Raw genomic sequence first — 144,179 nt, forward strand, 5'->3', positions numbered from 1 at the left:
AGAGATGCTTGCTTTGCATGGGAAGTTCCCCTCTCTCTGAATTTAGATCATTCAAATTCTTAACGGACATATGCTCAGTTGTGTAGTATGTTAGATTACATAACATCTCAGCCTATAACTGATATGTTTGAAGTCTGCTCATATCAAATAAGCTGTAATTGACAAGAGTGAACCAAAACCCAAATGGGGTTATAAGGCGCAAGTGAATCAGTTCCAGGTGGACTTGACTGTCAGAGCCCTCTCATTCAGTTCTGTGAACTCCATTGTTTGCTCTACTGAGCAGATTATTCTGATAACAGTCACATGAATGAACTACCGCTATCTCAAGATTGTTCAGGGGCTTTTTCAGGTCTCACACAACACATGTCGCAGGCACAAAGAAGCCCAGTGAAATTGTGAAGGCATTCAGTGTTTTTGAATGAGAGATGATTCTTCTGACATTACCAAGGGAATGTGTGCAGTGGATGGGAGACACCGGGCAATGCAAGGGGAGGCGAGGGCGATTGGGTGTATTTTCGTTTGTTGTCTCCATCTGCTGGGTGCAATTAGCAGGCAACAGCCCACAACCATAAGATGCCTCAGAGGGAGAGAGTGCGAGACTGAAAGTGTCAAAGAGGAGTGTAAGTGAGGTGAGAGAGTTAATGGGAAGGACTGTAATTGTAAAAGGAAGTGGGGGACTATATGAAAATATGAGAAGAGGACTCAAGCGGGTCTCAGTCTAATATTTTAACCTGTGTAAATGATGTGAAAAGAGAACACCAGGCACACTTAAACTTGTTAATGAGAACAGTGCAGCCTTCATGATTTGAAACGCTCCTCTTTGAAGGAGTGTATAGACTAAAACAAAGTTAATGCGATTCATCAGAGCATGTGAAGTGATGTAGTTCAGGAAAAAATGTGCGGTGTGCTAATACAGGCTTGTATGCAATCGCATTGTCTGGAGCTTTAAATGTCTTATGTTTCAGAATTCGGGGTGGGATTGTATTCTCATCAGAAGGTTAGCTTATTTAAATGAATTAAATAAGCATACTGTAATTTCAATATTGAGAGTGAAACTGAATAACCCTTATGATGAAACTTGAATTCAGTGAATGTGAATTGACGGTAACCCTGGCGTATATCCAGTAAAGAAGTTAAGAAGAAGAGGGTGAAGCGGACAAAGAAATGGAGGCAGTGGAAGGAGGGCACACAGTGACAGATAAAACAAAGGGATGCAGGAGAGGCAGCCTGTGGACATGTTGGAGGTGGTGGGTCAGCCAAAGGCAGGTAGAGAGACGAAGGACAGCACAGCAAAAGCTGTATCCATATTGCATGAAATGGAGACATGCACATAGCTCATCCACCGCCTTCCCGTCCAGAGGCTCCTTGCGGCGTCTCAGGAGTTATGCTAAATAATCCACAACGCCAGTTTCGTTTGTCTCTGACTTTCCTCTCTCTCTCTCTCTTTATCCATCCAGGGAACACCAACAGCGTTTTTGCCCTGGACTACATCAGTGGGTCCCTGACAGTGAATGGCCAGCTGGACAGAGAAAACCCACTCTACTCAGCAGGATTCACTCTCACTGTCAGGGTAAGCTACTGAATGGGAGGCGGTTGGGGGGGTGGAGGGACTGTCGCAGCCAAGGGAAGGGATCGAAAGTCTGTTTCGCCAGTGGATAAAGAGAGGGCTTTGATATGATGGTGTATTAAATCAATGCAGTGTCTGAGTTTGATATAGCCCCCAAAGACCTGCTAAATGAAGTGCTTCACCCCGACTCATACTCTACATATTGGGACAGTCTTTGAGGTAGATACACTCTGCTATAATTAGGAACGATTTCAAGGTCAATACTTCCCTTAAGTCTGACTAAATACAACATCAGTACCATATGTGTTTATATGTAGATGCTGTGTCAGTATGCCTCTCAATAAATGTTACCCAGACATATTCAAGTACCGTTATTGGGCTTGTCAGTGAAGACATTTTGTGTTTGTGATTCTATGATAATGTCCCCTTCAGAGGCTTATGTTCAGTGCCAACAGCCAGCAGCCAGGGAGGACAGGAGGAGCAGAGGAGGATGAGATAAAGGAACAGGATTTAGAGTCCTCCTCAGTGCTAAGGGCTCCTTTGTTCCCCTCTTTCTTTTTCATTTCTCTTCTGTTTGAAGCAGGTGCAGTGTCTGAATCCCTCTGTCCCTCCACTGAGCCTAAAGTCTATCTCACTTGGCTTTTTAGCATGTCAGTCCTGCCCTCTCACCCCACCCACTGCCTTCCCACCTTGTCCACTCCACCACTTTCTTTTTTTGTCATCATTTCTTCTCTTCCAGACCAGTATTCTACAGCAAGTGGTTCCCACAGGGTGTGAGAGGGTGCGTGAAATGGATTTCCAAGTGCAACTAAAAGTGGAGGGATTTGTGATCAAAGACAGTTTTTCCCTGTGTAACTGCAATGTTACGGGAGAGTTTTAAGGCATGTCAAGTCAAATATTTTACACCTGTACATCACATTAAATGGCCTTTAAAGCATCTAATGGCCTCACTAGCACTCATGTACTTACTCGTGTATCTCTGATGATTGCTCAAAAAGAGCAGGTTGCATGACGGTTCTCTATGAGAGATACAACTGGCTCTAAGGTTTAATATAAAAAAGATGCTCCCTTACATATTCCTGCCTTAGTCTATCTTTTAATTGAAATCGATAATTGTGTGAAGAAAAGTAGAATACGTGAAACTGCTGAAAATGAAGAAAAAAAATATCACCCTAAAATGTATTTATAAGGTATGGATTTTTTTTCCCCTCTACATTTTCTTTCCCTCTCTCTGCTTGTGCTTTCTTAGGTGGTGCTGCTATTGATTGTGGTGTGCCATAGTAATACAACTAATTTCTCAACTTCAGGCAGCTTAGATAGTGCTGAGCGTGTGGAGGTGGAGGTCAAATGATTCAGTGGCGTTGGGACGAGAGAGGCTAAACTATCTTGATTACCCAGAGATCAGCATGTTGTTCCTGCCTCTTCCCCTATTGCTTGTGACACTCTTCCATCAATAAAAGACCATGGCTGCCCATCCCTATCGTTCTCCCCTATTTTTAATTTTATTTCAGAGACCTCACAGTGAGCCAGAAACAGCGAGAGTGTGTAATTGTGTCTTCTCAATGGGACTCCTTTCTTCTAGATTTCATTGTGTGTATGTGTGTATGTATGTGGATGTACATGTGCTGGCCCTCTCTTGGCCTCACTTTGAGCCTATTTCTATGATTGCTTTGAGTCCGTCTGTCCACCTTTTGATCCAATAAATGAACAGCTGTAAATACCTGGCTGAGATTGCGAGCTGACCACCTCCATCCAAAATGACATTTTCGGTGCAATCAAATCTCTCTCTCCCTTTCTCTCTCCTCTCTGTTGCTCTCTATAAGGCCACAGAGTTAAACGATGACCGCAGTCCATCAAACGCAACAGTGAGGACCACCTTTACCATCCTGTTAATTGACAAGAATGACAACGCCCCGAAGTTCAACAGTTCTGAGTATCGGCTCAAAATCACCGAACTGGCCCAGGTGGGCTTTGCCCTTCCCCTGTACATCCAGGTCGAAGACAAGGACGAGGTGGGTGGATCACATCCTGATAGCTGGCACAGTCACAACATTCTTGGGCTGATACTCTTATCCAGATAAGGTTGCAATGACACCATACTGCCCCTGTATCTTACAATTGTTAGTAGAAATGTTCTGCACTGATCCTACAGTAAGAATCCATATGACCAATCCGGGCATATTTTAATGGATTCAGTGTCGGATAAAATAAGGCTGATCAAAATCTTATCGTTTCTTTACTGTACTGGGCAGATCTGTCCACCTGTTGCTGCGCCGTCCTCCTTTACGACAGCCAGCCTCTACAGTGCATAATTTTTGTATATGCAAGTGAAAATAAAGAGAATGTGAAAAGAAATTCTGCCACACCGCTGCAGTTAAGTCTGAATTCAGACACAGAGGTTGGCAAAACACACAGATTTGCTGAGCACCAACATTAATGAATGTTTTTTCTGATTGTCGCTTTCATCAGTTAAAATGATAAATGTCGCTGGCAGCCGTTAATGGAATTAATTTTAATTCTATGAGTTGTCTGCTTAAAGTACTCTCTGCAGCTGTCAGTGTCTGTCAAAGATCATTTGTGAGGGAAGAACCGCCACACTGAAACACATCTGACAGCGAATGTTTTTGTAATTCCAACAAAGTGATATATCTTCTCTCTACCTGGTCGCTCTACATCAATCTCAAGAGTTGTTCATTCATATTATATCAATAATTTAAGCTTATAAACAAAATAGTTTTGAACCAGGACCTTCAGTGTTTGGATCAAGTAGCTCGCAAAAAATTAAGTGCATCAGATTTAATTGTAGTTAATGTCATCATTTAAGTAAATATAAGTATCTCTATAATATCTCTCTACATAGACCGCTACATGTGAGTGGTGTGTATTTTGTGTTTCCCTTTATAGGTTTAGATTTATCTGGTTTATAAATGCTTCAGCCAAAAAGAACATCTGCGTGCACGCTCAGTCGGCAGCAGTGTACAACAGCACGCTTAAATTAGCTAGTGTGTCCGCCACTTCCCATTAGTTGAATCTACCAACCTACTTTGGTGACACACACTAACTCAGACACCACATTCACATACAACACTTTTTCACTTTGCTCTTGCTCTGCCACTCTGTCCCTCACTTTCTCTCTCCCTCTCTCACACGTGCACATGCTCGCTCACAGCAGCGCATTGGACTCGACAATTTAATTTGCTCTGGAAGAGACGGGATAGAGCATCAAATTATACCTAACGAGGAAAATCAATCACCTAGGGTGCAGATAAGCTGAAAGCTAGTCAACTCTGATTGATTTCAGGCATAGCAGCCGCCAGGGTGGAATTTGACAGATAACTGCAAGTCAAGTGGATAGAGAAAAAGGTGGAGAGTAAAGCGTGACAGACACACGGACAGGAAAAGGAAAGGAGGGACTCTTAAGAAAAATGGTTGAACAGAAAGTAGCCTGCAATGGAGCAAAACCAGAAGTCTGAATAATTGGTGGAGCAGGAAGAAACAGACAGGAGAGAAAGGAAGCACTGAGCACAGAGATAGCTGGAGTATTTAGCAGCAAGTCTGTTTATTCATTCCAAGGATGTTGTGTCTCAATGACGAGCGCAAAGGAAAGTACAGCGAGTGCGTTGCTGCACGCAGGTGACGACCCAGACACCTGGCATGTGATAAGAGATCCCTCTGGAGGTTACCACCCAACATTTTACCACTAGCAAAAGCAGCACAGTCTGGGGAGGCACCCAGCCGCATAACATTACAGTATCTCCAAGCTAAGATTGCCACAGCTAACTGCTTATTCGTCATAATATAACAAAACAACATGCTTCAGGAAGCACTCAAAGGAGCAGGATTACACACAAAAATGTCAAAAAAATTTAAATTGTGTGCTGGAGACTTCGAAATAGTAAAATCTGTAAGACGTTTTTTGTTCTTGCAATTTTGTATTGCTGTTTTGATCCTTTAAACCTCCATGTCAGTGCTGATACACACTCGTTCACACTCTGCTACACCTGTGCTTTAATCTCACTTTTTCCAAGTGTGAGGGATTAGAGGCAGACATTTCATTTCTTAGACTATGACACAAGTGGTAGTTACCTCTCTCTCTGTCTGTCGCTCCCTTCATATCCTCTTCTGCTCGGTTAGCATCTATAAAACTTTTGCCGCTGGAACTTGTCACTAAACTTTGTGGCAGTCGCGTCTGACAGGGTGCTTTTATTGGGGGCTTCTAAAGGCAGGAGCAAATGGACGGGCAATTACGTTTATGGGCAGTTTGAGGTGACATCCCTGCATATTGGATGGTCTTTTAAATAGGAGCCATCAGCCACAATGGTTCTCCCAGAGATGAAAACAAAAACAAGGGGGCTATTTCAACCGGCAGCATAATGCCAATCGACCACCGCACCCGTCTTCCTCTGTCTGCTGCAATGGCTACATGATTGGCCGCCCTGCAGCTTTATATATCAAGACAGGAGGGATCTGGAGATGTTTTCTCAGCTCAAGACAGCCACAGGCTTCTCAGGGCTCTGATGTCATTTTGACCCTGACTTGGTTTATATTTACCCATGATGCCACGACGCCTTACTTCTCAGAAAGAGAAGTAAGAGAAAGATTAAGTTTATAGGTCTTTTTTAGAGGTTATATTCAAATGATACTAGCGTCACCAGCCATACAGACCCATTCAGTAATACAGAAAGTAGAATTTCTAAATCAGACTCCATTCTCATTTAATCTCCCAGTCGGACATACTGGCTACAGCTCAGTGGGCAGTGCGTGGGGATTTACTCCAATGTTGCACTCAAATGGTCATCTACATAATGTGAAACAGTGCAGTGCAGGCTTTATATAGTGGAGATAAAGATGAATGTGTGGTTATGGACAAAAAATGATGTCTATTGTGTTGTCTAACCTTGTCATATCCATTTTATCACACATTTAATGTTTATTTTTGTTTTTTTCTGCAAAGCGCAGCTCTTCAGGTCAAATGTGTACCGGACCCTGAAACAATTTGAGGGTTAGCGTCCCCACTGCCGTTTACAGCTAGTTTCACCAGCAAATTTCACGCAGCAGTAGGAACAGGCTCTTTATAATTGTGTCTGTTCAATTATTTACAGTTCATAATATATTGAAGATATGCTGGTATGTATGTGTGTGCATACAGTTCAGAAAGTTGAGGTGCCTCTTCATTACAGGTAGAGGGCCAGGTTAGTGTACATAAAGACGTTTCAAGGATGGGTGAAAAGTGTCAAGATACGGCGATGGAAAAGAAACATCTTGAACATAATACTTCAAAAGAGTGCCATTTATTAATACAATAAAATGGTATACTCATGAATCATAAAACAAGCTCTCTCTCTCTCTCTCTCTCTCTCTCTCTCTATCTCTCTCTCTATCTCTCTCTCTCTATATATATATATATATATATATATATATAATTTCAAGAGGCCCTGTCCTTTAATTTGAAGAGGTCTATCATGAGTTTTTGTCTGCCAATGCAGATAGAAAAGCTACAATTCTCGTTAAGAAAGTTTGCATGATGTGCAACGTTCACCCAGGTTCGCCTGTGCCAAAAGCCGCCACTGATCAGTATCATTTATTATCAACTGCATTTTGTTTATATGTTCTGGAAAAAGTTATATTTTGGTGGTAATCAGGGTTTCGGTGAATCTTCAGTTCTGCCTTTCTATTTATACAGTATTTGTACCTTTGACATAAATCATATTTTTTGTCCAATATTTATTCATAAAAACTCGATAGCTATACCGTAGCAGATTTTATCGTCTACATTCGTCCATGGTTGGTTAGACAGAGTATATATCACCACCTGCCCTCGCTCTCGCTCAACAACCACTTTTTCTCTCTGTTTTCCTATACTCACCTTCCTCTTGTTCTTTTATGGCAGGGGGTGAACAGCATGTTCCAGGTGTTTCTGACAGGAAACAATTCAGAGTACTTCGCCATCTCCCCCACGGCGGTACAGGGGCGTGCCGACATCAGAATAAGGGTGGCCATACCGCTGGACTTCGAACGCATCCCCAGTTTCAGCTTCTCAGTGAGTTTTAAACTACATGAGAGAGTGAATGCTGAGACTCTGAAAAGAATCATACAGAATGAATAAATAACCCCCACAAAACAAAGGTTTCTAGCTAATATGCTTACATAGGAGCTCAACTTGCTGCCGGAATTGTTAAACTTTGTGAATGTCCAACAGATCCATTATGTAACAAGATACAAAGTGATATAAGAGAAGGCAATCTAGTTGTGATGACCAAGCATTGAGTAGTTGGTGAAAAAGCAGCTCCATTGTCCTTCTGTGAGACTGCCCTTTAATGAACTCTGGACTAAGACTGATTTCTAACAACTAACCTTTTTTGAAACTTGTTTTTATTTGTTTGGACACAGTCGGACTGGGGTCATATCACTTTCTCAGCACTGCAGACTTGTTTGAACAGTGAAATTGGTATTTTGTTACCTCAGTTTTCCCCTGAGCGGTTTACAGAACCAGAGGGTGCCCTCCCCTGCTCTGTGTATAATTTATTCTCCAAATCTTAAACAAGTCAGTTCATTACAACAGTGACTTCTTTGGCACAATAGCAAATTATGATTTTGAATTTTTTTCAAGGATGCCGCCTAAAAATGTGAAATATGTTAGATAAACCAATTTTAAACCTGTACAGTTTCTTCTTTAACTGAAGTTTTTTTTAAAAATCCTGTTGTCTCTCCTCAGCTTTATGCCAATGAGTCCATTTCCGATCATGTGGGTTTTGCTCGTGTCTTCATTGATCTAATCAATGAGAATGACAACCGACCCATCTTCAGCAAGCCACTATATAACATAAGCCTTCCTGAAAACACACCCCCTGGTACCTCAATGCTACGTATCCTGGTGAGTATCTTAGGAAACCACTGTACAGTGTGTACTGCGCACAGCTCAGAATGTGAGAAATGAATTGTGATTTATTACTTAAGAGAAATTAACAAGAATCCAAATAGATTTCAAATGGATTACAATAAACCTGACATAACTAACTGGTATGGGTATTGTTGTATTGGGAATAAAGTCTAGGCTTGTTTGTTTGCCCGATATGACCCAGTACTCTCCTGAGACTTCACCATATGAGTTGTGATTCATGGTGACTCAAGCTAGGCTGCCTCAGACAAAAGCACAGACAAAAATAAATGAAAAACTCACTCACCAGCTTGACATGGGTCACTGTTAGCTAATGCTGAGATCCTGTGTGTTTATGATGCTGAATGACCATGTTGGCAACTAAGGCATCTGTTAAATGTTAAAGACTGAATCTGTGGCTCAACTGTGGCTTGGTCTGAAACCCTGTTTCAACATAATTATACAAATTTGCTGAAAAGATGAATTAAATATGTACTGGCAACACAATAGTAAGTTCTACTTACGGTAGGTAATAAAGGTTGAATTAACTTGTCAAAAGTCCTCAATTCAAGGTAAATACAGCCATTTTAGCGAAGTCCAGTAGAGTAATTGCTTGCTCTGTATGTAAGATAATAACGTCAGCAGGATTCAAATGATTACCCTCAAATTGCTGCTTATAACTCAGTTATAAAGTTTCATATTCTACCCTTAAACATATTTGCCAGTTGCATTAACATTCTAGATTCTAGCATTACAGAAATATCTGTTCAAACTGGATTACTATTGTCAGAGGATGTTAAAATGTTGTACAGTTCATATTGAATTCATATAAGAGACATTGATAATAATGTCAGGAACACCTCCGTTAAAACTAATCCAATTAGAGTTATTTTCCAAACATATGTTGTATTATTCCCTCCAGGTGTGTTATTGTACTATTTGTGTAGTTTCTCACAGTTGAAGTGTCCTTGAGGCCACTACACCTCATCTCCTCAGAGTACCACCATGCAGCGGAGTTCACTCTCAGTCGCTGTCCTGACCAGCAGCCGCTACTTTAACTAGATCGGGGGGAAAAAGTTTCCCACCATCTCCCTATAATTCTGCATTATTATTCATTACCAGTCATTCTCATGACAAAACACCCACAATCCACTAGATACAAGTGCAAAAAGCACAGTGTGAAAATCAATAGTGTTTATAGACTGGGTGCTCATGAAATGGAGATTGCAGGGCTGTCTAATACCTGATAAGTCTGGCTGATGTTGGCCTTGTCCCAGAGCGTGCAGCCGTCGCGGAATCCTGATTGCTGGCTGTAGAGAGTGAACGCAGTGTAAATAGAATAAGATGCGACGGCTCTCGGTGAGGACTGCACTGGCATGGATGGCAGCACTCGTGTATATATACACTGTTAGATGAGGGTTTCGATAGTCTGACTTGTTCACACACAAACACACACACTCAAGGCACTCAAGCCCTCTGAGATGCCACTGAAGACAAAACACACATAGAGATTAAACAGATGTTTCCCACACTCAGCTAGCTTTTCTGAGGCTGGAAAATAGAAATAGAGAGACAGACACACACACACACACCCATATACTATATATACACAATAATCTCAAGGTCAACACATGGCTACAACCAAAGTCCTTGTAGGTCTTTCTCCATTTGTTATCCCATAAGATTACCATTGTGTGTGTGTGTGTGTGTGTGTGTGTGTGTGTGTGTGTGTGTGTGTGTGTGTGTGTGTGTGTGTGTGTGTACAGACTTATGTGGGTCTGTCATAATTTAGTCCATTAGTAATTTAGACAGCATGTTACAACGGTTGTAATCCACTGAAAATAGCGGATGCTGTTTATTTACTATATGCTGCATTCTCATCAAACAAGCCACGTCCGGCTCACTCGTGTTTGTGTAAATAATCAGGTATTTCTTTTGGAAATGGACATTTCATCCATGTATCGTATGAAATAAGTTATACATTTAAGCACAGAAAGAAGTTAAAACCATCAAACTGTTGGTTCTCTGCCTCATATCGTTGGAGTGAAAGAGATGGGAGTGGAATTAGAGAAATGTCCCTATTGTTAGATGTAATATATTTTGGATTATGGAGTACAGAATTGTAAAACTAGCCTTGATTACATTCAGCCTTGTGCAAGAGCACCTTTCAACCCACTTCTGTGAGTCAGCACCAGGTAAAATAATAACTTAACCTGTCCACCACTCCACTGTCAAGCAAGTCATGCCGCTCGCCAACTGCAGAAATGCATTTTGAGTTGAATTGTTAAATGTGACACAATGAATAGGCCCCTAACAACTGGTTCTGTTATTATACAACTTGAGTTACATTTGTACTTAACTCATGCTCATTTTATTCCGAACTTTATATTACAGCTCTCTGTAACCATGTCATTTGATTTGCGGGTACCTTTTCATTTTCCTGATGCCCTGTGTACCTGTCTCACTCAATCTCTTCCTGCAGTTCAAACTGTCTGCTTGTTTAGGTGCAGTGAACAACTCAAGGCATTACAATGGAACCAGATTGTTCTGCTATGACTAGCCTCTCGGTGCTCTCTGTCAGATGGCTCTGAGGTGCAACAGATGGTGGCAAAATTATGTTTTAGCACCAAAAGGGAAGACAACTCTTTCATTCTTAATCTTTTAAGGTGGTCAGAACTCCTCGCTATACAGTTACACACACACACACACACACACACACACACACACACACACACACACACACACACACACACACACTTCCTAAAGCTTATTTATTAATTGACATTTTAACCTCACGGTTACAATGAGATGCTAATAACGCACTGCGTCCGGGCAAGAAATAGCTAAAGCCCTAGCTAGAGTCGGCAGGAGAATGGCAAGTTGATTTCCCGATCGTGATGAGGGACTCATATCCACATGCCATCATCATCTAACGTCAACCACATAAAGCACAACTAATATTTATAAAATAGCGATTCATCATTAATTTTGCAGAGCTGACGGAGAAGTGACTGAAGAGGTTATAGAACTAGAACTTTTTCGAGACTTCTAGACTCTAGCTTCGTATTCAGCATGCAGAGTGGTATCAATCCTCTCATTTAACTCTTAACTATAGAAAGCAATTAAGTAATCTCTCCAAATGTCGAACTATTCCTTTAAATAGTCTAAGGTAACAACCTTTAACTGTTGTGAATTAGCCAAAATATTGTAACACAGACTATAGCCCTTTCCCAATTCCCAGTTTGTGCATCCCCGATTCCTCTCCTCGTGTCTTAGGAGCCGAGGAGTCGAGGAAGAGCCTCGAGGAGAGAGGAGTCGAGGCAACAGGCATTTAACAAACATGAGACATCTTGGTGTCTGAGCCGTCGATTAAAAGCGACGGCAATTAAATATGATGTGCGGCACGGCTGCATCAGCTGTTCGTTGTTTTGTCATTCGCTGTATTTTATGATCTCAGATGAGCAGAACAGTGTTCATGACAACTTCTGTATTTACTTTGAATTCACACAACATGGCAAAATATAATAATGTACAGACGTCCAAATTTTTTATTTGTTGTATTTAACACAGGCATATACAGTATATCAACAATATAGTCTACATACACAGTATAGCTAAATATCCTTCATAGGCTATTTTAGTGTAAAACATTACAAATGTTTGTATGAAAAAAAACTATACAAATGTATAAAGTATTATATGGCTATACAAACACACTCTAATGCGTGGATCAGCTCTTCATCTGAATCCGCGTGTAGGCTTAAAACCATCCACCCACCTGAATGAATTATTTTCTCAGATTTAGAGACCCACATGGACATTTCACTGCCCCTTTATCCCTGTAGGCTCTGTTGGTTTTCAAATGATGTGTTGATATATGAGTGTTCCATAACAATTTACTTAAAACTAACTGTAGTTATAAACTTGACAGAGGAAATGGAACTAAACCCTTCTGAAATAATCCTAATGAAGTTTAGCTGCTGTTACCCGAGCATCTCCAGACACATTTACAAATGAAGCTGTCTGTCCGACAGCAGCTACGTTCACATTTTAGAGAATGTTATTTTCCTTGTTAATTGTGTATTTTCACCCTACCACTATTAATCAGAATGTTAATTTAGGCCATGTGATCAAACCGGCCCGATCCGTAGATTAATCTTGGGGCCGCATATATATTATCTCTCTCTCTCTTTTTCTCTCTGTCACACCTCTTTGTTAAAGTGCTCATATTATGCTCATTTTCAGGTTCATAATTGTATTTAGAGGTTATATCAGAATAGGTTTACATGGTTTAATTTAAAAAAAACACTATATTTTTGTTGTACTACACAGCTCCTCTTTTCACCCTGTGTGATGAGCTCTCTGTTTTAGCTACAGAGGCATCTAACTTCTGTTCCATCTTTGTTGGGAGTCGCACATTTTGCAGTACCCAGGTCTACCAGCCAGTCAGAAGCAGAGTCTGAGGGCGTGCCACGCTAGCAGCTAGGCGAGTATTATAACGTGTGTTACAAAGTGACGCACAAAGGAAAGGCTGGACTACAACAGAGCTGTTTGGAGCAGTTTGTGATTGAACTGTTTTCTGTTGGAGATGGTAAGTCCCTTTGGGGTGGACTTTGGGCTTTTTCACTTTGTAAACCTATAACGTGCACAAAAGATATGTAACACAATAAAGGAAAGGGATTAAGCCAATAAGCATAATATGAGCACATTTACATGCCACGGGTCAAAAGACTTCTGCAGAGGATACATCGGTGTATCCTCGATTATAGCTCCTAAGACCGTGTTGTGCTCCTCGATGTGCATTTTAGGAATTGGGACGTCCTTCAACATGGAATGCTGAGAAAGCCCGATAGGCGAGGAGGTACAAATTTGGGAATTGAGAAAAGCTTTTTGAGCTAAATGTTTGGCCATTTAGAACAGTTCTTGTCATCACTGATTACAACAATGATGATGACAATGATGAGACAATATCTTCATGGACTATTTGCTTGTACTTTGCTGTTTCAAGAACTTATATATATTGTTTCTCTCACAGGGAAGTAGTTATTTTCAGGAGTGTGGTACATTGCTGTTTCCTTAGCATGAAAGTGTTTTTGCATTAGTGTATTAACAATGTGGTGAAGATGGTTTGTATGTAAAGAGGGTGGGGTCTGGACGATGTTTATATAATACTTTATGCCTATGCTAATTGAAATTATGCATGTTGGTTCCCAGTTGTTTTAAAAAGTGCCAAACAGGCATCCCGATAATGTAATTGAATTGAAATGCTTTGTTTGGGTTAATATTCATAGCTCATCGGATCAGAGCTTATGTACAATGTTAGTCGATGCATTACTCCTGCATCCCTGTGGACACTTATGCTTAACATAGGAGTACCCACACACACACATACACAGAAAGGCAGTGGCTGTTTAATATTTATGGTCTGCAGCATTACTTATCATTATAAATATTTATTGTGATTTACTCTTTTGTCTGGCTCCTTTTCTCTCTCACTCTCTCTATTGGTCTCTTCCTCACCCTGGAGACTTTGGACACCAGCAGCTGCTCGTATCAGTGGAATCACTCCTATTTCCTCTCCTTGGGTCTCAGAGAATTTGCCTTTTTTCATTTCATATTTAATGTATGCCCTCAGTTAATGTTGTTTTCCCCATTCTCTGTTTTACCATTAGATTGCTAATGGTTTTCAGGTGTTGCATTGCCTCACTGTGTGGTTTCCTGTCTGTTTCTGTTTGGATTACACTCTCTAGCTCTTTCTACCCACAAGGCTCTACCTTAGAGAATATGTATATATTTGAAGAGGATATATGCAGATCTAATATGCATATAGAAGTACAGTTTACCTGCACCTTCCATTCTTCTTATAGTTGGTCTTGCTTCTATAAAATATGTTGGATGCAACATTCTTCTTAGATAAGTGTCTTTTACCAATGCCATACTGTGTGTTTTATGGGCTCTGTGCAGATGATGTGTGTTTTAGGGCTAAGGCACAATGAAAAATGCTTCCAGCAGAAGGTTAGAAATTACAGAGTGGAGGATGTTTCGCCACCACCGCTGTTTAGACAGGCCTTTATGGGGTAATAGTCATGACACTAATTATAATTCATTATTGTAATGAAAAGGATGAGGCCCAGCTCTTTCCTGCATGTGGTAGCTCACACAGTGTCACTGTTAATAATGGGCAGCTTATCATGGGTGATTGTGACATTGTAAAACAGGGTGTGAATGGGTGTGCAGGGCTGAGGACGGACAGACGGGAGCTGGGAGTAGTGAAAAGGCTGAACTTTCCCAGTTTAGTAGTTGTGTGTATTGGAGCTCAATATTTGTCTCCATTGGTTCCATTTGTTTGGTTATCTGTTAATCCATTTATCCATTTCATTCACACAATAATGATTATATTAAAAAGCACTATACCACTGTGTTGAAACAATTTCAAAATTACACTAAATGGCCAAAAGGTGATCTAATTTTATAGATAAAACAAATAATGATTTTCTTTAATCTTCAGATTATTTTCTTGGGTTAATGGATTAATTGTTTTGTCTATCAAATGTCTGAAATTGGCCATCACTATTTCCTGAAGCCCACGATGAGGTCTTCAAATGGCTTGTTTTGTCCATAGACTGTATAAAATATGGACGTAGTCTCCGTGACTGCCAGATCCACCTCCACAGCGCTGCGGAGGAGGGTCTGGCGAGTCCACACAGCATTTCAGGATGGGAGAAAAATGTGCTCTGGTTTATTGGCATTTCTTTAAACCAATCACAATTGTCTTGGGCGGCGCTATGCGCCTTCACGGAGCAACGGCGCCTCTGCAAAATAGCCTCGGGAAGGAACTTGTTTTGGTGGAACATGTTTACGTTCAAAGTTTGTTTTTAGTCATGCAACAGAAAACTCAGATTGGACAGATAGTCTAGCTAGCTGTCTGGATTTACCCTGCAGAGATCTGAGGAGCAGTTAACCATAGTCCTCCTAAAATGTCAACACAAAGAAAGTCCAAGGTAACGGACATCCAGCCTAAATAAGGGACATCTGGCAGAATTTCTGGCTGCACCGGAGCAATCCTGGAAGTGGAACACCGTGTATACAGTACAGACTACCTCTGTGGTAATTCAATACCAGCTGCAACAGCCATGCTGGTATTGTTTTCACCTTGCAAGTCTGTGTGTGTGCATGTGTGTGTCATCATGGCAAAATAAGGTCCTGGAGACCCCTACTGTAGCGGGATCTACCACGAAGGAGGATGTTAATGCTTTGCCAGGTGTTTACTGTATACAGTACAGGCCAAAAGTTTGGACACACCTTCTCATTCAATGTGTTTCTTTATTTTCATGACTATTTACATTGTAGATTCTCACTGAAGGTATCAAAACTATGAATGAACACATATGGAATTATGTACTTTACCACTAAAAAGTGTGAAATAACTGAAAACATGTCTTATATTTTAGATTCTTCAAAGTAGCCACCCTTTGCTTTTTTTGATAGCGCTGCAAACCCTTGGTGTTCTCTCAATGAGCTTCATGAGGTAGTCACCTGAAATGGTTTTCACTTCACAGGTGTGCTTTGTCAGGGTTAATTATTGGAATTTTTTCCCTTAATAAAAAAGCAAAGGGTGGCTACTTTGAAGAATCTAAAATATATTTTCAGTTATTTCACACTTTTTTGTTAAGTACATAATTCCATATGTGTTCATTCATAGTTTTGATGCCTTCAGTGAGAATCTACAATATAAATAGTCATGAAAATTAAAAGGAAACGCATTGAATGAGAAGGTGTGTCCAAACTTTTGGCCTGTACTGTATGTCTGCGGCCGGAAAGCAGCCTTGGCCCCCACACTTTACGCATCGAAACCAACAACCGTGCAAGATACTAGTGTCCACTGTCTGTAATTGTGTCATTTCTTGACCTCATCCCAGCTGACCATAGATACCATGTACATCAACACATGCTTTCTTTGTCCTCTACCTTGTATTCAGTGCGTCACTGTAGTATACTCTTCACTCTTTATCATTCGCTACATCCTCCCTGTGCTGTTGCCAATCTCATTGCTTCATCATTGAGGACAGAGAAAGAGAGAGAGGGAGCACCAAGGCCTGTCGGCAAAGTGAAGCTGCCAGCCACAAAGAGCTCTGCATTAAGCCTTTTCACTGGCAGCTCAAACTCTATCTCCAGCTTATGCTCATAATACAGTCCTCTTCTTTTTCTCTCTCTCTATCTCCCCCCCCCCTTTCCTTTTCATTCCAGAGGTAACAGCTGTTTTTTTTCCAGTGGTTCACATGTGGTTGCAATCATTATATAGTAGCTGTGTATGCATGCAAACGGTATAATTTATCTTCCAAGCTGTCACAGTATGCTGTGAAGACATCCACTCTACTTTATTGGACTCTTATTTTACAAAAGTATACATTGTTAAAAAGTGTTTAAGTTGTATCTCTCTCTCGCGCTCTCTCTGTCTCGCTGTTATCTGTTTGGTCAGGAGATAATAGAAACAGGCTGTTCAATCCTGTCGGCAGTCAGCAGTCGCTGTGAGCACCCCCACCTGCTCGTTAATGGTTTAGAGAAATAAAGCAGTCATAATCGTACGCTCGCCATCGGCATTACTCTAAAGTGTCCGCAGTAAAAACACACACAGCTCCCATCAACCCCTTCAGGTGCACTAGGTCACAGCTGGGAGACTGGCGAGAGATGCGGTTGGTCCTCGTTTGATCCGAGGAGCTGAGGGATTTTGCATCTCTGCTAGAGGTTTGAGTTTTGCGTCATTTCACACAGCTACATCTGTACATTCACGTGCATGTTGGGGAAATTAAGAGAATATGTTAATTCACTCATTAGTTTAGTAGCTGTTCAGGACATGTAATCATTAATTGGACACATCTTCGAATAGCCTCATCATGGTGTCAGAGTGTGTGTGCTTTTTACAGGCTGCTGCTCTGTTCTTGAGTCTGGCACTGTACGGTGTTAGTCAGAGGCCCTACAGTACATAGTCCTACAGCAGGTTGTACACATAGGAAAAGCTACCAAAAAGTTTAGAGAAGGCCATAAAAAATCTAAGTTAAATCCATTCTTTGATTGACCTCTTCCTTTCAGTCATACCTTTAGTTGTATTGTGACCAGACAATAGACCACTTTGACTTTCCCTTTGTCATACAACCAAACAAAGGCAAAATGCTCAATTATTTAAATATCGATTCACAATTTCATTTCAAGTATTTCCTCAAACAATACTCATATGCCCATGTGTGCACTGAAACATGTTTTTGTTTGCTGTAATTGTTCCTCCAGTTCGTACTGACACTAAAGCGATCCCTGATTCCAATGGAAGAGACTAAATCCACAGTCCCTATTCTGTGTAAAAATGCATTTTAAAGTCCAGACAAATCTGCTGTAATATGAGGCTTCAGCTGTTTGAGTTAGACACATCAAGTGGGTATCTTCCAAAGTGTGATTTTAGTGCAAAAATAAAAAGAGAAGAGACCCACTTGATTCGATGAACTCATACTGCTGAAGCCTCTATTAGCTTTAGTTAAAGTTTAGAATGCGTTTTTGCACAGAACGAGGACTGCGCATATGGTTCCCCATCTCTTACATTGAAGTTATGTTAGGAAGGGATCTCTTTGCGGAATGGACAAGAGGAACAGCAACCAGTAACTGTATTAATGTGCATACAGGCACAGAGTATTGTTTTAAGACAAGTCTTGAAAACTGTGACCCTATCCTTTAATCTACGACAAAGCTCTTCGTTGCTTTTGCTTTTTTTCTGATGATTATCGAGCAGACATGGTTTGAAGAAAATTGAAAAAAAGTGCTGTAAACGGTTATGTGCAGTCTTGATGGGACGTGCATATCTCACTCTAAATTTACATTTGATTCCCATGGTGCCCTGCGAGTGCAGTGGCAGTCACAAACATCCACACTGCTGATCCACAGGCACCTCATTTTGCTGAGATGATGATGTGCTTAAATATGCTGAAGTATACGGCATGGAATGTGTCATATGATCAAGACTCTGCTTTGCGCATCTCACACACACATACAGTACAATATGCAAAGTGTTTACTTTTAACACGATAAAAGTAACCATTTTCTGTATCCCACTTGTATAGCATTTGTGAAGATAGAGCTATGATCTTGTCATGGAACCAGAAAATGTGAGTAAGTGAGACAGAGGGCCTATAAAAGAGCCTGCATGAGTGAAACTAACCAAAGCTGAGGAAGATAAACTGACAATTGTGTCCTCATCACTGACTCCCACACAATGATTATCAGAAACTGGACATCTTCACTGTGCTGGTGGTGTGTCTGTGTGTTATCTATTCTTTGTGATTGTGTTTAGGTGTGCAACGCTGAGACAGAGGAGGGTGTCTGTGTTTGGACTGGGGGTCATCTCTGTTTTGACAGCAGGCTTTGACAGCCAGTAATTGGTTTCCTTTTCCATGCCTCTCAAAGCTTCTGCAGAAAAAAAGCAATTTTAGGAGCCAATCAATTCAAATTCCAGCTCACTCACAATAGAGAAGCCTGTGCAGCTTTAACCTCCCTCGCTGTCCATGAGATAGCTGGGCTGATAATCTGCTCCTGTGCCTACTTCAACCCAACACCAGTTTACACACACACACACACACACTACCCCTGTCTTTCTGTCGCCAATGAGGGGGAAGTTCTCATTTCCGTCTTTTCTTGAAAGCAATTGAGTGTGATAATAGGAGTTTATACTGTAAATGGTTGGGTTGCATATATGCCCCGAAGACTGAATAAACCTGGAAACGCCGTGCATCTCTGTCCATGTGTGTCCTTTTCACATACACAAACATAGGCACCCACATACACAATATACTTTGCATACAAAAACACTCCAATCAACGCACACATACTGTCACACGTGCATTAACAGGCATGCATACATACAGATGAGTGCACTGGTACTGCTTGCCTGCTGGCTTCGCCTCTCTGAAGGGAAGAAACGCATCATTTAACTAAACTGGTCAACTGAGAACTAATTTCTCTTTTGTAGTTACTGCCTGAGGAGACTAGGGTTTGCAGAGTTTATATTGGCAATCAGCACAGCACTGACTCTTTGTGCAGAAACTCCTTAACAACTTAGTTTGTATTTTGATCAGAATGCTGACTATGAAACCTCAGTGCCCTCCTCCTTAGCAACAGGGAGATTTTCATCACTGCAGTCTGGGCCCAGCATTAATCTACAACATGTACTGCCATTGTATCATCTCTGGGCATCACGACAGTAAGAGAACAGATAATCAACCAACAGGGTTTTGTACCATCTTAGTCAGTGGCAATGTGCATCCTCCATACGGTTTTTGGAACTTTTTTTATTTGTTATTTGGAGGGTCCCTAAATAGAGATGTTTTTATGTTTTTTTCTTATTTGGCATGAAAACAATTTATCCCAGTGAACCATCTCAGTACTTAAAATGCTCGTTGTAATTGTCAGTGAGGTTATTAGGCATATAGCCCAGCTTTACTTCCGTGTCATTTTTTTCTTCATTAAATTGTACACGCGCACACTCCCTGTGCACGGAACCCCGCCAACTTTTCCATCACCTCCTATTCCCCAACCAAAAAAAGTTTGAGCTACCATGGCGATGGGGAGCAAATGCATAATACCCTGGTGTCAAGGATCTGGGCCCATGGTGTTAAGTTACTGCAAATCCCTGCACAAACCAATCTCTACCATCCATCTGCTGCGGGCCGTCTGCTTCTGAAGTTGAAAGTCTTTGGCAAGCAGTTGGCAAAGTGACCGGGCCGTACTGTCATGGTGATTGTTTGGTGGGAGATAGGAAGCGAGTCGGTGAATGATTGGGTTGGGGGGGCGGGGGCTTCTCTCTCTCCATCTGTGTCTCTCTTTTCCTCTCGGTCTGTCGTCATGGCGAGAGGGGCTCGGCCGCAGAGGCAGTATTAGCTCCCAGGCTGAGCCCGGCTCCTGTCACCGCCTCGATAGCTGTCACGCTAACACCCCCACTGCTATCATTGGAGCACTTATGGGCCTGTCACTCACCTGGGAGAGGGAGCACAGGAGGGAGGGAGGCATCGAGGGGGAAGAGTGTGCTTAGGGAGATATGTAGAGGAGAGGGGAGACAGTGGAGATGGAGGAGGAGCTCGGGATGCAGGAAGGAAAGTGAGGTAAAGACAGAAAGAAAAAAGATAAAGGAGGAGGTGGAGGGATGGGTAAGAATGCCAAAAGAGAGGGGGAGAAGCAGTTGAGTGGCATTTAATGATGAGGTCATCGAGACATGACGGATGAACACTCAAAGGTTAACATAAGAACCTGACTGGAGTCCCAAACACCTCACATGTAGTTAGCGTCCCGCTTTCTACTCGTTTAGCAAGATGTGCTTCGGTGATCTTGACAACAAAGCGAAGGCCATTTGGATCGATTCGCCATCCAGGACGATGTGGTGGAAGCTCTCTGTAAAATTATGGGGTTGAGCTAAACAGCATGGTGAAGAAAAAAAAAAAAAAAAAGGGTAAAAAACACATTGATAGCTACCTACGTTGTTCCATCTGTTAGAGGCATCATAGATGGGCACTCACATGCACAGGCGCGCGCACACGTAACCATAAATGCATTCAATTTAAAACAGATATGTCCTAACACATTCAAACATGCACACATGCATCCCCATTTACAGCCCAAAAAGGGCATTAGTTCACACACACATTTTGGCCCATTTACTGGTGTATATACGTTCACACGTATCAGTCTCAGATCATTAAACGCATGTTAACACACACACTTGCTCACACATGTTTTAGTATAAGTCACAGCCACATGCAAAAAATCATATACCCTACACACACACACACACACACACAGTCCTACATAATAAGGTCGGTATCAGGGCATCACTGAATCACAGTGACCAGCATGGTGCTTGACAGAGCAGGCTGCAGACACGTTCGAGTTTGGCCCTTCAACTGACTGCAGAGCCACTGAAGTGAAACTCTATTACAACAGCCTCTCCAGCCACGATCCATCAGCGACGACACAACACCCTGCGTGTACGCATCAGTGCATGTGTGCACATGGGCATGCATGTGTTTACAAAGACAGATGGGCATTTCATAAAGTACAAGATTCCTGAAGGTGTTGCTCTTTATGTTGGATTTTTGACTCCATTTGTATCTGCAAGACATATGACAGCAGTTGCTGCTGCTTAATCGGGCGGTGGTGGGTCATGTGGGTGAGAAATCAGCTCTCTCATCAGATTAAATCCAATCAACACCTCTGAGTCAAGCATGGCTTGCATGTTTTATCATAAAGTCATACTGTCATAGACAGCTCAGCTAGAGTGAGAAATATATCATCATGTGTCATGTTATTAAAGCTCTGGGTAATCTCACATATACACACAGGTACGAATGTATGCTGAGGAATAATATGTTACATTAACATGAAATGGATAGCATTCTATTATTCTGCTTTAATGGCCATATCACCGTCAGGAAAACCAAATCACAATTCAATTTCACTGACAGCACTTTGTACCTATGGTAACTAACAGTGTGTCATGAACTTCCCTCTCTTCAGTTTTCACAATAGAATTTGAAAGCGGACACATAATTTACCTTAACAAAACTTGATTAAGAGTTTAGAATTATTTTTACTGCATGTACACGTGAAAAAACAAAGTAGATAAGAAAAAGAAACAAAACGGATGGTTGGACAATAAAAGCTAAATGTTCTGTAAAGCTATACAAGGAAGCAGGCCTAAGTATGATTAGAAAAGTAAACTGTTTTCCCTGTCTTTTCTGTCCAGGCTACAGACGGAGATGTAGGCACATTTGGGATTGTGCGTTACTACTTCAGTGACGAGCCAGACCAGTAAGACGCAAGCCACACACACACACACACACTCTCAAACAGTCCACACAGTAACGTTTTTCATTTATTCAGCCACTTGTGAACGATTGTACACTGTTTCAGCTGATCTACAATGATGTCTGGCGCTTTCCTTTACGCCTGCTCTCTTTAGGCCGCAAATTTACAGAATCAAACAGAAAAACACACGTTCACATTATTCATTCATTATCTCCAGTATCAAAGGAACACAATCAGTGTGTCTTCCTACTAATTTTGTTACTCTTTTGCTCTCAATGAGCATCATTTTTGTGTATATTTGTTCTGTTTATTTTGTCATTTGTTGCATTTGTTTAGCAGAGTTATTTTCTAAGCCAGTCTATTCAATCAATTCAATCAATTTTTGTCACATAAAATCGTACGAGGTGCAATTACAGTCGAATGTAATCCCATCAGCTCCTGCAAACAGTGCTGTATGCGAAAAACATTGAGATTGAGAACCTTTTCTTGTTCTGACAAGATGTCTTTCTTGTTATAACAAAACACTTTCATGCTACATTTAATTATTTTTAAAACATACAAACCTGTTGTTGCTGTTTTAAACAAGGTGCTTTTCTCATAAGAACAAATTAAGTGAAACTATTTTTATCTTAAGTTAACAAGGATAACACAATTTTGATGTGATGTATTGTGTTTAATGTGCCTTATACTAAAGCTCTAAGAAACTATTAACTATTCAATACAGCTCATTACCAGCTTAAAAAAGTACCAAAAAACCTGAAATAAATACAGATGTGTGAGCACCTCCCTCCCACATACACATACTTTTTATCTGATGTCTGTTCAATGCCTCATTGTCTTTGATTTCCGTTTTTTCTTTTTATAACGTCAAACAAAAATGTTTTTGTGATGTGCTTGTGTTGTTCAGCATTGGAAATACATCTTTCCAAATTAAACAAGTTAGTATAATGTTAATAACATAACAGTGAAGTATCTTGTTAATTTCCTCGCGTTTGTCTCTTTCAGGTTTTCATTGGACGAGGAGACGGGCTGGGTCATTCTGCGAGCCAGTCTAGACTATGAGTTGATGCAGCGCTTCACACTGACCGTGCTGGCGAGGGACGGCGGCGGGGAGGAGACAACGGGGAGGATCCGTGTCAGCGTGTTGGATGTCAACGACAACGTGCCGCAGTTCCAGAAGGAGGCGTACGTGGGCTCGCTGAGAGAGAACGAACAGGCGGTCCAGCCGGTAGCACGAGTCAGGGTGAGACGTGATTAAAGACCCTGAAAACCCACACGTGTGTCTTTTAGTCAACCTGGCTGATCAGACCTCTTCCCAGGACTGTGTGGGTGTGTATGGATGGATTGATTCACATCTGCCTAAGCCTCCTGTTAGCTTTGTTTCACCTGAAAGGGCAGGAGAAATGACAGCTTTATTATTCTTATTAGTAGATAAAATGTGTGACCTAATAATTTCCCATCAAATCTCCAGCCCACCTTCAACCTGAGCAGAGGTCTAATCAGCCAGAATAACTGAAATCACCTGTGTGGGTGTTCAGAGGCTTTAAACGTGCACGTATTGAGTTTTAAAACGGAAGGAGGCCAAGAGTTCACTCTTGTTACAAGACAGTACAACTGGTCTGTAGTTATACCTATGAACATGTGACCATCCCTTATTTTTACGATGATTACGGCAGTGTGGTGTTGCTTACCAACAATTGTTTGCTTGCTTTCTTTCTGTGTTACTACAGTCATGCAGTTATGTTTTTGTGTGCACTGTATCCAAAAAGAACAGGTCAGCCTGGTGTGTTGGCCATCAGTCACTGCCGCACAAAAGGCAGAGGTACACAGGGCACAATGGTAACTAATGGCTCTGCGTTTCCTTTGATTGCGCCCTGGAGAGAGAGACTAGAACGTCCCTTGTGGCAGTGGGTACAGTAGGGGCTCACCCTGCCACGGTGCACTTTGGCGGCTTGCCTTTACATTGTGGCAGTTGAGCCGATGACTGAGCTCAACGCTTGACTCACTATGTTTGATTAGTCTGAGCTAACCTTAAACGCTGCTGATATTAATACGCCGCCCCGAGAGGAACAGGGAAGCCAGATGCACAATTCTGCGTGTCAGCGATTTGCCCTGCAACCAACTATAAACACAAACACTGACGTATATACTCCAGAAAAGTGAGGGTAGGAGGAAAGAGGAGAACAACTGAAATAGAGGGTTAGGATGTGTTGAGAGACAAAGCAAAGAGAGGCTGTTTGCTTCTTTCTTTTTGCAAACAATGACTCCTACTACAGTGCTTATGCTTTCTAACAGCTAAATCATTTTTTTCATTTTCTCTACGCTTCTTATTCTTTTACTTCTTTGCCACTTGTCTATTTGATTTGCTGCCCGCAACTCCTCTTACCTTTGAGTGGTAAACGGCCGCCAAATATGAAACTATTTGTTGAAATTTGATATAGGAAGACATTCTGGAAGAGAAAAGACACAGTTTAGGAAGTTGTGGGAGGAAGAAAGGTATTCCTTACTCAGCTCTTTGGCATTAAATCAAAGAGTTGAGATATGCGTGTTATGGAGAGATACAAGTGAGTGTTTTTGACAACCTGTCCAGCCTTTAACGATGCCAGTAAGGCCCAGTAGACTCTCCTCACAGCCGGAGGACTCAAGTTCCTGCCAGCTCGGGAATAATGAGGGGGTGCCATCATTGTTGTTGATGTTGTTGTGGATTAGCCCTGCAAAGTATTATTTCATCTGTCCTCTGTCTGCTTAGCTCGTTTTGGCTCGGTTGGTGTTCATCCAGTATTGACGCCTGCGCCGCTAATAGCCAGAATCAGCTTTAATCTGTCCAACCACATGCCACCACTGACTGACAGCTTCCTGGCTACACACATGTGCACAGACACTCACTCACCCATGCTGTGCAATACACATATAAATATTAGCACACTCACGATTGCAGCATCTGTCCTGTTACACTGTCTTCACGTCTCACTCAGAACTTTTCACTACTTCTCTCTGTGGACTTTTAACGGTCACTGAAGCATAAACCTCCCCCCCGTCTACTCACCCATAGGCTACAGATGAGGATTCTCCTCCCAACAACGTCCTGACATACACCATCACTTCAGCTTCGACCTTCCCCAGTTACTTCAGCATCATCATGGTGGAGGGCTACGCAGGTACACTCGCCTATAGGAGCATGAACCCACAATCTATGATGTATATCTGGGCAGGGTTGCCGTGGATGTTTAGACTAGTTAAACTCGCATGCTGTAGAATAGTTTCTACACCTGTGTATGCTCGTATAATTTTGGGTTGTTGTTTGCCATTTGACCCATTACTGTACTAAACTGATGATGCTGCAGGTTCCACAAAAAAAACTAATTTAGCACAAAACCCCACCTTTCTCCTTTTCTGCTTCCATCAGTGATCAGTGTGATCAGGCCTCTGGACTATGAGAAAGTTCCCAATGGGATCATCTATTTGACAGTGATGGCCAAAGACGGGGGAAACCCAGCCCTCAACAGCACCGTCCCTGTCACGGTGGAGGTGATTGTAAGTACACTCAAACACACACACACACTGGTGCTTTTTTTAAGATTATTTTTTGGAGGCTTTTCCCTTTATTTGAAAGTGTACAGATATGAGAGGGGGAGAGAGATGGGGAATGACATGCAGCAAAGGGCAGCAGGTCGGATTCGAACCATGTGCCGCTGCAGGACTCAGCCAACACGGGGCGAACGCTATTACTGGGTGAGCTAGAGGCCACCCCGACGGTAGTGCTTTTAACGTTAAACAACACTAACTCATCCTGACTCCTGCCCTGTCATCATGATACACAGCCATACCTAAACATGCACGTAAAAGTGCCTCTTCCAAATGTGGCGACTGTCAGCAACTACAGACACAGAGCAGTACTGTACCTTGCAAGTACAATAGGTCTTTTTTTTCCATGAACATCTCTGTCACCTGCAGTACACTTTCTACCAACCTATGGACATTACCCAAATATTCATATTCAAGCTGTAAGAGAGCATGTGGTGGAAGGTTAAAAAACAAATTAAAATGATCTTGTGCACAGTTTAAAGACAGACAATACAACTCAGGAGTGCTTATACATTCTTACAATTATAAAGGCGTACGACATATATTTATTTGTACAGAGAGCAACTATTCTGAAATCTTGCATGACGTTCATACCGGTTGCACAGTATCACCAATAGGAAGATAAGTTTTCCCTGTAGGTTCAAACCATTCTGCTGTTGGCCTTGCTTATATTGAAGTTGTTTGATGTTCAATGTCACTGACATGGATCAGGGGGTTGGTTTAATGTTCTCAGACACAAAAACAGTTTCAGAGGTAGACATTAGCCGGCAGTCCAGTGTCACTGCGGTCAGGCCAGTCCTACCAAATCCAAAAGCCTGCCGAACATGTATCCATTTATCATAATTGTTTAACATGTTCAGCCGATGGGACAGTCTTCTAGCATTATAGACACATTCATTACCAAACCTTTATACATAGTTTATTACATACTTTAAATATTACCAGTATGCTGGTGGTCATCATAATCAGTCACTAGATCAACTCTTTTCCAAATCAGTAAAATTAGCTGGTTAAGAAAGTGTGTGTGGTTCATTAAAGACTGTCAGGCTTTAATGAACCACACACCACTCTACAGGATGCAAATTGATCCCTTTCTACCTGTACACCTCCAACTTGGTGTATAATATAGTATTCATGTATGGTATCTATGGCAGTTTTCTGTCGTCCATCCAGGGGTTAAAGTGGGCCAGAACGATCCAGAACGGGGTTCCGGCACCTTAGATTAACAAGTAAATTAATCTAATGGGCAGTTTCATACATCAGTGTTTCCCGTTCTTTTAATAATAACGCCAAATATCCATTCCAGTGTTTCCCCTATTCATTCTCAGCAGTTCACCGCCATGACTTCACATGTCTGTAATAATAGCAGACATAAAGTCAGTTGAACAGGTGAAGATCACGTTGCCGGTAGTCTAGCGGTTACAAACCGGCCCGGTAGTGAGCAGACAAATATAACGGTAGCGATATGGTAACGCGCTGCAGATCCAGTGTTTTTTTAGCCGAGCTAGACAGAGAGTTTTTGGTTTAAACAGATCTGTGATGCTGTTTTGCTCTCATTGTTCCCCGTGAAATTAGCTGGAAGTGAATGTAGCCCCTGTGTGTTTTTATGTGGACTGACTGCGTCGGACTCTAGCCTTTGCAATGTGGTTACTTAGGAGGCAATTTGGCCTTGTGTGCTCTGATTAATTTGGCATGAAGTTATCACACCGGTCATAATGTTTTTTAAAGAAAACTCAACTGCTGCCCCTCCCTGGATCTTAGGGTTCCCCCACTTGCCAGATCCCACTTGAACCCCAGTGTCCATCTATTTTGTATCTACGTCTATTGTAAACATTGTAAGCAAGGCTCCTGTTCAATATAAAGGTTTTCGTGTTTAATAATTACCCTTCTGCAAAATCCTTTGCGTCTTACCTTCTTATGTGATGGTGTTTTTTTTTGGTTCCTGAAAAGTTCCTACATGGTTATTTGCCACTTAGCAGATAATCTTCACACGTGTTTAATATATCTAGCAAGAAAGTATATATATATTTTTATTTATTTTTCAGTAAGTATTTAATGACTTGGCACTGCAGCAGACACCCTGTGACAAATTCCTCACAGTCTCCTTGGGTTCAAAGGCACGATCTCCAAACTTTTACAGAATTTTTTTCATTTAAGTTCCCCCTCAGATGTGTCTTTGACGAATTTTGGGGCCTGAGACTTGGGAGAGGAACTTACAGAGTCGTTATATTGTGTGTACTGAATGAAGACTAAGCTGTCTTGTATTTAAATGTTGATCCAGTGTGTGACGACTTTTAGCCGGCTGATGGTGGATCGTTGATCTTACATATTGGATTTCAGTATTTCGTCTCTGTTGGAATTATTCTGAGTACCATAGCTTTTTTTGTAGTTTTATCACAGTCTGTGCAGCTATCAGAGCTTCCAGTTTAGTTGCTTTTGTCAGTCTTATCGCTAAATGTCTTATTTCAAGGCACTGGAGAATGTTACAGCTGTCTACTGGTACATGCAGTGGATCAGAACTGTTTTAATATAATGAAGACTTAATAAAAACAAAGGTAATCTGCACAAGTTTCTGGGTCCTAATTCTACAACATAGAGCTGCTTTAAAATAAAACCTATAAAAGACCATCACATAATGTCATGCAGGTCAGTAGCTTTCCAAACTGTTGACTTTAAGGCTGTGAGAGATCATGTCTGCCTGTTTAACATGACTGAACCCAGATGTTTTATTTGTATTTCCAACTTTTGATCCAATATAGGACATGTCAGATTCATAGCAAGTTTCATATGACTGTGAATGTAAGTGAATTAATTTAGTTTCACTTAGCATATAATGAGAAATTGAAAATACCTGGAAAACATGTAACTACAGCTTTTTTTCTGTCCTACAATACTGTATGCAGTTATCTATCTTATGCCTATCACTATTAGCAATATTTCTATAATGTATCACTGAATTTGTGATCTCCTTCTCTCTTAATGAGGGCTTTAATTTAATGGTATTAGAAAAAGTATTTTACACCCTTAGTAGAAGATGAAAATAATAACATTAGAATCTATAATGTATGGTATTTTCCTGTTCATTTTCAAGAAGCTATAATTCACATTAACCATTTGTAATATAAATTTGGTGTACATTGTGTGCTGCTGACTATTCTGTATAACAGACTATGCCAGGTGTTATCTTTTAAATATTTTTGTCTGTCTTTTAAATAACAAACATATATGTTGATCTTTGCTAAGATACTATTAATACAGCAGTAAAAATATAATGACCAACCAGAACTCATAAACAGTATCTCTACTGGCTCTTCCCCTGATGGACATCCATTATACAAGTAACTTTTAGTCATAAAAGAAGAAATGACAAGAGTAGAATGGATGAATCCAGCTGGAATATTCGTGAATATGCTATGCAAGGACAGTACGCGAATCTATACAAATCCTACATGAGGGAGGAATCTGTGCTGGAATGCAAAATCCAATGTGTACGATTCTGAATACTGTGTCTCTCTCTCTCTCTCTCTCTCTCTCTCTCTCTCTCTCTGTCCTCCACAGTGTCGTGACTCACACCACAGGGGTTTATCAGTAGCTGGCAGCATCGCACACACAATGCTTTACACCAGTGTAACACAGAGCCTAGATAGATAATGGTGCCATTGACTGTTGTTAAAGTGTTAACGTTTCTCAGCAGCTCACACAGTGGGGAGCCTCTCTGCGAATAGCCACACAACTGGATGTGTTGGTGTGAAATAGAGTCTAATTCAATGAGTGGGAGGTTGTGAAAAAATATAAATGTTCTGAGAAAGTATGTGTGACAGTGGATGCTGATCCATATTGGAGTCATTCATTCCTGTCAAATTACAGGTCTCCTTTGTTTTAGGTAATGCCATTAATAATGTTTGGAACGATTTTTCTCGCCTATTATTGCAAATGTGTCTGCTTTTTAATACCTCAGCTTTTTTTTTTTTACCTGTTAGGGTAGTTGGTTTTCTCCGTTTACTTTTTATATCAGGTGTAAAATAGTACCTGATTAGATGACCGAAACAGAAGGGGAAAAAAGTTTGAGGCCATAAATCAAAGTGGTCTATTGCTATTTCAGTTCAACCAGCCATCATCTAAGAGATACTACTACGGCGGTTTTACCACTAAAAACATGTTGTGCTCAATGTGCTTAATTCCCAAATCTGTTTATCTCAGTGCTAATGTGTGATGACAGCTTTTTTGAAAGCACATTGCATGTTCTCATTGTTTTGCACATTGATTTGAGCAATTGTCGATGTTTATACCTCCTCCAGGATGAAAATGACAACCCACCGGAGTTCAGCCAGCAGTCCTACATCGTCAAAATCCCAGAGAACATTATTGCCGGTGAGTCACTTTATACATTTGGGCATACAGTTTAGTTGCGGGAATGCATTTTCTGGTGCACAACCAACACCGCACTTAAACACTCCAAACAGCTCAAACGCCATGTAGCACATACCATCACCTCTTAACTTAAATTGCCTTACTATTAGCATATTCAACAAATAGCTCTGCTTTCTCGGGGGTATGTTTGTTTTATGTTTTATTTTATACTGTATGCTTCCTCTGGCCTCCACTACTGTCTTTTATGAGTTTGCGTAATGTTTTTAAATGCTCTGTCAGAATGCAAGATATTGACTATTCAAGGCTAAATCACTGGCTGGTCTGTTCCTTCTATTGCACACATTCAGAAGACTCTCTTCTCTCAGACAATAGATTAGTTTCCAGTCGCTAGAGTGAAATGAGATGTTTGACCGCCCCTTTCTCTCTCTGAGCTCCAGCAAACGCTGGCCACTTTCTGTGTCTCGGACCCGCTTTAAAGGAGCACATAGCTGAGCGGCTTGGGCCAAGGCTGAGGTTTTGGGGACTATGGCTAAAGTGCTTGGCCCTGAGCTGGGGACCTAAGGCTTGGGCTGCAAGGCTGAGCTCAGGGCTAGCCCTGCGGCTTTGGCTAGCCTCTCATCCCCCTTTCTGCCTGGGTATTGATCAGGCCTGTGCCAAGTATACGCTGTGCCAAACAAGCTGATAATTCCCTAATCCATAAACCCACTCACTGCCATGCCATCAGTTGAGCTGTGGATGGGGGCGGTGAAGAAATTAGCTTTCTGAATGCCATTTCAGTCTGTGTCTACAGCTTGTCTCTCTCTGTCTGTCTTTCCTCTTTAACAGACTTCACATATTTTCTCCATGACTCTGTCTCTCAGTTCACTTTTTTTCCTTCTTTCTCCCCCTACATGAGTTGGAACTTTCTTTCTGTCTAACTCCCTTCATCCCACACTCTCCTCCACAGGGGCGACTGTGCTGCTTGTGAATGCTACTGATTTGGACACCTCACGGGAGTTTGGCCAGGCCTCACTCATCTACTCCCTGGAGGGCTCCTCTCAGTTCCGTCTCAACTCGCGCTCAGGTGTGTGTGTGTGTGTGTGTGTGTGTGTGTGTGTGTGTGTGTGTGTGTGTGTGTGTGTGTGTGTGTGTGTGTGTGTGTGTGTGTGTGTGTGTGTGTGTGTGTGTGTGTGTGTGTGTGTGTGTGTGTGTGTGTGTGTGTGTGTGTGTGTGTTTGCATGTACAGTTGTGTGTATTTTCTGAAAGTATGCTTGTAATTGAGACAGATTTTTAAGATCTTATTCCATTTTTTGAGATAATTTTTACTGTCAGTTCATACGTGGCATAAAAATGACTGGCATCTGTGCTTATTTAGATCTGTGTTACAGTATCTTCTTAAGATCTTCACTTGTATGTGCTTGCATGTGTCTGGGCAGTGTTTATTTATTTTTTTATTCTGACTTTGAACTAAATTCATCCTGACATGAGAGCTGCTTTGTAATAACATGTTCAGCTTCACTCGGGTGTCCTGGTTGTTTAAAATATTTTTGATGTGATTCCATGTGTGTTTCAGGAGAGATCACCACCACAGCCCTGCTGGACCGAGAGCTGAAGTCGGAGTACATCCTGATAGTCAGAGCTGTGGATGGAGGGGTAGGCCCTTCCCAGAAGACTGGCATCGCCACGGTAAGGCCATAATCTTTCTGGTCATACCTACAGCTCCCAGAGAAAAACTATATACTCTCCACTGTTTAATCAATAATCACTATTTTATTGTACATATAGCGTGTACTATGACTTTTTGGCTTGTAAGCCACAATGATCAACGGTCTCTTATATAACTGATATCATAGATCATTTCCCGTTGACCTTCTTTTCCCTCGCTCCCACCGTGTTTAGGTGAACATCACCATCCTGGACATCAATGACAATGCCCCTGTGTGGAGAGACGAGCCATACAATACCAACATAGTGGAGATGAGCCCAATAAACACTGATGTGTTCACTGTGAGTAAACCTAGCCCAACTTGGTCAACTTTACCTGGTTGATGAGCTGATGGTTAACTAAATGGTAATGTGAACTGCACAAATGAACACACTGAATGATAATTCTTAGCATTTGTTTTGTTCAGAGTAGAATGGATGGTGGCTGAAACATTAAGAATTAATAGTAACACTTTACTTGAAGGTATCTACATAAGAGTGGCATGACACTGTCATGAACACATGACACTGTCATGACACTTGAACCCTAACCCTAACCATAACTTGTCATGACAAAAACCGAATGACACTTAAACTAAAAAAGTGTTATGTCATAAACGTTTATGACTTGTTTATAATGATTATGACATGTTAAACATGTTCAGACATGACATGTTCATGACATGTGTCATGTCACTCTTATGTAGATACCTTCAAGTAAAGTGTAACCAAATAAATTTATAAAAATGTTATTGTACGCAGATGTGATGTAGGGAGAGCAACAGCATCATTGAGTAGTGTTTTTTTTCTGTTTTGATTCATTATTTTAGTCTGGTTTAATTTAAATGACTGCAAACTTGAATTAGGCAGAAGAAACATTTATGTTTCAGAGTGATCAAAGTGTGAAGATTGAACATTGTTGTAATACAACAATGATTATTCAAAGACATACTGTGCATGTTGAAGGATGCATCTGCATGCATAGTCCTGTACTATCAATGGTCAACTTGCCATCACTGCGTAGGTCATCACAAAGTAAACACTCTAGCATTACCCCAAACTCTCTCATCGGCCTGCTGCTGTCTTTGGAAATGTGTTGTTGTTAATTAAGCCCTGATTGTCCATTAATTAAAGAGGCGTCAGTGAGTGTAATTAAGGTAGTCCGATTGCTAATTAAAATGTAGCCTGCAGTCATACCCATAGCAAATTATTCAGCTGCTAGGCAGAAAAGGAAGCGAGAACCCATCCTGCAGAGCAAGAGAGAGTGGAATGGAGAAATGGTAAGGAAAGTGAAATGAAAGATACAAGTGTGGCGCTGCTAAAACGTTGCAACATTTTCCACTCATTCCTGCTCTCTTGTAGCTATTCCTCAGTTGAGTTTGTCCGTGGTGCACCCAGTGATGCGATGCATACTGTATGTGAATTTGTGTTCAGGAGACAGACACTGTTGCCCATTTGACCATTTTTCAATAAATTGAACCACCCAGGCTTACAGTCCTGTAATTGGCCCCAATGTAGCCCTGGCCCAACCAGTGTTTCCATGGCGACACAAGGCCACCTGCTGAGTCCTGGAGGTGTCCAGCGAGCTGATGAATTTGGTTTCTGTGCCCAGTGCAAGGATTCTCCCACTTAAATCTCAAGAGCACCCCACCACCACCACTACTGCAGCCTTTTACATTCAGCACCTATACACATACAGTGAGCCTCCTCTGATATCTCATTTCAAAACAATATTCTCTTTACTGCCACTCTGCAGTCACACCAGGGCCACAGGTCAATAGACAAGGCTAATATATTTGCTCACCATCTTTTAATGTGCTCTGCTCAGGCCAGAATTGATTAGTTCAACTGGCCCCGGCTCGACACCTCCCCACATCTTATATCCCCTACCTTTGTGTGTGCAGTTGCTAATCAATGGGCCTCTGAGATGCCTTCCTACCATGTCGCCTTAATAATTAAATACCTGCAAAACCTTTGTTCCTCTAATGACCAATTAACCAGTTTCCAGGGTTTTTAGTCAGTGCACTGAATAATTGATCAGCTCTTTAAAAACCAGCCAGTGTTTTAGCGGGGCGCCTGGCTTCACGCATTCATCACCCATTGCCACTTTGTGTCAGAAAAGAGACGTTACTATTTTTCTTTTAGCTGACTGATGTGTTAGAACAGTTGGATGGGGTTGTGTGTGAATATGCTCTGGGGTAGGATGTGGATGTTCTTATTTCTATTAACATTGCTTTACCTGTTATTCTTCTTCTTTCCTTTTCTCCTGACATCTTAAATCGTTCCTGTCCCGATAACTTTAACTTCTTCTCTGGAATACACTTTCATTAAACACACAGTATAACTTGAGGATTCTTAAAACAGAGGGTATGGGAAACATATCTCTTGTTGGGGAGTTGTACAAATATTCCTGTCTCTCCCTTATCCAGGTGTTGGCAGTGGACCCTGACAATTGGGAAAATGGAACAGTGGTGTACAGTATCAGTCCAGAAAACCCCTTCTACACCATCAGCCCTACTACAGGGAAGATCCGCACCAGTGGGTTAACTCTGGACAGGGAAAGCTCCGACCCCAGGGACAAAGTACTCATGAGGACCATTATCATCTCAGCAGTTGACCGTGAGTAGTGGGATGTCAGTTTGCAATTGTATTTGCCTTCCACTGTGTAAATTTGCCCGACTCATGAAACACTTAAACCATCTGTAAGCAAGCTTAAATAGCTCTATATCATTCTTAGTAGAGAGCTTTCAATCCTGACCGATTAGCATCTTTCCTCACAATTTATGTTGACCATGAAACTTTTTACTGTGGCTAATAAAGCCCTGTGACTGTGAAGTGTGTGTGTGTGTGTGTGTGTGTGTGTGTGTGTGTGTGTGTGTGTGTGTGTGTGTGTGTGTGTGTGTGTGCACGTGCGTCTTTATGTTCTCTGGCGTCCTCTTTAGGTGGTACACCTCCACTGCGTGCATCAACGAGCGCCACAGTGTTTGTCAACCTGCTGGATCTCAATGACAACGACCCAACCTTCCTCAACCTGCCCTTTGTGGCTGAAGTGCCAGAGGGACTGCCCATTGGATTCTCAGTTTTTAGGGTAAAATATAAGACTATATTCATGTATGATGGCTTTAAAAAATATATATAAGAATTTCTCTCCTCTCTTTTTACCATCCACTGTGATTTACCTTTTCAGTAACCCCCTATGTTCTTTCTTGGTCTTTCTCTCTCTTCCTCTGTATCGCCCCTCTCTCTCTCTCTTTCTGCTCTAGGTCCAGGTGGAGGACCTAGATGAGGATAAGAACGCATTGATTACTATGGCGTTACAGATGGGAATGCCTCGCCTGGACTTCTTCCTAAACACCTCCACTGGCGTTCTCACCTCCACGGCAGTCCTGGATCGTGAGCAGATTGGACAGTACTATTTGAGAATGATTGCGTATGATGCAGGGAAATTCCCTCGCACCTCCACTTCAACCCTTACTGTCACAGGTAAGAGTCTGCAAATGTGTCTGATGATAACGACTTACCTTTACTCTCTCTGAAATGATCCTACATGTGAAGCTCTCAAGCCATGGTATGATTGGATTCTGCATGACGCGAGAGAGTTCCCTTATTATGGCAGACACTTAACCACTGACTTCTCAGGAATCTGCTGAGTAGGATGCTTCCACCTGCTGGTGGTATTTGAAAAATCAGTCAGACCAAATGGTCTAATTGCTATGAAAAAAAGGAATGGAAAAAATGAATAAGGTTTTCTGGCATATTCTCAAATGAGTCAGAAGCGTCAAAATATTATGAACTGTTTCGTAGAGATGTGTTTACCTTCACAGGGAAGTCAGGAACAGCTATAGAGCAGCACAACTCATTTACAAAAGAAACTCTGAATCTTTCTACTCACTGCACCACCCTGCTGCATTATTTGTCCTCATGTACATCTATCTGTGTGTCCTCATGTCTTTCTGTCTGTCTGTTTGTATGTGTGGGTCAGTTCTGGATGTAAATGATGAGACGCCCACCTTCAACCCTCGCGTGTACAATGTTTCCCTGAAGGAGAATGTCCCTAGAGACTACATTGTAGCGCGCCTCAGCTGCTCTGACAACGACGCTGGCCTCAACGCCGAACTTAGCTACTTCATCACAGGTCAGAGGTCACAGTGGGAGTTGTTTTTGTGTGTCTGTGCACTACAGTGTTGTACAGTTATGGGGACTATTATGGGACGTACAGACTCGTTGTCCATCCATCCGTCTCTGTGTGAGTTTGTGTATCAGGTGAACGCCTCTTGCATGCTTCTTTTTAGTATTATAGCTGTACTGTGTGGATGTGAATGAGTATGTTTTACTAATATGCTGTAAATTTATTTGGAAATGTGTTTGTGTTTTGTATTTTTAGGTGGTAATCAGGATGGTAAATTCAGCGTGGGCTTCAGAGACGGAGTTGTTCGGACTGTGGTTGGCCTCGACAGAGAGACCCAGGCAGCATACACTCTGGGCATAGAAGCTATAGGTGTGTCATTTTTTTTATAATGCAAGAAAAGCTTCATCATCTTTAATCATCCTTGCTTTTACACATTGTTTTTATTTGTTATGCAGTAATATGACTTGTTTTCTTGCTTGTTTTGTTTGTGATCTTTAAAGCTGTCCCTTTCTACTTTTGTACGACAATGAGGGGGGAAAAAGCAATGTTTGCACATCTGCAGTGATTTCAGACTATTGCTCAACTGCCTTTGTTCCTGTTGGAAAAGAAAGAACAAAAACTCTGAGGTTTTCCTGTTTTGGAAGCCATTGTGGCTTATCTGCTGAGGGGGCCAGATAGAGAGGACAGAAGAAGCAGAGATAATGTAAAACCGTGCAAGAGAACAGAATAACACGTTGTTCTAATTCACAAGCAGCTGCAAATTAGGTTTTGATCAGCCAACAATTTTCCAGTCTTACTTCTTTATAACAAGCTTATGTTTTATGTTTCTGCTTTATTTTTTTTAAGATAAATGGATCCTTTAAAGTAATATATTAATACAAAACCAGTTCCATTTTGTATGTATGTTTTTAATGATGTACTATTTTTTCTTTTATTTATGGTCTATTTCATTTGCATTGGCATTAACCTGAAGGATTGCAACTGATGTGTTTTTGAATGTGTCTGCTTCTGCACATAGACAACGGTCCAGCGGGCAGCCGGAGGACAGGCACAGCCACTGTATTTGTTGAGGTGCAGGATGTTAACGACAACAGACCCATCTTCCTACAAAACAGCTATGAGACCAGCATACTGGAGAGCGTGGCCCAAGGAACCAGCATCCTTCAGGTGGAAAACACAAACAAACACTGCTAAACACATCCAGTAACAAACTGCACTTTCAACAGTAAAACGTATCCCTTTATTTCTTAACATAACAATCGCAAAACACAAAGAATTAGTCACACAGTGGTCACTTTTTGGCTCAGGTTGCATTTGTCTTGGCAGTACTGGTAACCTATCATGTTTTGAGACCCGCATGAAACGGTACTATAAAATAATTCCTCATATTGGTCTTACATGGCTTACCAGATGGATGGGTTTTCTGTGTCAGAGGAATGATACCTGTACCTACACTTTGAATGTGATTGGGGAATATATAAGAACTTTGTCTATATAGAAGTTTGGCCTTGAAAAAGGAAGTCATTGTTAAATCATTTTACCTCTATATATAGTGCATAGCTGTGCCGAATCCTTCTATAAAGGGTGAAATGAAGAGTCACAAAAATGTGTAAACCCTGCTTCAGTGCCTTTTTGATTGCCTAAATTGTTTTGTTGGAAACCTCTAGCAATAAAAAGTGTGTTAAAACTAAGGCTAAACATTATTTTCATGTACTCTTCACCCACACCTGGTATTAGTGATGTTCGTAGCCCCAGCCGTAAGATATACAGTGTGTCGCATGTTTTAGGAAGCAGTCCTTCTGCCCTCAGCCTGTCCTCGAGTCAGATTTCAGTAACATAGTCAAATAGACAAGGCATAGTAAGGTGGGGCTCCACACTGACTTCTGGCTGTGGTTGTGTCTGTCGGGCTGGAGACTGGGACACGTGTGTGCTCCCACGCTCGTGCGGCCTGCGATGGGGCGGTCGTCTGAAGGAGATGTTGTATGAACGCCGATATGAACCCAGCCTCTTCCACACCTTGAGCTGGGGCTCACTGGACCGGCTTCTTCCACGGGTCAAGCTCTCCCCTGGGCCGCAGCTCGCCTCAGAGTCCCCATCCTGTTCGGAGGGCCGGCACACTGCCAGGAAGGCAGCTAACCCTGCCAGCAGCAGTGATAAGCCCAGCACCACCGCAATAGTGAATTCTGGGTCGTGGATGTCTGAAGAATAGGATGGAGGCTGTGGGATGGTGGGAGGGATGGTGGTGGTTGTCAGGCTGGACAGTGTGACATTTTCTGTGTTAGACGTAAAGGTGAAGTTGGAGCCTGGTTCGGTGGTGTTCATGTTGTCTCGGCGCTGGATGGAGAAAACACCATTAGATTGTGTGTGTGTGTGTGTGTGTGTGTGTGTGTGTGTGTGTGTGTGTGTGTGTGTGTGTGTGTGTGTGTGTGTGTGTGTGTTGTCTGTGTGTGTGTGTGTGTGTGTGTGTGTGTGTGTGTGTGTGTGTGTGTGTTTTCAACCTTTGTTAAAAGTGCCTCAGCAGCTCTCTGCCTCACTAGCCAAGCCTAACCAAATTGAGTAGGTTCATGTTCACTTGATTTAGATCATACCATCAAGAGCTTATGATAAATGTATACACACACATGCACAAATATACACTGAAACGCATGCATGCAGATGCAGGAGTGTCTGGCATTTGCGGCAATTATGTAGCTATTAAATCAAGGACTACCCAACAGTCAATGCTTGACAGGCTTTCTTCAATGTAAAACAAATTGGGTTTATTAAAATGCCCCTTGTAAAATACAAGGCACCCACCTCTTCTACCCCGGTCTCCAATTATCCCTCCCTCCCCCCCACATCATTCTGCATGCCCCCATCTTCAGCATAGTAACATTTGTAAATGTCATCGTCCTTAATTCAGCGGAGACAAAGCATGGCTTATCGGTTTAAGGGAAACACATTGGGACGTGAAATTATTTTTAAGACCAAATGCCAGGAAAGCTATGAAAAGGCCAGTGGAGCAGGATGGCTCGTTAGAGAGTCAGTTCATTAGTCAGCGCCTCCAAGCACACATGCCACACACACACACACACACACACACACACACACACACACACACACACACACACACACTCACACTCACAGCTATTCAAACACAAACTTCCTTTCTCACCCACACTTACTGTAGACTGTGCTGTTCTTAAGCTTGGCAGCTTAGCTGTAAGGTACTCTCCATCTCTATCACCCCACATTGTTGCTCCTCCAGATTTGACTGCTCAGCTAGTTTTTAGTCATTTTTTAACTTCTTTACCAGCACACTTTGTCACTTTGTAAAGTTCATTTCTAAGTAGCATACTTGCAAATTCTTATTAGATTTGTTTTGCCTTTTATTTTATATGTGTTACCATATTTTCTCTATTATCTATATAGTCAAAGACGGATATGAATGGGGAATACAGTAACCGTTCATAGATGTCAGATATGCTGCCTCTGTTCGCCATTTCAAATTTATTCAAATCTACCTTCCAGATAAGTTATAATCACCCTTAACCAAATATGTACAACATTCTCCCTTTGACAATGTGCAGTTAGTCAAGCACATGTCAAGCAGCTCACGTCTCGAAATGTTGATTTTAGGAGTTTCATTTCAAAAGACTTCACAACAGACATAAAATACAAATTGTAAGAGACTTAATGAGATTGTGTGCAATCTTAGGAGTTTCAAATTTAAAAGAATTTAATTATCTTTACTTCCAAAATGCTAAGCAATTAACATAGGTTCTTCAGACTGTACCTTTAATAATTTGGAATAAAACTCAATAAAAATGTATACTCACACCCACACTTTAGCGACTCTTTAAAACAGAACCTTACTTAGTTCCAGTAACTGAGGTCAGACCTGTTTCTTGGCTCCACGCACTTGTTTTCCCCCCCTTAAACTGCTGCTTTCCCAGAGACAGAGGGAATAACACTGGGGAGGAAGAGGGCAACAAGGAGGAAAAGGGGGTAAAGTGTGGGTAACAGCATGACAATTGATATATCTCACTGTTGTTTTAATTCCAGGGAGCCAAAGACGATAGTGTGTTTTCTGAGCCATGCAGATGCTTAGTGAATAATCTCTCAGTGCTTACACTCCATGTGCTTACACTTACAACATCTGTCTCTGCAATGTAGTCTTACACTTTATACACCCCCTTTTATTGCCTAAGTGGTGCAGTCCGCTGTGTAATACCCTATTCATCACTCACCAATCTGACCCCCCAGATTCTTTTTTCTCCCGTCTCCCCCTCCCTTCTCCTCCCCTTTCTCCTCTTCTCTCCACATCTCTTTATAAAGCTAATGAGACTGGAGTTGGGCCCCTCTTCACAGGGAGAGCGAGAGAGAGCAACGGAGGACACACAGGGCAAGAGAGAGAGAGAGAGAGTCTGTGAGAGAGTGTGTATCTGTATTTGTGTGTACCTGAGTGCACGTACATGTGCTTGAGTGGCTTGAGTGTGTGTCTCCGTATGCAATTTAATATGCACTTTGTGGGCACCTACACAGGGTTTTGACACATCCACAGAGGAGCAGGGTGTGTGACAAGAAGGCGGCCTCATCTAGTGCCAGCGGCTCTGTGCCTCTCTGGATTCAGAAGTCAGTCTTATGACATGGCCCATTCACCAGCAGCCCAGCATGCTTCTCTGTGTATGCTGTGGAGCCGTGCTGTCTGCGCTGGGTTTGGGTTTTTGGCATCTTCTGAGAGAGAGAGAGAGAGAGAGAGAGAGAGAGAGAGGGTTCTGGCATTACAGACTTACTGCCAAGCCATGTTGGGGTTGTTGTGGCAACAGGACACTGGGCACCAGTGGATGTGTGGTGAATGAGAGAAAATACAGATTCGTCCATCTGTTTGCAGAAACTTTGAATCAATAAACATATGTATTAAATGTACTGTCTATCATGTTACAGGGGTAAATACACAGAACTCATACTCACTAGTTACCAAACTATTATTAACTTTTATAATAATAATATTAACTATTATAGTTTTCAGAGTGTGTTTGTTTCGGAGTGCGTTTTAGTTTAGTTTTTCAGAAAGTTTTCTTTTTTATATATTTTATTTCTTACAGTAGTGTTAGTTTGTTTTGTTCGGGCCAGGTATAATGTCTCATAAGTATCTAGCTACATATACATACAAAATAAATACTTGGATAATGGCCTTAATGTTTAATCTTTGTGCTACTTTAGTGTCCGATGTCAAGCGCCATCTTCTGGAATGTCAAGTCTGTTCAATTTCTGTGCCTCAGTGTCACGAGAGTTGACTGATATTCATGCAGTCTTGTTTTTTTGGCAACGAAATAGAGCTAAAAAGCTTAAAACTGAAATTAATTTACTTTCACTTTTGTTATTAGTTTTTTTAACCAGGCGGTATTGTTTCAGTTTAGTTTTAGTTTTTATTTAGTTTCAGTTTTACTAAAATAGCTTATTTTCGATTTTGTTTACTATAATAACCCTGACGTAGCATACAACATAAATAACAACAATGAATATAATAACAGCAATAAAGTAAGGCCCTATGAAGAATAGACTTTCCGCTTGTGTTTGTCTGTACAGGTTCGAGCTACCGATGCAGACCAGGGTGAGAATGGCGTAGTTCTATACAGGATCCTCACTGGTAAGTGTTGCTGTACTTTAACTTTCCTCCCAGATGGCCTTCACACATGGTCTCCTTGTTCCCAAACATGCACTGAAAGTACAGGCTCCCAAGATGCACTGGATTATAAAATCATTCAATTTATTTTGGTAGCGTTGTTAATCCAAGATTGGTCCAAACAAGATCCCCAAGAAAGAGTTCCATAATTTTAGTGATTCACAATGTTTTTGGCAAAATTCTGCTGATAGGCAGGTATGATTCCTCTGTTTGTATTGTAATTTATCTTAATATTTTGTAATTTAGCAGTCAGTATGTATAAGACATATCTTGCCAGAGTGTAAATACCAGTAATGACAGGTTCTTTAAACAAGTTATTTTGCATTGGAAACAACTTAAATTATCTCGCCCAATTGACAGTTGCCTCCAGTGAAATTATCTAAACCCAGAGACTAGATTCAATGCTTTGCTCTTGACTCTTGTGAATGCATGCATGCAGGGAACAGCAACAATCTGTTTAGCATAGACAGACAGACCGGGCTGGTGACAAGAGGCCTCAGGGCGCTGGACAGAGAAACCAGCAGCTCCCATGTGTTGGAAGTGGAGGCCTACAACAGTGACGAGGGCAGCATGAGGAGCTCCGTGAGGGTGAGGAAGAGGAGGGTAGCTGGAGGGGGGATGGGAAAGATGCTGTAACATGTGCAAGTTCATCCTAGTGCTTCATGCTAAATGTGTAGCACAGTTTATGTAGAAGTGGTTTGTACTTGTTATTATAAAGCATGAAGCTTGTACTAAATTAAAATTAAAAATGGACAGTCTTGTTGACCTCTTATATTTTGTCTAGAAATGTGGACTTCAGAGGAGCCAGCCCCTTAAGTGGGACTCAGATTTGTAATATTTATGCCTGTGGTCTCATTACCTAATTAATAAAATGACCAGGCCCTTTTTCCCAAAAGAGTAGAAGTATTCCTCAAAGATAATATGTATAGTTAAAGCGCCACAAATGTCTTCCCCTGCAGGTGATAATATATGTGGACGATGCCAATGACGAGGCACCAAGGTTTACCCAGCAACAATACAACCGTCTGGGCCTTAGGGAGACCGCTGGCATCGGCACCTCTGTGATTGTGGTGCGTGCCACAGACCCTGACACTGGTGAGTCCAGTCCCGGATCAATCAAAAGCACCGAGCAGAGTGTGTGGAGTTTGATGTCAGTTCTTGTTGTTCAGTATCAGGTTGTATGTGTCCTCATGCCATAAAACAAAAAGAGACATTTCACTCACTGTGGCTTTAAACTTCCCAGATCTGCTCTGCAGGCACTGGCACGAGTCATTAAACATGATACTGGTGGGTGCCACTCCAAAGGGGATTGTCAAACCTCCTAACAGGAATCTTATTACCTTGTTATGTCACACAGGCGCATGCAAAAAATTGCATTCACTGTACATAGCATTTAAATGTTTACTTCTGCTCCACAGTGCAGACTTCCTCCATTCACTTCCCGTGGTGTACAATGTTTGTTCTTCCTCATGACGCATCTGGTGCTGTGACATAGATTTTCCAAAACATAAGAGCAGGCCTGAAACTGAAATAAACACAACTGTGTTAAAACACAGAATGGAGGAATCTGTTTGCACATTGCAACTATAGCAACAATGGTGCAAGGTTTTAAAGTGATTTATTCAAGTAACTATTTTGTTAAAACGTTTTTGAATGTATTCTAAGCTTTTATGTACCAACCACCGCCCTTCTTCCTGCTCAGGTGATGGTGGAGCTGTTGCTTACGCCCTTGTGTCCGGCTCAGACCGCAAGTTTGAGGTGGATGTGAGCACTGGCCTGGTAACCACTGTGGACTACCTGGACTACGAGACCAAGACCACCTATCTGATGAACGTCTCGGCCACTGACCAGGCTCCCCCTTTCCACAAAGGCTTCTGCGCCGTCTACGTCACGTTGCTTAATGAGCTGGACGAGGCCGTGGCCTTCGCCTCCGCCGGTTATGAGGCTTCGCTTCGTGAGAACATCGCCACGGGGACAGAGGTGGTCCAGGTGAATGCCCAGTCAGCCGACAACTTGAATCAGTTGACTTACCGCTTCGACCCTGACACGTCGCCCGTGGCTCTGGCCCTCTTCAAGATAGACAGCGTCACGGTGAGTGGGGCAGCAGTGGAGGAGGGTCACCGATGATATGAGCACAATGTACATCCTCTGTTTTGTACACTTCAAAGATTACACCCACCTTCTGTCAAATATGCATCATCCATTAACCGCAGTGTGATTCAATAACACCTCTTCCCTTGTGATTTAAGCTTGTTGCTGCCTGACTGTAAGCTGATCAAAGAGCTTGCTTTGAAGTCCTTTGATTCCTTTTGATATTTGAGAAATGGGGATTTTTTGTTGTTGTTGTTGATTTCTATGATACTTGCTAGTCACTGTCTTTGCTTCCTATCTGTCACATTAGAAGATTTCTATCCTGCATGGAATTTGAATGGTGGCGCAGATATATGCTGATGTGTGTGATGTTTCAGGGCCGTATCACAGTGACGGGCCTGCTGGACAGAGAGAAGGGGGATATGTACACCTTGACTGTTGTAGCTGATGATGGAGGACCTAAAAAGGACTCCACTGTGGTATGCTTCATTCTGAATTGTGTTATATTATCTTCCTTATTTTCATGTACAACATTCTAGTTATTACAGCATGTGTTGTGTCTATTCTGTTATAGAAAACTTAATGGCATTCCTCTTTTATTCATTGCATCTCTGATTGGAAGTGCAGAAGGTAAGACTTGCTGTTCTCTTAAGATGGTTTAGAGTATGAAAGGCAACATGAAATGTGTTCATCTGCAGCAGCTTGTATTGTTAGATTTTGGTTATTTGGTTAATGTCAAAGGTAAGTATTTGATCAATTTGGCAAGTTGTACAGCCTATATATGATCTTACCTCTTGACAGGTTTCAATCACCATTCTTGATGAGAATGACAACAGTCCAGTGTTTGACATCACATCTGATACTTCAGTGAACGTTGCAGAGAACTCACCCATGGGGAAAAAAGTGGCAGTAGTGCTGGCAACGGACAAAGATGCTGGATTAAACGGACTGGTGAGAATAAAGAAGAAAGACGGAAACACATGCACTCACTCAGACAGATTTATTTATTTTTTTATCTCATGGCACTGCGGTTTGTAGTGGCTCTCAATGTACTCACACACATTTCCAAGAATTATTTTCAGGAAGATAGCTTATAAGTAGCAGCATTTTTTTCTTACTACTACCTACTGCACATGCTGCAGACTGCTACACATATTTGTTAACAGTATGAGCGTTTCAACTTTAACTTCTTACACTCTGCTTGTGTTCATAATTCTTTCCACCAACCCAGCCCACTCCTGTCCCTCAGTTATCATTTCTTAATTGTCTTTCTTAATCATAAACTCAATGTCATTTCTTCCCAATTTGTCATTTTAGCATGTGCTGTGATTTATTCAAGATTTAGAACCTGCACAGCCAAATACAACTATAAACTATTTACACATTATGGGTAACTGACTAAACCTAAGCTGTTGTAATAATGTGACAGTTTCATTATTTTACTTACTTTTACTTAACCCCTTTCTCTTTGTTTAATTCTGACTCATTACTCTCTCTCAGGTCAATTTCACGCTGGTGGCTGGCAACATGGAGGAGGTGTTCAAGATCAAGACAGTGAACAACACCTATGGGGAGGTTTTTGTCAATGCTCCTCTGGACAGAGAGTCAGTAGACCGCTACCTACTGAAGGTCAGGCAGCAATCCACATGTAGTTATGATCTTTCCCCACATGTCTATATGGCCATAAACACATTTTACACTTACACCATAGCCTTGTCTCACTGCCTAACCTTAGCCTAAAAATAAACTGATTGCGTGTCGCATTTGTTTCATCTAAAAAAATAAACAGACTTTTTTTTTTTTTTTTTTTTACAACAAAGTCAAGTGAGTTTTGGATGACACAAATTATGTGTGACCATTTTTTAGGTTTTGATCATATCAAAATATTATTCATGTCAATATTTTCTCCTAAACGAATGCAAGCTGCATCTTGCCTCCCAACACAAGATATTGCACAGAAGTACCAAGACTGAATGAAGAAGCACAGAAGAAGACGTGCATACACTTAATCTATTTGACCCCCATCTGTTTTTATGCCATGTGTCCAAATGCATGGTCAGACTTGCATACTCGTATACACCAGTGCATGTGTGTGTTGTTGTTACAGGTGCATGCCATCGATAATGGCTCACCTCCGAGATTCACAGACCACTCCCTCACCGTCAACATCCTGGACGTCAATGACAATGCACCTGTTATTGGAAGCCTGAGGGGCTACAACGTCAGCATTAGTGAGGTAGGGACGCACTCACATATCACATGGAGCATGTTTCATTTCATCCACACGTGATTTGCCTTTGAATTTTCATGTCTCTTTCGTTTTGTATGCATCTAGTGAAGTTCATGAACAGAAGCTGAACATTGTCATAAGTGCTGTTGGTGATTTCAGTTTGCACAATAATATGAACTATTGGGTCACAGGTCTGTGTTTATTCAATAATGAGGCTTCTTTTATTATGTAAATTTTAGAATGTCGGAGGAGGTACGTCAGTCCTTCGTGTGACAGCTACCGACAAAGACATCGGTCCCAACGCCATGCTGTTTTACTACATCACCGCCGGAAACCAGGACCTGACCTTCCGCATGGACCGTGTGACTGGAGAGATGGTGACACGGCCAGCTCCTCCCGACCGAGAGCGCCAGCAACAGTACCAACTCACTGTCACTGTGGAAGACGACGGCACGCCACCTCTGTCGGTAAGATGCAGCAGCTGCAACAAGTACAACGCTGTTAAATCTATCTCCACATAGCCGATAAACTACTCATCCACTGAAAAAAATCTAACATGTATTTCAGTCTAGTATTACATCCTCAAAACTGTTAACCACTGAGGCACGATTTGTTGCTAAATCAAGTGACATTATGTTTGTGCTTCATATTATGATGAAAAATAATTCATCTTTAAACACCATTCTTCATCCAGTATAGTGCAGTAACCTCTACAAAGGGGTATAAATCTGATCTGTTCATGGGGACTTGGCAGAGAGGGGCCATTTGGGGGGATTTAGCATCCCATCTTTTTACAGAGCCCTCTTTTGGTCAGCCGTTGTACTACAAATAATCACACCTGAAAGATTATTTATTCTGGGGATCTGTTAACTGCCTCCTTGTCTACCTGCCTGAAGCCAAGATACAGTACAAATCAGATATTAATCAAAGTAAGATCTTGTGTTTTCATATAGCCTGCACAGCAAATAAAATACAGTGGTTGGTTGATCTTCTGTTTGAGCTGATCAGCTGTGAAGGTACAGGAAACACCTTCATTTGTAAACAGGAAAGCCACAAGTCATATTTACAAAAAGAGGAAGATGAGTGTTGTTGCTTTTCCTGTTGTCTGTGACATCTAAAAGGCTTTTAAAAATGTGTTTATGTGCACAGATAGAGGGATTTATGTTATGTATCTGTCACATGCGCATGCATTGTCATGTGACAGTTGTACTGTATGTTGGCTATTTTCAACTCCCCTTGTCTGTGTCACATTTAAATATGGGTGGTACAAACCTATAATAATTCAACTCCTGTTAATACAAGATATAAATAGCTAATGTCAGAGTGTAGAAAAAGAGAGGAGAAATGGCCAGCAACGGGCATTCCCCTCCTCCCATCTTAGCTCTCTGTCTACTCTCATAAAACAAGATACTAAGATTGTTTTATCATTTTCTCCCCTCAATGCCAGTCTCCCTCTGGTGTGCACCATTTTAGAGGCACACAAGTGGAACAACCTTGTTCCATCTGTAATGGCTCCCTCGGCAGCAAGTGCAGCACGTCCTTGTGTAGTGATAGTTTTGGAGACCTGCCAGTTGAAAGGAACAGTGATTTCAAAGACTAGACACACAGCTTTAAGGTTTAAGAGCTCCACTTTATTATACAAGCTACAACCAAGACAATTTAAATGCAATATGCAGACCAAACATGGTTTTGCATGACAGCTCCTGGTCTGTGTCTAGTACAAGCTTTGTACAGTATAAAACACAGTCACATACATACAGATGCATAATTGCATACAAGAATGCACACACACATTTAAACCAGACCACAAAGTTAATCTTGAAACTGTAACCACACACACACACACACACACACACACACACACACACACACACACACACACAAAACACAAATACTCAACCATAAGACCTTAGTTTAGTCATATATCTAATTAAGAAGAAAAAAAACATACAAACAAAATACCCTGTCCTTTACACCTGCTACACATCATTTGGAGATGATTTCCACTGAGCACCTGCTATACACATTTTAAGTCAATATGACAAAATCACCAGTGGTTTCTCACGATCACTCACAACCAAATAAAAGCAAGATGACAATCATTTCCAATCACTTCTCATTTTCTCTCAATCTACCTTGATATGATTTATTTTAACATTTCATGCCATTCCATATTTTTTTTACTTATTAACAGCCCATTGCACGCACAAACAAATAGGAATGACCACTAATATACACATCTTATCAATTAAATCACGACACATGAAAACAGAACAAAAAGGATGAAAAATAACAGTGTTGAGGTGGAAGTGATATAACTGTTGCCAGTTTTATGATGCTGTTTTCTAATTAAGAATCCGTTAGGATACATTCAAGAGTAAAACAATAAACATTGTTTAATTATTTAACTGCACGTGAGCATGAATGACATAAATGAACAACTTATCAAAAATAATCAACAGTTTTTTTTTTCTTCTAAATACTTTTAAATATTTGAACATATTTCAGGCCACTAGTGCTGCGTTCTGAGTAGAGGAAGGAAGGAGCGTATTTAAAGCAGCAGGGCTGACAGTAACTGAGGTAGCAAAGCAGTAAGAGAAAAGAAGCTGAGGCCATGTGGAATTGATACCGAGGAACAGTGTAATGCCATAAAAACAAATTACTCTCAACTTGTACAAGAATATTGACCCTACTTTGGTATAATGCTATTTGATCACTTTATTACAATGAGAGGGACGAGAGAGAGGCTTTGGTCGCTTTCACACCTGTGGTTCAGTTCAAAGAAATTATAAAATATGTATCACTGTGACAGCTTGTTGCTATGCAGGACGCAAGCAACACACACTTCTGTTTAAACCCTTTTTCACCATCTGATGTGTGACGTAATATCCCTGCGCTGACGGGCATACCATGCTACCATGGCTACCAAATGATCTTGTGTCATGATATGGGGCATTGTTTCTATGACAGTTCCAACAACCAGCAAATGGATTGTGTCAAAAGTTTAAAGTTCAAACTCATTGTCATACATTTTCTATCGCATAATCCTGAGGTTGGTCTGCTTTGAGTTCACGCCACAAACGAGCCGCACCAGAGTTAGAGCGCAGTTCTCTGGTCCGCAAAAGGGTTTGAATTACACACCGGCTTAACTGAACCAAAACAAGCAAATAAATCCACCACAGTTCGTCTGAAATGCACCAAGCAAGTTACAGTTAACATGCCACCCCTGCATATATGGCGGGACCCCCACCCTCAACACTGGATTCTTCTCTAGCAGCCAGCACCTGTTGGTCCATGAGTGATTATCAGCAGTGTGTAGATGGAACATCACACATAAACCCAGCCCCCGCCACAACACAAGTGTGCACAAGCAAAAGTTTGCCTTTGGCCCCCAGCTGTTGTTGCAGGTGGAAATAGTTTTTGAATAAAAAAACGCCGTCCGTTCCCTCCTGCGGTCCAGACAACGTACAGACGACAATCCCAGCAGAGGTTATTGTGAGACAGCTGATAAGGTCAACATCGCTCTGGAGACAGAAAGAAGAGGAAGAGAGTTGCAGGACTGTTTCCAGGTCAGCAGTTAGAGCGATGAATGAAGTCCCAACCCACTTTAAACCTGCAGGAAGTCTGGGGACTCAAGGATGGTGTCTGGAATAGAGAACAGTGTGAGTCAGTTAGAGCACAGAAAAGGTAACAGGTGATTTTTATCTATTGTATCAACCACATGCACGTTTCATGTCTGTGTGCTGACATGTGGAAATTTAGAAATGAGGGGGTTAACATCTTCAAAATTGCACTTCCTGCCCAAAAATGCAGACAGATCTTACACGATTTCATGATCTCTTTTTTCCAAACCTCCTACTCCTTATAATAGTACAAGCACACAGAGAGACTGACAGATTTCTCAGAATAAGATGTGTTTAGCTGGAAACCTATTAAGCGGAACAAAGAGCCATTTATGTGTGAGTTGCTACATGTTTAAAAAAAAAAAAAAGGGAACTGCTGCTAGTTAAATTCCGCTTAACTGAAGGTCAGCGGGCCAAAAAAGATGAACAAGGAAGCTAAAGTGCGGCTTTAATCTGTGTAACGTGAAACTTCAGACAAGAAACCAGGCTGTGTATTCTGCGTAACTTTTGGAGACCACTGAAGGAAGTGAGCTCTGGCAGGGAAACCCACTGTTACAAAAGATTCTTGATGGTTTTATCAATATTTGTGGCACTTTCTTGAAAAGAAACCTAGATGTAATATGATTAGTTGCCTCTCAGATTACAGCTGTCACTTGTTGTAAACAGGTTTTTTCCACTAGTGACATTACTCATTAGCAGTATTCTATTTGGGCAAAATGGCAGCGTCTCAATTAGGACTCAATAAGTGTGGGCAGCCCAGTTTTACCTTCTGTGCAGTATATTGTCAATGGACAAGCTCCAGTAAGAGTTTTTGAGACTCTTGTCCATGTTTGCACACTAAACTGTTTAAGGTCATAGGAATAACATAATATGTAATGGTTGAGGGTGGGTTTTCAGTCAAGTCTGGGTCTGTCCTTTCCCCTATACCATCATAGACCGTGCTGCCAGGAAACAGGGCAATCCACCTCAGTATGCCTGGAATGTCTGCACAGGTGCCCCAGAGAATCGGTAGAAAAACACTCAGGATTGAACCCCTTCACCGTAACTAATGTTTCAGTATTATTTCAAGTCAAGTCAGGAGAGAACGGCTGAAAGGGCCATTAGTGTTAAATGAGAGTGCTGATGGGTGGAGAATGACTTGCGAGGGAGGCAAGAGAAGAATTCAGAACTGTTTGTGAGCGTGCAATTTTGCGCAAGAATGTGAGTATCATACCGCCAACACTTCAACCACACGCAGCATATTTCAGCAGAAGCACGCAAAGCCGTGGTTGCTCTTTGATTGCATCAGAGCCTTTTACCAAACTGGCTGTACATTTTGAAATAGGTTTTTCCAGAATTTGTCCTTGTGCAAAACAGTTACGTGCCACTACTCAAGTGCCTTTGTACATCATTTGAGTATCAAACGAGAATGTGAAGGGAGTCAGGTGTATGCATTAAGAATGTAGTGAATCAGTCATGGATATAGTGCAACCTCTTCTAAACTGAAATACACCCACTTAGCCATGTAAATGAAGTCCCCTGAAAGTGAGATCACTCATACTCAGCTTTCTTTGTGTCAGGGGGCTGATCAGAGAGAGGTTTGAGCCAGGCTAAAGGGCAAAAGCTGAACACAATGGAGAATTTGTTACATCATGTTATGTCCCAGTCGGTGCTGAGTAATTTAATGTTTTTCATCTTAATTAACAACCATCTTTAATCAGATGGCTAAAGTTTCCTATCCTACTGTAAGTCCCTGTATCAATTTCTCTGTCTTGGCCTGTTGTTTGAGATGTTGTGTTGTCAGGGTGTGTGTGTGTGTGTGTGTGTGTGTGTGTGTGTGTGTACTACTGTACCTTCTGTTGGGAAGAATACATCCCCATGTGCAGGAGGAGAAAGGGGGGTTCCTGACTCAGACAACAGGTGGCGTCCTGTCTCTGAGGACTGCCTGGTCATGATCTGAGAAACGGTTCGGGTCTTAAACTTCGGTGATCCTCCGAGAAACACAGGGTTCTCATGGCCATGAGACTCACTGAAAACATTCACGTACACACAAGAAAGAGAAGCGTACAGATGAGTAAGACATTGCTGATATGACCCAAAAAACTGCTTCAGTGGTCATCTGTTGCTCAAGACGTTTAGAAGCTTTATGTGTGTTGCTTTTCTATTCTAGCAGTAATCAGGGCTGTAATACGTTAATGCAACCAAAATGGTTGGCAGTAGGTTGTGTACACATGAATAAATGACGGCGAAGTCTCCCTGTTGTGTGCCATTAAAAATGTCTTCCCTTTGTGCCGTAAAGTAATCGATAGGGAATATTTCCCACTAAAGTCATAGACTGCCAATGGCCTGGGCAGAAGTCCTTAGGTTTCTAAATTAATCTAGTAATGATTCAGTGATGTTTTAAATCTTTTTGTTAACAAAAGTTCATAAGAATTATCTGCAGTGTTGTTACAAGTTTTAGTTTAATCTTGTCTAAGAATTGTTGTGTGGCCACTACATAGTGAAATATCCATGTGCACAGTATTATTATTCTAAAGAGCAGCTGTGTTTTAACGCTGGCCTGTAAAACCAGCTGCCTGACAGACTGTGGGAAAACGTACCTGTCCATCCTCACCAGCTCTTGTGCACCTGGGAGAGAGGAAACAGGAAATGGGCCATTGTGAATGAATTGAAACAGAGCGGAACACTACAGACAGAGCGTGAACGTGCTTCCTACTGTGTGAAATACAGTTAATCCAAATCACAGGCAGGACATGTGTGTCAGACAAAACACTGTGGGGAACCCAGTGTGAGACATTTATATTTGACCCATAGCATGGGACATGGAAATGAATATGTGTGTGTTTGTGCATATCAATAATACGTACGTCTGCTCGACTGGGCATTCTGCCTCTGTTTGTACACAAGCACCAGAATAAGAGGCAGAGAAAGCAGAGCCAAGATGCAGGCTGCGATGGCCAAGGCCACTGGCACAGAGCCTGGGGAAGCAACAGAGAGACTGGGAGTTAAATAAACGGAATAACTGGCCAGTCGTTCATTTGCTATGAAGGCTTGAATAAGGTGGCATACCTCCAGGTGGTGTGGGATCCCAGACAGTGCAGTTTGGAGAGCCATTTCTCCCTGGAAAGAGAGAACAAATGTATTGTTTCTCACAAACAGTATAGTATGTCACAGTGTAGCATTGGTTTGAGTTTCTGCCTGTTAATTGCAACATCAGCATATTACATTTATGCATAATATTGTAAAACACAACTGAGCACACATAATGGCACATTGCATAGAATCTTGGAAACTAACTTGCAAAAGACACTATGATTGATCGAAGTTAACGTCGCCTGCCAGTTTACCATATACTAACTTACTACACATTCACACCCATACATTTGATGTCCTTACGTGGTGTAACTTGGAGAATAACATGGCTGTGGGGTTTCTGCACGATGGAGGCGTGTTTATGTCCCCGCTGGATGTCTAGGACCATACAGCAGTAGCGACCCTGGTCAGAGTGGGTGACATTCTGCAGAACCATCCAGAAGTTGTGCTCTGCTGTTTCGAAATGCAACCCTGGCGGCAAGCTGTGGTTGCCACGGCCAATGATAGTATGGCGTGGGCCCATATGTCCCAGACAGTGCTGATCGCTGTGGGGTGTGAAAAGCCAGGTATGCTTCAAGATGTCATTGTGGTACAAGGGGGCACCTCTCTGGTTACACACCAGTTTGACAGTTGCACCCTCTGGGCAGGTGTAGTACAGGTGAGGGGGTGAAACACTCAGTGTGGAGTGGGTGTGGGACATCTCCCCTTTACCTAGAGACAAAAGACAATAATGGAAGAATGTAATTATTTAACCGTTTTGATCAACTGTAGTTCCCTAAATTAGACCTTTCAGACAGTCCGTCCTTCTTGGCTGTGTACCACAACAAACTACCTTACCAGTCAAAGGCTTTAGGTTAGAGATGAGGCCGTTTTGGGTTATGGCTGTGTTTAGGGTTAAAGCCTGCCCATTCTAGTGAAGGACGTGGGATGTGTATGCAATGGAAATTACAGAAAGTGCCTGAGAAGCTAAACCCAAGGAACACAAATACCCTAAATATATAAGATGACAAAGAAAACCAGAGGAAAGAAGTATGTAAACAAATATCACAAGTTACATGTTTACTTTGATAACAGTGGCAGCATTTTTTTTTTACAAAAAAATCCGGTGGATTCAAATTCAGAAACTGCATGAAACATATAAACCACAACAAAGAAAAGTTGAGCAGAAACCATAAAAACCAACATCAATATTTCAATAGTAATATAGATACATCTATGCTGCAGGTACATCATGATGCTCCTTTGGGAAATTTCAGCTTTTTTTTTTAGCCTCATACTGTATACTCAAACAGGAGCTGCTTGGTAAATCACATTTCTATTCAATAATTTGGTAGCTTAAGTTGAGTGGGAGGAAGTTCCCTCCTGGTACCACCAGTCATAATAACCACAGTGCAAAAACAATTGATAGCAACTACCAATCTCAACATGGATTTAAAGCCAAAGTCAGACAATTTTCCATCCCTCAGTCCTGGTTTTTGTGCATTTTGGGTCAGCACAGTTTGTTTCCTGTTCTGTATATTCATACTGTGGTTAAAGATGGTGCATAGTCTGCTGGCTAACATAAATATACTAACCTCCTGTGGGAGTTAAATTGCATGTTCCTCTCAGTTACAGAGAGAGATAGTAGCCACTAGCCAATATATACAGGATCTCATGTGACATCAAACTAGGGAAAGTGTAGAAATCTGTTTCGTAAGACAGTTTTGTTCTACACGATTGCTGTGTGGTATCATTACCCAGTGACTGCAGTGATATAGACCCTTTCGTTCTCAGAAAACTGTACAGTGACAGATTCTCCACACATACCTTTTTATGTACGTTCAGGAAACCAAAAATATAGCTGTGGGATGTTTCTTTACATATTGCATAAGCTGTAAACCACATCCTGTTCTGACTTTTTCAGTGCAGCAGAACATGTCTATTGGTGCAATAGACAAACTCTTTGTGTGCTCTGAATGATTATTTCATTGCAGTAACAAAACATAACGAACATATCCTAAGCAGTCTGAAGTCCCTCTCTAACCAAAAACAATGCAGACACATCATAATCTACACAATGCCCCAACACTACACAGCCACAGTGCAGCATCAACACACATAATGAATGACCCCTACATATGCAGCAAGTAAAACCACAGCACAACTCTCTAGCTTTGTGTGCTGAAATAGATCACTACCACCCTTTGTCTGAAACAGGTTGTGGTTGAGAGCATTCAAGAATGCTAAGTGCTGCAAAGAAGACAGAAAGGCTGCAATTGAGTGAATTACAAGTACGTGTGGGGGTGAACTTTAGTGAAAGACAAGCATGCATGCATGCAAGTATGTATCATTGCAGTTGCACTATGGATCAGAGACTTTGCTGTCAAATCTTTGTGCTTGTGTTTGATGGGTGACTGGTGTGTGCCAGGATTTGAGGAGTGGACTTCCTTCCTTGCACACAAACACAGCTCCCACTCCTCAACCTCCTCCTCCTCCTCCTCCTCTCTGGCTCCTTACTACTTTGAAGGGCTACAGCTGCTGTTGTATGGCTCTTCATGGGCGGATAATTTCAAACAAGTTGCACCTCTCCCGACACCCCAATCAGTAATGATGTCACTGCAGGTGTTTTCCATCTGTTGTCAAAGGCAAAACACATGCTCTTACATCACAGATTGGACTGCACATGCTTAAAGTTTAATCCCATAGAGAGATGTGGAGCAGCAGCTTTGTTGATTCAACCATGAACTCACTATTGGCTGTTTTTATGCACTGCCACTTTTTTCCTGAGGGACAGCAGATGCAACATGCGAGAGCCTTTTGGGTCAGCCAGAACATGAATGAGGAAGGACAGAAATTGTTTTAGTGTAAGTGTCAATACCAGCTTGAAGTAGTTGGATTATCTCTGATGGATATGAAATACAGTAGCTGCCCACGTGACAACCTGTGCCACTTAATTAGCTGTGCATGCCAAGTGTGCATCCTGTGTATGTGTCACAGAGTGACAGAGTGCCATGTTCCTGTGTGTGCTCCACTGAACTCCGCAATAGCCATTGTGTGCTAGGTAAAGCAATAGGAAGACCCGGGGAGGGTGATTAAAGTGAAATTGTCGCCCCCATGGCTGTTCCGGCCTGCGTGGTGGTGGGACAATAGGAGGGGAAGCCCTTCTCCTCCTGTTTCACACCCGCCCTGCCTGCCCTGCCTTCCTCCCTGCACTTTCTGACAACTCTTATCTGGTTTCTCTAGTGGAGATGGATTTCTGGCAAAGGAGTGAGAGTTTTTGTTGTATAATGTGTTTAATATACATTTAAGTCTAACTTTTGTTAGGTATGTCTTACTGACAAGACCAGACCTTTCTAAAATAGTTTGAGGCAATGAATATATTTATATTTGTAGCAGAATAGGTGCCAGTTGGCTGGTGTTACCAGTGTCAGTGAGCGGTTTTATTTTTTGTAAGATTATTTTTTAGGCCTTTATTTCTATAGGACAGCTGAAGACATGAAAGGGGAATGAGATGGGGAATGACATGCAGCAAAGGGCCGCAGGTCGGAGTCGAACCCGCGGCCGCTGTGTCAAGGATTAAACCTCTATATACAGTACAGGCCAAAAGTTTGGACACACCTTCTCATTCAATGCGTTTCCTTTTTATTTTCATGACTATTTACATTGTAGATTCTCACTGAAGGCATCAAAACTATGAATGAACACATATGGAATTATGTACTTAACAAAAAAGTGTGAAATAACTGAAAACATGCCTTATATTTTAGATTCTTCAAAGTAGCCACCCTTTGCTTTTTTATTAATAAGGGGAAAAATTCCACTAATTAACCCGGACAAAGCACACCTGTGAAGTGAAAACCATTTCAGGTGACTACCTCATGAAGCTCATTGAGAGAACACAAAGGGTTTGCAGAGTTATCAAAAAAAGCAAAGGGTGGCTACTTTGAAGAATCTAAAATATAAGACATGTTTTCAGTTATTTCACACTTTTTTGTTAAGTACATAATTCCATATGTGTTCATTCATAGTTTTGATGCCTTCAGTGAGAATCAACAATGTAAATAGTCATGAAAATAAAGAAACGCATTGAATGAGAAGGTGTGTCCAAACTTTTGGCCTGTACTGTATGGACGTGCGCTCTACCAGGTGAGCTATCCAGGCACCCAATATCTGAGCTGTCTTGATGTGGTTGTTGCAACCAGGTGAAAAACTGACAGCAGGTTTTGCCCGTGTCTGGAACAGACAGGACTTCTTTCACTTGTATACACCAGACATCTGTGTTTTGGCTCCATTATGGATCTAAGTTTCCTTCTCTGATCTCTGTTCTCAGGATCCTGATAGTCCCTCAGGGCTCAGAAACAGGCCCTCCTTTGTTTTAAGCCCGAATGCCACCTGTTTCGTACATGTTGCCTCTGACAGCTTACATTCAGACATGCAGCATAGCCTGTGTGAATTAATTAAACATGTCTTCATACCTGCTAGAATTACCATTTGAACTGATTTTCTGCAAAGGTATATTTTATTCTTCTTCTTGAAGAGGTGCTAATACAACACAGACTACTGAACATACCCTACTGGTAAATCTGGTATCCTTTCACTTGCATGAGTTCTCTAAGTGCTGTGTCTCCCTCTACACACACACACACCTCAAACTCCACCCTTTTTCACACCTACTGCAATGGTAATGATTATCCAGCCCATTACAGGGTGTTAATGAAACCAGCAGGAAGATCCCAGATTAGCCTCTCTCCACACACACACACACACACACACACACACACACACACACACACACACACACACACACACACACACACACACACACACACACACACACGCACACTAAACACACACACACACACACACACACACACACAGAAAGTGTGAGGGTTTCAGTTGAAGCTAGCATAACAACCAGATGCATTAATGATGTTTTCAGCAACAGGAAGTGTTAAAATGTGGCAGTTCAGACTCTATGACTACCTAGTCATAAAAGGAAGTGGTTAAGGGTCAGTGATGCAGGTCACCATGTTCAGGGATCCATAACGTTAGATCAGTCATTTTCTGTGTCTATTATGTTGTGAGACAATTTGTGATAAACTTGTTTTAGTGTTATTTAAATAATGGGCACACTCAGTCACAGTCTCAACCTTCCTCTTCCTCTAAATGTACTTCATACATTTAGCCACGTAACTAAATGGTTGTGTAATGATTACAACATAATTTCATCATATAACTGTAGCAACAATGTAGCTGAAATGTCATTTTTGATAAGTGTAAATGGGTCTTTTTGTACTTTCGAAACAGAAAAGTGCAATAATTACATAATTTTTACAAAGTGACTTAATTATCTAGTACTAGTTCGCCTGTACTTTCTCTGTTTCCATGCTTTTCATACTGTGGTTATATTGTTATACTGTTTCTATTAGAGTTAAATATCTTTAACGACCAAAGCACATTGGGTTGAAGTTTTCGTTGCTGTGACTAGAAGAAGAGTCAAGGCTGCATCAGTGGGGGTCAATGCTGTATCCTTGGGCTGTTCAGAGAGTCACTAGTGTGGGAGAAACATCCGTACTAGAAGTGTGAAGGCCACTGGTGTTTGGGGATTTTTTACTTTTCATACTCGCTGCATATCAAACATCAGGCATCAATATTTCAACTACAAATGTTTGTCAGACATTTAAAAGGGTACCCAGAAATATCAGGGAGCTCCCCTTCCACCATTAGCTTTGTATTACTCGTATTACTCATGCACATGCAGTATGCCCACACAACTGCTGCACATCAACACACACTCACTCACTGACTGTGTATCCCTGGCCAGGCCTGTTCTTGTCGATGAGATTGACACAGGAAACCTTTTTTATTTTTTTATCACTACACCCTCATAGTGATTTATTCATTTAGGACAAGGGGCAAAACAGGAGGAGAAAGTAGTCGAGACAGAGAGAGTGAACAGCCACATCCTGTGGAGTTTATTGACCATTTTTGAATGTGCCATTGTCTTCCATAGGGAGGAGGCTAAATGTTAATCTCGACTGAGAGGAAAAGAGGCACTGATTATTGCTCTGTTTATCTTTAAGTCATGGTTTGTGGCAGTGGCACAAACAGCTGTTTTCATCAAGGGCTTTTAGAGGAAGGAAACTTCCAAACAAATAAGACAAAAAACAGGGCACTGTGCTCAAGTTAGATGTCAGCCTTCTTAGGTCTTTTATTGGAGCCTCTTGGTTTTATATGTCTGCAACATAGGCTACTTTAAAAGCTGGGCTACAAGATATACTTTAGATGAGTTTATTTTAATGGATATCTAACATCTGAAATGTAAACATGTTCTGAATAATATATAAAGATTTTTGTCCAGGATGGGTCAGCCTAAAAGTTGAGTAAACATGACTTGTTGCCTTTGAGGGATTTATCGCGTGAGCTTATCTAAATAAACCAAATCCTAAAGCCGAAAACTGATAACCTCTGCATGGTTTCCGTGGCGTGTGAGGTGAAGCACCCTGCGCCCCGGAGGCAACAGCTGCTTCTGCCGTCTCGTCCTGCGTCAAACTTCAAGCAATGCCAAAGTCCTTGATAAAAATCACTGTATTTGATTGCAATACAAAAACATTCAGTCGGGATATATATATTTCTGGATGTATAAGTCACCAAACTCACCCTGCACAGGCGCGCACACAGCTCAGGAAAGTTTCCCAAATGGAATTTAATGTAGGCCTATGTCTGCCAAGTTGTGTACATTTCTGTCCATTTTAAGACCCGTCAGTCTAAAAATGTCAGCGGCCACTGTCCCAATTTGTGGCGACGTTATAAAGGGAGCGTATTTAGTGGATTTACACTTCACTACATCCCATTGGTGGGGCTTTAAAACCGCTTCACACCAGATGTTCTGTCTCACAACAACAGCCGCAAACGGAGAAATGCTTCAAACAGTGTTCACTCCAAAACTGTATAGAGACAACATGCGTTTAAAATAAAGGACATAATGTGCAGTTGTTTCTGAAAAGCATGGGAATGTAGATACAAACGAAAGAAAAAACAGGTTCAAATCGCAGAGTAGGACTACTGAAGTCTCTGTTAGCAAATTTACCGAAATATCAGAGAGTATGATACAAGTTGTAGGCTGTAAAATAGACTGATTACATTATGCATGTCATAAACGTAATAGCGATCTTCTGTACGCCATAGCTACACGTCGATCAATTGATGACCTTACCGCGCCTTATATTTCTACTTTATCCGTCCAAACTTGCTACAAGATTACGTCACCTATCGTTGTTCTTGCGTGTCAATTGACTGTTCGTTGCGTGCTGAAAAGAAAAACTATTGTTCCCCATCAGTGAATTCAGTCAATTGGCCTGTCACTCAGAATTGTCAACAAGTTCACACACGCCGGTGGGACAGTGGGACGAGCCAGTTAAACAGCTCTGGATGTCATGGTGGGTGTCAGAGTGGGTTTGTGTGTGCTTACCTCCAGCTAGGCCTGCGTAAAACAAAACCGAGCAAAACCAAAATGTGGACGTGTTTCCCCAGAGAGATCTCCGACAGGGTAATCTCCTCTCCATGGTTGTCTGGATGTTGGCAACAAAAAAAAAGTAGCACTGACTCTGACTATAATCCACTAACTCTAGAAGCCTCTGTTAAACTTGTTCTCTGTTAAACTAACGAGCTAAGCGAACTCTCTCAACTTTTTACCAGAACTCAGAGAGGTGGCTGGCAGTCCCTTATGTCACTTTGTCTCTCACTTGACTTGATCCATCTGAACTTTGCAGCGCAAAAGCAACATGATACACGGAGGCACACAGCACGCTCCTCCCCTGCTGTCAGTCTCTCTCTCTCTCTCTCTCTCTCTCTCTCTCTCTCTCTCTCTCTCTCTTGCGCTCTCTCTCTCTCTCGCTCTCTCTCTCTCTCTCTCTCTCGCTCTCTCTCTCTCTTTGTGCCCCACCCCTTTGAGCAGTGAGGAAGTATCAATCACCACAATGAGTAGATAAATAAAAACAACAAAACATAATGTTAAAAGGGCACTCCAGCAGATTAGTATTGTACTTCCATAAAGATGGGGTACAAGGAGAGAGAGATTTTAAAATGGTCAAAATTGCTTAAGCAATGCAAGAGATATTCTGACCTCCCTGTATGGATCGCACTACATTTCCCATAATGCAACTTGATAATGTCTTTCATTAGACCCCCATCTGGTAAATGCCCATATACTGCAAACACAGAGCACCCAGTTTAAAATAAAAGCTTTCCTTTAATGATAAAAAAAAAGAAGTAAACACAAGCTGAGATAACCTTGCTGACATCACAAGGGCTATTTTCTCAGACTTCACAGAGCTACTACAGAGCCACAATAGACTTTATAAAAGTGGTTTTACAGGCTGAGCAGAACTCCCCAAGACTAGTAAACTGATCTTCATGTGCAAAATCAGTGCACTTTAATGATTGGCTTGGCTAGTATATCATTTATTACTATAAAAATGAATATAGCAAATTTTATATTAAGACACACTTTATTGATCCCGTAAGGTGAAATAATTTTGTTTTCACTCTGTTTTTAGTTATTACACACATTACACTCAGGCCTGAAATACACACACATGCCCAGGACCTATACATGCACTAATCGAGAGATGTCAGAGGGAGGGGGCTGCCCATGACAGGTTGCTGTTGCTGTGGTGTTTGGATCGCCTGTATGCATGTTTAAGTCTTTAGTTTTGATTGTTTGCCATCTTTCGCTCTCTCACACAACAAACACACACACACACACACACACACACACACACACACACACACTGCTTACAGCTCATGCAGGAATCACAACATTGTGAAATTCCAACGGCCTCTTTAACTGCCACAGCCTGAGGGTGCAAGTCAGTTGGTCCATCTTTTTAGAAGAATTGGGAGGGGAACAGGGAGGGAATCTAGGAGGTACGACTGGTGGAGCAGGAATTGACTCAACACGCCACCTTTCCACACAATAATACTTTTGCTTTTGTATCATAGCATCAGGGAAGCAGAACTGTTGGGTACCTTGCAGCATCTTCTCTCTGCCTTACTTGCTTCAGTCTGTAGCAAAACAAGCTCCTATTGTCTTTTTACATTCTCCCATGTTAAATGAACTCCAATATCACATGCCATATATGAAATCATAATTGAAAACAGCAATACCTGTAAAATACGTGTATGTTTCCCCTCTAGCAGAAAACCTTATTAGTCACACTATATAAACACTGTATAAAGGAGTGGCTGTCGAGTGAGGTGAAGAAAAGCAGGTGTTTTGATACAGATACAAGATATTGTTGTTTAGTGAATATTATAAAATAAACGGTTATCATTACCAGACTATCTTGATGTGGCTGTTGTAGGTATGGCCTTTTGTGCTTGATCTTTGCTTTTTTAATATGATGAAAAATCAATGTAGGGTCTTTCATTACATTATAATAATAAATGGACTACGAGATCAAATTTATATTCACTTGCAGGTCCAGCTGACACAGTATGCTGGAAAAGAAGCACATATATTCAGCAGAGTTTCATACAATTCGCCATGAATAGTAGATGCAGCTGTAAACGTTTGTCCCTCTGTTTCTCACGCAGACCTCAACCACCATCATTGTTAACATTGTGGATGAGAACGATAATGCCCCAGAGTTTCCTGAGGAGGAGTACGTCACAGTTTTGAGCGAGGGACCAGACACAGTGGGTGCCACCATCGCCACGGTAAAGGCCATCGACCCAGACGAAGGTCTGAACGGCACCTTGCGATATGCTATCGTGAAAGGAAACCTGATCCTGACCTTTAATATAAACAGTGTCACGGTAAGACATGATAACTGCTATACTGTAGTGTTACAAGCAGCTGCAAAACAACCATACATTAATCTTATGTGTATAATGTGTATGTGTGTGCATTTAGGGGAGGATTACAGCCGTAAAGGAGCTGGACTACGAGATCAGCAGCGGGCACTACGTACTGGTTGTCACAGCTACGGACCAGTGTCCAAATCCTGCTCTTCGCTTGACATCTAGCACAACAGTAATTATGCAAATGAGACACACTCTTTTTAGGCAGCATTTTTCTAAAAAACAAAACAATGTATAGGCTCATAAAGAAGTAATCCCTCTCAATCATCACATGACACACTAGAAGTGCGGTGGTGTCTGTATCCGCAGAGCAAAAACTCCAAGCATTTGCTGGTTCCAGCTCCTCCAGTGTGGGGATTTTCTGTTTTTCTCTATTTAATATAATAAATGTTGACCTTTTGAACTGTTGGCCAGGCAAAATCCATCCTTATATGTGCACATCAGTTCGGTTGTCCTTTCTACATCCTTCATATTGTCAATATTTCACATGCAGAGTAAAACCCTATGATGAGTATTTGTGTTTGTGGAAATGAAGATTTGCATCCAGATCTCAAAGTTGGAATTTAATGTCCAATTTAAGTGTGGAAACCTTGTTTTACCTTCAGAAATGTGTAATGATGTAGCGGTAAGATAGCCATACATGTCAAAGCTGCATGTGGAAAACAACTTTACTGTGAACTAGGATCGTTTTTGGTGATCAGCCTATTTCTCTCTCATACCGGATGTGTTAAAATCTCCCTCTCCGTCCTTCTTTAGGTTATGGTAAATGTCCTAGATGTGAACGATGTGACACCCACTTTCCCAAGAGCCTATGAGGGACCGTTTGAGGTGGCTGAGGGCCAGCCAGGACCTCGAGTCTGGACTCTCAGAGCTAGTGATGAAGACTCTGGCCTAAACGGCAAAGTGGAGTATAGAATCACCGGTGGAGACCCCCAGAGTTAGTACTGGAGTGTTCTGTGGAGAGAGTGATATACTATTCAATCCTTACTATTTGTCTCTGAGCCTCTGTCTTTCTGTTAGATGAGTTCATGGTTTCTCCAGTGGAGGGCGAGCTTCGGGTAAGGAAGGATGTAGAGCTGGACAGAGAGACAACAGCCTTCTATAACATCACTGTCACAGCCCGAGACCTGGGAACCCCGTCTCGCAACAGCTCGGTGGGGCTTTAGAACACAATCACACACACGCAAGCAGGCACACACTCTCACCATATCCTTTGAACAATCAGGATCCGTGTGGCACAAATGCAATGTATATTTGACCTACAGGCCATCTAAATACAAGTTATTGTTAGGAGGCATAAGTTTGGAGTTTTATTGTTGTCTTGGCGGGTTTTCTTCAGGTGGTGGTGGGGGTCAGTGTACAAGACATCAACGACAATGACCCAGTCCTCCTGAACCTTCCTTCCAACACCAGTGTGAGTGAAGGCGCCACCATACACACCTCTGTGGCCCAAGTCCAAGCGCAAGATGCAGACAGCGGACGGAACGCGCTGCTCACATATAACATCACTGCTGGCAACCAGGATGGAGCCTTCTACATCAGTGACACAGTGAGATAAAGGGGTGGGGCGGTTTAAAGAAAATATTGTCTTTGCTGTCCTTCAGTGGTTTAACTTTTCACCATGCTTCAGTGAAGTACAGGTGTACTCCAGGACCTGGTGACATCACTGTTAGGTGTGGTTACAGGTTCAACAGAGCACACCACAACAGTGATGCTGGGTGTTCAGGGGTAAAATAGGCTTGAAACTGGGGCAGCAAAACACTGATTGTCATCATGCTGTTAAGTTACTCTTTAAGTAGAAAATGGAGGAATCAGACTTACTGATGTGGTAAAGGTGGAGCAGGTGGTGGAAAAAAAAGGGAAGCATAGGGGAAGTGTGAGTCTTGTGACTAGCAGCTCCCAGATTTGATCACGCATTAGGCTGTCAGTTTAACCTGACTTGGGACAGATGTTCCAGCTCCCTTTCATCTACAGTCTGCACTTACCCTTGCTACAGATATAATTACAGATGAGCAGATGTTGGCCGCATACACATTTGTGGATTTACAGCATAAATGTATTACAGAGTATACAAATATTGCATGTCCTTCAGAGAAGGGAAAGTGAAGAGACGTGTATATTGTAGTAGCACATGGGTAATATGTAATAAAACATACTGTCATATCAAGAATGAATGTCCAAATGCACTCATGGCTTCCCTCTTCCTCTCTGTGTCTGTCAGACAGGTGTGGTAAAGGTGAACAGACCCTTGGACAGAGAGCGAGTGGCTGAGTACAGACTCACCATCACTGTCAAAGACAACCCCGAGAACCCCCGCATCGCTCGCAGGGTAATATACTGCAAGCATTCACACGTTTCTACATTGGCAGTTTCACGGAGAGACTACTAAAATAATCATTAAAAAAGCACTTCCACTGTGGCTGGTTAGCTCAGTTGGTAAAGCGGGCACACATATGTAGAGGTTTAATACTCGACGCTGAAGGTCCAGGTTTCGAATCTGACTCAGCTTTCCTATCAAATAAAGGCAGAAATGGCACAAAAAATAAATAATCATTGCCACTAATGTAAAACCTTTGTATCTTTTCAAGTAAGCTTTTGAGGAATTAGGTGCTCAATGGAAGCCACAAATGAGCAATAAAATTTAACAGTTTGGATTCAAAGACCTTATTTCGCCAAGAGCTTTTACCATAATGTGAATGATCTGCACACGCCCCACATGACATTGCTTTAAGTCAAGCAATGCACAGTACTCAACATATTCCTATCATAATGCTAATGTAATACTTGTTTAGGATTTTCTGCACTAGAAGTTCATTTCAGAAAATTAGAGTGTTATAGCACACCTTTCTTTATGCAGGCGTTTTGTGATTTAGGCTAACCTGTGATCAAGGACTGTTGTAGTTTTTTGCAAGGCTGCATGGCCCTATGTGTCCTGATTATTGCTAAGAATGAGAATCTCATGCACATATTTACTGTTTCAACCAAACTTCAGTTGCAAGGTTTTTCTATAAAAACAGTGTGTCCTGCTTGTTGCCTCTGTGGTAGAGGTGAGAAACTGTTCTAACACAGAGCTGGAAAAAAGTGAACCACCAGCACTGTGAGAGCAGCCTGCTGATGTGTGGCGTGTGCACATCGCAACAACTGCAAAACCTGTCTATTCTGATTTCTTTGTAACAGCGCAGTTCTTTGTAGAAATTTAGTTCTTTGAGGGCTGATTAACTTCTTTTTCTCTCCTCCTCACTCTTTCCCTCTCTATTCTCAGCTTTACTCTATACCACATAATCCTCATATTGTTGTTTCTTCATCCTCCCACACCACCAGGATTCAGACCTCCTGGTGATCACCATTCTGGATGAGAATGACAACAGGCCTTTATTCTCCATGACCAGCTACAGGGCTGAGATCACAGAGAACTCTGCAGCAGGTAGCACTCAAGCTGGTGTGTCTGTCTCTCTCTCTTTTCCCTTGATTGGGGGTGTTCGTAAACTGCAGCACAGGGCATCGTGCCAAAGTATTGTCTAACACTGTCTCCTCCACTTCCTGACTTTGTTTACACTTATATTCAGTGGCAATTTTTTTCACGTTAAAATGTTAGAGGTGAGATAGAAGGACAGACGGCTTTACACCTACAATGGATTTGTTCACAACATGTCACCAGAGCAGTCAGTTAGATTATTTGGATGCAGAATATGAGTCCTAGTCTCTTGATTATCAGAGTTATAGTGGCAGCAATATTTACCAGTGTCTTGGTTATTATCAGTGACAGAAAGCCACACTTGCATTCCCCAAGACTACTCTCAAGTCAAACTTACTGAATTTGCAGCAGATACAGGCTTGCTGATACAGTGTAAACAATTCTAACCCAGCTGTGATCATTTTACTCATTTATATCTGCCCCTACTTTAGGCAGTAATGTAACAGTGTTAAATGGGCCAGTTCTGGCTGAGGATAAAGACATTGGACCCAATGCTGTGGTGAAGTACCGCCTGCTGGGAGCCAGGGTGGACCTCTTTACTGTGGATGCTGTTTCTGGTAACATAACTCCTCAGCAAGTAGACAGAGAGAGAAATGTAAAAAAACTGCAATGCAATTGTTAAAGTCTCTGTATCTCTCTCCAGGTGTGATTCGTGTGCGTCAGGGGGCAAAGTTGGACCGTGAGGCATTCCAGGAGCCTCGGGTAGAGTTGTTCCTGGTTGCGGAGGACATAGGAGGTTTAAACAGCAGTGTCCCTCTCACAGTTACCATCCTGGACCAGAATGACAACTCTCCTGTCTTCAGCCCATCCAGTTTCACTGTTCGCATCCCTGAGAACAGCCCCACTGGTGAGTCCAAGGATCTGTGTGTATGAGTGGGCTAGGAGCAATATGACTTGCATGTAATCCACATTCACCAGCTTCAAGTTGTGACTGACACAATAGTATATTGGGTTAACAATTTAAAGTTCCTTCCTTTGATTATATACACTTACTTTCATATGCCTGTGCGAATGTTAAAGGTACTTTAAGCGATGTCACGCATTTTTAGGCTACAACATTTTTTGTCACATACAGCAAACCTCTCCTCGCTATCCGTGAGCTGACGGTCCCCTGAACACACTGTAAAAAAAAAAACAGTCTCTGTAGACAGCCCAGGCTCCACTAACTCCACCAAAAACAAAGTGGCCAACCTGGACCACAAAAACATAACAAATCATGTTCCAGTGTTTGGGGGGGGGGGATTAGTGCCCTGAAGCACAGAAGGGAGGGGACGGGATGAGGAGGAGGGAGGGGCAAGCTAGTCTCGTTTTGTTTGAAAAGACTTTGAACGTCAACAAGAATAACGTCACCCAACATCGCTTAGAGCACCTTTAAGGGTTTACACAATGGGAATGGCAATGACTGGTGTGTGTGTGTGTGTGTGTGTGTGTGTGTGTGTGTCTCTTCCAGGTGTGGTGGTGACTCAGCTGTCCGCCACCGACGCTGATTCTGGCTCTAATGGCTGGCTGACGTATCGGCTGGAGAGCGGTGCTCAGGACCGCTTCGTGGTGGACTCGCTCTCTGGTGCTGTCCTGGTGGGCAACACCACCCTCGATCGAGAAGAGCGTGGCTCCTACCGCCTGGTCGTCATGGCAACTGATCGTGGCACACCCCCCATGTCGGGCACGGCCACCCTGACAGTCATCCTGGATGACGTAAACGACTCACGACCCCGTTTTATAGAGCCTATAACCATGATAAATGTCAACGAGTCCACACCGCCAGGTGTGGTGGTGGCCACGCTGACCGCCGAGGACCCTGATCTGTATCCCCGACTTGAGTATTACATCATCTCAGTGGAGGCAAAGGATGATGGGAACAATCCAGTTGCCGGCCTGCAGGGGTCCTTTGGCATTGATTTACACACTGGTAAGACATGGATCTCAGCCTAATTCAGTTTCTTGATCTACAAAGTTAAATTTTGACTGATGATGATAGAAAGCTAATACATTGGGTCTTACATTTGGGAAAATACTCACATGTGTTTGTTGGATTTTCAGGTGCAGTGTTTGTACGCAACACGCTCAACAGAGAGCTGGTAGCTATATTTGAGATCATTGTGTCTGTCCATGACAACGCCAGTGAAGTTATTGACAAGTCAGTCAGTGTTCCCAACGGTAAGTTCATTTTCCCACATGAAACTTATCTTCAGTTTCATACATTCAGTAAGTTACTTTCACTCTGTATCTCTCTGATCATTATGACCTTCTCCTCTACAGCGAGACTAACCATAAACGTGTTGGATGTAAATGACAATGCCCCTCGCTTCCGGCCCTTTGGAGTGTCCAACTTCACGGAGCAGATTTTAGAAGGAGCCCAGCCAGGCACAACACTGCTATCGGTAACAGCCGTGGACCCGGATAAAGGTCCCAACGGCCAGGTCTTCTACCAGCTGCTCAACCTGCCCCGGGGGGGATACGTTAGACTGGAGGACCCTTCCACTGGTATGACCAACAGCACACATCAGCAAGCTGCTGTAGGCTAAAACATTAACAGTAGTGAGCAAATGTTCAAATTCACCAACACTGTAAATATAAAGTACATTTAAGACGAGTTTCACAAAAAGTGTATTACTTATGTCATTCCTTGCTTGTTGTCATGTAAATTTAGAAGATTAGTATGTGCCAGATGAATCCTAACTGTATCACTGTGTTACAAATGTCTCAGGTAAGATTGTAGCCAACCAGACGGTGGATTTCGAGCAGGTGCAGTGGCTGAATTTCACGATTCGGGCCCAGGACCACGGAACCCCTCCCAGGATAGCTGAGCTGCCAGTTTATCTGCGCATAGTGGACGTGAATGACAACAACCCGGTCTTCCTACAACCCTCATATCAGGTACTGAACAGAATATTAAGAAACAAATTTGTACCCACCAAAACATAATTGAAGGGTGCTGCTAAAAAAAAAGGGAATATTCATTTAGTATTTTTAAGTTCTGTTACTTGGGATGTGCTATATAAAAAGAGGTGTTCGATATGTGTCTTTATCTGTTTGTAGGAGCCTGTGTTTGAGAATGTGAACCTTGGCACCACCATAATTCGTGTCAGGGCTACAGACTCTGACTCTGGCCTCTTTGCCGTCATTGAGTACAGCCTGGTAGACGGGGAAGGCAAGTTTGCCATTAAACCATCCACTGTGAGTGAACCTGCACACTACCACAACAGCTCAATTAGCCATCACAACTACGCCCTACTCCTTATCAGAGCTGGGTGTCGACATTGACCGTCATCCTGCCTGGAAATGAAAGTTTAAACAAAGCATGCTAAAGATGAAGACAGTCTACATATTTGACCTCTATGCTCCATTTCTGTCACACACTCAAATAAATGTCTTGATTCAACCACCACGCCCAGCCAGCTTGTACTTCCTTCCTAATCATTCCCTCTCCCCCGTGTCAGGGAGAGATCTACATCCTTTCTCCTCTGGACAGAGAGACAAAGGATCACTACACTTTAACCGCTGTTGCCCGGGACAACCCTGGCGGCAGCTCCAACAACAGACGAGAAAACTCTGTCCAGGTAGAGACCACTGGCTGTGATAACACGAGGACATCTTGTGAATGAGGGTTTGAATATGTATCTCAATAATAATCTACACCAAACGCCATCTACAGTTTCACATCCACTAAATGAGAAGCATGACTATGACACATGAACATGGCACTTTACGTCTATGAAAACCTTTAGCCACATGGTTTAAATTTCTGTCATCTGTAAATTGTGTTGCTGAAGTAAAATCATATTCTGCTGATTTATTTGAGCAAATACTTAATCAGGATGTGAAAATGCAAATAAACATGAATTAGGGCCCAACGATACTGACCTTTAGCGACAGATACAGTACTTATATCAATGAGTAAATGTCAGACGATTTTTGAACATAGCACAACGTGACACACAACATAAACAAACCTTGAAGTTAAGGAATCCTTAAATTGGGTTATTTGGTTATTGCAACCAAGATATGTACTGAGCAGGAAAAATAAAGTTGTCTAAATTACCTCACACATATCTTTTGCATTTCTGTTTCTTAGTGGAGGACATATACACTGTTGGCAATATGTGATAAGCTGAAACATGCCGATGTACTGGTCGGGTTCTACGTGAGCTTTTCTAGAATGTAACCTTGTGTCAGGAATATTCAGTTTGAAACTTCATCTGCCTGTCGATGCACGTCCAGGTCCTGGTGACAGTTCTCGATGTCAACGATTATCGTCCGCGCTTTACGGAGCGAGTGTTCAACACCAGCGTGTTTGAGAATGAGCCCAGTGGAACGTCTATTATCACAGTAAAGGCTACTGACCTAGATGAAGGAGAAAATGGAGCGGTACTTTACAGCATGCTGGGAGCCCATTCAGGTAGGAATATACTAATATAAGCCTCATTAGGGTCACCTAACTGAATATTCTGAATGAACTGGTCTTTGAAAATATAATTATCCACTTTATTACAATAGAATTCAACATTAAGCACTCCAATAAACCCTGTTGTCGTTCTCATTTATTACATATTAAGTTAGTGGTAAGAATGTTGCTCAGACTTTGAAAGGGCATGTGTGGGGCAGTGTATGGTTCAACATTCATATCCATAGTTAGACTCTGATCTTTCTCGGTCTTTTTAGATGCGTTCTCCCTGGATCCAAACACGGGGCTGGTACGTTCTCGCCGTCTGCTCCAGTCTTCTGAACGTTTCAACCTGACAGTTGTGGCTACGGACCAGGGGCGTCCTCCCCTGTGGGGCACTGCAGACCTGATAATTACAGTCATAGACGTCAATGACAACAGACCAGTGTTTGTCAGGCCCGCCAATGGAACCATCATTCATATCTCAGAGGTATCTGCATTCACGTGTCCCGCATGTCGTTGTCTTCTCTTTGTGTGATTATAGCATTTTTATGCCTCCATTAGGCAATATGTTTTCAAATTGTCCGTACATGCCTACATCTCATTCTTGTGAATCCAATATCTTAGGACCCCATGGAGAGAATTTTCTCATATTTGCCACAGACGTCCACTTGGACGTCCACTCCCAAGGATGAACTACATTTTGGAGTTCAAAGGTCAAGGTCACTGTGACCTCACAAAACACATTTTTGGCCATAACTCAAATTCCTATGCTAATTATGCCAACATTTCACCCAAATGTCTAATAGGATAAAATGATAAAGTGATGACATTTTATATCCCACAGGTCAACTTCACTGTCATAATGTTCTGCAAAAACACTTTTCTGGGCATTAATCAACACCATTACTCAGGAACAGAAGGGGACACATTTGGTTGCGTGCTGAATTGGTGACACTAATCTTGGTTGCCCATCTTGAAACTGTGGTTATCTTCTATGCTGCTGGGTTGAAGATGTGTGTGAATCTGCCTCACTATGTAGGACTTATTGCAACAAACGTAACACCAAGGAGCGCTATGGTGCTAAGTAAATGAGGCAGTGGCTCACTGTGATTAGTTGAAACCTTTACCAGAAACAGCACATTTTATAAGGACAATGACGATGTAATTGTATTTAATGTGGATTAGTCACATCTGGCCGAGCTTCATAAGGTCAGTATGGGGGTGAATACCAATATGGCATATTGGATGAATAGGTCTACCAACAAAAACATAAAAAAGAACCTAAGTTCTTGTGTTCGAGTTACACAGTAGTTTGGTTTAGCACCAAACTGCTATTTGTTTCCGTTGCCCCCAGGTGGCCTTTTCCTGGCTTAACGTTACTAATTACACCTATGCTTTTTCTGCTGTGAGATGTCCAAATGTCTGCAGGGCAAAAGGTCCAGATTTTGACTTAAGTTCTAGAAACCATCTGCAAACCTTTATGTTACAGTCAACCTTTAAGATACAAGGACATACTGACAGTCTTTCCCCTCCATGTAGGAGCAGCCCCCAGGCCTGCCGGTTTACGAGGTGCATGCAACAGACTCTGACGAAGGGGTGAATGGAGAAGTACGCTATGGCTTCCTGCAGACTGGCGCAGGTAACAGAGACTGGGAAAACTTCCGTATCGACGCCATGTCTGGAGTCATCACAACTACTGTGAAACTGGACAGAGAAAAGCAGGCCCTCCACAGCGTGAGTTAACTTTGTGTGTGCAGTTAATGTACTTAAGTGTGTAGGTATGTATGGCTCTAACTGAGTGCACACCACTCTCTCAGCTTATCATTTTGGCCCGCGACATGGGCCAGCCAGTGCCTTACGAGACGACACAGCCTCTGCAGGTGGCGCTGTTGGACATTGACGACAATGAACCCGTCTTCCTTAAACCACCGGTGAGTGTGAACTTCTCTGTAAACGTCCTAATGTGGTTATCTGTACATATACAAGAGCTGCAATTTAACTGTTTGTGACATTTTCCCTTGGTGGGTGTGTGTCTGTGTGTTTGTGCACACCTCAGCGTGGCAGCTTGCCTTATCAGAAGCTGACAGTGCCTGAGCACTCCCCTCCAGGTACTGTGGTTGGGAATGTAACCAGAGCTGTGGACGCAGATGAGGGCTCCAATGCCATTGTCTACTATTTTATTGCAGGTAATACGGTGACCTACAGACAAAGCAACATGTTTGATTTTATTTTTCATGTAAAAAATGTAATGCAAAGCTTTTCCCCATGAATGAAATTATTCATATTAACCCACCCAAAGTAAGACCCTGGAGATTAAGAGTAGAGGATAAGGAGTTCCTCCTTATTTAGATCCATGTCTGGAAGCTCTTGTATCCATTGTATGGTCAGATGAAAGCCCTCTTGTTTCAAAAGCCCAGGAATAATGAGGACATCTGTATAGAGCCATTCTTCTTTTCCATTTTAAACACAAATCCTTTCCATCTCTTCCTGCAGCAGGAAACAGTGATGGAAACTTTGGCTTGAGTCTAGATGGAGACCTGAAGTTGCTTAAGGATCTGGACCGGGAGGAGATCCCGTTCTACTCCATCATCATCAAGGCTTCCAGCAACAGGAGCTGGACTCCGCCCAGGGGTCAGAGGGCAGCACGGGCCAAAGCCCTGGACCCTGCTCTTGACCCCAGCCTGCTGGAAGTCCGCATTGAACTGGAAGACATCAATGACCAGACACCACGCTTCACTAAGGCGGAATACACTGCAGGTAATCTGCGTTCTTGTATGTGTAAGCTGGTCTGTGTTAAACCACTATAATTTCCCTCTTTGCGTCGTTGTTTCAGGAGTTGCAGCAAATGCCAAAGTGGGCTCCGATCTGATCAAGGTCATTGCTATAGATAATGACATCGGCAACAACAGCTTGGTTCAATACCATATTGTTACAATCCGCTACTTCCAGTCACAGAGCAACGGCAGTGAGGACGTTGGCAGCATCTTCACCATCGGTGAGCTTCCTCATGGACAATATTCAAGCGGTTTTAAACATTGACCCACAATGTAGAGACGTGTTAAAGTCCCATATTGTAAAAGTGAGATTTCCATGTATTTGGTTATTATAAAGCAGGTATTAAAACGCTGAATCCACAGAGAAATGCACACAAACTGTGCCTTTAAACGAGCCGGCAGGACTTCTGTATGTCACAACTATACTGTATAGGTAGAATGTCATTCCCTGGCTGCAGTGACGGTGCTGAGACTCAGAGAGTGCAGATGCTGAAGACCTGGAAACGCTGACCAATCAGAGCAGACTTTCGGGAAGGGGGCTTAAACAGAGTGTCTTAGACAGAGGGTAAATACAGGTATATTCAGACAGACAGGATGAGAAAAATAACGTTTTTTTTTGTTTGTTTTTTTACATTAAAGCATGTAATCCTGCTCTAGTAGAAACCCAAAATACAAGAATTAACCTGAAAATGAGCAAAATATGGGACCTTTAAGTTCCTCATACTGCCCAGATCTATGTGTTGTGTGTAATGTTGGATTTGTACCTCTTACAACAGGGTCTTGAATTAATCTTGCAAGAAGTTTTTTTGGGAACATGAAGGCAACATTTTGTTATAGACACCAAATCCAATGAAAGGCCCAAGATAAACAAAAAAATTAATACTGTCGCACTACTTTTTTACATTTATTTATTTTTATTTTTTTACAACAGTGGAGCTCTATGACACAAAGGGCTGAGATATATCAGGCTTTGGCTATTAGCCAAGGAGGACATGGAGTATTAAAAAAACCATGATGGACTCTTCAGAAGAGATAATTATCTTCGCTTGAGTTTCTGTGTGGGAAAGTCACCGGACGCCACAATCTTCTGAACACAGTCATACTGAGAAATCTAGAGAGAGTTGTGTGGAGCTGATAGTCTTGATTAGCTTTGTAGTAACTCATTTGGCAATGGCTTGAATGTAATGGACGTTCATTAATATCAAAAAGTTACGCACTAAAGCTTTAAATGCAAAAAAAATTTAAAAGGATTCCACAAAATTGGTTTAACAAAGAAAGGGCTCCCTTACAATATGACTTAAGTTTCACACTTTCTGTGGACGTGTATTTGCTTCCTGCAGCCAGTTCTCCTCCTCTTGTTGTGCATAATGATCCAGTTCTCCCAGAGAGGGAATGCTTTTTATTCCAGTGCCTACTGTCACATCTCTCCTAGAGGTTTTAATTGGACTAAACATCTGGCCAGTGATATGAAAGAATGTACAGCATGATACATTGCATAGAATGCAATACAGTCCCTTATGTTACACTTACATGTTAAACTTGGGGAGCTTGTTTTGCCATTGAGTCAAATGAATTAAAAAAAAAAACACATTTTCTCAATGATTTCCACAGGTTTGACAGATGGTATCATCCGAACATATGACCTCTTCACGGCCTTCAATCCAGGATACTTCCAGCTCGAGATTTTGGCATGCGATTTAGCTGGGCACAGTACAACCACCAACGTCAACATCTATATTCTCCGAGATGACCAGAGGGTCAAAATAGTCTTCAATGAGATCCCTGACTTTGTCCGCGAAAACCAGGAAGCTTTCATCAACCTGCTGTCCAACATTACTGGAGCCATTGTCAACTTAGATGACATACAGGTAATGTGTTTTTTATGTGCCTTTAGTATGTCATTTCTTTGTGTTGTATACATATTTGACATATTTCTCTCACTCTCCTTTTATGAAGTTCCATGTGGACAAGAAGGGCCGGGTCAGTTATGCTCAGACAGACATGCTCATCCATGTTGTTAACAATCAGACCAACACCATCCTAGATGTTGTAAGGTAAACCTTCCTGAATAAAATACATATTTCACTCCCAATGCGTAACTCCGTCTTCCACATGCTGTATGAGTAGTACGGAAACCTCCCGCACGTAAGCTCTACGGATCCTAGGTTGGGTTGTGACGCGGCTTTACCTGTGTCCTGGTGTTTGGATGTTTTGCAGGGTAATTCAGATGATAGACGAGAACAAGGAGCAGCTGAGGAACCTGTTCAGGAAATACAACATTGTGGACGTTCAGCCTGCTGTCAGTGACAAACTGCCCGATGACATCACCACACTACAGGTCTGCGAGGCCAGGGCCCCCAGAAACCCACAGGCTGCTGCAGATGTTTTGTGTTTTGGTGCATTTAAACTTACTTTCTTTCTTTTTCCTCTTTCATAGCTAGTCGTCATCATCCTGGCTGTGCTGCTGTGCTTGGCAGGAATCTTGTTTATCACAATGAACTGGCATTATCGCAGAGTGTAAGAACCCTTCAGCGATTTTTGTATTGACGTATATTTATTTTGAATCTTGAGTGTGCTGAGTCATTTGAAATCCGCTCGGTCATGGGCCATGTTTTTTATGCCGTTAGTCTGATTAGCGACATCAACATGTTTATCTCTTGCTGTGTTGCAGACACCAGAGGAAGCTGAAAGCTATCGTTGCAGGATCAACAGGTGAGAAGCAGCTTCGTTGGGGGGACGGTCCCACCAGCTGTTACCTTCAGGATGTGGCTTTTTTGGCTTTTACCATCTGTTAATGTAGAGTACAACATGTCAGTTTACTGCAGCGAGCCTGTTTTTCTTAAAATGATCTGTCCTCTACCATCCAGGGAACCAGGGTCTAATGGATATCCTGGACATGCCCAACACTAACAAGTACTCTTTTGAGGGGTGAGAACATTTATTTCACATCTCTTTGTCACATATTTCTTTAAAAGCAGTGGACACAAAATATCACTTTGTGCTCTTACTACGCAACTGTGTTTTTATAATTTTTAGCACTATCATGTAGCACTTTGAGATTTGCTTAAATATAAAGTGCATTACAAATTAAATGTATTATTATTATTAACTATAGTGTTTATTTAAAAAAAAGTATTTTTTCATTAGTTAGGAGTTATTACTTCTTAAGATCAAGGACAAGCTTTTCATTGACTTCAGGAACTTAAAAAAATAGTTGTTTAATATATGTTAAACAATTTATTTGACATTTTGGCAGCTCCAGGAAGGCAGTACACTCAGCCAAGAAACACTTCGCTATCGTAACTCCCAATAAAACCCCAATGGGTCGTTTTTACATTTTGGTTTTTGTAAGGATTAATCAAACGAGATATAATGTGTTATTTAGTGAGCTTTGGGGGTCCAATGCCAGGCTAGCTTTCCCCCCGTTTACATTCCTTATGCTAAGCCCAGCCATATTTAGCATACTGACTTGAGAGTGGTATCAATCTTCTCAGCTAAATCTCAGCAAGAAAGCGAATAAGCATGTTTCCCAAAGTGTCACACTTTTCTTTTAAGTAACCTAACATCCAAAAATGTAATTCAACTTTACCAGATAAGGCTGATAATTTACCATAAGACTAGTCTAATAAAACAACAACAAAAAAGTTATTTTTGTAGCTCGCCTTTTGGGCTTTTCTGCCTTTAATGGACAGGACAGGTGAGAAAGGGGGGGGGGGGAGACATGCAGGAAATCATCAAAGGTCGGAGTCAAACCCTGGACCTCTGCGTCGAGACATAAACCTCTAAATATATGTGCGCCTGCTCTACCCACTGATCCAACGCGGCCACGAGATGATGTGTGTTTAATGCTTTGCCTCTGCAGGGCCAATCCAGTGTGGCTGGACCCGTTCTGTCGCAACCTGGAGCTGGCTGCTCAGGCTGACCACGAGGACGACCTGCCGGAGAACCTGAGTGAGATAACTGACCTGTGGAACAGCCCTGCACGCACTCATGTCAGTACCAACATTAATCTGAGTTCATTTATATTTGACAGCAATACCCTGAGGAGCTTAATAGATTCTGTTTAAGAGAGTAAAGTGATCGTTCTCAGTTTGTGTCTTTTACCAAGGCATTGTCCTCCGACTTAACCCCATTTCACAGCTGACTATTTTTAAGTGTGTGTGTGTGTGTGTGTGTGTCTGTCTGTCATCCCCACAGGGAACATTCGGTCGAGAGCCTCAAGCGAAGCCTGAGGACGATCATTACTTGAGGGCAGCCATTCAGGAGTACGACAACATTGCTAAACTGGGCCAGATCATGAGGGAAGGGCCTATAAAGGTAAGAAACCTGTATGTCAGAGACACACATGAACAGGTCCACATCCAAAACGCTCTCCTTCCATCCTTCCCAAAATGCATTGGGTCAGAGGACAGGACCTACAACCTCCAGTATGTCCTGAGGAAAAAACGAAGAGAGAGACCCCAAGGACTCGATGATGGCTGTTTAGATAAGGGGCAGGACAGTCCTGCTGTGGATTCTCATGTATGATTACTGTCAGAGTGATGATGTGTGAGGTGGATGGTGTTACTGTTTGATCCTAACTGCCGTCCTGTCAGGGTTCCCTGCTCAATGTGGTCCTGGACGACTACCTGAGGCTGAAAACACTCTTTGCAGCACGACTCGTCACGGTATCCACCAGCCAGGGAGATCACTCATCAGTCACTGAGGTGGGCTAGGACAAACTGACGCTCTATCTGCACCTGCTGCTGTACTCTTCCTGTCTGACACTGTCGGAGAGTGATCTCACATTTCTCCTGATTTCCCATTCTGAAGTTTGCTGCTCTGACTTTGCACCTACTCACTACTTCTGCTATCTCTGCTACCTTGATCCAGACTTTGGGTCGAGTAGAGTTTGCACTTACTTTTCAAAAGGTTCAGCAGAGGGTGGAGTTTACCACAGAAATGGCCGGAACGTTTAGACAATCACTGGAAATGGAGCATTAAGACTGCACTAGTCTCGCTTTGCCAGACCTTCCTCCACACCGCTGCAGAGGAGGGTCTGGCGAGTCCACGCGGCATTCCGGGATGGGAGAAAAACATGCTCTGGTTTATTGGCATTTCTTTGAACCAATCACAATCTTCTTGGGCAGCGTTGAGCGCCGTACGGAGCAACGACGCCTCTGCAAGATAGTCTCGGGAAGGTTTTGGTGGAACCTGTACGTTCAAAAGTAGTTTTAGTCGTGCACCAGAAAACTCAGATTGGACAGATAGTCTAGCTAGCTGTCTGGATTTACCCTGCAGAGATCTGAGGAGCAGTTAACCATAGTCCTCAGAAATCCACCGGAGTTTAAAATGTCAACACAAAGAGAACCCTGGGTAACGGATATGCGGCCTAAATGAGGGACATCCGGCAGAATTTCCAAATTATTTGCAATTATTTAACCCAGGTCTGGTATGAAATGGGTTCTTCTCTGCTGTTCTATTGTCTCTCTACACTTCCAAGTTGTTACTGCAAGTAATCTACTGATTCCTCTGTCAGTAATCTACTGATTTCTCTGTCAGTAATCTACTGATTTCTCTCCTTCCAAAGCTGCATTGCTGTTGTCAACATGATGCATAAACAATATCAATCAGTAGGTTTATTCTCTCCCTCTCCTCTCCTGCTTCAACAGCTGATCCAGAGTGATCTGGACGATGATGAGGACGAGTGTCTGGGCATGGGTGGAGGCCGCGGCACACTGCGCTTCAAGCACAAGCTTCCAGTTGAGTTGAAGGGCCCCGAAGGTGTGCACGTGGTCCACGGCAGCACAGGTACCCTCCTGACCTCTGACCTCAACAGCCTGCCAGAGGATGACCAGCGGGCCCTGGCGCGTTCTCTGGAGGCACTGAACGCCGACGGAGGGCTTTATTCTGAGCGCAACGCCCGCACAGAGTCGGCCAAGTCCACCCCGATGCACCGTCACAAGGACGGGGACACCCTGTCGGGGAGTCCCCTGGAGATTACAGAGTTATGACTAGCCGAGGCCTCGCTGGTCTGAGCGCAACCATGACTCGTGTGTGTCCTTGTCTCCACACCAGCACCCTGACTGGAGGAGTGTGTGTAGTCTAGGGAACCTCATCAGCCAACCTCAGTGCATCAGTCTGCAAGAGGACTTACTCAGCACTGGGTTGGTTTTATGTTGAAGGTGGCCCCAAGTTAGGTGCTTCAAGAGAAGGTTCATTCAAATGACCTTTTAGGAAATGGAAAATCATAAGCAAGGCACTTTTCTTCAGCGAGACAAAACCAGCTGGTGTCATCGAATTTCATCCAAAGAGCTGATTGGAGAAGAGAGACTAAGCCTCCCTGTGGGAGAAGCTTGTTGAACCATGACCTTTAATCGTCAAAAGGTGGCTCATTCTCACTAAGCCTTTTCAAAGTCATACCTGGACTGCATACACTCACACAAACACACACACTCAAAAAAAAAAAACAAGGCTACACACACTCAGACCAGCGAATGGCCATCAATGGGGCATTGAGAAAACGATGCAATTTTCTGTTTTCATGCTCTGATATTTTTTTCTTTTTGCAAGATGATGCAATCAGTGTTGAAGGAGTGAGGGTAGGGCAGTAAGACTCGTCTCTTTCACATATTAGATACATTTTGTTGTTGGGAAATTATAAATGGACATTTAATGCCGACATGAGCACTTCAAATGATTTCCCCAGTGATGCTCATAGAGCGGCATTTTCCCTTGACACCAAGATCAAGAGGGGCCTTTGCCATTGTGCAATTGTTAAAGTACTGCAGTAGTTTGATAAAAGTGCTTTTTTGGATCAATGGCAAAAAGACAAAACACTCCGGTCTGCAGGACAGCAGTGAACATTCAGACCCTGGTCCAGCTCTTCATCTTTAGCGTGGAATGAGTCAGTCATGTACAAAGAGACTCTTTACTAATAACTGAAAGATTCTCAAAAAACTTTGAAAAATAAAAATTTGATATTAAAGGCAGTTAAAGAAAACCTTGGTAAGGACTTATAGGTGAAATTTTAAAAAAGTATGAATTATCCATTTTCTATAGACATAAAGATGGCATTGTGCCCACAGACACTTTACACTGCCACCTGAGGGATTAAAAGAGTAATGCTCAAAATGAGCAACCTTTGCTTTATTTTTTTATTTTATAGAAAATGTGATGGAATTACCATATTTTTGAAGAAAAATGCTGTCTTACCAAAATAGGTAGGGAATAATTTTGGATGTTTGGAGTATGTGTATATTGTGCTATGGTGACATGTCGTTCTCTTTCCCTTTCTGATGAGTGGTGTGTTTTTAAGATTCTTTTTTTTTTATATATATTCCCATTTTGTAATTTATTTCTTTGTCATTGTTGTCCCCAGTCCTGAGATCTGTGTTGGGAAATGTTGGATGATCTGTGAAAATAAAAGAAATATGCAACAGTCTTTGACCTTAGTCAGTGGGACAAGCCTCCAATAATAACGTAGGTATTGTCCCCTTAACTACATATGTATTTTCAGTTTTTTTTAACTCAACATTTGAGGCAATGTTACAGATTGGTAAATACTGTCATCTAGTGGTTGTCAAGGGTAAACACTTCACAGGTAACAAAAATAATCAAGAGTTTAGCACACTAAACCAGTTTATTGTTGCCAGGTTATATAGAAAAGTTGCCATCAATAATAGTTGTTGAAAGGACTCTGTCCCTGATGTCTTCTTCACAGGTCAAACTCCTCGGGTTGTGGCAGTCCCTGATGCCACAGTGGTGCCAGTAGCTGGCATCTTCTTCAGGGTCTTATTCAACTGTAGGAAGATGGAGGGATTTTTCTTGTCAGTTTATGACAAGATATAACTGAAAGTCCTATGTTAAGGAAAAGGCTAGCTGTGTATTCAGTCACTGGAAAAGCTAGTGTTACAGAATGTTAGGGAGATATATTTATACTGGTGACAATACAAATTTTAACTAACAATTAAAATTATTTTGACAAACAAACTTTCTTCTGATGCCTTAAAATAAACAGCAGCTTCATAATTCTGTATATTTCCATTCCTTGCCAGAAGCATGATGGATCACTACTGACCTCCTCAAACTTGTGGATCTGTCTGATGAAAAAGTCTCCGTACCGACGGGCAACTTTGGTGTCTGCGATGTGGATCATGTCCTGTGGAAATGGTGCAAAGACAAAGCTCATTAAACATACCGAGCTACTTAAAACTGTGCCACAGTGAACAATATCCCCCCATAAGTTTCTCACTGTTTTAGGTACAGTATTTCAGGGGGCTTGTGTACATGCAAATCAATATGGACCAGAACATCATTTTAACCAAACCAACAGCGTTTTTGGCAGAGGCTGTCCCCATGGTTCATGCGCCCCTGTGACACACTTATTTAGATTGTACGTGACGATGTAGAAAAGTCAAAGGGCATCACTTTTATTGAACAGACTTTAACACACCTTGTCAATGTAAAAGTCGACCTCAGAAGCAGACTGGAACTCTCCGTCCAGAGCTGAGACGCCGCTGGTCCACACCAGGTTCTTCATCTTGTGTTTAAAGACAAGCAGCTGAATGCGGAACTCCTGCTCAGTCATGTCCAGGAACCCTGCAAGCTTGGCTACTGGCATGGTGGTGTACAGCTTCAGGAAGCTGCAAGGACACGTTGGGACTTAGATGACCGGTCAAAGTTTGGAGAATAATTCAATACATTTCCTGCACCAAAATTTCTTTGTCTGGGTACCACTAATATCGGTACATTGAAGGCTCTCTTTGGAGTTTTAGACCTCCAATAGCCCTATGGAGCTGCGTTTTCTGATAAGTGGGGTCCCCATTTTGTGCTCATGCATACACGAAACCAGACACGGGTGAGGCAATCCTTGCTCAAGGGCACCTCAGTGGTGGCAACGGTTCCTTCGTCTCGAAGTCTGTTTTTTTGTTTGAATGGGTTTGGGTAATATGCCTGAAATACGGTATGTGGTTAACACAAGCTTAAGAGATTTTAACGTTTTGTTCCACGACGTGAAATTAGGGCTGTTAGCATTAACACGTTGCGATTAAGGGCCGAGCATAACGCATTCATTTTTATTATTATTTAAATTCATTAATCGCATGCTGCCATTTATTAATTTCTTTTTGCTTCACGTCGTGCCTAACAGGCTACTATTTTGACCCTTTACTTATCATCAAGCTGTCCTACTTCCTCCTAACACATCCTACTGCTGCAGGCATGATGGAGAAATGCAGCAGCAATACAATTCTGAATGGCAAAACTCCCAAAAAGGCTCATTAGACAAGTCAAAAGCCATAATAAAATATCACTGAAGCACGTCAAGCTTGAGCTACCACCTACGAGCTAAGCATAGTCCAGTTAACGTGACTCAGGTTGATGCTAGTGGGCTCAGGGAAAGCACTATTTTGGTTGTTGAAACCAAAGTGCAAACGCCGTCTCATCAACCGGTGATCACTGGTCAGTGAGTAATCAAAATTATTTAGAAGTTACTGCACACTATATGGACTCTGGTAAGTAGGGTTGGGTACCGAAACGTGCCAACCTAAACGGTAGTAACAAGACCGAATAAGAACGAAAATTTCGGTGCCCGACTTTACATTACACCTGACTGCAGGTAACGTTAGCCTACCTTTAGCTAGCAGCTGGATTAAACATGGTTAAAATGCTGACAGCTAACGTTAAACAGTGTAAAGTGTGACTGGATTTCACTGTAGAGGATTCCAACAGCGGGACGTAACAGTCTGCTTAGCAGCGCAGCCATTGTCGGAATTAAAACAACACAGACGGTGCGTTCACTTAAAACAGGTAGCCTCGTGGTGCATTCACAGTAATTGTATAGTAGTAATAGTCGTTTTTGTCGTTGAACAGCAATTTACTGGTGAAATAAATTGTTATAGTTATTACATTACTATTAAATCTTTAATTTTGACCATGGCCTTAACAATAAACAAGTTGCTGACTGTTGTTTAGTACCCTTCTTTTGTTTACAGTAAATAATAAACGAATATAAATCTTAAAGTAAAGTTCATAAAGTAACTTTCTTTGCATTCATTTGATTCCCAATCAAGATACACTGGTAAGAATTGCTTTCCATTGTTTATATGTACTTAAAAACAGTTCTGAAATGCTAAATAATAGTTTAATAGTTTTAATCATGTGACAAAACATGTGATTAATCGCTATTAACTATAGAAATTCAGCGATTATTCGCGCTTAAAAAATATTTATCTTTTGACAGCCCTACATAAAATACGTCAGTGAATACCCCACTCGGCAATTTGAAACTTTTATGCATCTTAAAAAAAGCGGTTACCAGCAAGTGGATAAAATAGACTCCAGAGGTCATCCTGCCGTACAACCAGTTGGCTAGTGGTGGTGATGTTGAAGTCATGTGACTGTGGTGTATTTTGTTTATATAATGTTAGCTTTTTACTTCAGGCGATTGCATTTACGCTTCAAAAATCACAAAAGTGGTGTACTGTTATTAAGATTATCTTGCCCAGCGTGACATCATGACTTCGCGTAGACATACGCGCCCCTTTCCTAAAGCCAAGTGCCGTGTTATCTGTACGCATTTTGAGCTATCCACGTGCAGGTCTACGTTGTCAACAGCGGACGGCAGTCTGCACCGTCACAGCGTAGACATACACACCACTTTCTAAAGCCGCGAGGCTACGGTTGGGTTTAGGAAACGTGACACGCCACGCGGGTTGGGTTTAGGAAAAGAACAAATATGGAAAGGAAACATCACACGCGGGACACAAAGGAAACGATCCCCGCTCTCCTGGGTGAAAGTCCTGCGTTTGACCCAACCAACTTCCCTATGCGGATTTTCACCCTTTCATAGTACTCGCTACGCCGTCAATTCACACGCAATCGCAAGGTAATGTATGTCAATGGAGGCCAAATGGTGTTGATAAACACGCTAAAAGGCAAGTATGCGTCTTGATAACACGCCAATAATGGCATACGGATTGGTGTGTCATACGTACGCCACTTCGTGAGATTAGTCTGTCTTGCCACACACTCAAAGTCGGTATGCTCTACCTGCGAATGGTGGAGAGCTGGGCCTGCTGCTGCACCTCCTCAGCAAAGACCTTCAGCTGCTGCTGGAAAGGCTCTTTGTGGTAGTTGGGGTGGACGTTGTCATAGTTTGGCACCACAGGGGACAGGAACTTGGGACAGGCGAAGCTGAACTGCTCCTCAAACACCTGCAGGTCTCTGAGATGGAAAAGGGAACATTTGTGTCAATTGAGACATTGTTGCTGATGGGTGCCACAGTTCTACATACCAAAACTACAGTTAACTTAATGGAGCCATTACTGTCCCAGTGCTCAGACCCACAAGCTAAGAGATCAATGGGGTTCATTGTATGTTACAGTTTAATAACCCAACAGTAAGTATCAAAAAAGGACTGTCTGGCCAATATGGAGAAAAAAAAAGAAAAAAAAAGGTCTTTTAGGTAGTAATGGAATACACACAAATAGAATAAAAGGCAATAAAGAATGACAGTGAGACAAACACTGAACTTCAAATCCAGTTGTGTGAAGAGTTTCTTGCTTACCCTTTCTGCATTCGCAGCATCTTGTCTCCGTACTTCTCCCTCAGCTGGGTGTGGATGCTCTCATCGATGCGCATCGGGTACATGGTGAGAGCGATGGCCAGCAGGCCGTGCATCTGCTCATTTTGTTTGTTAACCTAAAAAACAGTTACTAGTATTATGGCATCAGTTCCAACTACAATACAGTGAGAATGTTAAAGAACCCATTAATGAAAAAGCCTGATGTGTGTTATTCATATTACGTATCAGTCAGAATTTTTCGGGGGGGAAAACGTTGGAATGGGCACAAGAATCCATAGCTAAAGCTTCTGACTGACCATCTCATATTTATACGTCGACCTCTGGAACATGTTTCTTGTCCTCTGGATGTAGAGCAGGATGTTTGCAAAGACTCGAATGGCATCCTGGTAGCGCCTCATCATCAGGTAGGCAAACCCCACATAGTAATATGTAGTGATCTGGCACTCGGGCACACGGGAATACATACTCTGTAAGACAGAAATAAAATAGATAAAACCAAGTTAATATAGTTCTAAAACAAAAAAAAAAAAAAAAAACATGAAATAAACAGAGGGTTTGGATACTCCGTAGTATCATCATGAGTAGTACTCAAGCGTGTCCCTCTCTACATCAGGTGCCTTACCTTCTTGTTGAGCTCAATGTTCTCCAGGACTTTGATGGCCTGGTAATAATCACCAAGCAGAGAGTGAAGCCTTAGAAGGCCCACCAGGCTGAAGTAACCCAACATCTTGTACAGGGAGTGACGCCCATATTCTCCGGCCACACTCTCTGGGTCTCCTGCAACACACCAACAAATGACACGTTTGCTGCCTCGTACAACACCCTGTATCATCCTCGTAACACTTAAAAAGGTTGAGGTTGCTTTCTCACCAGAAAAGCAACAAACTACTAAAACTACAGTTTTACTGGAATATAACAGGCGTGGTACGGTTCATGAAAAAACATCCAAACTGTACGGTTTGCTTGTCTCGGTTCGGAGCGTGTGTGCGTAGCGCGGTTCGTCAATACCCTTCTAATGTGCACTACCCACTTACTGCCATGGTGCCCTCTTTCAACCATAGACAGTAAAACACCTGTGTTAGAACACTCACCGGAAATGACGAGCGGGATGAGCGGGACAAACGCAACACATGGCAGATGATTGGACGAACGCGTCACGTGGGGCTGGCTGCTCTCGAATTTCAAAACAGACTCTAATGGCGTCTCGTTGCGAATACGATCTCATATTTTACGAAAATAGTTCACCGAAACGTGTTTCTGAAAGATTTTAAGCGAGAAATAGGCCATGCAGTTGCTGAATCTGTCTTCATTTCAGATCGACAAAGGTCAGTTTAAAAGATTTGTCAGATTTTGAGAGGCGGCGAGCCGACCGCTCCTCAACGGTGGAGTGTGGAGTGCTGCAGGTCGCGTCACCTGTATTTTTGTAAGAGCTACACTGAAGTTGTTAGATTGATGAATGCAAGTTTTACTCTGTAATATTTCAATCTTCATGTGCTAAAAAGGGCACATATGTTCCGGTAAATGGCGATACACACATTTTTTTGCCAAATAAATGAAAAGCTTGTGTTAAAGATTAAAGAAAAAAATAACAAGAACCATACAGAACCGAAAACCGTGACCCTAAAACCGTGATACGAACCGAACCGTGCGTTTTGTGAACCGTACCACCCCTAGAATATAAATCTACAAACAGACGTAAATGCACCTTATTTTGGTAACTTTAACAAGTCCCAAGGGCTTTCATTTAAATAATTCAAGAGGACCTATATTTTACTCCCAGCTATTTTTAGTCTTTGCTTATTAGTTTTAAATCACATTGTAGTCATTTTTATCCTTCATGGTTTTAGTCATTTTAGTACAGATATTTTCTCTTAATCTTGTCGCCTATGTTTTAATTTTGTCTTGTAAAACTGCAAAGTTTATGCATAATAGTAGCACAACTATCAGAACTGAGGACTTAGACAAGGACAGAAACGGACTGAGCGCCACGGCAGTGAGAGAGAGAGAGAGAGAGAGAGAGAGAGAGAGAGAGAGAGAGGTGAGGAAAATACAGTTTCTATTTTTTATTTTAGTCTTGTCTTTTTTTGTCAACGATATTGCATGTTGATATGGTCACGGTTAGCTGTTAATGATGTCATGCCATCTCGTCACTGTCTCGTGTTAGTTATGGAAAAAAAGGTTGACGACAAACAAATTTCGTCAAGTATCTTCTTTACCTCCGCTGGTGTAGATCTCCAGCTGGCGGTTAATGTTGCTCTTGTCCACCAGGGAGTGGAGAACGTTGAGGACGCTGTGGACGTTCCAGATCTTTGGGTTGTTCCTCAGGAATTCAATCTCCTCCTCTGACTTCTTTGCCGTCTTACAGCGGTACTGACTGAAGGACTGGAACTATAGACAAAATAGTGTTATTCCCATATCGGTGTTACTGTTACTACTACCTACTTTATTTGTGACGTTATTGACAGCCATTTCAATAAGCACTAAAAAATAACTGTACAAAAACATGTGAAAGCCATGATTAATATAATCCATCTGGTACTACTTGTAGATTTATACAACCCTAGAAATGATTGGCAACTACTATTTGACCTGACCTTTTTTTTTTCTATCAGATTCTTACTAACATTTATCTTTTTGTAATGGAAATGAGGATACATTTAATAAAAAAATAAATAAAAAAAGAACATAATGCACTGTACCTGGTAGATGAACTCATCAATGATGTCCCAGAGCCACTGGTTTGGCAGCTCCAAGGGAGCAGGGCCATCAGCATCTGTTTACAATCACAACCGACCATTCTCATATCACTCATCTTTCATTAGGAGTTACTTTACACTGATAACTGGACACTGATAACTACAGGGGACAGGAAAATGTAAGGACTAGTCTGGTAACTTACTGAGAATGTAATTGAAGAGGTTGCAGTAATTGTAGTACGACTCAAACCTCTGGTCCAAAGTTGGCCCCCCCTGATGATCAAGAAAACAATATTTCACAACAAAATACTGGAGAGGTTTTCATACATTTTGCAGGTTGCTTATTAATCGAGAGGGGGATTGATAAGTTTATAGTAAGCGGTTACTCACGCTGACTTTAGCGTAAATGTGTCTGTAGTACAGTTCCTTATAGAGGATGAGGAACACAGCATCTGTATGAGATAACAGGAAAACAATGACATGAAACATTACCACTGTAGTAGATTGTAAAACCTTTTTAAAAGAATAACAGAGGTCTGTCTTGTCCAACTGTAAACCAATCAACAAAACCACATGACCTTTTGGGCTGCTTGTACAATGACATGTATAAATATTAGCTAACATCAGTGGAAAGCTATTGGGCAAATATACATTTATCACATTTTAATTTTTCCTAAAAGAAATGACAGTGGGATGTCTGCGCAAAGGCAAAAACAGGACAGATGATAAACTCACCGTTGCCAACGAGTGATGCGATGGCCTCAGCCTCCGGCCAGGGAGAGTTCTTGAAGAAACGGTCAGTCAACTTATTCCAGCTGAACAGGAACAACATATGAAAAGGTGAGAAACTCATCACCCACAAACACACACAGCTTTAATGGCTCTGTTAAAGGCTGCAACAACAACAACATCATCATCATCATCATCATCATCATCATCATCATCATCATCACCACCACCCACCACCGTGGGGAGAGGTTTATTCACAGAGAGTCGCGTTTACCTGTTCTCATAGACGTCCTGGATCTCATAGATCTTCTGCTCGATGCTTTCACTGGACACACGGTTGGACTGCAGCTCATAAACCTTCTGGTCGATTAAGTCAGAGGTGGTTTTGTGGAAATACTGCAGGAAGTTCTTGATCACCTCTGGGATGACGTGGTAGGTCTGCTGCTCATACTGCCTCTCATAGGCCAGGTCTACTTTAGGGTCACCTGCCAGGAGATGGGAGAGTGAGGAGGAGTCACTAACACACTGGAAGGTGATATCATACATTTAGATGCATATTTCTGTGTATACTAACCGGTGTGCAGGTCAGGGTCGTTTGTGTAGGCGTACGGATCGTACTGTAGAAACAGAGCAGTGAGGCATTTGTTACTGATGCACAGTTAATAACATCATTACAGTTAGCTAAGTTTACCTCAAACGCTATCCTCTACCTCACATAACTACATAACTTTACACATACGAAAATGTTATGGTTGCTTTCTCGTCAGAAACAAGGCAGCATGCTGCCTCATCGAAAGCCAACGTTACTGTTATGTCGGTGGAGTTAAGCAAGCTAGCTAGCTAGCTAACGTTAGCGACTACCGCTACCAAGCGTGTAATTGTTATTATCACGAAAGCATTCAAATATCTGGAAGAGAAATGTGTACTGACTTCTTCTTCCTCGTGGTATGGCATGGTGGTGGTCATTATTACAAGCTCAGAACAACGAGGATATATGTTCGGTTAGCTAACGCCGCAAAACCACGCAGCTGGCGCTGGAGAGAAGACAGGAAGCGGAAGGAAGAAGCTGTGACGCGGATGAAACAGAATGCATTGAAGCATTATGGGCAATTGAGTTTATGTAAGCATGGATGATTTTAAAACGAGGTTAATCACAACCTCTTGTTCGTTTTTTTATTCAACCGGTAACATTTAGGTGGATATTTGTTTGAAGAACATTACATTTATTTTCATGAATTTTTCTTTTTAATTTATGTTGTACAAATAAAAAATGTTAGGCCAAATTAAACTGCCACAAAAGACACATAAGACGCTGCTATTGCTGGAGAAGTCTCGAGTCAGGTAGCGTCCGTCTCTTCATATTTTTGATTTGATGGATTTGTTTGCTTGACGAGCTTGTTGTTTACTTTCTGAATATAACTTACTGGATAACACTATCGTTCCTGTCACAGACATGTTGACTTGTCATATCAGTTCATTAATGATGACTGCCTTCCAGCAATTATTAGGCTATGCAGCAATTCTGTTTTTAGTTACACCTTGACAAGTTGTAATGTCCTACGTTTAGGGAACCACTGTTTTAAGACAAACAACCAGCGTCACAAACATACTGTTTATGATAGGCTATTTATGAAGCAACATCATTGTTTGGTTTTACCTTTATTCTATTTAAATATTCCCTCAACTTTCGTTTTAGCCTTTTAGCCTATGAATGCTAAAATGTGTGCTCAAACTCTTAAAGAAAAGCTAAAGCTAATACAATTGAAACCATTTTTTTTAAATGCAACTTAACAAAAGTAAATACAAAAGTGAAAATGGTTGATGTGATGATATTAGGTCAATATGGTGAGTGGGCTGTGGAAGCTTGTAACAACTTGTGAATACCGTTAGGTGGCGTTATAGTCGCAAGGTGCTGCTCTCTATATAATGAAGAAGGCTCAGATATACATTAATGCCATGGACTTGTCAAAAGTTAAGTTAATAAGAGCATCAAAATGAATGCAAAATCGATCATGTCCCTCCAAATCAGGCTTCAATATTTAACATAGGCTCCTCATTTAATATTATCAGGTGATTTTGGCTGCTTTGCGTGCAATATGTGATTCAAAAGGGTCTGTTGCTAAATGATTTCCTTTCAGAACCCAACCTCCATATTGTATCGTTGTTGTTTGTGTACTGTGTTAACTTGAAGGACCGTGTGTAACTTTCTTTGGAGAATGTTATAGCTGAGAGAGAACTGAGAAAAGTGTGTGTGTGTGTGTGTGTGTGTGTGTGTGTGTGTGTGTGTGTGTGTGTGTGTGTGTGTGTGTGTGTGTGTGTGTGTGTGTGTGTGTGTGTGTGTGTGTGGCAGTATGAGAGTTTGAGCGCAGACTGTTTCTTGTTCTTGCTGACCCTACCAGCAGACAGTTGCCTGTCTGATCCCCTCCTCAATTTGCCAAACGAACATCATCAAGGTCCTCTGAAAAAAAAGGATTTCTTGCTGTGGGTTTGAAGGAAATGCAAAAAAGGGTGAAAGAAAAGAATACCTGACGTGTTTGCCTCAGCTACCAGCAGCAGACGGAGTCCCTCTAAACATACACCTACCTACCTACCGCCTAGGGAACTGCCTGCATCCGATAAGAGATCTAGTCGACAAAATCAAGTGTGGAGGGAGGGTAAAAAGTCCAATTGAAGAGAGGGAAAAAGGGAGAAGTGACATCGAGGGAGGGGAAAAGGTCAGGGACACGGGGGGGGGGGGGAATCGAACTGCCAGAATTAAGGAGAGTGTCTACACCAACGGTTTGGCAGACGAAACCAAGGAGACGAAGTGAAATAAACCAGCAACCACGTCTCTCCAACACTCCAACATTTTTTTCGCAAGGACTACTGTGGATTTTTAAACCTTTTCGACTTCTCCCAAAGACAATTTTTGTGCTTTGGTGAAGTCCAGGCAACACAGAGTAACATTTGGACGTGCGTAATTTGGAGAGTTTATTGCCACACGGCGTCAGGATGCGCGTATGTCCGCTGCTGGTCTTCCTCTGTCTGCTGTGCGCTGGACGCGCTCAAAAGTTCTCTGCTCTCACGGTAGGAAGAGCCCCATAACTCCCAGAATACGTCTCATTCATATTAACGTGTAAAAGAACGGTTTAAAGTGAAGGATATGCTTGTGCACTCCATGCGTAATATGTCAGCAAAAGGGACACCGTGTGGCAAATTAATTCATTTTTACGTCAGTCATGTAGCCTACTGTAGCCATGAAACAGATCCTTTTTTTAATCTCAGTAATTACATAGGACTGGCGTTTATCATCCTTTGTGTATTTCTTGTGAGCTTTTCCTCTAATTTTCAGAAATACTTTTAAACATTTTAAATCCATCTTAACAGCGTTATGACCCATGCTGACACTGTTTTTTTTTTTTTTAGATAATCTCTCTCCAAAAGAAGAGGCTTTGAAACATGTTTGAATATGTTTATACTGTGTTTATTTTATTTTATATCTGAGTTTAAGATTGATTTTAGAACTTAATAGATCCCCAGGTAGAGGTTTGCATTGGAAGAAGAGATCTCTGTGTTCTCCATGAGTTGTGTATACTCCATGTCCCTGTGTTTCAGGGTCTCTGCACAGTGTGTCTGAGATGGCAGCACTGCTGGCTGCCTGTGGGGAGTTCACTGGTCTGTTAGCAGCACCACTGTGCTTTGTTTTTAGTGCCTTTACCTGCATGCCAGGGTCTTGTCTGCCTCTGTCCTGCTCACTCTTGTTGTGCCAGCAGCTCTGTAGAGGCTACTCTGCCAGTGTCAGCAGGTCTGCTGCACCATGCACATGGCATTGTTTACAGCAGCAGGACAGCAGCAGCAGCAGCAGCAGAGTAGTGGATACTGTCCATTGACCTTAAACTGCACATCTATAAAGACATATGAAGGGAATTTCATGGCCAAGATCAAGTACAGGTACAGTACTAATGGAGGAATAATAGGGAGCGGAATGTGCACTGTCAGAGGCTTCAGCCCTTGATTTAGAGGTTGATGTGACAGCTGCCTCCCCCAGAACCGTTATTTATGGTTCGGGTGAGGATGCCTTAATATCCAATTGGAAACAAATGACCATGAGTCGTTAACCTGCAGGTGAAGGGTCGGCGATCCTTCCTCCCTGACGGCACTATGGAGTTGTGGAATGTTGGAGGAAGTGTTGCGCTGAGCAGATGCTCCCCCTGAATTTTTTACCATGGTCCACACATTTAGATACACACAGTATGAGTGCAGATCATATGAATGTTTCTTTATTGAGATGGCAAGGCTAATAATATTTACCCAGCAGTTGATGCAAAGGTTACACATGTACATAACTGAATTTTTCAGATATGACACAGCATCCACTGTGATCTGGATATGACCGTAAGAATGAGAAACGTCTCTATTTCATTGCATGTTTTAGTGGTAACTGTGTCTGTGTCCTACCTCCCCACTGTGGCTCATTAGACCTTTTATTGGAATAGCACATGGAGCAGTGGACTTGTGAGTGATTCAGAGCTCATCGTATGAATGACACAGGAGAGGTTATTGTTAGTGTCAAGAAGAAAATGTCTCCATGTGATATTTTGTGCATATTTGAGGTCGAACAGGCAGTTAAATATATGGGATATTTGCCCAGGTTATTCATGAGGCAGACTTTTCCATGGTTTATGGAAGTATGAAATAGTGTGTGAAAAGATGAGGGAGAATAGAACATTTGCTGCCTCTCTTTTAAACTTGGAGAAAGCAATTTTAGGATAACATATGGGCTCCATTGCCCCTGTGCTTTTATGAAATTGTGCACCTGCTCAGAGAGGTGTTCTATCAGTGGCCTTTCACACCAGCTCTCTTTCTTTTTAACATCTTTCACACCAATTAAATGCCTTTTTCCTTTGATTGAGTTAGTAGCCTGGTTAAAGGCTGTCACTTTCTTCCCTTTCCACCATGCTGGAAACTAATGATCCTCTTTGCATCCTTGCGTCCAAGCAGGAAACTCCCGCCAAGGCCATTTAACACGTTTGCCACGGCTCTCAGCTGGGGCCCCCATTGACCCTGCAGGGCCGAGGTGTGAGGGGCCTCTCGGGGCTCTGGAAGCGGGGGCCTCCCAGCCCAGAGGGCCCTTATCAGCCGACAATGTGCACTCTGCTGGAGGCTCGCCTCCTCCTTGCTCCATTCATTCCCACAATGCTGCAGAGCCAGGGGGAGGTAATAGGATTTGATTTGTATAATGGTTGGTCTTGGAAAAAAGAAGTTTCCCTTACACTCCACCAGACTCGCCCTCACTCGCCTGTCTCTTGTTCCTTTGCCAACCTCTTGTATTATTTGAGCAGATGCAAAAAGCATCTTCCAAGAGAGATCCCGCAGAAAAAAGTCATGAAAGGAAAGAGAGCAAAATAAAGGGAAAGAAAAATAGAGAAAGTGAGAGCCAGCTGTCTGGAATTAGACAAGAAAAGCACTTGAGCAATAAATGGTTTTGAGTCACAAAATGTGTTCTGTCTTGTATGAGTCTCCTTTTATGATAAATTGGGGTGAAGGCCATCCATCACTCTCCACTGGTTGCTTGATGCATGATGATGGTGCCGGCTTGGAGAGGCTAGAATGAGACATCAGGGGAATGTCGGGGCTGTGTCGCGGCCTCGCCCATCCATCACCACAGGCCAAAACGCACAGAGATCTGCAACAGACAGCTAACTAACATTAGGAGGAAGAGGTCCTCAACACAACCCCAGTTTCTGATGCTTCTTCCTCTCACTGGCTTTCACATCTTATTTGTTCTCCTCCTTCAGTTTGGCCAACTGTGACTTTGAAATAAACACATGGATGTCTTATAGTGAATCTGGGTGGTTGATTTCATGGGTGGCTGATTTCATGGCTAACTGTTTTTCCACGCTGTGTTTTTGGAGCTTTATCGTAAACTTGCAGGCACTTGGCGGTCTGCTGTGTGCTGTACAGTGGACATCTAGCAGGAAGCTGGGCTGCTGAATGACTCAGTTTGGGTTGTCAGTCTGCTGGCTTGCAGGAGCTGATGCTGATAATGCTGGTGTAGTGTGAGCACTGGGGTGGCCAGCATGAGCCATGGCAAGGCTGGCGGCCCACCACCAAGCATGGCTGGACGCACTCAGACACTATCAGAGCAGTTACTGGCTTTGGAAGGTTGCAGCCTTTGCAAAAACCATCCTCAAAACAGCCTGTCACGCCTGCTGGACTTTATGTGAAGGGGTGAGCTGTGAGCAACAGAGTGGAGGGTGAGAGGAGGTCACCGCTGCAGAGGGATGTCCTAACTGGTGTGGGAGGACAGGGGTAGAGGGCGGGAGGGTACCGACGGGAGACTGTCAGTTAGATGCAATGGTGCGAACAATCCAAAAAACACAAAGACACTAACAAGGAGGGGCAGTGAGATGTTAGATCCGCAGTTTATACAGAGAAATGGGCAAAGACATGAGTCGCTGTAGAAGGAGAACTAGAGTATCCCACTATTGTTCTTTAATTATTATATTTTAACTATTCATATCAAAGTAGTTCTTCTAAATATCCCATTAGGTAACAGGTTCTTAGTTGATGATGTGGCATACGTTTCTAACCCATTGAGTAAATAAGCAGCAAAGTCTTCCAGCCTACCCCTCTCGAATTCAGTGATACAAAGTGGCAATGAAGTGTGTCAAAACAGCATAACTGTCGACCAGTGGTACCCAACCTTTACAGATTAGGGCCTTAATGTGGATGTGAAATGGATTTTGTCTCTCAGATTGTTCAATTTGAAAGTGTTTAGCGGCTTAAAAACTAGTATCTGGGGCAAACTGGTGGCCTAAGGTTAAAGCACCAACCATGAACTCCCCAGTTCACATCCAGCCCGGGACATTTGTTGCATGCCATTCCTACCTCTCTCTCTTTCCCATTTCCTGTCATCTTGCTTCTGTTGCTATCGAATAAAGGCATAAAATATCCCCAAAATAGCAATGTAAGTTTTTTGATTTTCTTTCCCCCTTTTCTATTCTTTTATTATCTGATGACCCCTCAGATTTATCTTGGGACCTTTTGGGGTGTCCCAAACACCCAAGATAAATACGTAGACTACACTGTAAGTCTGCCTTGCCCAAAGTAAAATCTACTAATTAATTATTTCCCTTTAGCCACAGGAAATAGACATTATTTACCATTCATACTCCATTATTCCCAAAGGGGGAAGAGAGATTACTTTCCATATTTCTTTTTTTTAAAAGCCTGTGGAGTAAGGTTTTGTAAAGAAAATAGTTTTTTTTTTAAATTTCATTCAATCCAAAAGATTCGACTTCCCTCCCTCGCGGCTCCTCTTCCGATGTGTTTGAACGGGCCTCCTCCTCGGACCCCCCCCCCGGTAAGATTTATGAGCAGGGTTGACAGAGTGGGATGTATCCCCCCCCCAACCCCCTCTCTGGCCCAGGGCGAACCCTGCAAACCCTCTTCCAGGTGCATGCAGCCCTGCAGCCCTGCTCATCTACATGCAGTGGGCTGCCACCAAACCTCATCTTTCACTTCATTTGTAAGATGTCAGACACAACAATTTTTTTTATTGGGGATCATCATTTTTTTCTTCTTGCTCTTTATCTTGCCATGCCCTTTCTTTTGATAATTCATTACAGACTTTTATGGTTTAGCTTTAATTGAGGGCTTTGAATCTCTGTGTATCTGGGATTGAAAGAAGGAACGTTTCTGTCTGTTTGTGTGTCTGCTGTGAATAGTTGAGAGGGCATTCAGACATATTTGGGATATCCGTGCATCCACTGAAAACCAAATAAAAAAATGGCACAAAAGAAAAGAAGAAATCATATATACAAATATTTTTAGACAAGAGAAGACAAAGAGAGTCCAGAAAGGTATTTATCTTTGGATATGACTGACTGAAAACAGCACCTGCATAGGCATGGTTATAGAGTTTGTTTTTTTCCACTCAACCCCAGGTCATTATTCCCCCCGAACTGAATGAATCATGCGAACTTTATGAAAAGTCACACTGTAGCAGCACAAAGCTCCCTGACATCTCGTTTATTCAGCCACTTTATCATTCACTGTCTTTTCATTCATTGTAGCAGTCGCAGCTTGTTGCCAACCCCCCCTCACCACTGCCGCCGCCCCATTGTGTGGCCTGGCGAGGGGGTTTCATACCACGGTGGCAGATACAATGGTGGCATTGACACAGGTGATCCTATGCGTTCAGCCAGGAGTCTCCGTCCTTGTTTCTTTTTTCATGGCTGAGTAAAACATCCTCAGGAGCGATTCCAGGTGAATACCCATGCAGGTGTTGGCACAGACAAAGAAAAGAGGAAGAGTCAGTCAAGTCTTCTCCAGCCCTTTAGACAAAGACAAAGCATGGCTGCACCCTGACAGGCTTGTAGTGACACTGCCTCATAGTTGTACGTAGCGCTGTTTATCAGTGCTTTCCAGTGTTTTCATTAGAGGTGTTGCCTATGAACATTCTGGGAAAAGTTTTGAAACAGAATTAACAATTTTTTTTAGGCTTTGGTAATGGACATGGTTGCGCGACTGACTTTTTAATGTGGTAGCCTGTTTTTATAAAATTTGCCCTACACAAGCTCCAATCCCTAGTCTTCATAAAGCCCTCCAGAATCACACCTGTTGTTGTGGAGTTTCAAATGTTTTGGTGCAGAGCTCATTGATTCCCCCAAAAATGGCTCATTTAGCAAATGTTTTCTCTGCTTATCTCCTCCTTTCTCGCTTCTGCAGTTCCTGCGGGTGGATCAGGATAAGGAGTGCAACATGGAATGCACAGGAGCTCCCCGCAAGCCCCTGTGCGCCTCCGACGGCCGGACCTTCACATCTCGCTGCGAGTTCCTCCGAGCCAAGTGCCGTGACCCCCAGCTGGAGGTCATTCGAGGGCCATGCAAAGGTCAGGTCATGAGTCACGCTTCAGTGCCGCCTGGCGCTCTCGAATGCGCAGAGGGGGGTCACAGTAGAAACTCGTGGGTTAAATTCATTTCAGCATAATTGATTCTTTGAGTGCTGGGAGGACGAGTGGGGTTGACAGTGAGAGTGTGGAGGGGGGTGGGGGTTGCTGACCATATCACACCATTTTTTCTGATAAAGGAAATGTACGTTAATTTGTCAAATTACTCAAATGAATTCGTTTTTAGTGGCAATTATTTAGTTTGTTTAAGGTTTTCATGCTTTGTTACAACAGAAATACATAACAGCATCAATTGACCAACAACTTTTTCTGTGATATGAAATGATTCTCTGAAATCAAATAATTATGCAGGGGCATTTGACATGAATTAATGGTCTCATTTTCGTAATACTAGATGTAAAGCTGTATGTATGCGACCGAGATGAAAAGCAAAAGGGGAAGGAGAGCCAATGAGGTCAGGCGGCTCACAGACTCCCTCATTGTTGCTCGTTGTTGGAAGGAAGCACCCATACACCCCAATGCTGCAGCCCCGAACCCTCTCAACCCTGCCCCACTCTATACTGCCAGTTCATCGCTCTACAGACTGGGGACAATGCCCCATTCTTACACATTACAATATTAGATCACTAATGCAGGGAGCGTGAGCGAAAAGAAGGCTCATATGATGGAAAAGCATTCCACGATTTTATGCCCGTTCTGGGTCTCTATGGCAACGTCTCTAAGCGGACATCTGGATGTGGCGGACAGCGCCGGGACACAGAATAGAGGATTCCAGCTAGGAAGCTGAAAGGGACGAGAGTCCATGAAAGTCGTATTGTAAGCGTCAATAACATTGGGTCTATAAGAGATCGGACCCCCCTCTGCTTCTGGACGGCCGGGGTGAAAGACACAGCAGCAGCAGCCGAGTCAGCAGCCGAAGTAAACCAGAGGGCCGGTCTGGCCTAAAAGCACAGAGATGGGATTGTGTTTAAGGATGGTGAGACTGGCACCACATTTGTTTTCTATCACTGCGCTCAGATGATTCAAGTGTCCTGTCATTTTTTCCAGTCAGCTTTTTAGTCGGAGCCCCCTGGAGAAGGACGATGGTTTTGGGTTTTTCCACTGGAGCTAACTTTAGAGCTCCACAACTTGCTGTTTTCATCCATCCGGAACATCCAGCGTCTTGTCCCCTCTCCTCGCCAGTGACCGTGATACACGCACACACACATACACACACATGGTCAATCTACTGTAAACCATGCCAGCGACATGCAGCCTCCTGACCAAACTGGTAAACGTTTTTAAACTTAGCATGAGTCATTGTTTTAATGTGATTTGAACCTGCCAGCCAGTCAGGCCCTGCATGGCAACTAATGTGTCACACCAAGTTACCATCAAACCCATCGCCGCCCAACATTTCCTGAGAGTTTGCACAGCTGGTGCTGTTGGCCAGGTGAGTTGAAGCAACTGTGGAATGACAGGATGAGCCATGGCTCTGACAGAGAGATGTGAAAAGACTTAAGGTGCACATACGTGAAACGTTGCTGACCCACATTTATACTCACAACAGAGTTAGAGGACAGCTCGGGCTGAAATGAGTAGACGGTCGAGGTTTAAGAGGAGAGTAAGATAGACTCAAAGACATTAAGGAAGGGTCAGGTTTTCCCTGTGCATCAGCCCTTTTTCTTGGGTGACTGGAATGTTCTACAGGAGCAGCACGAGCTGCCTCGCTCAGTAATGGCTTTACCACCAGGCACTGTGCAGGCTTGTCTGAATTGCTTCTAATAGGACCCGGGGTGTTGGTTCTATTCCCAGCCACACAAGTATCTGCCACTTCCGAAATGTCTTGAATTGTTTCCCCTCCGTCTCACCTCTTTCCTTGCATTTTTCTATCATTCTTCATCATCTGTGAGATTAAACATCTTCTGCTGGCTTTTTTTTTTTTAAGTATGTTGGTTTCATAGTTGTGCAGCATAAGAAAATAGTTGAGCTGTGGGTTGAATCATGGGTCTCTGTGATGTGTCGTGATTCTGGTGATTTGTGGTGCTCCTCAGATACATCCAGATGTGTAGCAGAGAAGAAGTACACCGAGCAGCAGGCTAAGAAGCTCTTCCCGCAGGTCTTTGTGCCTGTATGCAACCCTGATGGCACATATAGTGAGGTAACAGAAAAGCACATAAATGATACTTGTTTTGAAAATGAGGCAAGGCTCTAGACTCAGGAGGCCCCAGTAGAAAAGAGTAACTCTTTCGTATCCACTTTTTGCAAGAATTCCTGCATGAATTGAATTAACACTAACACTTTCCCTTCATTTTTCAATCTCATAGATGCCATTTCTTGTGCTGAATTTGTGTTTACATGCTGTTTTGATTACAGGTTCAGTGCCACAGTTACACTGGATACTGTTGGTGTGTCACCCCCAATGGCCGACCCATTAGTGGCTCAGCTGTGGCCAATAAAAAACCTCGATGCCAAGGTAGGTAAAACCCCAGCAAAATGTCTTATAATGTATACAGTAATGCATGTTATATTTGCAGTTCAGTGCACTAGTACTGGCATCTCATTTGTTAATAATAAGCCCAATTTATGACAAATAGTCATATTCGAATAGTCGGCTAACTTGTACTAGAATGCAGTTTCTGTAATTTTGTGAAGCCATGGAGATAAATCAAATTCAACACAGCAAAGCATGACATTCTGTGTTTGCGGGGGGTGTAATCTTCAGTCCTGTGGGAAAGTGGTCAGTGACTGGACTGTGGGTTTGAGGGCCACCCGAGGACTGAGCGTTGCTCAAGGCTTGGTGCTGCCTGTGTAAATAAGCCGGGTAGAAAATCCGTGCTGCAGAGTTGAGCAACAAAGTTAAACTGTAAGGAATGTAAGTGTTCTCTCAGAACCCCCCAAAAAAAAAAAAAAAAAACCCCCCCCCCCCCCCCCCCCCCCCCCCCCCCCCCCCCCCCCAGCCCCTCAATCAGCAGTATTTATTGTAACTGCCAGCTGCTTAATCATAGCTGTGTACATGAAGTCTAAAATGTCATAAAATACATCTCTATTGACATGCAGTGATTGGAGCAACTTCAAATAAATTAATAACATTTGAAAATTAAAAAGACAGAAAAGAGTTTCCCGCTGTGGTTCAGTCCTTACTTAAGTCTAGGGGCTGTTCATTCAAAGACTCTGACCACTTCTTGAAGTAGATTAAGATTTATACATTTTATTATTATTAAGGTTAACATGAAAAAGCTGTGGTGGTGAATTGTAATTAAATGTTGCTTTGCAGGTTCAAAACAAGAGCGAGCTACTACAAGAGAGCCAGGTAAAGCAGGTGAGACTTTAATTCAAGAAAAATTAATTCTCAGAGGCACATTGACTCCTTTCGTGTTTGTCCATGTGTGTACCTATCTAAGCATGCATGTACATGTGAGTGTGTATTCATTTGTATCTCTGTCTGTTTGCCTGCATCTGTGTTGGAGATGTGCAGGGTGGGTCACCTGTTAAGGCTTGCCTTTTTAATATTTTGACAATTTGAGAGAGTGCGAGCAGCCTGAAGGCTGATATAAAAGCAGTCTGTTGAGTAAGGAGAGAGGCTGTGGTGTGCTTTAATGCATACCGCCAGCAGCTACAGCACCTATAACTGTCTGCTGTCCTTAACCAGGCAGCCAAACCAGAGGGCTGCCAGAATGGAAACTGACTTATCATTCTTCTTCTCTAACTTGATCTCGCTTGGTCTTGCTTTTTTTCAGCATCAGTGTCATAAGATACAAGGAAATGTTCACACTTTATCCTCCACCCTACTTTCACTCTGTCTCTCATCAACATCTACCCTCTTCCAGATATAGAACCACTGAGTTCCCCTCCGGCTCTGCTCCAGATACTGTATATCTTGCTCTCATCTTGTAAGAGATGATTTGTTTAACTGATGTGATTTGAAGGCTCACTAAGAGAAAGTGTAATTTGGGTTGATTCCGATCGTGTGTGTGTGTGTGTGTGTGTGTGTTTGTGTGTGTGTGTGTGCGTGTGTGTGTGCGTGCGCGCATGCGTGTGCGTGTGTGTGCATGTGCATGCATCCTCTTGTGTTTGTCAAATTGGTTATTCCTGTCAGTGTGACATTTACGTCTGCGCCTCTCGCTCTGTAAACAGTCTTGGGTATAGTGTCTGTCTGAACCCGGCCAACTCATTACACATAGATCAAGTGGGAATGCAAAATTTGAGAGAGGAGGAGGGATGGTGGGAGAGGGAAAGAGGGAGGAAAGGAGGTGGGGGGGGGCGGGGGCTTGTGGTTCAATCTGAACTGGTTGGATAAACAGGGTGGTGAAAAGCAGAATAAACTGTAGATTTGTGGTGTGCCAGCACTGAAAATAGCAGTGATTGCATCAATATTTTGATTCAGCAGAAGCCCATCAGTACTGTACCTTAGCAGTCCACAGCAGCCTTTGCTGCACTTTTATTATCAGAATACTGGTAATGTTAAACACCAAATGCTTTAGCATTTCTGGTGCTTGACAAATTCATTCACATGTTGGAATCATATGCAGCTGACGACTGACAAACAGCAGTTAAACTAATGCCTTATGACCACAAATAGCGTGGGGGTTTCCTGGCAGATGCTAAAAGAGGTGTTACAGTCATGTAAAAGGCCGCAAAGTAAAGATCGGTCATTAGTGGTTTATCATAAATCCGAATCATAAATACACTTTTTGAAATGGCATTTCCATCCGTTAAGTGAGCAGAGTAATAAAATGTCTGCCTCAGTCAGTCACACAAACTGACTGTATGTATTTTTATCCACCAGACATGCTTGAGAAGATGAACAGCTGGTTTAACAAATTTGCAATAAATGTAAAATCCTGATATAGCAGTAAATTCATTGTTAAAGAAAAGAAGTTAAAGCTTAATCCCTGTTTGTGGCGGTGCCCTGACTCATGCATTGGCAGAGCTTTACTTAGAGCAGAATGACTGACCTATACTGAGGTTAACCACACCTTCAGCCGTGGTTTTACCCTAAGCGGCTCGAGACCTCCATCCCCCACCCCTCCACCACCACCACAAATCAAACAAACAGAGTCCAAACAAACACCAAGCTTGATTCTCCCACTTTTAAATGGTCGTCTCAGACTTGGCTACTGCATTATTCACCTCTTGTATCTCTCCCACCTTCACACAGCTCTCATAACTCAAATGCAGGCAATGGAAGGATGGAGAAGAACAGCAGGGACAACTGGTCCTCATCTTCTCCTCATCCATTTTAACTGACCTCAATCCTTCCTCCAAAGCATAATGATCCCTCGTTGCATGACGTGAAACCATGGGAATATATGACCACTATACTCTCCTCTCTTCTCTTACTGTCTTACTCTCAACACACACACACACACACACACACACACACACACACACACACACACACACACACACACACACACACACACACACACACACACACACACACACACACACACACACCCCTCTCTCTTTCCCATTCTCCTCACCTCTACTTCTGCCTCCATACTTCTTAGCCGGGCAACGTGCAAATCTCATGTATTTAAGTGTTCTCTAATCTATCTTACTCTCGTAATTGTAGTCTCCTTGCAAATATTCTCCATTCTAAATGCAGATGAGACTGGCCTAGTGGTGGATCCACAGCCTGCTGGCGATGAAGAAGGTGAGCTCTTATACGTCAGACTGTGAGTAAAAATGTTTTGATGCCGCGCCTGTGTTACCGACTGACTCAAAAGAATCGCCTCAAAAAATCCTTAAAAGGGAAATGGAGTCTAGACATGAGGCAGTTACAGCATCATGCTTCAAAAAGGTCATTGGGGAAAATGTGATAGTGAAACACTTTTAAATAGTTATGATTGCAAGATTTGATTAAAGATGAAGGAAAACTAAAAAGGCAATTGTACCGTGACTTTTTTGCTCTTAAACTTACATAAGCTAATGGTCATACCAGATCAAGTAAGCCAGCAACAGTGCACATTTGCTTAAGAATGTCCCTTTTAATTTGTAGAAGATGAATGTGTCATTTCGTCAGAAGTAAATTTTTACTAATTCATTCAAGTACTGTACTGTTTTTTATCTGACTGCTCTAGTTGCTGGTTCATTTACATAGATGAAAATACCCAACCCATATAAAGTATATAGTTAATGTCAGCTCCAGTTCAACCAGCTGCAACATTAAAATGCTACTAATGCAATAAAATAGTACATAGCAACATAAACGTCTGAAAGGAGTAAATCTGCTTTTACTTTTGATACTTTAAGTATGTTGCTGCAAATTCAGCTGTGCTCTATTTTTTATTTATATATTATCCTTTTAAACTCCAAATGGCAGACAAATCAACATCCTGCATTTCTGCTGTACTTCAATAAAGATAACCCTTCACTGTGAATCACATTTTGCAAAGTTGTATTTGAGCACTTTTATCAGCCTTTTACACTGTGAAAGAAGTTTTATGATTTCATGTTAATGTGATTATTCAATAAGACAGTAGGAGACTCATAGTTATAGTTTACTTACCTCTCTTTTTGCTGTCATATTCAATTAACTTTCCACCTCCACTCCCGCAGTTTGAGATACGATAACCTTGATGTGCATTTTACAGCCTGTGAGTTTTGGAACCACCAGGTTTGGCTCAGATGATAAACGAGTGTGTTTTCGATTGAAGCTAATAAAGCTGTCTTGGTGATTTCTTTCAGACATCATTTCCCAGTACCCCACTCTGTGGACGGAGCAGGTTCGCAGCCGACAGAACAATAGAACCAGAGCACCATGTGAGTTTCAAAGACCACTTTTTCTTTAACAACGGCGAACGGGTGTTTGCAAACCTCAACTGAAAGCACGCTCTGTGTTTTTCCTACTTGTGTGAGCAATCGTGGCTTGAGGTTGTTCCTGTCTTTTGAGGACAGATGGTGGCTTGTGAAACCAATACATCTTTGGTGTTGGAGTGCGTCAGCCTATGCTTCTCTGCTTCTCTGTGGTTCTTCGCAACTCCGCTTATCTGTAATTATCAGCACATGGCACACACACAGGATCTCCTATTCTTCTGGCTGATCCGTTCTGGTCGCCCTCTTACACACATGCACGTTTATCTTATTGAACAGATCAGCTGCCTCTTTGCTCTTTGGGGAAAAATGTTGCTTTCTGCATAAAACAATGCAATTTTGAGGCCTGCCCTAGATGAAAACCCTGTGTGCATGTGTGCATTTGCGTGTGAATCCCATTATCATAATTTACAACCAATAAAAAAAAAAGCCTGAGAAATGCAGCATTGATGGTTTTGATTACCATGTGCTCTTTGGGGTATTTGGGTGGAAAAAAAACACCCGCCCCAACAAAGGGAACCCATACGGAGGAAGTGGAGCAAAGAGAGTCGGTTGAGAAAGCGGGGAGGCATTTCATTTGGTCTCTTTTGTGTGGGTAAAGATCTTTAATGAAAATAAACAAAGAAAAGGGATATCCATAATCCCGCAGTAGCTTCCGAGCCTTGAGGCAACCAGCGAAGAGAGGGAGAGATTGGTGATGAAAGCCCTCATGGCCAGAAGAGCTCTACTTTCATCCCTGAGTTTAATGCTCAAATCTCTGTTGGAGAGCTGCACGGCAGAGACGAGGCTGCTGCACAGAAACAAGTCTGATTAGATCCTGCTGAGGCTCTGCAAAACCCCATCGAAGCCGCTGCATTCTCTGTACGTAAGGAGAAAAGAAATGATCATGAAGCATTGCATTTTCCCCTGGAATTTTGAACATATAAACATATAGATCCCTGGTACTTTACAGTACCCTGCAGTAGTGTGTCGGTGTGTGAAGGCGAAGGCCCGTCTGACCACTGTTCTGCTTTTGTCTTGTCTGTTTCTGTCTCTGTCACACACAGAGGGCAGTTGAGTGTCCAAATATTTACTTAACTTGGGGCATAGGGAGCTGTACTTAGTCATTAGCCCGTTAATGTCCGTAAACAGTGCCACGGGGGGCTGATATAACAGTCTACACAAACTGTCTCCGAGCACTCGTCCTCCACCCCTTTGTCTTCTCCTCCTTCTCTTCTACAAGGATGTCTTAGCAATGCTTAGTCAGAGAGCACTGCATGCATTTGGCCTTTAAATAGAAGTTAATTCAAACATATAGTATGTTGTATTAATCCAAAATATGTTAGCCAGATCTGATAAGGAGTGACTCTTATTCTTAACTTCAAACAAACCCTCTTCTTCACGTCAAGTGTGTGTGTCTGGTGTGTGTATTTGCCAAGTCACACAACCTAGACCACCTAGGTGAATGCTGTCTTTACGGGGTGTGTGTGTGTGTGTGTGTGTGTGTGGTGTGTGTGTGTGTGTGTGTGTGTGTCTCCACGCCTCCACTGATTCCTGTATGACCTCTGGCCCCTCTTTACAGCCTCATCCTGTGACCAGGAGCAGCAGTCTGCCCAGGAAGAGGCGAAGCAGCACAAGAACGATGCTGTATTCGTACCAGACTGTGCCCATGGAGGACTGTACAAGCCAGTCCAATGCCACCCCTCCACCGGCTACTGCTGGTGTGTGCTGGTGGACACGGGACGGCCCATACCTGGGACTTCCACCAGGTGGGAGAGACCGCACCTATGGTACTTTCACCCTAATTTACACAAATTCTTGGAATTTATTGCTCGGTTCTTTGTGGCAAACAAGCCAGACAGTTGTAACAAATAGCAGGTAAGTAATTATTAGCCACCCGAACACAGCAGAGTGGCCAATTGATATAAAAGCTGCCCAACTGGATTACCGTGCTTCAACCTTTGTTGGCAAATGTCTTCTGCACTTAAGAGAGCATTATTGAGCTTTATCTATTATGCAGGTCTAACAATCATGCAACCGTTCTCTATTTAGAAGAAATTGTAAGAAATAAAGCAACAAAAAAATTTCTCTATTTGAGAGAAATGCACATACAGTAAGTCTGCCATAAGCAGACAGATAGACATCTCCATTGCCAATGAGACAGAGTGACTCAGTGGTCTGCTGAGAGGCAGGTCAGAGGTCCGTCAGGCTGGCAGAGTGGGGCACTGGTACCCTCTTATTGAGCAGCGAGGGTGGGTATCAGATTAACAAGGCTTCAGGCAGAGTGCCAGACAGCACATTAGCACACATATGGAAGCGTGGATTTTCCCCCTTTCTCTCTCCTTGTCCCAGGCCAGCTTTTGGCCCAGTCGCACAGCACCAATCGGGGCTCTGCCGTCTCGCCAAGGGAGGCCGTGAAAGCTTCCTTGTGTCCCACGCTCCCTGTCTGCCTCACTCCCTCTGTTTCTCTTTCTCACCCACCCTCCCACTTTCTGTCCTCATACCAGCCCCAAATCCCTTCCCCTCTTTTTGGATGTGATTCACAGCCTCTGGTTTGCCACAAAACAATTATTTGAATCCCTGAGATTTAACTGTACGCGGGTAATTGGAAAACATGGGATTCCTCTCTGATTTTACAATGAGGATAGCATTACTGTAATCAACAATCCCTTCAATCCATTTCAATTTGTCAATTTCTGAATGCAGCGGCTGAATTACCATTTTCTGATATGGCGAATTCTCTGTCACAGGTATGAACAGCCAAAGTGCGATGGCAATGCCAGGGCCCACCCGACTAAACCTAAGGACCATTATAGAAGCAGACATCTCCAGGGTAAGTCTCTAAAGACTGGTCTCTGTTTTTCCTCTCTGTTCAGACCACATGGGGAAGTTCTTCAGCAGTCGGCCTCCAACTGCTGCCGCGCTTTCAAGGTTGTGATAGCAGTGCGAGTGTGTGTGTGTTTGTTGACATCATTAGCACTGTTGGCCAAGGAAATGCTTGATAAAGAGTTGAGGATTGCCAGATACCGCCCTGCACTGGTCAATAAGCAAGGAGACAGAGACAGATCGGGGGGAGGATTAGTCTTCAACTGACATGGGAGATGGAGGATAGTGGGATGATAGCACGGAGGAGAAACAGCAGGCAGGAGAGGTAGAGATAATGGATAATAGGATGCCATTGGCAGGTAGTGATAAAAAGACTGACAACAGTGTAGATAACTAAATTGAGGGTGGGAGAGGAGTTTGGGGGTGGTGGTCATGGGATGAGCTTAGGTACAGGTGAGCTTGTTTGTTGTGTTAGATAGATATGTATTTGCTAATCATGACTTGCCACTTTAAAACTGCAGAATTTAAATTGTGATATATATTTGAGTGGTATTTACAAATGGATGGGACTAAAAACGGATGAAATGATCATGTGTCACATTATTTTGAGTAAGATTTTGAGAAAGTTTGCCTGGTCATGTATTGCAGGCTGTTTTCCCAGGAGTCCCTTCCTCCAAGAAAAATGACAGAATCAGTCTTTTCAGCAAATGCCAAAAAAACAACAACATATGCCTACATTCAAGTGACAAAGGTTGGGGTGGTTGAATTGTTTGGGGTGGTTGAATTGATCAACAAAGCATCAGACTTTGACATGGCTACTGTTTGTTTCCCATGTCCTACCAACAGTCCATGTTGGTTTCTCTTAACCATGACCATCATCTGAACCAAGTATTTATTTTAACCTAAACCACGATATTTCTCTAATCCCCCCTATAAACCTAACCATAGTGGTATCAGATCAGTTTTTGAAGGCGCTGACAAGGTAGGTTGTCCTGCCAATATGGGGTGTCAGATCATCTTATGTGTGATTTTGGAGGGCAATTACAAACTATGTATTTTGTTGTTTAATTTGGAGGACTTGTTTGAGATGACTGACATGGCTCTCACAGTTAGGAAGGCCGTCTGGATTCCTGTTTTCCCAAAGAATTAAATAAATCCGGTTGTTTTAGAACTAGGAGATTTATTGATGTGTTATTGATTCTGTGATATGAATCTAGACGTTTTACCATAGTTCTGCACAGACAATTTTACAATGCAGTGGATGGAGTGCGCTCCCCTTTGTTTTCATCACATTTATCACATCAGTTATTGCATGACTTGACAGCCTCATAAATCCAATGATAGGCAAAGTAGAGTTGTAGCTTTCTGGTCCTGCATACAACCAAATCACAGTTTAAAGCTGAACGGTGCTTGGCAAATTTACTTTTTTCTGGTGGTTTGGTCAACATCTTAATAATCCTCCAGCAAATGAACAGAGCTGCCACTGTTCCCGTCCCATCCACAACTATTTATGTAACCATGTGCCAGGCCAGAGCTGTGCTCTCTGCTCGCAGGTGCTGCATTTAGCAGCAGAGCAGCACTCTGTCTCAGCCCCAGCATCGAGGACTCTTATACAGTGTGTATTAAACAGTGGTATAGACAGTAACAGATGAATGCTCCTGAGACCAACAAATGTTACTCATCTTTGCCAGTGACACTGGTGGTGTATATTATTGCTAAGCTATTGAGCAGGAATAATTACAGTGTGTAACTGCGGAAAGTGTGAAGTGGGGATGGGGTGGAGAACAGCCACAACTGTCCCATGAGAAAGACCTCAAGCCCAACCAAACACCTCCTAAACACATAGTGGTAGAACAGAAAACAATATACTTATTCAGACATGCAATCGCCTCAAACAGACCCTCACACGAGTACACAGACTTCATTTTATACGTGTCAAAAAAAAAACTTCACCGTATCAGCCAGGTCTCCCATTATAAAATACACCAGGACACAGTCAAAAAACACAGCATCTTGTTTTCTTTATGAGCAATTGCGTCAACGGCAGTAAACCGCGTTACTGTATGAACCAGGGATAATTATAAATGTTGCCTTCACATTGCTGCAGCCCATTTGCTGTTGAAGCGCTGGTGTTGAGAGGTTTATGGGGCGAGATGCGAGAAAGGAGAACTTTGCCCTGAAAGGGGCAGGAGAGGAAAGCGGAGTATTTGGCTAGCTTTCTCCCCAGAGCGGGATCATGGGATAGCATTGGGGCAGCCATTGGGAGCTGTGGCTGTGAGTGCTGACAGGGCACTGCCCCATGTGGCTGCATAGAAAAACACTGCTTCTTATTGACAGTATCACACAGGCACGCACATGCAAACATGCACTTACTGGCCAACTTTTTACAGGCAGCCGATATATATGGAGGCATATGAATAGTGGTGTGGATCTAAGCTTTTCAGCAAGAACAAAATGTAATCATTTGAGGCTTTCTCAACTTGATTCCATTCTGCTTCTGTCAAACTTGGGCATTACATAATTATAATCATTATGGAATAAGACAGCAGTCATTGACTGCTGCAGCCAGGAACTGAACGGAAAATGGTCAGACTCAATTTCCTTTGAATGACAGCAGAAACATTTGTGTCCTGCCCCCCAGCTTAATGGTGTCCAGACAGACAGAAGCTGATCTGTCCCACCCCCACAAGTTAAACCTCTGCTCCCAAGAGGAAGGGACTGGAGTCATACCTGATGGCTTCCCATTTGAATGAACTGCAGACATGCTCAGATTCCTGCAGCATTACGGAGAGGACATGTGCTCTCGCTGAAAAACACTCAGCCTCAAACAAGTCAGACTGCATCCCACAAACCTCTCTTCAGCCAGAAGCCAGATAAAAAACACTTTGCCTTCTGAGGGTGCAATTGTATGACTGTCTAGACAAATTTACCACAAGAGCTGCACAAGGCACCAGTTGGACCATTAACAGGTGGGTCAGATATTTTACTGGGCTATGGCCAGGGAGGGCCTACTAAAACTTAAGTGCAAGTCTGTTCAGCATGTAAAGTAGACAGTGGAACAGTTTGGACATGTGAATGTTTCAACCCTTGGCCCGGTGAGGGCTGCTATAGCCCTGCGCTACTTGGGAAAGGTGTAGTGGAGGCTGGGTACTGGGTGTTTATGCCGATGTTGGTCGCCACCTGTTAGAGAGGAGCAAAGCATGCTATTATCTCCAACACAGGAGAATCTGGCCCCGCAGGCCTGGGCCATAAAAAGAGTAGCAAACTGTGGAGAATTTCTCCTTCTCCACTGGCAGAATAGCAGAGGGAAGCCGGACTGTGAGAAAGCAGAGAAGAGTTAGGAGAGGAATCCAGGAATCTCTCAGGCCTGCGTAGCCTTCAGCTCTTCCAGAACAGCCTTGACCTACTCACTCTTAAAACTATATGGCCAAACAGACAATTACTATCATTAGGGTCATTCCACTCCAGTTGTCCCTCATTTAAATCTTTTTTCTGTCCTTCTGCATGAAATAACACTTCCCTGTACCGTTATAGGTTTATGGGCTAATTATATCATTCTCTTCTCTGGTTGACATTTCAAATAGTGATCCCGACACACACTGAAGATCAGGTGTTGAGTTGTGTCTTTGGATGCATACCTTTTAAATCAGACATCCCTCAGAAGAAATCCTAAGTAACAGTGTGTCTGTCAGGACTGCATTTGGTCCCCTTGATGTATTAGATGAGTCTCAGGTGCTGTATGGAGCCTCTTGTCCATACATACAATATTCAGTTACATATTCTGTGCTCCAGCTGTCAAAACCACTCAGGGGCCTCCAGCATGATTGGCAGGTACCCTCTTCCTCCTCCAGATGAGGGGAGGTCTGACACTTTATGAGAGGGAGTAAAAGACAACTGTGAGAGTCTTGTTTGGTTATATGTTCCTCCTCTGCCATCTTTATGTGCTGTTCACGTTAAAACCACGCTGCCTGTTACATGACATCCCTCGCCAAACATTTATTAGGCCACCTATTACGGCAGCATTCCACGTTGTTGTAATGCTGTAGACTGGGGGATAATTTTTCTGTGTTCGCTGACATATACGTACACCTACTCCCATATGAACTGCATAATACATGCTCGCACACACTCATTCAGGTGTCTGTGGTTTATTTTCCAGGCTGTCCCGGGGCAAAGAAAACAGAGTTTCTGACAAGTGTTCTTGACGCGCTGTCAACAGACATGGTGCACGCCGTCACAGATCCAGCATCCGCCGGAAGGTATGACATTCGGAAGTGGATTTGTTCATCTCACAGTTATTGATAAACATCAATAGGTTCAGTCATTTACCAAAAGTATTCCGTGATTTTACTCCAGTGACATTAATTGTTTTAGACAGTTGAAGGGATGGAGGGACGATTGTTAGCTCACAAACTGATATCTGTCATTTAGGATGGCCGAGCCCGACCCCAGCCACACCCTGGAGGAGAGGGTGGTCCACTGGTATTTTAGTCAGCTGGACAAAAACTCCAGCGGGGACATTGGAAAGAAGGAGATCAAGCCTTTCAAACGCTTTCTGCGCAAGAAATCAAAGCCAAAGAAGTGTGTGAAGAAGTTTGTGGAGTACTGCGACATTAGCAACGACAAGGCGCTGTCTCTGCAGGAGCTGATGGGTTGCCTCGGGGTGACCAAAGAAGAGGGTAAGCTGAACAACACAACCAAATGTCTAAATGTGTTCTCCTGCACCAAATCAGTCTTCTAACTTGCATATTTTATGGATAAAATATAATGATCATGGCAGTAGGTTTGGGTACCGAAAAACCCGGCATCGGTTCCCATACGACCAGCATCTACTAGAGTGGATGGCAACGCAGATTTCGGTGCCTTATTTCTTAAACTTCACTTAAATGCCTGCGCTTCCCTCTGGTGGTCCGAAACAGCCGTTACAGGCAACTGAAGCATCATTGCACGTGATGCTAGTTAACATTACACTTGGCAGCAAGTTAGCCTACCGTTAGCTAGAAGCTGCTTTAAGCACAGTTAAAGCTTGATGCTAAACGGTCTAAACTGTGGCTGTATTTAACTCAAAAGGATTCTAACACCGGGACGTGAAAGAGTCTGCAGCTAAAGACACCGTTTAGCCCATGGATATATAATAAGCTGCACTTTTCAAGATACCATGGCCACTGCCGCAGTCGGAGAAACAACACCTTCATGGTTCAGGCAATGTTTAGGCACCAGCACCGTTTTAAAAGTATCATTTTAGCACTGGTATTGGAAAAGAAACATTACCCAACCCTACATGGTAGTCAGATGGTAAATTAGAATCAGTGCTACATGATTTTTAATGATCGTTGATGATTTTAATGATCGTTCACTAACACCCTCCCCCAAACAGCAAATGTCCAATCACAGTTTAGCAACTATAACTAGGCATGGGCAAGCTTTGGATTTGTCCACATGCTGAAGCAACGCACATGGGACTGTAGGAAGTCTGATAAAGGTTTGTAGGTAGTCTTATGTATTACCTTTCAAAACCAAACAGACATTTGTACTGGAGCAAAGTGTAAGGAATGGATTTTGCATCATTGCAGCACTGAATTAGCATATCATTTATGTAGCCATCAAATGCATTTTTAAAACCCCTTTTGTAGGTTTTTCATTTAGCCAGAAACACTGAAAAGTCCATAAAGTCTTTAACCAACTGATGGAGCTAATAGTAATTATGTAAGTCATACAATCTGCTAGAAACAGTTATCACTTTAACTGGCAAAATTGGTTGCGGAATAGACACGAGAAGCCTGCTCTTGTCTAAATACGGTATGTTTTGAATCAAAAAAATTTAAGAATTTTGAGTGGTAAATCTTCCTCTGGTATCATTGTGACAGCATGACAAGTGTAGCAACACCAAGGGTTAATTTTGCTTTATGGAGGGACTGACCATATTTTGGTTGTTGAGGTTTATATGAGTTTTTTTGTCTCACAGGGGCCAAACCAGTAGAGGGTTTATCTTCCAGTAAACTAGTAAGTAAACCACTCATCCCATACCAGTGGAAAAAATGTATATAAGAGAAATTGGTGTCACATCTACTGACTGTAATATTGTTTAATTTCTGTTAGCGGTGACCAAGTCAGGAATATACAGTCATTAAAAAAAAACTTGTCAGCTTAAGTGCAAAGAAACAAGAGCATGTGTCAAACTGATGTCACTTTAATTTCTTCTCCTCAGAATCCCTCGAAGAAGCAAGGCTAAGCCAGCATCTGAGATTTCCCCTCCCGCAAGGAGAATCTGCCCTTACCAGTCGGCAATAATGGAAACCATAGTATTTGCACTTTGTACTTTAAAAAAAAAAAATGTAAATTCACTTTGTAGAAATAAGGTATTTAAACAGACTGCTGAATCTGTGAATGATGTAGTTAGCTTTTTATGTCCTGACAAACAAAACTTATTTAACACATACAATGTATGTGTCCTTTGTGTGTCTAAAAATTATACTTTTCAGAGTTGTACAAGTTTTCATTTTTGATGTTGCATTTTGTGCTCCTTTCCCCCAGTGTACTTTTCTTCTCACGTCGATGATGGTAATGTGGATATATGAATAGTTTGCTACAATAACTTAGACCATGCCATCTCTCATGTACTGACCTATAGCATCTCTTATCGTGCTTTGTACAGCAGTTTGCAAGAATGTTTTAAACATACATCATAAAAAAAAAAAACGTCCTACATGTTCACATATATTCATGTTTATTAGAAATAAAGAACTCTTTAATACATTGTGTTCTCTGTGGGTCTGCCAGTCTTAATGTGTCAAAGGCTAATTGGGACAGCAAGTTCTTTTGTTTCTCTCTAATCCAATTAGTTGTCCATATTTTCCTTCTCGTTATATAAATCTTGTAATGTCTTTGCCATTTAGTGTTTTCTTGCTGTGTCTTTCATAAAACACCTTGTTGACACAGTCTTTATGAGCCAAGTATTAGTCATACATAGCAAAGGTTGTGTATCATCCCATTTTCAAACAGCTTGCCAATTCCCCTGAGGCAACATTTTAGAATTGAAAAAAATGGATAGCACTTATATCTGTGCTCGTCACAGATTTCCGACGTAGACTGAAGACAGATAAATGGACCAATCTTGGCTGTGCATGTAGTATGAGCGCCCAATAAATGATATGAGCTAAGTTATATGAGCCAGTGCGTATGTGTGTGGACGTGCATATGCATAAGGTATACTTACATGTATACAGTAAATGTACACTTAAACAGTGAGATTTGAATGGATTCTTTCTTTAAGAACAACGTTCGGCTAAGGACACTGTACATTGTTTCTGCCTGATTATGTTGGGGCTACTAAGTGGTGGTAAGCTGTGGCTTTTCACACAGAAAGTCCCCTATAGGGCTTAGCAACTGACCTCAGACTGACCTGCTCAGTCAGGCATAGTCTCTAATTTATGATTAACACATCAGTCTCCTTTCTGTGATATAAGCCTGCCCAATGGTCTGGTTTTAACACCCCAAGGGAACACAGCGGAGAAGTTATGACTCTCTGCTCTAAAACAGTGGATTAGAGATGGATAACCTATGGCCTTCTTAAGCACTTTCTCCACCCACAGCAAAGAACAAGTTAAATCTGAAGCAACAAGTGCTATGCAGCAGGGATATACAGGTTTTTATCCCATTGAAAAAAAACAGCTCATAAGTGTACTGCTAAACAAGCCTTTATATGCATCTAAAGCCATTTGGTGTTCCTCATTTGCTGCTACAACAACATCTCTTAATTGTAAACTCACAATTCAGCTCCCATCTTTTTGCAACATCCCTAATTTCCACACATGTTCCTGGACTAAATCCCCCTTAAGGTGATGTTAGCCCCATGCCCAGAATAACATTTGCTTTTCCCAAACAGCCATGCAATCTGTTACATTAATGTGGCTGCGCTGGTTACAGGTGTTGCAGCGCAGAAGCTACACCTTACTGCTGCTCTCCTCGTCCAACAAACTCATCAACCTTCACCTAAACCTCTAGCCAGCCGCTCAACTGCTCCAACCTCCACCCCAACACAATGCTAAACCCTTGTCATGTGTGATTTCTACTCCCGTGGGCTGAGATGCACGTAAACACCTTTTACGATTTGGCTGGATGTCAAGGCATGGTTTTCCGAATATGTTCCCCTGATGGCTTGGACTCTTGCCTGAACTGATGGAGTAGCATAAGAAAAGCATCCAAACCTTTTGGCCCGGTTACCAGGACTGTCTCATGATTGGCGAGGCCTCCCCCTCTCCTGCTCCTCAGTCCTGCGTCCTCACTTCACTCACACATGCACAAACACACTCCCTGAGCACAGAGATACCATTGAGCGGGATTTGTGGGCACAGTTTGTGTGCTTTAATGGGCAAGAGGAGGCACCCGATCTCACCACTGGCAGGCCCCGCGGGTTGTAGACTCATGAAGAAATTACTGTCAAAAGCCATCAGGGCTTTAACAGCCTCCGGCCCAGCCACGGCTTCCCCCTGGCCCTCTGAGGGCCTCTGGTCTGGGGGTAAACAGCATGAGGACGGCCTGCACCCTGGGACCCTCTCTCACTCTCTTACTGCTTCCCCTCGTGTGGCCCAAACACCCCAGCAGCTCAGCCAGCACCACAGGACACCACCGGCCATTACACTCAAGAAAATGAATTGCTAGAGGAGGTGTGACTTTTTTAATGTACCACGTGCAAAAGTAAAACAAGGGGTGTTAAGTGTTGCACTCACACAATGAGCCTTTTCACGAACTTTATCTCTCTCTCAAAATTATATATTTATATATTATATTATATTATTATTTGTTATGGGCAGTCTTGTATAAAGTACTTGAAAGCAATACTTGAGTAAAAGTACCTTACCAGAAAATGACTTTGGTAGAAGTTAAAGTCTCCTTTTAGAATAATACTTTATATTTACTGTACTTAAGTATCAAAAGTCATTTTCTGAAATCAAATGTACTTAAGTATTAGAAGTAAAAGTAAAAGTAAAAAAAACTTGAATTATGAAATTTATGGCCAAAGGTGTGTAACGTTATCTTCATCACCACTATCCTCGAGGTGGTAATCGTCTGTTACCATAGCGGCAGAGCCTGCAGCAGGTGCTTGGCAACAAACCGGCATCACGTCACCGACTGGAATGGAGCGTGCATTATCTTGGCAATCTACGAGCAATGATTCGCCAAACCTGCTTTTTTCCAGTGTAACAAATTTGTTCTGTTTAAGTAAGTAACTAAGATGCTTAGGGAAAATGTAGTGGAGTAAAAGTACACATTTTATTTAGGAAATGTAGTGGAGTAAAAATAAAAGTTTGAGGAAATAAAAATAACGAAGGAAAGTAGGCTACAGATACATGAAAATTCTACTTAAGTACAGTAGCGAAGTATTTGTATTTAGTTACATTACAACACTGGTTATGGGTAGTCAATAGTTTGATGTTTGGAAATATGCATATTTGCTTTCTTCTCTGCGGTTAGATGAAAAGATTGAGACCACTGACATGCCTGTAAAATAAATATAGCCTAAGGCTACAGTCATCTATCGATTAGCTTAGCATAAAGACTAGCTCTGGCTCTGTCTAAAGGTAAAAAAATCCTGCTACAAGGAACTCAAAATATCACTCATTAACATGATATATCGTGTGTGTTTAATCCATACAAAACCAATGTGTTAAAACGACAGGTTGTGCTTTTGCAGGAGTTTATGTGCCGGACTACTTCTTGGCTGGGTCACCAGCAGAGACTCTATAAGTTACTGCTCCTGGCTAAGAAATAGTTCCACACGTAACCCCCGCACATTTTGTTTTATTTTTACAGATTAGACAAAAGGGATATAAAGATTTATTTAGAGAGCTTAAGAGATGCTGGAAGACCTTTAGACTAAGCCAGGCTAGCTGTTCCCTCCTGTTTTCAATCTTTATGTTAAGCTATCTCATATTTATCATACATACATCAGAGTGGTATTAATTTTTTCATTTATTGCTTGAAAAGAAAGTGGAAAAGTCTATTTTCCCAAATGTTGAATGATTATTTTAAAGCAATGTGTCATCAATGTACTCCTTCAAAGTACTGTACATTTTTGCTTATATCAGCCCATACAGCTGATATTTTCCTCTTCAGTGCATAAAATGCACAGCAACTACTGTTGTTGTCCAGACTGCTACACGGCTATATCAGCCTTTCTTGCTTGAGATGGACACAAACAGCATTTAGTCTTCCCTGCCAAACTGGCCAACCGAGCAAAATAAAATGTTACGCTTGAGATAGAGTGTCTGCAGTGTTAAGGAAAAACAACCGAAGGGAACGATGTCTTCTGCGCTCGTAGGGTGAATTGTGCAGCTTTTCTCATTTATGTGTTCCAGCTGAATGGGGTGGCTGCCAAGTTCAGAATCTGGCTTGACATCAGAATTACCCAGGGTGATAAAGAGACTCTTGTTTGAATCACAGTTAATAGACAGTGGGAGAGAAAAAAAAACGGGATACTGAGAGAGTGATATGGGCAATTAGAGGAGTGAAATTTCCAGTAGACAAGAGACAGAGATGTGTATGTGTGCATGGCCTTCACACCTCCAAACACCCACTAAGACACACTATCACAGAATATAGAGCAAAATTCTGAAAATGTGTAAAGCATTCAACATGTGAATTATACTAATTTCACATGATTTTTTTGTAACATAGTGTAAAAACTTAGAGTAGATGACTGAGAAACAACAAATCTTCAGAAAGCTACAGCGATGTATTATGTGTCCACGTAGCCTTTTCCCTTCAAACAAGCCTGCAGACCTGACCGTAACAATATTTGCTTTCATTCTTGAATATTTGGAGGGATTAAAACCTCTGGGCCTGGGAGCTGGAGGGTGGGTGTGCATATGGGGGGTGCTCGTCCTTTAATCTCAGTCTCACAGTGTCTACCTTTGACATAGCAGTATCCCATTTGAGCCTGACCAGGGCTGAGAGGGAGAGCCCTGAGGAAGGGGCAACGATGGGAGAAAGGGAGAGAGGCAATGAGGGGTACTGGAGGTAGTAAGGGAGGGAGGTGGGGGGTGGGGGGCTGTCGGGCCTAAACTCAAGGGATTAACGGGGTGACTTCTCCTCTGGAATGTTCCTCTGACAGCCAAGACCCGCCCACCCACAGCTGCCTGCTACAGACAGGTGCACAGGCGAGGCGGGTGGTGGGTGGATGGGTGGGAGAGACGAGGTGGCTGAGGTGGTGGGGAGGAAAACAGACTTCCATACGTAGCCACGGACTGACGAGTATATCAATAAACAGTTTCTCCAAAGATCCTCTGTGGAGCGTTTCAAAGCAAACTGGTCCATCAATCTCAGCTGTGGCGTGGAGAGATTATAGCAACTGAAAACAGGAATCTGTCCCTATAAATGAAGAAAGATTATTACACCGTTCAAAACAACTCTGGAGGTTTACACACTTCACAAACAGGCCACGAATTAGAGTAAAATGCTCCCAAACACCCTGCTAAGCAGCTTTAAGAGGCAGCTGAATCTGTGGTCTGGTAAATGTGGAAACTCCACACTAAGCCTCTCTGAACAAGCTGAATCAGTCACAGATCAACCTTCCACACAAACCTCCCTGTTGATCTTCACACTAGAACAATGCCCTCATATCTCAGTCCAGTCATTGACTCAGCGTGCTGTATATAAAGCAGACATGGTAGCATTTGGTAACACGCACAAACAGTAGGTGAATTCATTTGTCCTGCTAATTTATGTTTGGGAATGTACGAGAGCTTGCCCATGCTTGCTGCGCAGTCTTAAGTATTACTTTGCAGAAATGGAAGACAAAGGATCCATTTTCTGCACTATTATTTTTTACGCTGAATTCATTCCATATTGGTAAATGCACCACAGTCTTACTAACATCCTCAGGTTGTGTCAAGTAGCAACAAAAAACAATAAACACTGCTGCTGATCTCCCATGTTCAGAAGCGAAGATAAGTCCCTCACAGGTTTACCTTTGAAGCCGCTGGGATTCCTGTAGTGAGCGTGATTGTGCCTCTAAGATGTTTGATTGATAGAGGGTCTGTGAAATCTGACTCTTTGTTTTGCTCTCTCTTTGGTGACCTGCCCCACCATGTCTCTTCTGTTTTGAGAAGCAGTTAGTCTATCCAAACATCAGGTGAACACCGGGGGACAACACACCGCTCAGGTGGTGGGACTCCAGTCTCTGAGGGGTCAAAGGTGATAAGCGGGGTCATTCTGGTATCCAGGTGGATGTTCTGGAGGAACATCACAGGCTTCTGGTTTCTGAGATACCACAAACAAAAAAAGGAAAAAACACAGGTGAGGTGTCAAAGATTTCTTGCAAATACTTGAAGCAGTACATTTTGAATTAAATATGTCATTGTAATGTGAATGTGATGTGAGCTTAAATAGCTAAAATGTATACATTGCTGCTTCATAGGTCTGCTGGTTGGTCGGCCGACCGGTCCACCACTTTGGTCCAGACTGAAATATCACAACTATTGCATGGATTGTTATTTAAGGTTTCCAGAGGTTGAATCCTACTTACTTTGTTATGCCGCTAACTTTTTGTCTAGCGCTACCATTAGTTCAAAGTCTTCTCTTAGGTGAAATATCTCAGCATCTACTTAAAGTGCCCATATTATGATAAAAACACTTTTTCTGGGATTTGGGGTGTTATTTTGTGTCTTTGGTGCTTCCACACGCATACAAACTTTGAAAAAAACCCATCCATGCTGTTTTTAATTGGGGGAGATACGGTTTCTGAATGTGTCCTGCCTTCAGTCTCCGGGTGAGCTGGTCAAAATCTGCACGGCTTTCTATCTAACGAGGGGCCTAGGGGGCTAAACTTTAGCATGCTAGCTCGTTCTCAATGGCAAAACACTGCTACAACACACACAAATTCACCCTAATCTAGAAAATAAATTGTATAGAACTACTTACATGTCCCTGTTCTGTCCCTGAGAAACAGCTAGCTAGCTCATGTAATTCTTACCTAACTACTGCGCATGTGCGACTGCCAACAAAGATCTTACAGAAGTTGAGATGTCTCACTCTGTAGCTAAAACAGAGACCTGAGACAGGGTGAAAAGAGGAGCTGCAGCAATGTGCAGTACAACAAAAATATGGTGTTTTTTGAAAATTAAACCATGTAAACCTATTCTCGTACAACCTCAAATTACAATTATGAACCTGAAAATGAGCATAATATGGCCACTTTAACGAATTGACACAACAATTTGTATGCGTTCATGTTTCCCAGATGATTAATCCTATTTACTTTGGTGATCCTCTGACTTTTCCCTCCACCATGAGGTGCCTCGGTTGTAGATTTTATACAGCAATTGTTAGCTTGAATGTGAACAGCTGAAGATGGACAAAACAGAAATCTTGGTCATTGGCCCATACCAATAGTAAAAGTCCATACCTCGGGTATTTAGCAGGGAATAAAAACCATCTGCTAGAAATCTTGGTGTGTTTGATCTTGTTTATCATGATATTAAGAAAATGGTTCAGTCTAGTTTTTTGCAACTGAGAAATATTGCCAAAATCAGTTCAGCTTTGCCTAAGACTATCGCAAAGCAAATCGTTCATGCTTTTATCTCTTATCACCTGGATAGTTGTAACTCCATATTTTCCTGTTTAAGCAATTCTGCAATTGCTTGACTTCAATTGGTTCAGAATGCGGCAGCCAGACTTCTGACAAACACTAAACAAAGAGAGCACATTTCCCCCATTATGGCCGACTTACATTGGCTTCCTGTATGCTTCAAAATTCGGTTCAAGATCCTCCTAATCACATTTAAAGCCCTCCATGGCACCCTCTTGCATTTCAGATGTTATAACCCAATACTCTGCAAATTGCTTTTAAACATCCCACGGTCCAGGCTCAACACTGTGATGTAATCATGAAGTCGGCACTTAAAGGGTCTACTGTTTATATCTTTATTGTTGCTTATTTCACTTTTTTTTATATATTATCCTTTAATTATTTTATCTTGTCTTCATTTCCAAGGATACATTACATTGCTTTAGCTGATGCAACAAACTAAACTTGTCAAGTACAACCCAACAGGAAATGATCTCCACACCTGGATCAAATTCAGTGTTCTTTCCCTTTAGTATTCAGATGAAGTATTTGGTATTCTGAAACCGAGGCTACTTCAAATCTATGGTGTCTTACAGTCTTTGCAATTATAGAGGATGTATTTTCAGTTGGCCGCAGTAGTGAGGAAGATGGTGTTGACAAAGCAGGTGTGTCTCTGCCACCCCACCATCCAGCGTGTTTTGGGCAGATCATCCAGGCATGTGTGCAGACCACCAGGCAGGGCTTTGTACTTTCCCTGAAAGAGTCTGACTGCTGAGCTCCAGCTTAAAACAAGTCCGGGACAAAGCAGCTACTCATCACATAACTCTCCTCCAGTCACTCGCTGTACATCAGCAGAAGAACACAGAAGTAGATTAATAGATCACTAAATTATACAGCTTTCAAACAAGCCAGAAGCAACAGGAAAGAAATTTGACAGGCCAACAGTAAACACATCTGAAGATTCTTTCCTTCATCAATCCTGCATACTCTGACTAACTCGGCATCTGGAATTGAAGTATGGTGCCCTCTGTTGAAAGACTACTGCTTTATAAATGTTGCACTTTTATTGGGCTGAAGTCAAATTCTTCTATAGCAAAATATGAATCTACCCAAATTCTAGCTTGTCATATGAATGCTAAATGTAATATTTGTGAGTAAGACAGAAAACATATCTCCTCCTCTGCCCTTCCTTCTTCCTTCCTGTCTCTGCATATGGTTCTCATGCTGCTCTAATCTTTCTCCCTCATTTTTTTCAATGGTGAATAAGGTGATTTAATGATTTATTTGATCTGCCGCATCCAGTAAAGCTACAAATCATGAAGGCCTTGTGGCCACATTGTTCAAACGTGGGGAGCAGTCAGCCGCTGTAATCCGCGCTGAAATGCCCCTGAAAGAGGCTCTTGTTGCCACCCTCCCCCCCTCCACTCCACCAGTTGAAAAACGTTAGAAGTCAGGTTATGTGAATGTCCAGTGTCAGAGGGCTACTTAAATGGCATTAGTTTTGAATGTCTGTATCAGAGCAAAGACCCGCCATTTTCCTGAAGCTGCCTCAGATCTGGCTGTTGTAGCCCTGAGAGTGGGACCGGGGTTAGATCAAGAAACAAAAGAAAGGAAAGGAAAGGACTTATGTCTCAGCAAGTCTTAGAAAAACTTGTCAGTACATTTATCTTTAGTGGACTCGACTACTGTTATGCTGTCTTTACAGGTCACTCTAAAAGGTCAATCAGGCCAGGATTCAGAACGCTGCTGCTAGAGTCCTCAGGAAAAAAAAAGCAAGTGGCCCACATCCCTTCAGTTCTCAGATCTTTGCACTGGCTTCCTGTGTATCACTTGATTTTAAAATGCTTCTAATGCTTTATAAAGCACCAAATGGTTAAGGGCCAAGATACTTTCCTGATAATTACTATTCAGATAATCTGGGATGGGTTTGCTTACTGTCTCTAAGGTCAAAACTAAACATGGAGTATCAGCATTAGTTTTTATGTACCACACATCGGGAACAAACTCCCAGAAAACTTCTGCTCAACTCTAGCCTGGGAAAACCCTGACGAACTTCTGGCAAATTTGAGATTTTCAAGTCAGTCTGGCCAAAAGCCCATTCAAGCCCATTTCCAATTTTTACAAATCGAGGCACCAATCACAACCGTTGTTACACGATGACGATAGCGCAGCGAAGGCAAGCAGCTTTTTGTTTATATTCAACATGACGGCCACCGAAGCGCAGCAACCCATTGATGCCGCTGTCGCTGCTACGTCACCCGGATCGTTGGTCTGATTGGTTGAAGGACTCTCCAATTGCGCCCAGAGGCATTTGCGCGGCGTCTGTCGGTGACGCCCCTTTGGAAATGGACTGTGAATGAACCTTGCCCAGACCCACTCTCAGTTACATCTGAGAAGGTTCTGGTGTCAACCAGGCTAGCTCAACTCTCACATCATTCAAATTAAGTTTCAAAGGGTTAAAAACATGTCTGTTTGACACTGCATTACAACTGCACTGTCATTTTCCCTTTCCTGTTCGTTCTGTTTTATTCCATTTTATTCTCAAGTTTATTTTACTCCTTCCAAATCCTATATGTGTCTTTATATATTGCCTTGCATTTCCTTTACATATCTTTTAATGTCTTATGTAAACTTTGAATACATTTTTGTTGAAAGATATTAATACACTTACTTTGCCTAGATTATTAAAGGGATACTTCACCGATTTAGCATTTAGCTTTGTATCAGTAGAAACCCGATAGTATTTCTGAATGACCGTGCCTCCCTCCCTCATGTCCCCCTGAGACGAGAGATTTCTGCATTTGGGGCCTGGAAAAAATCTTCCGATGACGTAAAATGAGGATTTTTGCCTCATTGGAAGATTTTTGGGCCAGAGGCAAAGGACTACAGCCAGAAGTAGGATCTACTTCCGCATGTTTTCAACACACCCACAGGTGACGGTACCTCCGAGGCCGAGGTATTCGAATGAAAACGACTGTCAGCCATCTTGATGCTAAAAACCCCCCTTTTCCCCAAAAAAAAATTACAAAAAATATCTTACCCCCCCAACAAAAAACATTCAAACTACCAATTACCACGTGTGTACCATCGATACAATCGGAGAATATGAGGAACGTTATTACAGACGGAATACTCGCCGGGGCCGTACGGAGACCAGCGGTGTACGCTCAATGCCGCTTAGCGGGCTAGGGGACATCCTCATCGGCTAGGTGGAAAGCTAACGCTAGCTGTCCACCTGTCCCATCCATCCCGCTTGCAAGTGTCTGCTCATTAAACAACAAGCTGGACTACATCCTCCTTCCAACGAAACTCCCAACGTGAGTTCAGTGACTGCTGTGTTTTTGTTGTTGTGGAAACATGCCTGAACAACAGTGTACCGGAACCGGACTATCCAGCTACCAGGCTGCTCTCGCCGCCCGTGGAGGTGGACTGGTGTAGAAATAAAATCCAACTAGCTACTGCTAACTGCTGGTGGAGTTTGTGACTGTTAAATGCCGACCATTCGACATTCCACGCCTAATTCACCGGCTGTGTTTATACTCTGTGTTCAGCTACACCAATGCTAGTATGCGTTAGCTGAACTTTACGGATCCTGCTTGCAAGTGTCCGCTCATTTAGACCACAAACTGGACTACATCCAACTTCAACGACACTCCCAACGTGAGTTCAGAGACTGTTGTGTTTTTGTTGTGGAAACCTGCCTGAATAGTGTACCGGACTGTCCAGCTACCAGGCCTGCTAGCCCTCCGAGCTAGAGATACTCTGTCGCCGGGTAAAAGAGGTGGGCTGTGTTAACACAGAGTGGCGCAGAAATGTGGTGATTTGTATCCATTTAACTGCTAACTGCTGGTGACTGTTAAATGCCGACCATTCTACATTACACACTAATTCACGGCTGTGTTTATGCTCGGTGTTTACAGCCCACCAAGCGCTAATGCTAGTATGCGTTAGCTGAACTTTACGGAGCCTATAAAGTGTGTGTACTAAATGTAGCCTGTTTCGTATGTCGTTTTTATATAATGTCGTTTTTATATATGTTAAATTGTGTAACACCACTTGAGTCACGATGAAACGTTGTTTCGTGTATATGGTTGAAATGACAATAAAACACGCTTGAGTTGAGTTGAATGCCTCTGTCGGTCTGTCCGGGTCTGTCAAGCGGTAGGCGTGGCTTCGGAGTGGACTCAAAGCAACGAAGCAGGTGCATTCTGGGATTTGGTGTTTTTCATCCATATAAGACCAAAACACATTTTCTGGCTTTTCTCAGCCTAGAAGGCACCAATTTCAATTTTTTTTCACATTTCTACTACATAAGTGACCCAATTTAAAGATATATTCAGCTTTCCAGCGGTGAAATATTCCTTTAAGTACCCCCCCCTTCCTTCAATGCCAAACATTAGCAAAGTATTTTAACAAATCCAGGCTAGGTGTTTCCCCCCATTTCTTTGTGCAAAGCTAAGCTACCCGGCTGCTGGCAGCAGCTTTATATTTTAGGCGAATAAAACATACATTGAAGTCTGCGAAATTAGATACAAATTTTAGTATTTGATTCTTTTGTTCTTAAATTGTATTTACGTGTGCTGTACTGCACGTAACAGACGACAAGAGTAACTTTGCTGTTTATATGCCAAGGCCAGTCCATTACTCCCAATCAGGTTCTTACTCAGACTCAAAGATCTGCAGAGGCGTGGCCAAATGGTGGGGTGTCAACAAATGGCGAAGCATGTTATGACAAATTAGACAAGGCGATTGTGGCACTATCATGGCTTGATGATTGCACACAAAGCGCTTCTTTGAGAACATTTTTTTCTTCTTCACTTGGCCAGGGATTCAGTCACATCCTTTCAGAGCTGGTCCTGGGGAGCCACTGACACCCTGACCCACAATCACACATCACCCTCCACCCCCATCGCTCCCATGCCCCGCCACCATCATCCCTATCAAAGGCTTAGCGTGATCTGAGGACAGACAAAGGGGGAAAATGTGATTTTGAAGAACAAAATGAGGAAAAGAGAAAAAATGTAAGAAGCCAATGAAGTGTAAGGGAACTGAGAATAGCACTGAGTGCAAGCGTTGATGGAACCAGGCCATTATGAATCGGACATAAAGCCTGTTTCACCCCATAATTCAACACATTTGGAAGCTGAGATAATATAAAACCTACTGTCAAGGAATGAGGTGCTGCACTGTTAACTTTATACATGTTTCTGCCTAAACTGACAGAAATAAAAGAGCAAAGATAAAAAGAATGGGATTTCTTTTAAAGTTGCTGGAGTTATTAACAAAAAGAAACAAAAAAAGTGTGGGTTGGGGAGAAGGAGCGGTGGTGGGCGAGAGGCTGGTGAGGTTGATGGCAAGGATGAAAGATGTGTTGTTGAAGGAGACAGCATCCGAGGTGTCAAAGCAAACAGGACTAAGCAGAGGGGCCACAGGTGTGCAGTCTGCTCGCCTCACTGCAGACAGGCTGCGGCACAGACAGCCCTAAGCGCCCAGCATGCATACCATACAGCCGTGTGCCCTGCAGGACTCTCTCTGACTGGCCTCCACCATCCACCTGGATCGGCTGCACACGGGCGAGGGAAAAAACATACCCAACAAACATTTTTTTGTGTGAGGTTCAACACTCTAAAAATGACACATTACAACATGGAGAAAAAATGTGAGGGGCCTTTCTTCTATTAACTTTGAGAAGTTTGTGTCTGGAACATACAATGAAGATTACCGGTATGCATGTTTTGTATTATTTAGTCCCGAACTCAGAAACAGGTCATTGCTTTTTTTTTGGTGCTTTTCCCAACATTATAAAGTTCTGTTGTCAGAGAGAATTGTTTTTACTAGCAGCAAAGTAACTTGAAATCTTTCATCTGATTTATTGAAAAGGTCATCCTCAGGGAACAAGCGTGAGACTGAACTATATGTATGTATGTATTGTTGTAGAGACAACGCAAATAGTTTTTCCTGTGTCGCTATTTCATCCTTGACTCAGGTCTTCTGTTCCCAAACCTACACTTGGACTCCTATCTGAAGCTTTCAGTGTCTGAGTTTTGCACTCCAGCCCTCTACAATGATTTATCTCCCTCTCTCTCACACTCCCCCTTTTTCTTACCGCCACACTGCGTCCCCCCTCCCCCTCCGAGGATAAGCTGTGGTTGGGCCCTGACATCCCAAGTAATTTACTAAGTCAACACAGAGTGAAGAGGGCCCGTGTGCTGCAGAGAAAGCCCCTCTATGCAACAGCCTCGGTCCCTGAGGAGACATGGCACACCACAGCACGGGGCTGCCATGCTGGGAATCATTTAAAAAAGAATAAAGGTATTAATATAAAATATATATGTAAATACAAAGTAAATATATAATAAACATGTAGTGATTTATATGTTTAAATATTTACTAATCCACGCAAATGGACAGTTTATCAAACATTTGATGCATATAAGGCTGTACTCTGTATATATACTTACAAATAGGATCTGCTCTTTAGGCATTTTGGGGCACTTTAAATGTGCACGTTTAACTTTGATGGTGATGATTTTTGTCAGCATCCTTCTGCCATTTTTGCCTTGTAGAGAGATGACACGACAAAAGGGGCAAGAGTGGAGGGATGACGTGCATTAAAGGTCCCCTGTCCTGCACCAACTGTGCATGGCCAGCATCCTAAACACCCATGTAAGCCACCAGAGCATCCCTGATGGTGATAATGTTAAATTCATAACCCCTTGAACATATTTTACCATGATTCACAGCTTTTAACCCATTTTACCTTTAAATTATGTTGCACTTTGCAGTTAAATTTTACTAATTGAAGGTCATCACATAAAAGCAATGTCTAGGCCTGACCATCTTTGTCCATTCAGGAGTAGTTATTTTACATAAATCTTGCACAATGTTTCTTAAAATTCAAAGATGGCAAATATATTGCAAGTAAGCCAGGCTCATGCTTCTTCATCTAAGCTTCGGGATCTAATACACACAAGATTGTGGATTGGGCTCCTCGAAATAAAATTATTCTGAAAACAAAGGGGCCCTTGTTTCAATAATATTTAAAAAAAAAAGAAAAAAGAAAAGAAAGACACTTTATTGAAATGAACTCATCATATGTATCATATGTTAAATACTTTTGCATGAGTAAATGTGACAGAAATTTAGAAAGTGCTGCTCTAAATAGAGTGCAAATGTATCTCTAATATAAAAGTTGACAATACAAATGTTTCAAGAATTTAACAGCATCCATCCATGGCAGGCTAAGCCTCATGTCGTGTTCAAAATTAAGACATGTGCATAAACTCATTAAGATACATCTACATGCACAACATGAACACGGATACCCCCACCCTACACAAAAAACACACAGCACAAAAAAAAAAAAAAAAAAAAAAAAAAAATACATATACATGCATGCACTAGTTCAGGTGCAGCAGTCCACTCTCAGTGCAGGCTGTAAAGGGGCCATGGCAATCACTGTGTTTGCTTTCCCATTAGGCCGCTCTTCAGATGTGAGGGCTACCCTGGCCAGTTCACTCCCCAAGGAGAGCTTTTCACTCCTCTCCAAAATGCATTATGAAGAATTAGCCACATAAACACCTGCAAATTAAGAGCCAGACTCACACCGGAGACAAACTTTCAGATAAAGTTTATCTTTCACCCAAACGCCCAAAACATCTCTGGATTCCCCATAGAGCTGATTATCTTTGAATGATTTTCACACTTACATCTCCAGGTGTTCATGGTACAATTTAGAATTATACAGGTGCTTAGAGAACAAAATAGTAAAGGTTTGTAATGCGGTACCGGCGAAGCAAGGAGCTGCTGAAAAACAGCTTGCACGCTAAGCAATATAATTTTAATTTCCTTATATGAATAAATGTTTAAAAAAAAAAAAAAAAAAGGAGTTGCTTGTCTGAGTCCGAATGAATGGCTTTGGGCTGATTTTGTCCCAGTTTGTCTTCAGTTTCAGCAGAGCACAAAGAGACTTGTTCTGATTCAATGGCAAAACTCATGCAGGTGTTTACTTTTGATTATGTTTGAAGATAATCCACTTGAGTTTGTCTACAGAGTCACTGAGGTGAACACAGATGCTCCAGCCACAGTTGCGTCGTGCACTGTGGGCAATCACTGCAGATGTTCATAAGAGGTGGATTAGGGAGATAGAGGCATCTAGGGAGGTGATGGAGCTCTCAACAATGAGGGCCCTGAGAATTTACTGCCCGGCTCACCGTGGACAGAAGAATGGGCTGCTTCACTAGCAGGGAGCGAGCTTTATGCAGTGACGGACGATGAGTCAAGAAGAACCCCGTCCTGAACTCAGCGTGGAATGTTTCATTTACAGTCACCCACATGGACACCCCAGCCTGTGCCTCGTCTGCCAAGACACAAGAGGGATGGGAATTTCAAACAATGTAGATAATTCAGAGCTCAAACTTCCCCCACTGCACAAAAGGTTTACATGCACTCAGATAGACAGAAAGGCACAATCCACTGTCTCTCACTTTGTCTTTCCTTCCCACACTCTCAGTACCTCTCTGTTATCTCACTGTCTCCCTCTCTATCCTCTGCCAGTGATTTGTCATATTTAAGTGATTCCACCTAAAGAATTCCAGGGCAACGTGACATCATGACTTTGCGTAAACATACACGCCACTTATCTTATCGGTACGCATTTTGAGCTATCCACGTGTATGTCTACGCTCTATACAGCAGACGGCAGTCTGCAACGTCACAGCGTAAACATACACGCCTCTTGGCACTTTCTAAAGCCACGTGGCGTGTTATCGCGAGGCTACGTGTTATCGCAAGGCTACGGTTGGGTTTAGGAACGTCACACGCGGGTTGGGTTTAGGAAACCGCATCAGTTCACACACAATTGCAAGGTAATGTAAGTCAATGGAGGCCAAACGGCATTAATAAACATGCTAAAAAACGACTATGCGTCTTGATAACACGGCAATAACGGCAAACGAATTGGCGTCATACATACGCCACTTCATGAGCTCAGTCTGTCCAGGGACACAAAAAAACATGACACCGTTTCTACCGAAATTATTAAAGCCAACATTTGCAGTGTAAGCAAACTGTATTTCCATCCACAAAACCCTTCCTTGTGTGTGTATTTTGTTTAGACCCTGCACCATACAGTTTCTCAGGCTTTAAGACAATATTTTGACTGTAGTAATTACAGTACATGAAATATAATCATTATAGTTGTCAATAAAATCAGGTGTGACGCTTACAGTTGGCGCCTGAAGACGCTGTTTGCGATGTTGCCATGCTGGGATTGAACCCAGCAGAATGAAGGCTTATCTTTAAGAAAACATCATGATGTAAGTTATGTTGCAACTCTGATGAATACCTGGCAAACACCAGCTGAAATTAAAACCATGAAAGAGGCATCGACCCAGGTTTGTTTTTACATGCTCGAGTTCAAACTCACCACTTAATCCATCCGGTTCAAGATGTAAGTTTTATGATTCCTTCCAGACCTAAGCCCACCATCTCAGATGCATACTTGTTTTGCTCGCAAGAAAATATCAACGTTCAAGAAATATGGGGCTACATTATGGCTCTTTCTACCATGATGTAAGCTGAGTAAAACCCTGTAGTGTTCAGTGTTGGTCAGTGCTGGGAAGGCTCCTCACTGGGCTAGGTCATGTACAAGCCATGGTCATCAATCACAAACAGCGAGGACTGCGTAGCGACGAGCTGGCGAAAGGAGTTGACGGCTTGACACAACTTGGCCTTCGGTGCCTCCTTGAATTCCAAGCCATCGCTGACTGAAAGGATTACTTGCATAATCTAATATTTGGTGGCACAAGAAAGCATTCATGCCTCATTTCGCTAAGTTTTTATTGGCTTTTTACATGTGATTTAGTTATGTGTGGCTCCTAACCCTGCTTCCAATCCTGATATTTTTCTTTGCATATCAATAATACTTTTAAATTTGTCCAGAGCATCCAAAATTAACTCTTCATTTGACCTACTGAGAGCTTCCTTGTAAAGTCTATTCATTCTCCAGGCTACGCAAGCCCCAATTCCGCTATGCAAAGCTCCAATTCCACGCTCTCGATTGTAGTTGTGGATATCTCTTCCATGCACATAAACTCACATTTAAAAAAAAAAGAAAAAACTCTGAAATCTGTGTGCGATGTCAGTGCAACTGAATGATGTAACCATTCAGTCCCACAGGGCACGGAGTGTGTGGCAGGTCGGTGACTTGGAACAGGACCAGTGATACACAATCAACAAGCCCTTTCTTAGCAATCCTTAAACACAAACACATTACTGGAGTTTAAGCTGTGGTGCAAATCATTTGAGTTTTTTTTAAATCATAAAGTTCTTTGGGCTGCACATGTGTTAGTTATTTTGGGCTGAGACAATACAACCTGTCATGAAAAGCAGGAAATCTCTCTAGCTATAGTTTGTGCTCACTTTAACTGGCACAAAAGGACGATAAATCTTTTTTGACGAGTATTAACAAGATCATGACTTTCCTGGCACTGGCAATTGCCAATGTTGCTTTTAATGGTAAGATGTGATCAATACCTTTTTGTTTACACTGAATACATGCCAACCTGTCTTGTATAGTCTTGCAGTTCAGTGAGAGATGAGCCGTGATGATAAAGACGTGGCACCCTGGCACTTTCCTCCTCATCTCATCTCGGTGATGACACTATCTGTGACTCATCCTGCAGGCCACAGGCGTGAGAGTAATCTGTTATTCTTTACCTGTGCCATCATCTCCTCGTGCAGAGCCGGGGGGAGGAAGTTGTTGCGCCATGACCCACAGCGGTGAGTTTACATAGCTTAGATACCCAAAGAGATACCCAGGGCTCTCACTGTGCACATCCCCGTCACACAGAGAACTGATAGGAACTAATCAGTAAATGTCGGTTTTAACTGGCAGGGGGATCTGACGTGAGCTGGACCTCACAGGATGTCCGCCATGTGGTCTGAACGTGGGACAGATTCTATCACAACAAAACCTGCTTTCTTCCACTGTGAAGGCTGTGTTTAACAATAATTTTTCATGGTGCAGTTTTACCTCAATTAACATGTATGTAAGTTAAAGATGTTACTCTTATTACATATAAATTGCTTCATTGCTTTGTATTTTCAACACAAATACAGCCACATTAGCAGCTCCGAGAGGCTCTACTCATGCAATTCAATTCAATTCAATTCAATTTTATTTATAGTGTCAAATCATAACAGGAGTTATCTCAGGACACTTTACAGATAGAGTAGGTCCAAACCACATTATATAATTTACATGACCCCAAAATTCCCCCCCAAGAGCAATCATTCGCGAGGAAAAACTTCCTTTTTACAGGCAGAAACCTCAGATAGACCCTGACTCTTGGTGGGTGTCCATCTGCCGCTGCCGGTTGGGACACAGAGACACTGATACAGATATACAGATATAGAGAAATATGATTCATAATAAAAGTATAGTTAGTATGATGAGCAGTGGTAAATAGAGTAACAATAGAGATAATAGAACTATGACTAGAAATAATAGTAGTAGCAGTGCAGGGCGTAGCAGGGCGTCAAGCAGGACCACGGCAGCAGCTGCAAACACGATTTAGCTGCCACCCCAGTCCAAGGAAGTCCAAGGACCCCGGGGAAAAAGCTCCCCGGAGCCAAGTTAGTAACAAGCATTACTGGGACATGAATGCACACAGATGGAAAGAGAGAGGATCTCAGTGTGTCAAAGGAAGTCCCCTGGCAGTATACTATAGCAGCATAACTAAGAGCTGGTCCAAGGCAAACCTGAGCCAAACCTACAAAGGGTTGGTAAATGAATCCGACAACTATGAAGAGCAAAGGAGGGGGCGTGGAGCAGAGTAAAGGAGGGGGCGCGCCGAGGCTGTGGCTACACACCCTCCCCCGCCGGTCTAGGCGAACGCTGCCACTCCTCACTCTCTAAGCTTTATCAAAGAGGAGAGTTTTAAGCTTAGTCTTAAATGTGAGGACGGTGCACAGCATTGCTTGGAGCTAAATGCTAATGTTGGTATGCTTACATTGTCATTGCCGTTTAGAAGGTATATTTGTTAGCAATGTTAGCAGGCTTAGTTTGTTAGCATGATAACATTAGTCAATTACCACTAAATCCAAAGTACAGCGGAGGCCGATGTTGGAATGTAATTTGCTTTGTTTTGAAAAAACTAAATTCTAACTTTTTTATTATTTATTTATTGTCCCAAAAAAACCTTGCCTAAGACAGTGTTGCAAAATCAGGACCCAACATGAAGAAGATAAATAAGCAGAGGTGCACCAATTCCAACACAGATGTTGACACATGGATTTTGACAGCTTAAGATAGATGTCAACTTTAATGAGTGTTGAGGAAATCAGCAAAAACAATATTCAGTTCTAATACAAAACGTGTGTTGCTCAAACAGCTGGTTACCAGGCCTTGAACTTTCTGACACGGAAGAAAATAATGACAAAGCTTTGCAAAAAAAATAAATCAATGGTGCAATAAGCTTCTGGGAGTTAATGCCTCGAACTTCACAACTTTTGTTGATTATGTGTTAGTTGCTGTATTGTTCAGTCTGGAACATCATTAAAAAGAATTGTTCGGCATTTGGGGAACTGTGCTTTTGCCCAGAGTTAATTAAGAAGATCAATACCACTCTCATGTCTGTAAAGACTGTAAAGACTGAAAACAAGGGGAAACAGCTGGCCTAGCCTCGCTTTGTCCAAAGGTAACAAAGTCGGCTTACCAGCACCTCTCATTAGGTCACTAACTTACACATTTTTTCACAAAAATGGGTTATGTGCGCAGGGGCGTCCCATGTATTACATTTTTGTACCGATTTAACAAATAAGAATTAAACACCCTTCCCTCTCTACCTCCCCTCCCTCTGCCCCCAAGAACTCTGGACTCTGAACCCCCCCCCCCACACACACACACACACACCTCCATCAGTAACAGCAATGGCCACTGAGGAACACTTTTTCACTTTCATTTTATATTTTTCCTTTATATTGCACATTTTCACTTTCTTTCTATACCTTTTGGTTTTGCCTTACTTTTGCACTTTTTAGAATTTATTTATTGTTATAAAGTTGACTTGACAAGATATTACATTTTAATTAGCTAACTTTAGAGGTGTTGGTAGGTGGATTTTGTTACTTTTGAACAATCCTCGTAGTTAAACTAAGCTAAGCTAAACTAAGCTAACCAGCTGCTGGCTCCAGCTTCATATTTAGCGTCGAGACATGAGAGTGGTATCGATCTTCTTATCTTAATCTGGACAAAAGAGCAAATAAGTGTTCTTCCCAAAATCTCAAACTACTACTTTAATGAAGTTTATCATGACAATATTCATAAACATGTACAGGTCTATTAAATGATAATACATTCAAATATTTTACATGCCTGTGTTCATATGAAAGCATTATTTCAGACTTTTTGTCATAAGCATGTGACTTTTGGCCGCCCAACAGTTTCTTAAATCAGGATCAGTTATAGTCTGTAAACATCTTTATGTGTAAAACAAAATGCAGGTGACGCTTCACAAATTAACACAGTCAACATGTGGCTGTTGTGGGATGCTGTTAGTGACAGCGCACAGGGGTTTCCACGCAGCGCAGAGAGGTGACAGAGTTTCTATGGTTGGCTCACCAAACAGACCTGCTCTGTCCCAACCCGCGGAGCGTCAGGCTCCCTGCGTCAGACCTGGCCTTGGAGAGAAGGGCTATATTATGGGGCCTTGGCCCCTGCCTCTCCCCTGTAGTTCACAACTTTTTCACCACAAGAAAATGTCAGGGATGGAGTTTTTTATTTCACCCCAAAATTTCCCTTTCTAATCACGCGTCTCAGCTCTTGGCTCAAGCAGCTGTGGAAACTCACCAACACATCATGTCCACAAACACGTCTGTGCTATCAGCCACTCCATCAAAATCTTATTTGCCATCCAAACACAGCAATAAATTAATTCAGAGCTGGGACACTGATTTAAATAGTCATCTGGCTGTACCTTTTCAAATACCTGCGCTGATATGTGATACTGGGAGGATTTACATGAGTGCTTTGTAGGCTTTGTCAGAAGAAATTTATGACCAATAAAGGCAGCAGAGTCCTCATGTCCTCCTGCTGCACTGGAATGGCCTTGGTTTTTTTTATCTAACTTGCCTAAAACATAATGCAAGATGAACCTTCAAAGCAGAATCGACGAGCAGGGATAGAGGATTTAAGACATCTAACTGATAAAACTTTCCCACAGCCACTCTGACATTTTGTAAATGGCTCCATGTGCTCCGCTGCTTGACCTTTGGCTCCCTCTATTTAAGGTGTCATGTCCTGGTCAAAGGAGAATATCATTCAGTGTAAAGCAAGACTTTAACAGTCTGCAAGTTTAGAACGCTCATTCTTCAAATATGTGAGGAGTGCTTCACTCAGAGGAATTTGCAAACATTTGCTGCACATTATCTTGTTACAAACACTTCTAATCCACACACTCTCCCTGATAGAGGGGGAAGATAATTGCTCCTCCTCAGGGAGAGATTCATAGCAATTGTTTCTCTTATTGTGCCGAGCCCCGTTTGCCAGATTCATTGTACCTTAAATGATAGATAAACTTGTTGATTTGATGTTTGTGAGTTGGCTTCTGAGATGAAAATACATTAAAATTATAGTCTTGGGAAAGAATATGCTCTAGATTGATCCTGTTTGCTCATAATTTAAATGACACGCTAGTTGCAATGGTTGAGGGGAAACACCTCAGAAACAAAAGATACATTTTTCAGTGGACTCTGGCTCTATGATTGCTCTGGGAAAGCGGCCCCCGAGTCTTTTGTTTGTGCAAAATCAAACTTTAATCTGGTGCTTTTGATAGATGTAGCCTTTTATTTCAAATGTTTATGGAAATACCCAACAACAGTCTTGTGTGGTCCTGTGTCTAATGAAACATACTCACGTACGCCTCCCGTAGCCATCAGATCCCTGGCCAGCACACAATGTTCACCATGGAGTGTGGTTTCTGAAGGGGCGAGCACATGGCGGGCATGGGGCAGAACAAGTGGTTTTTCCTCCTCATCGCAGACTATCACATCTGTGAACGTGGGTGCTAGGAGGCTTTCAATCCCAGCTCGCGGCTCAGCAGGCCAGCTGTGTTGGTGCTGTCAGCCTCATCCTCCTGCGGTCCATCTCCTCTATGGGCCACATGAGCTCCCATGGAGGCCTCCAGGAGGATTAGCACACCAGAGGAGGGGGTGAAGGGTTCAGGAGCAAGTGTTCAGGGGTCAGCCTGGGGTTTTACATTTGATCTCCTCTCAAGTACAAATTAATGTGCTCTGATGTATTATTTTGATTGAACCGGCTTACACTGATATGAGCCTCAGCTCTTCAACCTATCAAGTGTAATTTACTCACACCGAAGCTCACACTTGGGATTCTGCTTGTCTGAGGGACACAAGATCACCTCGTGTTTTCCTGTCGAGTGCAATCAAAGAGAGAGAGCTGCAGGTTGTTTTGGTTTGGGATGACGGATGGGGGTTGGGAGTGGTGGTCACAAACCACACAGCACATTGGGTTGTCATCAGTGTTCAGCAACACAAGACCTCACGTTATTCTATTTCTGAACAAGGGAAAGGGGAGTGGGGCAGCTGTGTGTGCACATTTGATGACTAACAATTCTGCGTGGACAAATGGATTGTAATGCCACCCTGAGGCCAATTCTGTCAAACTCCCCACAGGTGGAAAAACTTCAAGTGATTCTGCAAATAAAGAGGCCTCTTTAAATTGCACACCTGCATGGAGACGGCAGCATTTCAGAACTCAACCTGTAATAGCCTGTGGTTATATTCCTATGAATCCAAATCTAAAGGCTAAATATCTCAGCACAAACTCATCTCATGAAGATTTGATGCCAGGATCAGATGCTGATCAGACATGAGGGAAGTTTAGACAAGAGAGAGTTTGGTTCTCCTGAGTCTGTGTTGCAACTGCATCGCAATAGCTTAGTGGATGTCTAAAGCCACGTCTGCTGGTGTTCCTGTATGCAAGAAGAAACTTGCTCCGTCAAAATACCTGCCCTTTTAAAGGAGGAGAGGAGATTTAGTTGTTGCAGCCGAACCAGGCTTTTATGTCTTTGCCACCATCTTGATAAAACATACGTAAACAGTACACACAGACAGGACAAAGGACACAACAACTGACATTGTGTTGTATTTTTCTATGACAGCAGAGCTTCCCTTCCCTGGATGCTGGGTTGGACAACAGACTTCCTCTCTGTGTGCATCAGTTTGTGCGTGAGAGAGAGAGAGGTGGATAAGGGACTGTTTATTTAAAATTCCTCCCTTTACACTTTTGCCTTCAGATCTTGAGACTTTGTTGAGGCAGACGATTAAAATATAAATTTTGGTCTTAATTCATAATAGGGGTGCAAATCACAAGTTTTATCACAGTACGATATTATATGCACAACTATACAATATTTGGTAATATTAGAAAGTCAGGGACCTGCAATCGATATGATACTATATCATATTTAACACAATCACTTAAAGGAGCACGCCACCGTTTTTTGAAATAGAGTTATTTACCGTCTCCCCTAGATGCAGATAGGTGGGCAAACGTATTTTTGTCTCAGTGCATGCATTGTCTTAGTCCGGCAGCGCCGCCGCTAGCTTAGCTTAGCATAGTGAATGGAATCCATTGTTGCCGGGTAGCATGTCAGGATTAAAAGTGACCCAACAACAACAAAAAACAACCTAATTACTTCTTGTGGTCTGCGTATTCACAGCTAGTACAAATAGCAACGCAGATTAAGACTAGACGATTTCCTAGGCAGATATTGACTTGGGACTATATTGGGGCGAAACACATCCGAAGCACTGTTACATGGGCGCAGAGATATCACGCAGCAACTCTGTGTGAGTACAGGTCTAATATGGGTTGATCTATCCTGTATAATAATCATGCGTCATGTTTACAATAATGACTTACTCTGTGGACAGCTGTCCATTGGGTCCATTCGGCGTGGGTCGTTTTTTTCCAGTTGACTTCATCGCAACGGGAAAAAAAGTTTGAGGACTGCAGGATGGCTCAACGCTGAGAAATCCTCGGTAGCTGTGACACAACTGCCTGGTCATCGATGGCAGTACCTTGTCCCACTCACCACAGCACAGACACTCTATTTCAGTCTTGCATAGGTTGGCATATTCCCCCACACTCACGCTCACCGTCGGCTCTCATCCTCAAGTCCTCGGGCTGTTGAGCGATTGCAACCTCCTCCTCCTCCTGTCATTCTACTTCCAAAGCACGCAACTCCTCTTCTGAAAACTCTGGTTTGTAGAGGTATGGTTCTGGATCTTGACTGTCTGAGAAGTCATCCTCTTCGTCTCTCACAAAATGTCTACTGTAGGAAAAATAGCCAGCTAATATTCATGCCGGTATGTTGACGGAAGAAGGTGCTGTGTGATATCTTACATTACATTGTAAGATCGTCATTTAGCTGACTCTTTTATCCAAAGCGACTTACAATTGCTATATATGTCAGAGGTCGCACGCCTCTGGAGCAAATAGTGGTTAAGTGTCTTGCTCAGGGACACATTGGTTGATGTATCGCAGTGGATCCCAGATCCCAGATCTCCCACACCAAAGGCAACATCTGCCGAGAAAATCGTCTAGTCTTAATCTGCGTTGCTATTTGTACTCGTTGTGAATACGCAGGCCACAAGAAGTAATTAGTTTTTGTTTTTGTTGTTGTTGGGTCACTTTTTCTCACGACACTTTTACTCATGCTAACCGGCAACAATGGATTCCATTCACTACGCTAAGCTAAGCTAGCGGCGGCACTGCCGGACTAAGACAATGCATGCACTGAGACAAAAATATGTTTGCCCACCTATCTACATCTAGCGGAGATGGTGAATAACTCTATTTCAAAAAATGTGTTTCTTTAAATTTATATCATCTCACAAAAAGCAACTAAAATATGATTTGACCATTTTATTACTCAGCACTTCCAGACATTTTAATGAAAAACAAACTATTGTTTTTAATAAAAAGAATAAATATAAAGTGGTAATTTCAAAAGAAAGGCGCATTTTTAAAGATGATGATATGTGTCAATATTTTCACTTTGCATCGATGGTATTTGATCGTTGTTCATTGAATCAATGCATCAATTCAGATCAATGTCTCATTACATGCCTTATACATAATATAACAACAAAGATTGTCACTCAAAATCACAAATGTGAACCTCTGATGGTCAGAGGATCACCAAAGTCATTAGGATTCATCCTCTGGGTACCACTAATATCTGTACCAAATGTAATGGCAATCCACCCAATAGTTGTTGAGGCATTTTGGTCTCGAACAAAGTGGTGGACTGACTGACCGACCAATATTGGCATCCCCAGAGTGGCTAAAAACAGAAACAATCCTGTCTTCAGAACTACAGTTCTTTATGTACAATTTCACAAAACATCTCTTTGTGCAGCTCGATTGAGCCACAGTTGTGTTACTCAAAAAAAATGCTGACTCAACCACCATTGCACAATGAACATCTTTGACCAAAAGAAGAAATGTTGGTACCCTTCAGTGCGTTCTTTGTGTGCATGCTGAGACTGTTGCTCAACTCTGTTATCCAGAAGTAAATTGCCACCTTTAGGGCTGCACTAATAAACTGTTTAAGATCAATAACTGTCTGGTCTGTTCTGCTGTTTGGACAGAAACAGAGCAGAGACTAGCAAACCACAAGAGGGTGTGATAGTGTGTCATCATTTAAATCTGGTTCGCACTGTAGTAATAATGTTCCTTTTATTAACAGATGTTGAATTCAGGTTAGTCCCTAACTCAGCAGAGGCTGCAGGGAAGCGTGGGTGTCCAGGGCCCTGCAGACAGGGTCAGTTAAGTACCACGTCCAAGTCTTACACAGCTCAGACGTGTGTCTCCTATGAAAAGATATGGGCCATTTAACACTCACCATGATAAGTGTCTCTTGTATAGACTTTGACACTTTTACATCCATGCCTGAAATGTAGCCTGCCTTCCCCAGGTGAATGATGTCTTTCAGACTTGTGTCTAGTTAATTCTGTTTTCCCCAAACAGACACATATACTGTACACGAATGTAAGTTATCTCAAACCTCTATAAAATATGTGTGGGAGAAGCAGGTGTAAACAAAACAAACATGATAAAAAAATTCACATCACATTCACGGCAATGTGCCCCTTGACAAATCCCCTTGGGGGGAAGACATTTTCCAAACAGCTCCCCCATCTTGTCACACAAGAGGTATAGACCATCTACTGGTTTAAATTCTCTATGGGATCTTGCAGCACACTGCATTTATAGGTAAGGCAACGCTAAATCAGTTAATTTAGACTGATGTCTTTATGATTTGCAAGAGTTCAGCATGAAAGCCAGACTCCCTCACTTGCTGAATAAACAAAAATTTGTTCAGCTCAAATAAAATTTGATGAGGAGATAATTTTGCAAGCACATGGCATAAAGGTCTCTCTTATGTGCAGGGGTGCTGCACTCTGAGGGGAAATCAACTGAAAGTCTAAAGATGTAGTTTAGCACACGGTGGACACGATGATAGAAAGAGATACGGCTGATCCGGTCCACCATTGGGGACAGGCCTACACGTGACCACAAAACAGTCTGCTATCAAATATCCTCTTTAAAAATTATTCAATTGGTCTTTTTTTATTTTTAACTTACAGGACTCAAACATAGTCAGGAGTACATTATAAGCTTCTCACAATGTGACTGATATAACTGAAGGAACCAATTTTAGAACTGTTTTAATGAATACCCCTCTGTATTATTTAATTAAACGTCCCTATTGGATGAAGTAAAGCAACCGTAAAGAGAATTCCAACAACATTAGACAGTTCATTCAACATTTATTTGGCACGAACGACTCTCAATCAAAGCAAAACAAAAAGAAGAAAAACACAGAAAGAAGCTTCTAATCTGATTTCATCAGGAGATAAATCCTGGAGCTGCTCCACTGACAATGAATTGGAAAACTGACATGGTGGATTGTGCAGTGACTGTCTGAGCTTTTGCTCTTCAGTAGGTTTGACAGTATCAGTAGGCGCTACCAGTTATAAAGCAGAACATATCTCAAATACCGTGTAAAAAACCCGGGACCTGTTGCATGCATTGTCGATGTTTGTCAGTGTCAAAAGCAGCGACGCGTTATGTTTCTTGGATGCAGCTTTGAAAACATTGGAAGTGTCCGATAAATTCAGAACTATAAATTAATTCTGCTTTCTGTTTCAGGATTTTAAGACACAACCAGCCTATCCCTAACATGTCTCATGGGTGAGATAGAGGCAAATTCACTGGAAGCCTTTCTTTTAGAAGGATGTATTTATTTAAGAAGCTGCAGATGAAGAACAGATGCATTTCATTTACAGTAAAACTCTCTTGGAAATAAAAATCAAATTCCATAATCTCGCTCAGTAACTCAGGAGCAGAGATCTACTGGTGAGGGGCCACATGTTAACATCAAAACATAGGGTGTGAGGTTCAGTCACACACTCATTCTATTCTCTGTGGTGATTGTGCTGGAGGTGGAAGTACTGCAGTGATCAGAGGTAGCAGAGTGACGGAGGCTCTGTTATGAGACACGAGAGGCCACTTTGATCTCTGAAATCTTTGCCTGTGCTGATGACAGAATACCCGGGAAAGGGATTTTCAATCAGAGAACCTGCATGGGAATCCCCTGACACGCAACAAGAACAACACACGCAGAAATATGGGACAATACCCAAACCCCCCTGGAAATAGCTCAAAATCAACAACACCCATCGTAGGAATCCTGCTTCTTTTCAAGCAAGCATCGGAGTGTCTTCTGTATGGTATCAGATTTGCCTCCTTTGAAGTCGTAAGCTCATAATGCCTACATGTGAAAAGGTTGTTGTTTTTTTCCATGGACACAGAGCTGACAACAGATTCACTCCCTGGCTCTTCCTCTCACACATACACACAGACACTCGCTCAGTCCCACATATGACAACACCCAATGTTTACCCCTCTGATTTCCATCCCACGCATCCTGTTTGTGGCAGCATCTCCCATTGTTCCCGTCTGTATCGAGCTCCTGAGCAGGTACAAAATCTTTCCACTGCGGCTGTTTTGAAGAAGTAGCATGGCTACAGTAAAAGGGATCCTTGTCTGTGTGCTTTTGTTTCGTTATCAACATTTGGCTGCTTTATCATTTCTTAAGTGGATGGGGGAAAAAGTAGGGTGGATGGAAAATCTGCTGATAAATGCAGAACACAAAGGAGAAGCCACACAAAGAGAAATCTCGAGTGAGACAAAGTTGTTTGGAGTTAGCCTTGCAAAGTGGTGGGTAAAACATTTGTATTTGAGGAGCAAGACTGGATTTAGAAGTTGGCCGGCCATGTTGACTCCAGAACAAAGCCAACACTTGATTGCTAAATAGAGGGCACCTTTTGGAGCAGCACCCCAGCTGATGTCACCCTGAAGGAAGTGCTTTGAAGGGGATGGGGGCAGAGGGACATCCAGGCATCACAATGCAGCGTTGTATGCCAGCAGCATCACAAGGACATGACGCTATCCCTGTAAGGAGCGAGCTTCACAATGTGCTGTATATTTGCTATAATGGGAACATCTTGATGAGGGGCCTACCTTCAAAGTGATGGGGATGTGTTTTTTGCAATCAGGGATAAGTAAACAAGTGATCTAGCTCCATATCTCCCAAAGCAATCTTTATATTCCATGATTAACTGCATGGCGAATGGATGAAACAGCTTCAGCTTGCACCAAGGGTCATTCAATTTCATATTTCCGAATGAGAGAAATATGCAGCATCCATGAAATTGTCCACCAACAATATTTTGAAGTATAAAATGAATCTCACAAGATTGAGAAGTGATGTGACACCGCCCTCTAGTGTCTAAATGTTACTGTAATGGTTTTACAGTGTACAATTATGTTGCCTGTGAATGATGTTACTGTATTGCATTAAATGCCATTCACAGCATGTAATACAAAGTTTAGCGATGAGAAATGTTGTTGATTTAGCTCCTGTTTAAAATATTTTAATCACCTTAACTTTGACAGACTGTATATATATATATGTGTGTGTGTGTGTGTGTGTGTGTGTGTGTGTGTGTGTGTGTGTGTGTGTGTGTGTGTTTTTTGTCACAGGTGTACACACGTTTTGGTATTTCCTTTTAACTCCAGCTTGAAGATAGCTGCAGATATCTGCATGAAAGAATCTCCCCACCTGTGATACAGTGCGAACAGCAGCAGAGTAGGTGGATAGTCTGTAGCCTACCTCACGTTTCCTTCACCTGTGATGAGGGCTCAATCATTCCCTTATTTATTTGTTATCAGATTATTGACAATGAGAACAAGTGCTTCCTTCGTCTCAGCTAGATGAAGCGCAGCTCGGATGAAAAAGAAAAGAAGAGAAATACTGGGCCTGTGAGTCATATTGCTGTGAGCGCAACAGAGATCAAATAATGAAGTGATATGATTTCATAAGGTATGTCATTAGTAACTAAATGACAAAGCATAGACCTACAACAAAAAATTGTTTCACTGATTCTATATTACTACATTTAAGCACTGCCACCAATAAATGAATGACATACTTTGTTTTTACTTACTTTACTTTAAAGTTTAGATACAACTGTTGACATTGACTTTCTTGACTTTTCAAGTACTTGCAAAAAACTAAACCACAGCCAGTGTCCTTTTATTTAGGCACTCGTAGCCTCAAACACGATATCACTGAAGTTCATATTTGTTGAAAAGTCTTTATTTTCATTTGTAGGCGTGTCATGTGTTTCATTGTGTGGACTAGTTTCAGCCATTGAGTACATTGACTTAGGTTTGGTGAGTGTGCTTTCATCCAATTGATTTCCTAACAACCAATGAAAGTATTTGCATCGGATATATCTTTGGTCTCTGGCATTGACATCTTCAGGTATTCCCACACTAATAAATACATTGAAATAAGTGGGATATCAAAATTATTTCGTTTTTAACGTCCTCTTTTAAAGGGGACATATTATGCTTATTTTCAGGTTCAAACTTGTATTTGGGGTTTCTACTACAACATGTTTACATGCTTTAATCTTCAAAAAACAGGTTATTTTTCTCAAACTGCCTGCATTCACTCTGTGTATGAAACGCTCCGACACCCTCCTTAAAAAAGCCCAGTCTGCTCTGATTGGTCAGCGTTTCCAGGTCTTCCGCATCTGCACTCTTTGAGTCTCAGCACCGTCATTGCAGCCGGGGAATGACTTGCTACAGTATAGTTGTGACATACAGAAGTCCTGACGGCTCATTTAAAGGCACAGTTTGTGTGCAATTGAGAGTTTTAATACTTTCACAGTATTTATATAGCACATCGACCTGCTTTTTAATTTAAAAAAAGGACACTTTACAATATGGGACTTTTAATCTCTGCCAGAATCCCCAGAATGTTATGGAAATCCCCAAAAAATGGGAATAATTTTCTATCATTCCACTTTCTCCAGCAGCACAGAGCTGTTAAGGAGCCTTTACTGAATGCTGAGACTATTAACCTTATTTTCAACATCCAATCAGATCTTTCCATGAATTACTTATTGGTGTCTTTGGAGGTAGATCTTTCCTCATCCTGTCCACAACAATTACATGTATATTCAGCTATTTCTTCACAAGGAAATACCGTCCTATTATCTTATTTCAAAAGTCTTGAAATACATTTTAAGGATTTATGTAGACTTTCATTTTAAGATCATATATAGGTAGCTAACTTCTCAGCAAAGCAGAGACACGTGCATGGGTTTGGCTTAAACCCTTGAGCAGGTCAACAAATTGTAGTATTCTTTACAACCACAAGGGGGTGGCATTCATCTATCACTGGTCGATATTGCCACAACCATGTATATTTTGTTTTCTCTCTCAAGTCTTTATTTCTAAGGC

The 144,179-nt window shown here is 42.3% G+C and overlaps 5 protein-coding genes across 13 annotated transcripts; 2 read left to right on the plus strand and 3 right to left on the minus strand.

The window, feature by feature from the left end:
• The first annotated feature begins 3,474 nt into the window (after positions 1-3,474).
• cdh23 (cadherin-related 23) lies at positions 3,475-80,634 on the plus strand. Of its 3 annotated transcripts, none has more exons than XM_039783121.1 (58): positions 3,475-3,579; positions 7,458-7,607; positions 8,283-8,441; positions 22,222-22,286; positions 23,289-23,526; positions 25,336-25,441; positions 25,690-25,817; positions 30,167-30,239; positions 31,186-31,302; positions 31,792-31,904; positions 32,118-32,225; positions 34,352-34,541; positions 34,865-35,010; positions 35,186-35,405; positions 35,905-36,057; positions 36,307-36,420; positions 37,070-37,218; positions 41,623-41,683; positions 42,159-42,307; positions 42,679-42,814; positions 43,422-43,810; positions 44,188-44,289; positions 44,438-44,440; positions 44,612-44,761; positions 45,311-45,439; positions 45,918-46,046; positions 46,280-46,507; positions 62,312-62,533; positions 62,631-62,750; positions 63,335-63,515; positions 63,599-63,732; positions 63,918-64,127; positions 64,800-64,907; positions 65,900-66,002; positions 66,485-66,610; positions 66,697-66,900; positions 67,504-67,962; positions 68,094-68,210; positions 68,313-68,537; positions 68,761-68,930; positions 69,093-69,230; positions 69,494-69,613; positions 70,275-70,452; positions 70,716-70,927; positions 71,980-72,174; positions 72,258-72,371; positions 72,497-72,626; positions 72,934-73,197; positions 73,274-73,435; positions 74,826-75,082; positions 75,171-75,268; positions 75,432-75,552; positions 75,652-75,731; positions 75,886-75,926; positions 76,082-76,142; positions 77,077-77,206; positions 77,412-77,531; positions 78,866-80,634. In XM_039783121.1, the coding sequence occupies exons 2-58, from the start codon at positions 7,470-7,472 to the stop codon at positions 79,205-79,207; spliced, it is 8,835 nt and encodes a 2,944-aa protein (XP_039639055.1). In that variant the 5' UTR covers positions 3,475-3,579; positions 7,458-7,469; the 3' UTR covers positions 79,208-80,634. The 3 variants fall into 3 exon arrangements, with proteins under 3 accessions (XP_039639055.1, XP_039639054.1, XP_039639056.1); XM_039783120.1 differs by lacking the exon at positions 44,438-44,440 and adding an exon at positions 77,810-77,920; XM_039783122.1 differs by lacking the exons at positions 3,475-3,579; positions 7,458-7,607; positions 8,283-8,441; ... (17 more) ...; positions 43,422-43,810; positions 44,188-44,289 and adding an exon at positions 77,810-77,920 and having other exon boundaries at positions 44,384-44,440.
• On the minus strand, positions 37,269-40,002 carry LOC120547612 (uncharacterized protein C10orf105-like). 2 transcript variants are annotated; one of them, XM_039783132.1, is made up of 2 exons: positions 39,870-40,002; positions 37,269-38,385 (listed from the first exon to the last, which is right to left on the minus strand). In XM_039783132.1, the coding sequence occupies exon 2, from the start codon at positions 38,371-38,373 to the stop codon at positions 37,873-37,875; it is 501 nt and encodes a 166-aa protein (XP_039639066.1). In that variant the 5' UTR covers positions 38,374-38,385; positions 39,870-40,002; the 3' UTR covers positions 37,269-37,872. The 2 variants fall into 2 exon arrangements, with proteins under 2 accessions (XP_039639066.1, XP_039639067.1); XM_039783133.1 differs by having other exon boundaries at positions 39,907-39,995.
• vsir (V-set immunoregulatory receptor) lies at positions 47,650-60,495 on the minus strand. The gene is made up of 7 exons (XM_039783131.1): positions 60,186-60,495; positions 53,039-53,446; positions 52,712-52,762; positions 52,510-52,620; positions 52,243-52,270; positions 51,496-51,671; positions 47,650-49,685 (listed from the first exon to the last, which is right to left on the minus strand). Exons 1-7 carry the CDS (start codon positions 60,277-60,279, stop codon positions 49,648-49,650), a joined length of 906 nt encoding a protein of 301 aa, XP_039639065.1. The 5' UTR covers positions 60,280-60,495; the 3' UTR covers positions 47,650-49,647.
• Positions 80,635-80,811: 177 nt separating the features above from the next.
• Positions 80,812-89,276, minus strand: LOC120547609 (eukaryotic translation initiation factor 3, subunit 6 interacting protein). Of its 2 annotated transcripts, XM_039783123.1 has the most exons (15): positions 89,136-89,276; positions 88,780-88,822; positions 88,480-88,690; positions 88,212-88,291; positions 87,867-87,928; positions 87,680-87,749; positions 87,480-87,553; positions 86,997-87,168; positions 85,403-85,557; positions 85,077-85,247; positions 84,763-84,896; positions 84,246-84,419; positions 81,649-81,838; positions 81,274-81,354; positions 80,812-80,995 (listed from the first exon to the last, which is right to left on the minus strand). In XM_039783123.1, exons 1-15 carry the CDS (start codon positions 89,169-89,171, stop codon positions 80,918-80,920), a joined length of 1,731 nt encoding a protein of 576 aa, XP_039639057.1. In that variant the 5' UTR covers positions 89,172-89,276; the 3' UTR covers positions 80,812-80,917. The 2 variants fall into 2 exon arrangements, with proteins under 2 accessions (XP_039639057.1, XP_039639058.1); XM_039783124.1 differs by lacking the exons at positions 88,212-88,291; positions 88,780-88,822; positions 89,136-89,276 and having other exon boundaries at positions 88,480-88,558.
• A 1,650-nt stretch (positions 89,277-90,926) lies between these two features.
• On the plus strand, positions 90,927-113,035 carry smoc2 (SPARC related modular calcium binding 2). Of its 5 annotated transcripts, none has more exons than XM_039783126.1 (13): positions 90,927-91,271; positions 96,918-97,080; positions 99,132-99,238; positions 99,454-99,553; positions 100,355-100,399; positions 102,656-102,736; positions 103,771-103,845; positions 105,458-105,665; positions 106,626-106,708; positions 110,861-110,960; positions 111,133-111,380; positions 112,667-112,704; positions 112,910-113,035. In XM_039783126.1, exons 1-13 carry the CDS (start codon positions 91,197-91,199, stop codon positions 112,931-112,933), a joined length of 1,347 nt encoding a protein of 448 aa, XP_039639060.1. In that variant the 5' UTR covers positions 90,927-91,196; the 3' UTR covers positions 112,934-113,035. The 5 variants fall into 5 exon arrangements, with proteins under 5 accessions (XP_039639060.1, XP_039639062.1, XP_039639063.1 ...); XM_039783128.1 differs by having other exon boundaries at positions 102,689-102,736; XM_039783129.1 differs by having other exon boundaries at positions 100,355-100,390; positions 102,689-102,736.
• Positions 113,036-144,179: the final 31,144 nt, after the last annotated feature.

This window comes from Perca fluviatilis, chromosome 19 (genome assembly GCF_010015445.1).
Source record: "Perca fluviatilis chromosome 19, GENO_Pfluv_1.0, whole genome shotgun sequence".
NCBI classification, from domain to species: Eukaryota; Metazoa; Chordata; class Actinopteri; order Perciformes; family Percidae; genus Perca; species Perca fluviatilis.

Coding starts and splice junctions, on each gene's coding strand:
- cdh23 (XM_039783120.1), top strand. CDS start 7,470: ATGTTCCAGGTGTTTCTGACAGGAAACAATTCAGAGTACTTCGCCATC. Junction 66,611..66,696: donor TACTGTGGATGCTGTTTCTG/GTAACATAACTC, acceptor ATCTCTCTCCAG/GTGTGATTCGTGTGCGTCAG. Junction 72,372..72,496: donor CCGTCTTCCTTAAACCACCG/GTGAGTGTGAAC, acceptor TGCACACCTCAG/CGTGGCAGCTTGCCTTATCA.
- LOC120547612 (XM_039783132.1), bottom strand. CDS start 38,373: ATGAACACCACCGAACCAGGCTCCAACTTCACCTTTACGTCTAACACA.
- vsir (XM_039783131.1), bottom strand. CDS start 60,279: ATGGAGAGGAGATTACCCTGTCGGAGATCTCTCTGGGGAAACACGTCC. Junction 53,447..60,185: donor TTACGCAGGCCTAGCTGGAG/GTAAGCACACAC, acceptor TTTTGTCTCTAG/GTAAAGGGGAGATGTCCCAC. Junction 52,271..52,509: donor GAATGCCCAGTCGAGCAGAC/GTACGTATTATT, acceptor CCTCTCTCCCAG/GTGCACAAGAGCTGGTGAGG.
- LOC120547609 (XM_039783123.1), bottom strand. CDS start 89,171: ATGACCACCACCATGCCATACCACGAGGAAGAAGAA. Junction 87,554..87,679: donor CCTCTTCAATTACATTCTCA/GTAAGTTACCAG, acceptor GATTGTAAACAG/ATGCTGATGGCCCTGCTCCC. Junction 85,558..86,996: donor GGAGATCTACACCAGCGGAG/GTAAAGAAGATA, acceptor GGTGTGTTGCAG/GAGACCCAGAGAGTGTGGCC.
- smoc2 (XM_039783126.1), top strand. CDS start 91,197: ATGCGCGTATGTCCGCTGCTGGTCTTCCTCTGTCTGCTGTGCGCTGGA. Junction 99,554..100,354: donor TAAAAAACCTCGATGCCAAG/GTAGGTAAAACC, acceptor GTTGCTTTGCAG/GTTCAAAACAAGAGCGAGCT. Junction 100,400..102,655: donor AAGAGAGCCAGGTAAAGCAG/GTGAGACTTTAA, acceptor TCGTAATTGTAG/TCTCCTTGCAAATATTCTCC.